Here is a 144,179-nt window from a genome sequence, read left to right as displayed (position 1 = left end):
ACAGCAAGAGCTTGTGTCTGGCAGACCCTGCTCCGATGCCTTAACTTGTATGCCCTCCTCAAACTCCACCACAAAATCTCCAGAAATTTCCCACCAACCTGGAGAGATACCACTAAAGGCCTTTGGGTGAGTGCCCCCCCCAGCCTTACTGTCTTCCCACCCACCCAAGAGAAGGCATTCACTCCCTCTCCCACCTCAAGGGGAGCTGATCTCTGCCATCTATCTGGATAGCAATTGTAATTATGAGAGATACCCAGCCCTCGCCTTGAGGTTGGCAGCAGTGGTTCCCAGGAGGAAAGGCCTCTCCCTCAGAGGCCCGTATTGATAATGTATGTCTGCTTCATTAAGAAAAGTGTGCCATTAAGATGTTGTGAGTCTACGTTGCGAGATCTTAGTGGCCATTTTGGGGATTGCTGAGCAACCAGCAACTAACATGACTGAAAATTCCAAGCCTCAGTCAGCGTGAGGAAGTGGGAAAACAGAATAAAAGATAAGAGAGAGGAAAGGTAAATCTGGAGGGGAAAGCAGCAGAAATTGTTAAAATAGGAAGCTGAAGATAGAAGAAGGAAATGTAAAAAGATGAGTTGGTGAGGGAAGGAGGGGGCAGGGACTGCCAAGGGGAGAAGCAGGTATGTCAGTAGGTGGGTGGGAAAGAAAGAAAGGGAAGATGCTGCAAGCCCTGCCAGGAGAGGCAAAAAGGGAAAGTAAGAGAGAAAGGGGGAATGGAGAAACAAGTCCCCCACTGCAAGTTCTCATGGCTCTGCCACTGGTTATTCTCTATATTCCATATGCAGGTTTTCTGTCATTGATAAACCTCACTTTATAATTCCAGAGGGAAGGAATGAGAACCAAAAAACATGTCATAGTTTCTATCTGTGCTGGAACAATGGAAGCAATATCCCAAATACATTGATGTCTGGAATCCACTGGAACAAACTGAGCAGTGTGGGCACTTTCTCATACTTTAAATTTGCATGTGAATATCTACAATTCAAGCCTCATAATTCACCATAATATCTGACCTGCATTAATTGGGACATGAAGTGGAGATTTTGGAATTTCAGGTTTGTGAACATATCTACATATTCAAAATTTTTATAATTCAGCCTGACTTTCAGCCAGAGATATTTAAAAAAAAATTCTCCCACAAAATATGCAGGAGAAATACATTTGAATCCAGTAGCACCTAGGAGTCCAACAAGATTTTCAGGGTATGAACTTTCACAAGTCAAAATTCATTTTAGTAGATAGAAGAGCTTTCATTATTTAAAACTTATACCCCCAAAACCTTGTTCTCCATAAGGTGCTACTGGACTCCAATCTAGCTCTTTTACTACAGACAAACACAGCAACACTCTGAAAATATATGAGAAAATTTTCACAGAGAATCTCAAAAATCTTATTTAAAATCTGGCAGTTCAGATCTTAAGAATTGAATGTCAACACCTGAAAATTTTCAGATTTAAAATAACTGTAGCATCTCAGGCCAATTCTATTTAATGTGTGGTTGCTTAGTTCTGTAGATAGATTGGGTGGAGGTTCCAGTCTGTGAAGATGCACATTAAAAACAGCAGCATGTCTGTCTCTCATTCTACTTTCATGTGACTAGCTCTGAAATAGCTATTTAAAGGTAATTTTATTTAATTGCAACTTTTTATGGCTCTTCTATATTTAACTGCAGTTGTTGCAGTAATAACTTCGGCAATTTATTTTAAGACAGTAACCTTGACTTGCTTATTATGATAGCTTCTGTGGCAGCCAATCTCAGCCCAGAGCAAACAAAAGCTTCACAATACTGCTGTTCACTCATCCATTCTATCCTTAATGTTCTGTTCTTCTCTTCCAGGTCACTGTAGGGTGCAGGCCTTGGAAACAAGATTCCCCCTCATTCCTCCTTTGCATAACCAGTTTGGTTTAGTGGTTAAGTGTGAGGACTGTTATCTGGGAGAACCAGCTTTGATTCCCCACTCTTTCACAGGCACTGGCTGCTGTGGCCTTGAGTCAGTCACATGTTCTCACAAAGCTGTTCCTCTCAAGAGCAGTTCTAGAAGAACTCTCTCAGCTCCACCTAACTCACAGAGTATCTGTTGTGGGGAGGGGAAGGGAAAAGAGATTGTAAGCCTCTCTGAGACTCCTTTTAGTAGTAAAGGGCAGGGTATAAATCCAATCTCTTCTCTTCTTCTAATCTCTCCTTTTTTCCAAACCCGCTGCAAGCAGTGGGGGAAATCTCTTTAGTGCCTCTCTTGTCCATTTCTGTAAAGCCATTCAATCCAAAGAGTTCTCCAATACTGCTGATGTCCATCAAATAGAAGATTATGGGAGAACCTTGTCAGGCAAGGTCAGTGTGCTAACTGGAGTTTCAGAATGCCAGCCACATCTACTGACTCTGCTAACAAACAAGTAGGATTGAGTTTGACTCAATACCAAGAGAAGGCATAATCCTTGCCTTTGGCAGAGATGCAGCTGCCTAAGATATGAGCAGGCATTTACAACAAGATGCATTCAAGGACATTGGCCTCTGATTTGACACATACTGGAGGATACACCCCTAGTGTATTTTGACCCTCAGTGCCTAGAAGACCTGATTTCCCAAGGGATCTACTCAGCCTCCTGGAAAATGACAGGGCCAAAAGTTTACTAGTATGAATAACTTTACATCAGTCATCAGAGTTGCATAATAAACCAGAGTAACCACTTTGTTTACTGGCTCTGCTCTTAGCAGCCATATATTTATTTCTTTATTTATACATTAGATTTGTGGATTTCCCCATCCTTGCTAGGACTCTGGGTGATCTACAACATCTTTAAAACAAGCCAGTTACAATAAAAACCATAATTAAAATAAATTTTAAGAACAGATGGCAAAGATTGTTACTTATTCTAGTTACAGACCGCCAGCCACTTTGCAGGTTGGTGGGGAGGGCAAGCAAGCATGAAGCAGAAAAACAGGAAAGGATGCCAGCTCGAGATGGAAACCATTGCTGTCCTCAGTCAAAAACTTGGTGGAACATTTCTGCCTTAATGGGCCCTGCAGTATTGCATTAGGTCCCATAGAGCTTGAGAGTTGACAGAAAGTTCCACTAGGTTGGGGACAAGACTGAGGAGGCCCTGGCCCTCACTGAAGACAGCTGGATATCTTTAGGGCCAGGGACCATAAGTTGTTATCCTGAGAGTGCTATGCCCTTCCAGAGACATAATGGAGGAGATGATCCTGTAGATATGATAGCCCCTGACTATCACTCAGTATTCAACTGGGAGCCAGTGCAGCTAGCATAGCACAGGTTTTATATGTGCCATCCATAATGTTCCCATCAAGACTCATGCCATCGTGTTCTGGAGTTTCCAGGTCAGTCTCAAAGTCAGGACAGCATAGAGAGAGTTACAGTAATCTAATTTGTAGGGTGACAATTGCATGGATTACTGTAGCTATGTCAGGCCATGATAGGAAAGGGGTCAATTGCTGTGCCTGGTGTAGATGAAAGAATGCCAGTTTGGCAATGTGCATGAGTTGGGCTTCCATATTAAAGGAGGCATCCAAGATCATATGCAAACTCTTAACGGATTATGTTGCTATTAGTTGTGCCCCATCAAGAGTGGGTAATCTATGTCCTGATCCCAAGGGCCCTCCCAGCCACAGAACCTCCATCTTAATTGGATTCAGTTTCAACCTGCTGTGCTTCAGCTACCCAACCACAGCCTGCAGACCCACAGCCAAGTTATGTGAGGCAAAATCTGGGTGGCCCTCCAATAACTGAGTGTCATCAGCAAACTGCTGACACCCAAGTCTGAAACTCTGCACCAGCTGGGCAAGGAGGTGCATATAGAAGGTAAACAACATCAGGGAGAGGAGTGCCCCCCTGAGGGACCCCCACATGTTAGGGGGTATCTAGAGGACACACTCTCACCCAGCACCACTTTTTGTCCCTGACCAAGGGCCAGCCCTGGAACTCCTAAGTCAGTGAGGTGCTGGGTCATAAGATCATAATCAATTGCTTTTTTCACAGCCTCCGAAATATCCTGAGACCCATTTTATGCTTTTACAGAGTGATCATTTTTATGGCATTCTTCACATTAAGAGATTTTTAGGATCTAACCTAACAAAATCAATAGGGAAAACATTTGACCAGCTTTACTGTGCTACAAGGAGGAAGTATGATGACCTTAAAAGGATGGAGTTTCAAGCTGGGAGCATGAGTGGAACCTTCTTAAGAACAGTGACAAGACTGTGAAAGCTTTTCTTAAAGCAGCAGAGTTTCCTGATCCTCTGATTCCTAGAGATGCGCTTTTGGGGGGGCGGACTAATGCCATTACCCTGTACTACAAAGCTGGAGAAGGAGAGCAAGTACACTACTACGATTTTACCAGTCTGTACCCTTTTGTGAATGAGACAAAGTTGTACCCTCTAGGCCACCCTGAGATCATACAAAATAATTTTGCACCTCTCACAGAATATTTTGAAATGGCTAAGGTTAAACTCTATCCCCCGAGAGGACTTTTTTCCCCTGTGTTGCCTTCCTGGGTGGGAAGCTGTTTTTTACACTATGCAGGACCTGCGCTGAAACAAAACAACAGGAAACATGTCGGCATTCCAATGAGGAGAGGGCTCTGACAGGCACGTGGGTCACCGTGGAGTTGCATGCGGCTCTGGCCAAAGTCTCCAGGGTTGTGAAAATCTTTGAAGTTTGGCATTTTGAGGGCAAAAGCAGGCAGCTCTTTGCAAAATACATTAAAAGACATCTCAGGCAGAAGCAGGAATCTTCCGGCTACCCAGATTGGTGTGTGATACAGGCTGATAAAGAGAAATACGTCACTGATTTTTATAAAAAGGAGGGTGTCCTTCTCTGCCCCGAGCATATCCTCCCCAACCCTGCAAAGCGCCAGATTGCTAAGCTTTTCCTCAATTCTCTGTGGGGTAAATTTGCGCAGAGAACAAACTTGCCAAACACTGAAATTGTGAGAGATCCAAACTGCTTTTTTGAGCTGGTATTTTCAGAGAATTACGAGCCCACAGCCTGCAGTTTCATCAGCGAGGGTGTCTTGGAAACACTCTGAGGAGCTTTTGACAGCTCCCAGATACACAAATGTGTTCATAGCTGCTTTCACCACCGCTTATGCACAATTGGAACTCCATGATCTCATCGAAAGTTTAGGAGAAAGGTGCTTATACTCAGATACCGATTCCGTGATCTTTGTGAGCCAACCCTGTGACACGAATCCCCCTCTAGGAGACTATCTAGGTCAGCTGACGAGTGAGGTTCCCGTGGGGCAGTATATAACGGAGCTTGTTTCTGCGGGTCCTAAGACTTATGGATACAAGCTGTCAGGAGGGGAAGCGTGTCTGACAGTAAAGGGTGTTACTCTGAATGCCTCTAATAGGGAAAAGATCCATTTTGACAGTTTTGAAGGATTTGGTTTTCACGCACGTTTCTGGCTCTGAGCCTGGTGAGCTCACGGTGAGTCACCCAGGCATAGTCAGAGACAAAAAGAACTTTGTTATTAAAACAAAACTTCTTTAAAAAAACTCAGAAGGTGGTTTATGACAAACGAGTACTCGGGGGGGGGGGTTAAGAGTCTACCCTACAGTTATTAAAATGGATACAAGGTGGCGTCACCCTTTCTCAGCCATCCTGGCAGGACCCCGCAATTGTGGGGAAAGTTATTTTATAAAAAATTTACTTGTGAATGCAAAGTCTACACTTTCTGTCATGCCTGAAAATATTGTGTGGTTTTACGCATGCTGGCAACCATTGTATGAAGAATTGCTCAAACACTATTCTTTTATAAAGTTTGTAGAGGGTTTGCCCTCCAATTTGAATGATGATGAACTGTTACCACTTAATAAAATAAACCTTGTCATTGTGGATGATCTGATGGCATGAGCCTCCGATAGCTGCGAAATCGAAAACACTTTCACCAAATACGTTCATCACAGAAATCTGAGTATTATTTACATTGTGCAGAATCTATTCTGCCAGGGGAAGAGCAGCAGAACCATCAATTTGAACACCAAGTACATGGTGTTATTTAAAAACCCCAGAGATAAATTACAAATAGCGACTCTAGCCAGACATATGTACACCGGAAAAGCGGCCTTTTTTATGGATGCTTATAAGATGCCACGGGAAAGCCCTTTGGTACCTGATGGTGGATTTAAACACAACCACACCAGAATCTTACAGACTTCGTACAGGGATGTTCCCCCCAGACCTCCCAGTCTGCTATGTTATTAAAAAAACAGTCAGGGGGATTAAAAGGCGCTGATGCTCAACTCTGTGGGGCTTTTAAGGAGAGGCAGCCTGTCACAGCGGAAGCATGTCAGCCTGCTTAAAAAGAAACGGGAATCTCCTGAGACTCATCTCCAAATCACCCCCTCGTCTAAGGAATGCTATTCTATGCGCAGCTGCAAATGATTTAATAAAAGCTATTGGGGAGATAGCTTTAAACATGCTAAAAGGTGTCATCCCCCTGTCACAGCAGCAGAAGACTGTCCTGCGAAAAAAACGGCCCCTGATTAAAACCCTGAGCTGCTCTAAGACTCCCCTTACAAAGAAGAAGAAACTGGTGAGACAACAGGGGGCTTTATAGGGTCCTTGCTGGGTTTTGTTCTGCCCTTGCTTACCAGCTTTTTAACGCCCTCCTGATGGATCATGCAGAGAAGATGTACCTGGTTACTAGACAGCAGTTAGATCATCTAACTATTCAGCAGCCCTCAGAGAGTGAACCCATAAGGAACACCGTTGTGCACTCTCTAGACAAGGAGATGAAAATGGTTCTAGAGGGGGGGGATTTGTCTGAATACCAGAAGGCCAAGGTCTACGCCTCTCAAAAATATCTCACGCACATCAGAATGGGTGAGGAAGAGAAAACTAAGCTGGATCTGTATCTCCCGCAAACTGAGTGTACACCTGACGTCGATAAAAAAAATGCAATGGTTTTTGAAGAGGTGATAGAGAATCTACCACATCAAAACAAGAACAATGCCCGTGTGCTGCTAAAGAAAATGGATCAAAAAAAAGAAATTGCCTCTTGGGATGAAAGGGGAACTTTTCTTTACAGAGGGGCCCCTGATGCTGGAAGCCATCTGCTTGAGTTGGTCAAGTCTATTACTCAGATTCGCCCTCCCTCTTCTGCCCCTTCACCTAAAGGCATGGACGTGTTTATGAGGGCTCTGGCCGAACTCAATGTCCCCTCTTCAGTGGTGGGCACCCCAGCTGCTAGAAAAATGCTGGAAGACCTGAAAAGCCCACAGCCTCCGGCTTTAAAGCACACACCTGTAATTTCGTCTAAAAAAAAATTCACCCCTCCTTATTTCTTCTAAAAGAAAAAAAAGACTGCCTGCGTGGTTGACTATGGAAAAATAATTTTTTTGTAAATGCAAACCTTTCCGCTCTGAGTATTTTATGGACAAAAGACACACGCTTACTCCATTTTAATATTCCAACAGATTTTTATTAGAGAGACCACAAGAAACACAGGTTTGGGTGCGGGTGTACATATTTTGTAAAGTCCATGAATTCTTCAGGGTGCTTTTTGTAAAACTCACAACCATCCTATCATTCAGTTTGGGGGTGGGAGAATACATCCTTGGAGACGGTTCCTCTGGAAATGCACCTCATTAGAATTCTTGTTTTAAAAGTCCATAATGGTGGGCGGAAAGAGGGGGCTAGATGGTGGGTTGCCGAATGAGTCAAAAAACTCGAAGGTCCCGGGGTCGCTGAGATAAATCGCTAGCCAGTGTTCTCCCGGGAGGTAGTGGGGATGAGTGTTCACCACTAAAGAGACGGGACTCTGGGACAGCCTTTCAACAGGTAGCTGATCGCTGGGGAAGACGTTCAAGAAGCTTTTTCAGGTGTGAGGATTATCTAGTAAGACGCATGTAGCTGGAAAGTATCCATGTTACATATAGTCAAAGAGCACGTTGCGGTTTTGGTTGATCTTGATGACGTTGTCAAACATCCTGTACACGATCAAATTCACCTTTGGGGGGAGTGCAGTTGCAAAGCGTATTTCAGCTCTCAGGTTCCCCGTTTTGATCGGGGAGTAATGGTCTGCACTTTCCTAAGCGGGAGAGAGGTCAAAGGCAAACAGAGTGTACCCGTTCCAATACTCATCATGATCTATTAGGAGCGGTCTGTCCTGAAGATGCTTCCCCGCCGTTTGCACCAAACTCATGTATTCTCTCACGTTGTTCCCCGCAGCAAAGTCGGGCTGGAAGGGTTTTGGGGGGATCTGCTCCCCATCCACATATAGGGCTGCAAAGTTAATGTTGTAATCTTTAAAGTGGAAAGGGTTTTTGGTGAAGCCACCACTGAATGCGTCATTGTCCACCAAAGCCATGACCACTATTTTGGGAAGCTGTCCCAAAAACAAATTGTCTTGGTTGCTTACATGGGCTCCTGCTGAGATACTGAACACTTTCATGCTGACACGGTCCACAGGGTATTTTGCTGTGGAGGTCATCAGTGCTTCAGCATGGGCCAGTCGGACACCCGGGGACACCCTCACTTTTTTCACAAAGAGAAAGGCTGAATCCATCTGGAGCTTAAAACGTGTCCTGTCTCCCACACAGCTCATCAAGCAGAAGGTGTCCCTGCTGCGGGTTAGTTTGATTTTCACATCCACTCCGTATAGTAGCAGTTTTTCTTGAAAAAATAGGTCCGTGTGGAGATGACCTAAAAGGTCTATTACCCTGCTCTCGGCTGTTAGTTCTGCTCTCTTGGCAAACCCCTTGTTGACTGGGTTTGTTAGGATGGTGGACTCATGCTGGCCAGCCGTATCCTTATAAAAACCACCTGCTGAAAATTGTGTGGCTAAGGTTTCCCCGCTGTAATTGAGCAGAGTTTCAATCATTGCCCTATAGGGGTAGCAACTATTGCTCTGGCTGATCAGCCGATCTCTGACGGTCACATCCATTTGACTGAATATGGATGCTATTGGGTAGTTCACCAGCGCCACTCTAGTGTCAGCAGGGAGGTCTGTGCCATCTTCTCGAGTAATTTTGCATTTCACGTAGAGGAGTGTATTGTTTAAATCGATGTAATCTTCTCCATTACCAGTTATGTAGAACTCTAGAGGTGCAGATCCTGTAAGGGCTGATAGGGGTGGGACTTCGATATACAGGTTTTTCTCGATGCAAGTTTGTGTTGGGGCTATCTGGAACAGATCGAGCTCGAACTTCACACACTCTTCCGAGCCACAGTAGATGAATGCCATGGCCCCTTATAAAACGTCTTTGAGTCCCCCGTGAGGAGTCCTCTTTTTCTTCCTCTTCCCTCCCCTTTTCCTCATGGCCTTCTGCTTCTTGGGGCCCCCACGACTTCTTTTAATGGGTCCTGGGGGGCCCCTGTGTGTAGTAGACCGTTTTCTTTTAAGTCCGCCCCTTCTTTTAAGATACAAAAACCCCGATCCCTCCTGGGGGTCAAGTTTATTCATAACTTGACATGTCACATAATAACAATAATAATAATAATAATAATAATAATAATAATAATAATAATAATAATAATAATAATAATAATAATAATAATAATAATAATAATAATAATAATTTATTTATATCCTGCCCTCCCCGCCAAAGTAGGCTCAGAGCAGCTAACAACATCTCAATCCATACAATAAATTGTACAACAGGTTTTAAAATCACATTCACTTAAAAACATTCCAATTAAAATTAATATTCCTAGTGCTATTCTATTAGGTGTAAATACTATGGCGGAATCACTTAAGGCGAATCATCAGTCATTCAGTCAGGTAAAGCACATCTTAAAAAACACACTGTGAAAGCCGAACTGGTGTTTTCAGGAAATAGGTTTTTAGAAGCGTTGCTGGGGAGCGTGATATAAAAATCGCCATCTTCCATCCTGTTCAATGTTGTCTTCAGCCAGGACCCAACTGTTAAATTTGGGTGGCCACCCCCTCCACTTCACTAGGATCTGCTTCTGTTTCTTGTTTGTTCGGGTTTTAATAATTTTCTCTATCTTGTATGTTCTGTCTTTCCAACGAGTCACTTTCTGCAACTCCTCCGTGTAAAATCCTCCTAGGATCAGTTCACCGTCAAAATCTAGCAGGTGGTACACGGGCCTCTCACCCCTTCCCCCCACTTCTTCTATAATAAAAATTTCTTCTGTGAAATTCTGTTCATAACCCTTCTCAAATGTCCCCTTTGTTCTAGAAACCTTCACACGGTCGCCTTTTCTGTAAGCGTGTTAGAGAGTTTGACATCTACATGCCGCATCTGAATAGTTCTATGGTGACTATGGTTATAACTTTTGACTAGGTCTTGTAACACATTCGTATACTTAAAAGTGTTATTGTGTGTAAAATATCTTCACATCCTGGTCTTTAAAGTTCTATTAAACCTCTCCACTATGGCCACCTTCACTTCATTGTTGGTGACAAAATGGCAAACTCCGTGTTGCTTTAACAGAGCACCCACTTTTTTATTGAGAAACTCCTTGCCCCTGTCTGTTTGCAGCTTCTGAGGTACCCTCCCTGATCCTCTAAAAATGCTTTTAAAAGCAGTTGCCACCTCGGTCCCACCCTTGTCTTTCAGAGGCACCACCCACACGTATTTAGACAGGATGTCTATCACTGTCAAAATATATTTATAGCCCGTTGTAATTGAAATATTGTTGCATATCTACCAAATCCGCCTGCCACTGTTCATCAATATTCCCCACGATTACCTTGTTCCTTTTGAAGCGCACCCTGACCGGTTCATGCACGCTGTACGCGTCCTGATCATCCAACCACTCTTTCACTTCATTTCTGCTCAGCTTATACCCCTTCTTAGAGGCTGCCTGAAATAGCGGTTCAATACCCCCAAAACTTCCAACCTCCTGTGGATTATAATAAATCCCGTGTCACATCATGACACTTCGCTCTCTTTTGCCACAATGAAAGTATTTTTATTAGGCAGCGTATATACAGAAAAATTGGATCTTCACTCTGACTTCTTCTGATTCTCATATTTTTCTCCGAGTTGTTTCTGCTTCTCAGCACGCTCCATCACTTTCCTTTGCAGAAATTTACACAGATCTGTCCCCTTTACTTCAAACAGCATAAACTTTGGAACATTTACAGATGCACTTTGGGCACTGTATTCCTCCTTTTGAAACAGGTCGACCAGTCTGCAGCAGTAGCAACAGCCTGGGTTTATCTCCTCGCTAACGCATCTGGCCAGCAGTGCAAAATCAACGGGTCTATTCCACACCTGCGTTCAAAGAAAAAAACACATTTTAGTTCAAATATTGCTTTGTTACATTTACACATTTGGTGCAGTTTTATTACACTTACATTGGGGGGAAAGGCCTCAATGCATGGGCGGTTGCCTTCTTCTTCCCCCTCCTTGGCCGGATCAGCCTCCATTGATGGCTCAGGTGTTTGCGCTTCATAAGCCAGGGGTTCCCTCGCTTTTTCTACAGCTTTAGGCTTCATGTCTGCTCCAGAATCTCCTGCGGAATCTCTCAAATCTCCTTCTTCTTTCTCACCATCCTTCTTTACAGATTGAATGTTATACACAATCATGTTATATACAGTCATGCATTCCCAGCAGCAACTTGGTTCTGGCTTCACAGGGACAACATCCGCCACCTCTGAATATGGGCGAGTTTGTCAGGGAAAAAAGTGTCTAAGTCTTTCTCTTTCCCTTCTAGACATCCCCATCCCACCCTTTAAAATAAAAAACCTGGATATAAATCTCGCATGTAGGGGGGATGCTGAAGTTTCATTTTCTTTCTCACCCAGCTGTGTTCTTGATACCAAGCTATTTCTTCACAATAACCACAACATGAATGATTCACTTGCTCATGTGCAACTTCCACAATTTGTGTAAACTGTTCCCACTCCACATCGTCATATTGGTTCTGCAAGAGAAAAACAGCGATGTTTATTCTGTCCCCCACACAACCCTGGATCTTTCCCACATCCCATTCCCCACACACACGCATGCTACTTACCCTCTCTAGATAATATTTGGCACATACTATACTTTCTTCTTCCTCCACCTCCTCTTCCTCATCCTGTCCAGTCTTCTTGTGTGTTGCTTTTTTCACACAACTACTCTCTTGACAATATGTTATCGTTCTACAGAATTTACAACAGTTTGTTCCCACTCTACTATGCGCCAATTCCAGAATTCGATCAATCAGTCTCCAACACAGACCTTCATCCTCCATCTGCAAGAGAAAAAACACAATTCTAAATATTTCCTGCCCCCTCCCCGCTATCAACAACATCCCCGTTTCCTTTGTACTAATTACATCCTCTTTCCAGTTCTGAACACACTGAGCCCATTCCTCTTCTTCTTCTTCCTCCTCTGCTTCATCTTTTCCCTCATCATATCCAGACTCCTTGCCATCGATTTTGGGTGAAAGATGCTTCATCTCCTCATAAACAGGTTCCTCACCAGCATCAGCTTTCCCCTCATTGATCTCCACGGGGTTCATATCCTTATGAACAGACTGTTCCAAAGTCGGAACCCTGTCAGCCTCCACAGCATTCATTTCTTCAGAGCCGGCAAACCAAAAGCAACAAACGCATGCCATGGAGTGGGGGGGGGTCTCCCCTATTTTAAAGAGCTCCATGGGGAAAGCACCACCGACACTCATAGGTGTGTTTAAATGTCGCGGGGACACGCCCTGTGACAATCAGGGGTGAACGGCAACATTTGAAATATATTGTATAACATTTCTGGCGCCTGCACGTCCCACCTGTAAACTATTGACCTAGGGCCCCTGACGTTTTAGGACTGTTTGCGGGTCAAATGCTTTTGTCTCACAAATAGCAAAATATAAGATCGATCAAATTAGAAGGCAGTTATCAAAACATCATGAAGCTAAAAAGCTATACCTTATTTGTTTTTCTTAAAGCTGTTTTCCAAAGCCCCTGGGAAGAAATCACTTTCCCAGACATGGGCCTGTGAGAACTCTTTTTGCAAGGTTGTGCTTTTTTGTTTTGGCAGTCAAAGTTAGATTCTCCAGTCTGGACACTGGCAAGTTCTCTGAGTGCCTGCACAGAACAAGAGGCAGTCTTCATAATCGTCTGAGAACAGGCCGCTGAAGATGCTAGAAAAATAGGATTTAATGTTGGAAAAGATTTAAAAAGAAACTATAGGCGTTTGCAATTAATAATTAATGGGGCAGTGTTATTAGAATGGATGGCAGAACTAGTCATGCTTGTCTTGCAACAGTTTCCCCCCATAAAACACACAGAGAGACACTGAAAAAACCTTTAACACCTTCAACATAATTTTTCCCCCAAAGCACAGCTTTCGCACAGATGCCCAGCATTAGGGATGCCAACCTCTGGGTGGTGATCTCCTAGAATTACAATGCACCTGTTTTTGAAAAGCTCACCCATTGCAAACACAAACCAGTGCAAAATAGCAACCATTTTACACACACAACAGCATCCTCTCAACAAATAACTGTGGGGGCTGGCAAACCAAGGATCTAGGATTCAGGCCAAAACTCTATGGCTTTACTGAGCCCCAGAGAGTTGTATTGACACGCAAACTGATGTTAAAGGGACATCGGTATAAGGTTAACTGCATTCAGTTTAAATCCATCATTTTATCCATTGGGTATGTCTCCTCTCCAAACTATGTTCACTTAGAGCTGTTGCTTCTCCACAATTCTCTAAATAATGTCTGTGTTGCAAAGCATGCTTTCCCCAAACACTATGAAGCAGACTACAACAGAAGCATAGGCTGACTCCTCTTTTTCCCCCACATAGAAAACATCTGGCATTTCTTGGGTGGATGGATCCCTAGCCTCCCATCAGGCTAGCCTCCCATCAGTTGCCTCAGTCCCCCATAGGAAAACATACGGTATTCATTTTTGTGTGTGTGGGTGTATGTGGGAGGGCAGCTGTCACTTTGGTATGCGGCTTGATGATGATAGGGTACCCCTAGCTACTACTGGTGCCCAGGGGGCTGAGAACCCTGGACAAGTTTCCAGCAGGAAGAGGAGGAGGAACAGCTTCCAGGGTGCCGCTGCCACCGTCCACTCCCTCTATGGTGCTTCCCCAAGTTCCTCTTCCCTAAACAGAGCCCTCTGCCCCCCCAGGCCCCCAAATAAAAATTGCGTCCCAGTGCCCCCCCCCCCCAACAACTTTAAATCCTGGCTGCGGCCCTGTGAGCAGCCAGTGCGGTTCTTCAAGTGAAAGGTATGTATTTACAAGGCCCAGGGCTTTTTTTGAGCAGGAATGCACAGGAACACAGCTCCGGCTGGCTTTGTGCCAGGGGGTGTGGTCTAATATGCAAATAAGTTCCTGCTGGGCTTTTTTCTGCAAAAATCCCTGTGTGAGACAATGATGCCATCAGAGGATATGGCCTAATATGCAAATGAGTTCCCGCTGGACTTTTTCTACAAAAAAATAGCCCTGACAAGGCCTACCAAATGTGCAGATGCTAGACTAGCTTGTACAACTTTCACATGCAGAGCATAAAATCTTCATTCTCTTTCTGGACTTGGTGAAAGTTAGTGTGTGGAAGGAGTGACATAGAGAAGGATTATACCTAAGCACTGTTTAGGACCATAATTTTGCATTGCCCCAGCTGGAAGCCTTCATTGAGGATTAAGTACACACCATTTGCTACACAGTCTTCTCAACAAACTCTGTGTGAACAGGATGTCAATGGCAGGTAGCTTGGTGCAAAGATAAATCAATACCCTCTGGAAAAAAACCCCTAGAACTCCAAATAGGCTGCATCACTGAGACAGGAAGCCTTCTGCTTTCAGGAGAGACTGCAGATTAATACTTTTTCTTTCATGTCTCAGGTCACTATAGCTGGCAGACTGAAGGTGCTATAAAGGGTTGATCCAGAAGATGAGTAATATGTTATATTGAAATGCACAGGATGAGGCAAGCGAAGGAAACACTCAGCAGGTATAGGAAAGTCAGGCAGGCATGATATAATGGTTAGTCAGGCTGGGGCTAACTCCAGATATGGGATGAGTCTAAGCAAGATGCCCTCCAGTGGTCTATCCATTCACACCCTCCCTCCTGGAAGAGAAGGTATAGAGTGACAATTGCTCCCCACTGGTGCTGGCAAATCCAAAATGAGCATGAAAGAGTGCTCTAGTCACTCTCCTGGAATGAAGAATGAGATTGCCCTGGAGATTCTTCAAACATCAGAGGGCTGTGAGACAATCTGTCATTCCTGCCAAGTTTCAGTGGTTGGCCCTTTGCCACCCTGTGGTCTGCAGAAGGTGCACTACTATGCTGGCCCTAGATGCCTACAATTCTTTATTATGAAAGCAAATTGCTCAGAATGAACAATTCCAGAGCAGATCTGGAATGTATTGAGCAGTAGACTGGAGTACCTCATCCTAGCTAGCAGCATTGGCAGTGCTCATGAATAGTTAATTATCCTGTCCTACACTGATGTCATTCCTTCTACAGATACCCTTTGACATACAGTGATATCATTAGGAGAAAAACTTACTCTTCACACTATCTTTTGCAGTGGGTTGAACACTCTGTATGTGCAAGGAGGAAGCAGGAAGAGGAAACTGGATTTATACCTGTCCTTCACTCGGAGTCTCAGAGTGGCTTACAATCTCCTTCCCTTCCTGTCCCACAACAGACACCCTGTGTGGTAAGTGGGGCTGAGAAAGCTCTTCCAGAACTGCTTTTGAGAGAACAGCTCTGAGACATCTTGTGACTGACCCAAGGTCACCCAGCAGGTGTATGTGAAGGAATAGAGAATCAAAGGCATTTCTCCAAATTAGAGTCCACCGCTCTTAACCACTACACCAAACTGAAGAAGAGCCGCATGAGTCTTGGAGCATATGGGGTGCAATCAATGAGAAATTCAAGTAATAGAGTTGAAAGGAAGCTGAAGGTCATATAGGTTCACTCCTTAAAACTCAGTACAACTCGCAGATGATTATTTTCCTGAAAAAGTGTGCATGCACACAAAACCTTATACCCAGAATAAAACCTTGTTGGCCTTAAAGGCACCTCTAGACTCAAACTTTGTTCTCCATCTTTTCCAGTAAGTTTTGAGGGGCAATTCTGAATTGGAAAGGTATAATAGAGTGGATTTAATGCAATGAAGAAGTGAGGTGGTAGTGATCATAGCTCTTTTATTAGGTACAGCATAGTATAGGGCTGCACTTAAAAGACTGAAAACTAGGCCAACAGGGCCAACTATATATACATCCAGGTTCCCACGCAAGCATGCCATTGGATCATTCAAACCAGCAGGGGGCCCGTGATTGGAGCAGGGCAGCAAGGATTTGGATCCTACTGCCCATTGTTCCCAAGTCCCCAAGCTCAGGCCTAAAGGTTCCAATGAGCCAGGCAGGAACACCTTTACAATATAACAACATTAGTTCCTACACACAACAAAAGGGAACCACAAGCAGCCATTTGGAACAGAAAATGGTTAGGAGTTTCAGCATCTTAGAAATACAATCTGACAGCAAATCTACAGTTTTCCTGGGCATTTGGGCCTGGTTCATTTTGGTTTTCCTACAGTGAGATAGTCACCATATAGGAAAAGGTGTGGAACCTATATTTGAAGCACATTGCCATTTTTCTTTTTTGTGGCAGGTGAAAAATAACCCTGTGACTGCCAATTTCAGCTGTCTGTTATGTCCCCAACCTAAACCCTCTCCAGCTGTTACTTCTGACATTATAAAAAAGACATGTATTTAATTTGTGATGGACACATGCAAAATTATATACTGTAGTTAAACATGCATGTATGAATCAGTACTAAATGGTTCATTTGTGTTTTTCACACCCCAGAAGTAGGAAAATGAAAACTATTGGTCATTTTCATGTGTCAATCTGTTGAACAAAAAATAAACTAAAATTGGACCCAATTTGAGTGGAAGTGGATTAACCGTGCTGTTTTCAAACCAAAGCAGACAAATGCCCTGAATAATGCAGCCCCACTGAATAATGCAGTTGCTTCCATTGTTAACATTTGTCATCAAGCATCATGCTGATTTGGTCATCTTGGTTTTTGCGATGGTCCTGCTGGAAATATGCAAAAGAAAAAAATCCTTTGGCAAATATGGTGGAAGGGCACCACTGTGTGGATGAGTGGAGAACTTCACAAAATTTGCTGGTTTTTCTCCGAGTTAAAACTGTTAAGCCAAAGTTTTAGTTATTGGTTCTCCACTGTCTGTCTTTTCCTGAGGTTCCCACCTGTCTACTCTATACAAAGGTACTTTTTGTTGCACTGAAGACAATGCAATTTATTAATTTATTAAGTGGCTGGATTTATTAAGTGGGAACAGTGTGCAATTGCAATAAAAAAGACCAATGCCATTATTGGGAAATATTAGGAAAGGAATTGAAAACAAATCAGCCAGTATCATAATGCCTCTGTATAAATCGATGGTGCGGTCCCATTTGGAGTACTGTGTGCAATTCTGGTCACCGCACCTCAAAAAGGATATTATAGCATTGGAAAAAGTCCAGAAAAGGGCAACTAGAATGATTAAACAGTTGGAACACTTTCCCTATGAAGAACGATTAAAACGCTTGAGGCTCTTTAGCTTGGAGAAACGTCGACTGCGGGGTGACATGATAGAGGTTTACAAGATTATGCATGGGATGGAGAAAGTAGAGAAAGAAGTCCTTTTCTCCCTTTCTAACAATACAACTTGTGAGTATTCAATGAAATTGCTGAGCAGTCAGGTTAAAACAGATAAAAGGAAGTACTTCTTCACCCAAAGGGTGATTAACATGTGGAATTCACTGTCACAGGAGGTGGCGGCGGCTACAAGCATAGCCAGCTTCAAGAGGGGATTGGATAAAAATATGGAGCAGAAGTCCATAAGTTGCTATTAGCCACAGTGTGTGTGTGTGTAGATAGATAGACAGACGATAGATAGATAGATAGATAGATAGATAGATAGATAGATAGATAGATAGATAGATAGATAGATAGATAGATAGATAGACAGACAGACAGACAGACAGACAGACAGACAGACAGATAGGCCACTGTGTGATACAGAGTGTTGGACTGGATGGGCCATTGGCCTGATCCAACATTGCTTCTCTTATGTTTTTATGAACCTGGCAAGTATTTCATTTCCCCCTTGCTACTATTTCTTTCTCTTTCCTGAAAGCCCCCATAGCTTCTTGCCTTTTCCTGCTTCTTTTTTCCTTCTAAGGTTGTCAACTTCCAGGTGGTTCCTGGAGATCTCCTGGAATCACAACAGATCTCCAAGCTACAGAGAATTGGAACCTGTTAGGATTATCAGCTCCAGGTTAGCAAATTCGGGAGTGGATTCTTTGGAGGGCAAAGCTTGGGAAGGAAAGCTACCTCAACAGGTCCAATGCCATAGAGACCACCCTCTAAAGCAGCCATTTTCTCCTGCAGAACTGAATTCTGTCATCTGGACAGAAGTGGTAATTCCAGGTGATCTCCAGCCCTCACCTAGAGGTGTGCAGCACAGGATCCCATGGAGGAAATGCCTATTTTGGAGAGTGGAACCTATGTCATTATACCTCTCTGAGGTCCCTAGCTTCCTCATACTCCAGGCTCTCCAAGCTCCAGCACTCCAAATCTCCAACAACTCTATCTCCTTCCCACCCTACAGCCAACCTACATTTATTGGTCCATCTGTCTTAAGCTTTCCCTCTCCACCACTCCTGGCAGCATCTTCCCAGGTAAACTGTGGTCCAGATGTGCAGTTCTGGCCATTGAGTCAGGCCCATTTGCATGGAAGATTGCCAACCTCCTGGCAGTAGCTAGAGATCTCCTGGGATTTCTGATCTCAAGGCAACACAGATCAGTTCACCTGGAGAATATGGCAGCCCCTTCCACCTGGCAACCATTGAGACCCCCTCCCTGAGTGACTAACATGAAAAGGGGAGAGAAAATAACCAAGAAGGGCAAAACCCAATGTATCAAACCATGTCCTCTAATTTACTAGTAAGGAGAAGATCTTGCTCCATTGACAAAACCAGTCACCCCCAACAAGGTTTAGTCCATCAGGCCTTGACCAGACATGCAAGAGCCAGAAGTCTCCTCCTCACTGTCTGATCAAGATGTGAAGACTGTTGGTAAGGGAGGCAGGCAGAATAGTTAAACTAAAGACTCCGCCCCCTCAGAGAACCTGTATAGGTGGGAATTGCCCCAATAGTCTCTTACTCCTTCCATGGAGGCAAAGGGGACCATCCGTCCTAAAACAACCACAAACATTGTCATCTGGTAGGGCTGTAGTCTGCCAACAACCACATTCTGACTCTCAGAATTGTCTCTCATTGCTGGAAGCCCAGTCACAAGGTGTGGACACTAGACACTAAGGCACTACACACTCCAATTTTTTTGTTGGTTTGTTTAGTTTAACAGAGAGCTCAAGGAACATAGTGCAGCAGAGTACATCCGGTTAGTGTGTGTTGCTGAGAAACAAAGTTACACATGAAGCAAACTAATGAGAGTCCTTTTATTTAAGAAACTCCATTTCTAAACAAGGTAGAGTAGAGACAGGTTTCTAATCTAGTCTAACTAGGTAAGATGGATGGAAATACTGTGCTGCTTTCGTGCTGCCAAGATGGAAAACACTGGCATAGTGTGGAGAGAAGGTGTGAAGACCTGAAGGAAGGAAGTTTCTCTTAGAGTAGTAATCTATACATCAAAGAGATAGCATAAGAGGAGAGAAGGAAAGGATGCTCAGTATCCTAGCCTGTCTCATAGTCCCCCTCTGAAGGATGAGGCTAAGAAATAGTGCAAAAGTCATCATTTCCAACATTTTTTTTTTGCATTGTTTCTGAGGCCAATGCAGCAGAAAGCTCTGTGATGCACTGCCAGTTTAAGAAGTCATCCCGCATTTGTGTGCACAACTATCAGAAACCTATCAAGTAAAGCATATGGTCACACCAAGACTGGCCTGCTGAGACTAACTGCAGTTGTACTTCTTGAATGGCATGTTTTAGGCAGTTGAGTTTTTGGGAGCAGAGGAAAATAATAAAAATAATATTCATGTTGTGTAGTTCAGAAAAAGTTAGGTGAATGGGGCTAGAACATTCTGTGAAACATTTTTAATGCCATAGAACTTTATACTAGCTTATCATCCAGCCGTTGTCTCCAGAAAACACTTCAAAAAAAATTGCCTGAATCTTTAAGCATTTGATTTTTTATTTGGACTTAATTGGGGGGAGGGTTCTATGAATGTTTCCTTTATAAAATACTCCCTCCAAAATTATTTGGCCCCAGAAAGGTAAAATGACAGGTGCAATACAGTGCCTGTCTTTTTCCCTTTCTTGGCTAATAGCAGCTAAAGGGGGTGGTATCTATCAAGGAAAAAGCACAAGGGGAAAGAATTTTTAAAGAAAACCCATGCACGGAGAGCTTCTGATTTTCACAGGAGTGAAGTCAGTTGGTATTTACTTCGATGCTTTGTCTGCACTCTGCACCTCCCCACCTGTGATTTTCTATTGGGAATTGAGGAGTATATATTTTGCATACCAATGAGAAAACCCAGAGAGTGTTATGGGGTTGATCTCTCCTGACTGGCCAGTTTTGCACTGGGTATGTCTTTTGAAATAGGAGATTCTTCAAGCTGAATTTACTGTGGGGCTGTCATTAGTGGTCCCCCGCTTTATCAGTGTACAAGCTTCACCACTGGTTAGGTTTTCCATCTATATAATTTGGGAGGGGGGTTAAAAGAAGAATTTAAGAGTTTAATGCTAATCTGGATTGGTTGGAAAAATAAATCTATGGCAGTGAATGATTTAAAAGTTTTGTGAGAGGAGGTGTACATGTGGGCAGTTAAATGTTTTTAAAAATGCATGCCCCCAGGAGAGAAGAAACTGACCACTTGGCCAGAGAGGCAGCGAAGAGGCTGCTGTGCAGCAGCTTTGTGGAGGAGGTTCAGTGAGGGGGGGGAGGTGGATACATCAGTACTTTGCAGCCTGAGCTCCCCCCCCCCCAGCATTATTTGGAAATGGCAAAGGGGGGAACCAGATGTTGAGATGGAACAGAGTTTTCTTTAACAGGATGCTGCTGCCCAAGAGCAGGTTGCACAGTATCATCTTTGCATTTGAAATGTTTGTGGCCAGAGTTAATTTAAAAGAAAAACTTTTTTTAAAAAATAAACTTGCCTAAATGGGGAATCAAACCAACAAACTTTGCAGTTAATAGTACTGCATCTAGCCAACTGAGCTAACTAGCCATTCCTACAAATAAATCAGACAAAGGAAATTATTTTTCTAATCTTCTATTTCAAAAGACATGCCTAGCACAAAACTGACCAATAAGGCGAGATCAACTGGCCTCCAAAGGAAGGGGAGGAAAAATCCAAAGAAATGTGTATGGTTTTAAATTACCTTTAGCTTGGAAGCAAATCAAGGAGAGTTATCATTACAAAAGTAGTTTGAGAAAACTCAGGCAAACAGCAGGAGAAATCAACACAGAAAGAAAAACAAAATGTGATAGGAATATGTAGGGGAATGCAGAAGTGGGGGAACCTGATGATAATGCACAGTGAAAGCAAGGGAAATGGACATGCATAAAGGGCCTAAATCAGGTCTGACCACAGCTGCTTTTTAACATGAAAGAAACAATTGGGAGATTTGGGCATGGTTTTCTGAGGTAACATATTTAGCTGAATTTAGTATAAAGGCGGTTTTTTATCAGTGTCAGATTATGAACAATCCCAAATTCACTTCCACTGAGTAACCAGGCCAAGTCAGAATGGAGATAATGATTCCCTACAGGCTACATTCATCATGTGATAACTGAGTGTGCAATAAGCACACCCTACACCTCCCTGCACAGTTCATCCTTTCTACTAACCTCTCCATTTACATGGTTATACTGATCTAGCTGATGCACCTTTTTTCTGTACTCTGGAAGCACACTCTCTGCATTCCTTATCTGCACAGGTTCAGGAGTAATAAACATTCCCTTTCTGCAAACTGTGGTGTAATGCCATCAATCACTCAGGGTAAGTAAAATCAGGAAGCCGTCACTGTTTCCAATGCAGGCTGCACAAAGGAAAGATCCTACCACATCAGACCACAGGGCTGGGTGTGTGTTTTTTTCTCTTGAGGATGTGGAATGAAATCGAAACCACACTGAGCTTGGAAGGGCCTGTCTAAGTGTCTTCAAAATGTCTTTCACAAAGACAAATGGTTTCCCCTCTGAATTACTCAGAGTAGGTTTCCCATTTTCATTGGCTCCTGCCTGGCTAGACTTTCTTCTTCAGCACTGGAGGTATGTACATGGTCTTCGTTTTATCCATTTACCTGAGGCAGGAGAGACAATCATTGCCATTTGATGCAACTTGGTACGATATTCTTGGAATGTGCCTTATAGGCATAGACCTATGAAATTCACCAAACAGAATAGTACCCCAGATGTTGCATCAAGATTTGATGGAGCAGTTGTTTGAGAGGTCATAGATAGGAAGGACATAAGAGTACTACAGAAAATCTAAGGGTTTAAGGAAAATTCTCACATGAAGTTGTTTTATGCTGAATTAGATCATTGGTCCATCTAGCTCAGAGTCTTCTGGCATTAAATAAATAAAAAAACGGGAATTGTGTTGCCCCTGGATCCATATCCTTTTGAAGATTTGAAAAGACATTACAATTCATGATCCATTGAAAGATGTGGTTATGTTGATTTTAGTGGCAGCAAAATGTACCATGGCTTTAGGGTGGAAGTCAATTGAACTGCCACAATTGGCAACTTGGCATTCTAAGCTTTGGGAATATTTTGCCTTAGATAAATTGGCTGATACTGTTGCTACTGTGGAAAAATCTGGAACATATTCACTATTAGATAGATGGTTGCCTTTCTTGAATTATACATTGGGCAAAGGGTTTGTATCTGGTCGGGATGTACACCTAGATAATAATGTGTTATCACTTCTGGTGTTTCATTATCATTTTTGGGATGCTGATTGTTTTTTCTGTAATTTAAATGTGAAAGCTTTATAATTATTTATTAAATTTTAATACATTCTTTGAACTGGCAAAAAAAAAATCTTCTGGTGAGTCTGGCTGCAGCAATAAGGTCTCAGACAAGGGTTTTTGCCAGTCCTGTTATGTGGAGGTGCCAATGATTGACCTGAGAGTGCTACAAGCCATCCCTTAAGAATGCAGGACCACTGGAATGCTAAATAAATGTTAATTGGCCCTCCTCCCTGGTTGTGTTGTTATGTGTGTTTGTTTATTCATATGTGTTAATGAATTGCTTAAATGTTTCATGTACACTTTATTAAATGCTGCTTTCAAATCTTAAATATTTCAACACTGAAGCATTTTAATGTTTTGCCAGCTTGGAGGCCCTATTTTGGAAGGAAGGAAACATAGAAATGTTTAAACTAAATAAATAATAAATCCAGTTAAGCTAACTATTTTAGGACAACACCAGTTAGTTATTAGTGAGCAGTGTGTTCCTTGTGTTAAAACACCGGCTGGATGGATAGAAAGGATGGCTCTGGTAACAGGGCTGTCCTTAGAGGAGAAAGATGCCCATCTTTCCCAGGGGCACTTCCTGCACTTCTCATTGTCCACTGCAATGACCAGTCAGGAGTATGGACTGCTACCTTTCAGAGCTGGCTTTAGCCTAAATGTTCCACCACCACCCCATGAAAGCATGCAGAATTGTGATTACTGTTCTGGCAAGTTTCCCATCCTGAGAATCTCTGTCATCTGCGGCTTATTGGAAAAGCCCCTAAATGTACATTGCCCAGTAGACCCACAACCACATTTCTTCCTCACACCAAACAGTAGTTTCATTTCTTCAAAGAAGAAAGACATCTGAATGAAATGAGATTGCAGCCCATAATTTTGTTCATCCCCTGTCAGATGTGTGAAAATTCACTGACAGATTGCTCTGTTCTCTTTTGGAAAGTGACTTTGTTTAGAATAAACCCACCAGTTGAAAGAAGCTGCTTCCTTTGGTTGTTGCTCTTTTTATTTTATTTTCTCATGTCATTTTAGTACTGAGTTAAAAAGCAAAGTTTCACTTGTTGTCACAACTCCGGACTGCCTTTGTAAGATCGCAGTTAGGCAGCACTCAACCTGATTTCCTTATCACACTAGACAGAACAGAAATAAATGCTACATAGCAAATGGTGAAGCTCCTGAAATGAAGCTGTGTAGCTTTCAAAATTAACTTTCTTCCCCTCCCAGGGGCAGGAAGAGGATGACTCACTGAATCTCTCTCTCTCTCTCTCTCTCTCTCTCTCTTAGACAGTAAGGTGTGCTAAGGCCAGAGAAGTGCTCTAAGTTCCCGACTGGTAAGATTTTCTTATTATTACATTTATACTCCATCTCTCTTCTCTCACAGAACTTGTCAGACCACTTCCAGAAGGGATACCACTGACTAGCTCCAGACCTGCTGAGGTTCAGCAAGTGGGCAGCATCATGTACCTTCCAACCACACCTGAAGAACAAGGTGTAAAGAAGGATTGCTCCTTCCTTATCACATTCTTGAGTCTGCATTTTCAATACCTGTGTAGGTTTGCCCTCTGGTTCTCAAAATTATTTGTAAATTCTTTGTATGGAGAGAGGAGGGATGTTAAGAAGCCACAGTGCCTTTCTCTGTTTCAGAGCTGTTGCTTCTTGACTCAGTGGCAGAGAAGGAAGTGAGTTTTTGGTGGATCCTAGCAACTGGGAGCAATTAACGGGGCAGATTTCTGCACAAGCCCCACTGAGATGAGCAGACACTGGGCAAGAATTTGCTTGAATGTTCTGGCTTGCTCCTGGTCAGTTCTGTAGGATGCATGGAGGAGAACATCCCAGGCAATTGTACCTTTCAGCCACTCTTAAGTATCCTCTGCAAAGACTGTAGACATTCTATGGGGAAGACAAGAAAGGCATTTTTGTATCCAATGGTCTGGTAGCGTATTGAATGCCATTGAATTGGATGAAAGGTTTCTGCTTCCACTTACTAACCCATTCTATTCCAAAATTTTGACTCTCTGAAGGGGGAAAACCCCTCACATTGTTAAATTGTTTTAAAGTCTCTTTATTGGTGGTAAACTAAGAGGAGGATGAATTACCAGCTTTAAAGGTATCACAGAGCTTCTTTTAGCAATAAGACTCCCCCCACCCCCTCTTGTTCTCTGTGAAGCACTTTGGGAAAGGTAATGCTTAGCTAGATAGGGCTGCATCATCTTTTCAGCTCTTTCAGGCTTGCAGTGAAGGGTGTGTACTGCTAGCAGCAAGGAATAAGCAGTGGAGAAATGACATGTTTAATTCTTGCTCCAGTTCATCATATAGAAGATAAGTGAAGGTCCACCATGAGCACTGTTGCAAAGCTAGAATCAGCCTCCCTGACTGAGCAGCCAAAAAGAAAGAGGGGACGACCAAGGAAGCTGCCACAGGTAAATAATGACCATCCTCTTAGATGGCAGTCTGTGTGCATTTTCTTTTCATAAGTACTAAATATATGGCAGTTCTTTTACCACAAAGAGAGTGTTGTTCTTTGAATGACTGAAGTTAGATGTTACTCTGGTACTGCTCTGACCATGTCCTGTTAGCTCTAATTAGTTCAGGAAACTTTTTTGTCTATATCATAGTAGATAATGTAAATGAGTGATTGTATCACTGTGTCCTCAGCTAAAGTGAGACGCTAACACAGATGCCAAGGATATTGTTCAAAGATCAGCATTTACTTTCTTTAATATAATTAGGCATGACTGAGAGAACTGACAAGATATGATGGGGCAGTTAAGAGGTGTGTAGTGTATTACTTTGTCACCATCATCATATTACAATGGGTTCTGTGACTTCGGAGGCATGGTGGTGCAGTGGGAGCATATGCCTTGCAAGGAGAAAGTCCAAAGTTCTCTTCCTGGCATCCCCCCATTGCCAGTCAAGAAACCTTATGGAACAGATGTTTCAAAGGAGCCTCCTCTGCCTGAGACTTTGGAGAGCTGCTGCCAGAGTTGACATGCCTAAGTTAGATGAGACAATGACTTGACTCAGTATTAGGTAGTTTCATATGTTCAGCATTGGCTCAAGACTTGAGAGAAGAGGGTAGGGGTGAGGAGTCCCAAGAAGAAGAGTTGGAAATTGGATTGTAGTTAAGATATGAAATTTTAGGCAGTTTTCCAGTCTTTGTTCATTGTTTCTATTATACTGTTTCTATTCTCTAATTTTGCAGTCTGGTTTTGTTGCATTTTTTGATGCTGTGTTGCACAATAATGCTGGTTTTACTGCTTTGCTGCTTGATTTTTGTAATCCAGTTTTATTTCACTGTTGATTGTGTCTATTGTGTAGATTTGTCTCAGCAAGAAAGATGGACTATTCATGAAGCAAATAGATATGTATACTCAACCCATGCTTTCCTTCAGGAAGGAACTGAATTTTGTATCTAGTAGTCTGTAAAGGATATTCGTATATATAAATCTAATTTTCACATTTCCTATAACAGATTCCAATTTTAAATAGAAAATGTGAAAATTAGGTCTATAAATAGAGACACAGTTATGTATATGAATTTACAGATGAGCATGCTTTAACAATGTAACACTTGAGTATGTATTTTGGTCTTGATGAGGCAAGAATGCTCACTAGCATCCAGAAACATATATTTGAACATATAGAAACATCAGTGAAATCCTAAACAAAATTAGTCCTCTGAATGGGGTTAGAAGACTGTAACTGGTATATCACATTAGTTTTCAAAATGTCTATCTTCAGAGAACACTTTCCATATTAAATTCTGCCAGGGAACCCCTGTGAATTGCAGACAATTAGGGGAAAATGATACATTGCAATTTTGGCAAGTTGAGTTGGAGTTCCTTGGACCAAACTTGATTTTCCTACAATCACATAGCAGCTATTGGGAAAGGCATTCTTGAAGTTCCCAGGAGCATTCTTGAAGTCCCCGGAGGGAGCTATTTGCCTCAGTTGAGAGTTGTATACAGAACAATCCAAGCTCATGCTGCTCCCAAAGTTAGGCAAAGAACTTCCTGCTAGGGCTGTTTTGGCACTGGACAATGGCATGGAGGGAAATGCCTTTCCCAAGTGGCTGAGTAACTGAAACGAAGGCAAGTTGGTTCCAGGAAACCCCAACCCAGCTCTCCAAAATGCATACTATAAAGCCTATTAAATCTAGGGTTGCCAATCCCCAGTTGGGAGCAGGGGATCCCCCAGTTTGGGGGCCTTCAGGTTTATCAGAAAGTGGAGGGGGGATTTCTGCTGGGCACTCCACTATACCCTATGGAGATTGATTCCCATAGGGTATAAAGGAGGATTGATATGTGGTTGTCTGGGGCTCTGGGGGGCTGTTTTTTGAGGTAGACAACAATCTTTAATGGCATATGACAGCATCACAGACTTAGCATTCAGTAGATGGTGTAGACCAGGGGTGGCCAAACTGTGGCTTGAGAGCCACATATGGCTCTTTCGTACATATTATGTGGCTCTTGAAGCCCCACTGTTCCACCAGCTGACTTGGAGAAGACATTTCTCTCATTAAATCACTTCTTCAAGCCATACCAGCCAGCAGCTTGGAGAATACGTTTAAAGTCAAAGTTGCTTTCTTTCCACCTCTCCCTCCCTTCTCCAGCTATTTTCCTTCCTTCCTTCCTTCCTTCCTTCCTTCCTTCCTTCCTTGCAGCTCTGATGTTCATGTCTTGCAGCTGTCAAACATCTGATGCTTATTCTATGTGGCTCTTACATTAAGCAAGTTTGGCTGCCTCTGGTATAGACTCAGTTTTGTATTTTGCATTGTTTGTATGCAATACTAATGTGCACTTAGAAATATCTCCTTTTTAAAAATATGTATTATGCAATTAGTCTATTTACTGAATTTTAAACTTTTGTGAATACATGCTTCAGTTCTCTTTCATGTTCATTTGCTGCTTTTTAAATGGCTTACGTGCTGCCTTTCTTGATGTCTTACTTCTTATTATAGGGTCTTCTTTATTAGTTAGAGTTACCTATAACTCTTTCATTCAACTGAAAACTTATTAATTTTTCTTTAAACTCTAATGCTTAGTTGTGAGTAATACATAATTTATTTATTTATTTCCAGGACTTTTTTTGAGCAGGAATGCACAGGAACACAGTTCCAGCTGGCTTGATGTCAGGTGGCGTGGCCTAATATGCATATGAGTTCCTGCTGGACTTTTTCTACCCAAAAAAGCCCTGTTTATTTTATTGGATTTTAGACCACCCTTCACTTGCCAGGGAAGGGCTCAGAGCAGTATACAACATAGTGAACTCATGACATATATAATAAAAACAATTTAAAACAATTAAAACACACTAACCCTAAAAGATGGCACTAAAAGGATAGCAGTAGTGCCACCGCCTCACGAGGCAGCAGGGAATGGGAGTGCCAGAAGGATGAAACTATCACTGTCCTCAACCAAATGGCAGCTGGAACATCTCTGCCTTACAAACAGTTTGGTGTAGTGGTGAAGTGTGCAGACTCTTATCTGGGAGAACCGGGTTTGATTCCCCACTCCTCCACTTGCACCCGCTAGCATGGCCTTGGGTCAGTCATAGCTCTGGCAGAGGTTGTCCTTGAAAGAGCAGCTGCTGTGAGAGCCCTCTCCAGCCCCACCCACCTCACAGGGTGTTTGTTGTGGGGGAGGAAGGTAAAGGAGATTGTGAGCCGCTCTGAGACTCTTCGGAGTGGAGGGCGGGATATAAATCCAATATCTTCTTCTATTACAGAACTGTAGCAAGTCCCTCAAGGCATGGATGGTATTTGGCAGAGAGTTCCACCAGTTTGGAGCCAGGGCAAAAAATGCCCTGGCCCCGGTTGAGGACTGCTGGATATCCCTCAGTCCAGGGACCACCAGTAAGTTCTAATCCACTGAGTGCAATGCTCTTCTGGGGATATACTGGGAGAGGCAGTCCCAGAGATATGGGTTCCTAACCAGAGTCAATATCTGAAGTCAAGATTTGATCTAAATTTTAACAAATATCACTGCATGAAATCCCACATTCCTAGTATCCCTTTTCTAATATTTGAATGTTCCCTTCTCCTTTGCTTTTTGTCCAATTAGGAGTCTTCTGGACCATCGCCACCAAAGAAACCTCGGGGAAGGCCAAAAGGATGCAAAGAACTGAGTGTCAGTGGTAGAAAGAAGGTAAAAAAAATAATGGCAGGCAGCTATTTCTGCCCACATCCTCCTGGCTATTTGAGAGTGAAGTATGTTCTCAGTAATTCTGAATTCTTGGTGTCCTTTCATTGCTAGGTCTGGTTAAAGTTTTAAAATTAGGTAAGCTTCACTTACGTTGTGCATCTAGAAGCCAGTCTCTATCTCCTCCAGCTCAAGGATAACTCAACTTCTACCGGTTCATCATCTTCTCCACTAAACAATGGCTGTTGTCCATTCATTGTCTCTTCCTTACTCTCCAACATTATCATTCACTGCCTAGTTCTCATCCCCTAGTCCTTTCCAGCCTAATGTCATTCACCGTTCTTTGCCATGTCAAATGCCATCCATGGCTTGAACAATGCTGCTTTTCTAACATGTCTGTGGTTCTTCTTCTCATAGTCCTCACCTTGTTTTCCTGTCTTTATCTCTTATCCTCAACAGTGACTTTTCTGCCTCCACAATTGTCCTGCCTTAACACCCAGATCCAGGTTCTGCTGTCAGCCTCCTCTTTCTCCTCCAAGCAGCTTACCTGTCTCACCTTCTTCACAGGGAACTTAATAGATGGGCAGAAAGGCAAGCAGGATTCTTTCCATGTCACTAATCCAGCTTCTCAACCTGTTTGGTGTGAGGCATCATGCTAAAACTTCTGATCTCATGATCTTCCAAATCATCTTTACACTTATGTAAAGCCTAGTTAATCAAGTTGACCTCTAAATGGTAACCTGTAGTGTTCACCAATTGGCTCCCATGTTTTCTACACTGTATCTTCTTCATCCACTTCCTTTCCCTCATAGTACCGTAATTCTTTCTTCAGTCTCTTTCACTTGCATGCAGCAAGGCCCAGCAATAGCGGGCCTGGTGGCCCTGACCCTGCCTGCCACTACTGCCACCCCCACCCTGCAGCTCACTGGGTTGCCACCAATGCGCAGAAGGAGAGATACCCCTCGAACGCATGTTGGGAGCTCCAGATATCAGAGGTGGAATGATTCTTGACCACTGAAAATAGAAGCCCATGGGTGACCGACCTGGCAAGGTTCCAAGCGATCACCCTCGTGCCATACCTGATTCCCCCTCTTGGCACACAGGTGCCACCCCACCAAACATCTCAGGCAGAGATGGCTGGCATCCCTGCACTGCCACGGAACTCTCCTGGAGAGCTCTGGAGGTAGTCGCGATGGGACAGACCTCCTGGCTGGGTGGTGTTGGCCACTTGGGCACCCCAGCACCAGCCTGCTTCTCCCCCTTAAGAAGCACTGCCGGGTAGTGCTTCTACAGGTGGTTCCGCATCCCCCCCAGAGTCAGGTGGGCAGGGTCCCACCCACGACTGATCCGGGCCCTGCACAGCTGGCACCACACATAGTGTGCGTCCTCCATAAGTCGGAAATGCTTCCAGACTTCAGAGGTGTATGGATGTCCAAGCTGACTGGCAGCTTGGGTGTCCGGAGCCACCTCCTGTGAGGTGCTCAGGGCAGACATATTGTGTCTCGGGGTGGCAGGAGGGGCTGGCCGCCAGGGGGAAGTGGGCGGAGATGGAGGCAACTCGTGTTTCTCCATCTCTTCCCCATCCACCCCATGTGGCCTGCCCTCCTGGCCAACCCCTGAAGGACTGCTGGTGCCTGAAGGAACCGAAGAAGGGGGCTGGTCCTCCTCAACCAGCTTCTCCTCCAGCTCCTGCATGACACTCTGCACCCTCCTTGGGGTGATTGTTTTGGACAGAAAACTGTCCCCAAAGCTCATCTCCAAGGATGGCTGCACTTGCTGCCCCTCTGTCACGGCTGGGGCCGGGTCAGGCAAAGTCCAGAGGCAGTCCGAGGTCTGTAGCCAGTAAGCAGGAGGGTCCGAGGCGCCAAATCCGAATCACTGTAGAAGTATCGCAGGTCTGAGGTCCAGAAGCCGAGGTCAGGGAGTCCAGAAGTCCAAAGCCAAAGTCAGGGAGTCAGGAACCAAAGTCAAGCCGGAGTGGATGCTAGAATGTCAGGGAGATGACTAGTTGCTTCCACAAAGCTTCCTCCCAAAGCCCACAGCTATATAGCCCTCTGCTGGCTGTTGCCCATTTGGGCTAATTGCTGGCTCAGGGAGGCAGCCAGGATCCTGTTACCACTCAAGCATCCTTGCTCTTAGAAGGGCCAGAATCCTCTCAGAACTCAGGGCTCAGGGAGCGTCTTGCTTGTGAGCGTGCCGCCCTCCTCCGATCCCTGAGGTCCTGCCGGAGGCGGTCACGCACACGAGCCACCCGAGAGGGTGAGGCAGGGGGGCTGGGATCTTCTCCAGCAGGAGGCAGGGGCACTGGTGCAGGTGGCAGGGGCACAGTTTCCTCATCAGACTCAACTTCCTCTGAAGGGTCCCCAGCACCCATGACACTATCCCCCCCCCCAGGGCCCCCCTCCGTCGAGGGACCTGGAAGGTCGGGGTGGTCGTTGTGGAACTGGTGCACCAAGTCCGGGGCATGAAGATTGTCCTCGGGCTCCCAAGACCGGTCTTCTGGGCCGTATCCCTCCCAGTCCACCAGGTACTGGAGGCCTCCACGATGGTACCGGGAGTCCAGGATCTGGCGCACCTCATATTCTTCCTCGTCATCCACCAACACTGGTGGTGGCGGCGGTGGGGAAGGAGTCCGAGCTGGGTCAGGGGGTGCAGCCGGAACAAGGAGGGAGCGATGAAACACGGGGTGAATGCGGAGGTGGGGTGGCAACTGGAGCCTGAAGGCGACGGGGTTTATTTGTTCAACGACGGGGTAGGGTCCAATGAACCGTGCATCCAGCTTGTGAGACCGACCAGGCCGGCGCAGGTAGCGAGTTGAGAGCCACACCTGATCCCCCGGCTGCACTGGAGGGCCTTCTTGCCTCTTTCGGTCCGCAGCCCGTTTATATGCCTCCTTGGCTTGCTGTAGCTGCTCTCGGAGCAAGTCTTGGCTGGCACGGAGTTCTTGCAGGTAGGCATCGACGGCGGGGACATTCGTGGGTGGTAGGATCGCTGGGAAGAACCGAGGGTGGTACCCGTAGGTTGCAGCAAACGGGGTCATTTGGGTGGATGAATGGACCGCGTTGTTGTATGCAAACTCCGCTAGGGGCAATAGAGTGGTCCAGTCATCCTGCTGGTAACAGGTGTAACAGCGGAGATATTGCTCTAGCGTGGCATTGGTGCGCTCTGTCTGGCCATCTGTCTGTGGGTGGTAGGCCGAGGACAGGTGCACTCGAGTACCCAGGCTGGAATGGAGGGCTTGCCAGAACCGAGAGGAGAACTGAGGGCCCCGATCGGAGATCAGATGGGCTGGGAGTCCATGCAGACGAAAGATGTGTTGCAGGTAAAGCTGGGCCGTCTCCTGAGCTGTGGGGAGTTTCGGGCACGGAACAAAGTGGGCCATCTTGGTAAATAGGTCGACGACCACCCAGATACAAGTCTGTCCCTTGGAGCGTGGAAGTTCCGTGATGAAGTCCATCGAGATGGTATCCCAGGGTCCTGAAGATGTGGGCAAGGGCTGCAGCAACCCTGAGGGTTTGGCTGGGATGTCTTTGGCCCGTCGGCAGACGTCACAGGAGCTGACATAGCGGGCAACATCAGCGCGAACTCGTGGCCACCAGAATTCCCTTGTCAGCAAGTGGGTGGTCTTATGCTGTCCAAAGTGCCCGGCGGGTAACGAGTCGTGGGTCAGGCGTAGCACTTCTGCCCGCAAGGGCCCGGGCGGCACATAGAGGCGTTCGCGGTGTAGCAAGAGGCCGCCTCGAGTCGTGAACTCCCCTGTTGGGTCATCTTGGAGAGCCTGGAGGTGTTGCTGGACCCAGGGATCATTGGCCTGGCTAGCCCGAATGTCCTCCACGAGTGCTGGTGAAGTGGAGGTGGCTGCAAATACTGAGGGCGGCAGGATTGGAGCAGCGGGCGCGGTCTCAGTTGAGGCAGGGGCGTATTCCGGTTTCCGGGAGAGCGCGTCTGCTTTCCGGTTCTGGGTATGGGGGATGTAGGAGATCCGGAAGTCGAAGCGAGAGAAGAATAGGGACCACCGGATCTGGCGCTGGTTGAGACGGCGGGTGGTCTGGAGGTGTTCCAAGTTCCGGTGATCGGTGAGCACTTGAACAGGGTGGCGAGCCCCTTCGAGGTAATGTCGCCAAACCTCAAACGCCGCCTTGATCGCGAGCACTTCCCTCTCCCAGATGGTATAGTTCCTCTCTGCAGCAGTGAGCTGCCGCGAGTAATAGGCGCAGGGCTGTAGTGGCTGGGACGGCTCCTCGCGCTGGGACAGCACTGCTCCCAGGGCCACGTTGGAGGCATCAGCTTCCACCGTAAAGGGAAGCTGGGGGTCGAGGTATCTCAGGAGTGGCCCGGTGGCAAAGCGAGTCTTCAGGGTGGAGAAGGCGTTATCGGCCTCTGGGGACCAGTGGAAGGGTTCTTTGGGGCGGAGTAGTTGAGTCAGGGGTGTGGTCAGGGATGCGTAGGCCGGGATGAATTGCCGATAGTAGTTGGCAAAACCGAGGAACCGCTGCAGGTCTTTGCGATTCTGAGGAGCCTGCCAGGTCAGGACCGCTTCTACTTTTTTCGGGTCCATGAGGATCCCCTGCGGTGACACGATGTGCCCAAGGAACTCGACGGAGCGCAGGTCGAAGTCGCACTTCTCCAGCTTGGCGTAGAGACCATGGGCTCGTAGGCGCTGCAGGACCTGGCGGACGTGCTCGGCGTGCTGGGCAGGATTGCGGGAGTAAATTAGGATGTCATCCAGGTATATGATCGCGAAGCGGTCGAGCAGGTCCCGGAATATGTCATTCATGAACCTCTGGAAGACAGCGGGGGCATTGGTCAGTCCGAAGGGCATTACCAGGTGCTCGTACTGCCCGTATCGGGTCCCAAACGCGGTCTTCCATTCGTCTCCGGGCCGTATGCGCACCAAATTGTACGCTCCACGGAGGTCCAGCTTGGTGTAGATTTGGGCCCCCTTTAGGCGATCCAAGAGTTCAGGGATCAGTGGTAGAGGGTACCGGTCGCGGATGGTGATCTTGTTCAGGGCCCGGTAGTCATTGCACAGCCGGAGCTCCCCACTTTTCTTCTTCACGAAGAGCACTGGAGCAGATAGGGGAGAGGTTGAGGGTCGGATGAATCCGCGTTTCAGGTTCTTGTCCAGGAAGTCTCGCAGAGCTGCCAACTCCGGCTCCGACATTGGGTACAGACGCCCCACCGGGAGTGGTGCCCCAGGTACCAAATCAATGGCACAGTCGTAGGGCCAGTGAGGGGGAAGCTGATCAGCTCCTGTCTCTTCGAAGACATCAGCAAAGTCCACATACTTCTGAGGGAGCTGAGGACCACCACTCGGGATGCCAGCTGCTAGAGTGGTGGGAGGAGTCAGATGGGGGCATGGGTCTCGGAAGCGTAGTTCCTGCTGGGCCCAGTCCACAATGGGGTTGTGCAGCTTCAGCCAGGAAAGGCCTAGAATCAGCGGGAAGCGAGGCATGCGGGCGACATCAAACCGCAGCTGTTCTTGGTGCTGCTGGACGTGGAAGGTGATGGGACAGGTCTCCTGGGTGACGGGGCCAGAACGGAGGAGGCGCCCGTCAATAGCCTCCACCAGCGACGGAATCCCTTTTGTCTGCACAGGGATCTGGTGCTGCTTCACAAAGGCGGCATCTATAAAACAGTGGGCCGCTCCCGAGTCCAGCATGGCATACACGAACAGCCAGCGTTCGTCAGGCAGACGGAGTTTGACTGGTAGCAGGAATGGCCCTGGGGTATCAGCCCGCTGTTCGGAGGACCCAGCTAGTCGCCCCAGGCTGGGGGGTCCACTTACGCCTGGGGCTGCCCTTTTGGCGGCGGTGGCAGCGAAGGTCCAGGTATCCGATGCTTAGCAGGGCAGCCAGAGGCATAGTGGCCTGCCGTGCCGCAGTAGAGGCACAGATTCTGCGTGCGGCGTCTGGTCTTTTCCTCTGGGGTCAGGCGGGGTCGAGCAGCTCCAAGCTGCATAGGCTCATCCTTGGTGCTGGTACTAGCTGGGGACGGGCGAGGAGCCAGGTAGCACGGCGCAGGGAGCTGGCGCCCTCTGGTCTTGGCTTGGCGGCGACTTTCCAGGCGGCCATCGATGCGGAGGCAGAGGGTGATAAGTTCTTGGAGCGTGGGTGGCTGCTCCACCCTGGCCAGTTCATCCAGGACCTCCTCTGCCAACCCCTCAGTAAACTGGTCCATCTGGGCAGCCTCATTCCACGCCAAGTCCTGGGTCAGGAGCTTGAATTCAGTGGCATATTGAGCCACCGAGGAGTTGCCTTGTTTCAGTGCCCTGATCTTCCGGTTGGCTGTGGCTGCTTGGACTGGGTTTGAGAAAGCAGCAGACAGGTGGGCCTCAAACCCCTGGTAATCAGTCAGTAGGGGAGAGGACGCGACCAGTAAGGGTGTGGCCCATTTGGCCGCCTGCCCCTTTAACAGACTGATGACGAAACACACCTTGGTTTTGTCATTGAGGAAGTCCCGTGCTCTCAGTTCAAAGTACAGCCGACACTGTGCTAGGAAGGCAGGAAATTCTTCCACGGCACCCCCAAATCTGTCAGGTGGGGGAACTGGGCACTTGGCTGGAGCACTGGCCGCAGGTTGTTGCTGCAAGTGCACTACTGCCTGTGTTAGCTGCTGTACCTGGGCTTGGAGCGCAGCCAGTAGTTCTGTGGTTTCACTTGCTTCAGCATCCATCCTGTGGAGTGGGTGTTTGTCGGTGGAAGCAATCTGTCACGGCTGGGGCCGGGTCAGGCAAAGTCCAGAGGCAGTCCGAGGTCTGTAGCCAGTAAGCAGGAGGGTCCGAGGCGCCAAATCCGAATCACTGTAGAAGTATCGCAGGTCTGAGGTCCAGAAGCCGAGGTCAGGGAGTCCAGAAGTCCAAAGCCAAAGTCAGGGAGTCAGGAACCAAAGTCAAGCCGGAGTGGATGCTAGAATGTCAGGGAGATGACTAGTTGCTTCCACAAAGCTTCCTCCCAAAGCCCACAGCTATATAGCCCTCTGCTGGCTGTTGCCCGTTTGGGCTAATTGCTGGCTCAGGGAGGCAGCCAGGATCCTGTTACCACTCAAGCATCCTTGCTCTTAGAAGGGCCAGAATCCTCTCAGAACTCAGGGCTCAGGGAGCGTCTTGCTTGTGAGCGTGCCGCCCTCCTCCAATCCCTGAGGTCCTGCCGGAGGCGGTCACGCACACGAGCCACCCGAGAGGGCGAGGCAGGGGGGCTGGGATCTTCTCCAGCAGGAGGCAGGGGCACTGGTGCAGGTGGCAGGGGCACAGTTTCCTCATCAGACTCAACTTCCTCTGAAGGGTCCCCAGCACCCATGACACCCTCCTCCGGCTGCTGAAGCCAAGCGACGTCAGCTGGAGGAGAGGCTGTCCAAGCAGCAGACCCCTGCTCAGTGCCAGTACCTAATGGCACCTCTGCTGGGGGCGCCCCAGCAGCAGCCTTGATGAAGGGCCAAGGTGGGATTTCTTCATCACACTCCGGCCAGAGGTCGGAGTGCTGGAAGGCAACTGTGGAGTGGCCCTACGCACAGGTGGGGGGGAAACATGGGTCCTCCCCCTCCCCTCCACCCCTCTAGTCTTCTCCTTGGCCTTGCCTCCAGGGCCCCTCTTCTGCTGCCTGCCACTCATATCACCCTTGGCCAGTCTCACACAACCTGAACTGAGAGTGGGTTTTTTTAGAAACCTAACTCACTGCACTGTACCCTGAATCAACAGGTGCCCTGACTTCTTTTTAAAAACCCTCCCACCAAAACTTGTTTGTTTGTTTTTTGGTCCCTAACCTGTCCTTCTTTGGGTTGGGGTAGTAGTAGTCTGGTAAAGTTTTGGAGACTAGGTGATCCTGCCTCTACTTGGCTACAGTTTTTAAAAGGCTACCTTGAGATGAAGGCAATCCTTGTTATATCCTCCTAGTTAAACTTCTCCTAATGATCCTGGGACAAACCTAATTTCCTTGCAAACTAGAAATCAGGTGTCCCCTATAACTTGAGAGAAGCTGTGGTTTCCCCTATGGAAATCTAAGGATGTACCAGCTTTCAGTGACTGAAAGCAAGATGCACTGCAACCCTAGTCTCTTTAAAAGGGAGTCTGATGTGGCCTAGTAGTCACGCTGCCTTTTATGAGAAACCTATTTTTTTAAAATCACCCCTATCTGGCCTAGTTGAATTTTGAAAGAAGATAAATCAATCAATCAATCACCTTTTATTTGTATCCCGCCCTCCCCGCCGAAGCATGCTCAGGGCGGCTAACAACAAGAATTCAATATACATTATACAATACAACATTTTAACATAATTTGATTAATTAAAATCAATTAAAATTCTAAAAACAATAAAATTACTATTTTTGTGCTATTACCTAGATGGCAAACCTAGATGGCTATTACCTATTACCTAGATGGCAAACTTTACTTAGCAATTCTAATCAGCAAAGGCCATTTGAAACAAGATGGTCTTGCAGGCCCTGCGGAACTGTTCAAAGAAAAAGTTCAAACTGTTCAAAGCATTACAGTAATCTAATCTCGAGGTGACCGTTGCATGGATTACTGTTGCCAGGTCCCAACGCTCTAGGAAGCAAGCGAACTGCCTCGCCCACCTCAGGTGAAAGAAGGCTGACTTGGCAGTGGCTGCTATCTGGGCCTCCATTGATAATGAAGGCTCCAGTAGAACTCCCAGGCTCTTGACCCGGCGGGAGAGCTATTTCCCCTCCCAGATCGCCCCGGCCCAAGCAAAGGACCTCTGTCCTAAACTGGATTTTTTTTAAAATTTCAAAAAGCACAATCCCTAAAAACACCCTTATTAGTGGGGCAGCCTATTTACTGGCCCTAGCCAAACCGAAAGCACTCTCAGACTCCAAAAATAACTCTATAAAAACATGAAAGTGACCCACCCCACACAGCCCACACACCAACCCCCCACACCAACCAGAGGTAATTTAAAAAAACCAAAATGTGACGGAAAGAAACTTAACTTTTAACCCACCCACCCCCAAAAAAACCAAAACCGGGAAAAGGGACAATAGGACAGGAGGATGCAAAACCCACAGCAACAGAGAATAGATCCAAACAGATCACTGAGAAAAGGCCAACAAATTCAACTGTTAAAAAAGTGACCTTTTTAACAAAAACCTCAGGCCAAATCAGTCAACCAAACCCCCCTCCCCAAAACCAGAACCAGGAAAAGGGACAATAGGACAGGAGGATGCAAAACCAGCAGCAACAGAGAATAGATCCAAAAGGAACAATAGCAGCACAACACAGCAGCAACAAATCAAACACAGAATCCTTTTAAAACAGTAAAAAACTTGACTTTTAACAATACAGGAACTTTACCAACCCCTCCCCCCCTAAAAAACCTTCACCCTAACCCCAAGAAATCCAAATCAGGAAAAGTAAAAGGACACTGCACTTTTAAAAGTCCTCTAACTAAAGTAAGATATGGGCAAATTGGCAACCCCTCCATCCTAGACCCCCACCCCCAGCAGAATCCCCTAACCCCAAATAAGCTACCCAGTACCCACCCACCCAAATCTGGATAAGTAAAGGGACTCTGAGTCTTAAAAAGTCCTTTTACTAACTAAAATAAGAACAACCCCAAGACTGTCTTACCTTAGACATCTTCTCTACTCCAGGCAAGTCAGGCAAGGCTGAGAGAGAGCAGCAGCAGCTGAGGCCAAGGGCCAGCGCAGCACAATCTCTCTCTCACACCAACACAGCAGCAATGAAATGGACTCCAGCCAGGCAGACTCCTTAAAAAGGTTCTTTGACCCTACACAGAGCAGTTTCAAAAAATAGCACTGCTCTGTGATTGGCCAGAGAACACTATTTACTTGGATACCCAAGTAAACAAAAGAACAACAAAGTTGCTGATGGCTGGGGGATTAGCCCAGCCATCAGCTACACAACAGCCCTGCAAAGCATGCATTTGCAATGCATTTTGCAAATGCATGCTTTGGATTGGCTGCTGGGGCTCCTCTCCCCTCCCTCTCCCTCCCTGATCCCAGGGAGGCTATGGGAGAGGCGGGAAAAGGCTTCCAAAGGCGGGAAAGGAGGCAGGCAGTTCCCCTGAGGCTCCCCGTATAATGGGTCCCAATTGGATTCGGAAGTATATGGTGCCATATACTTCCGAATCAGGGGTGATTTGGCGGCTTCTTTGATTCGGCTGAACCCCTACTGAAAAGCTGCCATAAACTTCCACAAATTTTGATGCAGGACATGATGGTTCATGGCAGTTTATGAAGAGCAGAAAGCAGAGGTTTAAACTTTAAATGGCTCATGAACCAATACGAACTCATTCAGTTCACAAACTGACCCCTTGGTTTGGCTCATGGTTCAGCCACAAACCAATCTGCAAAAATGCAGTCTGTGCCCATCCTTAGTTTCATATTAGTCTGTAGCAGCAGAACACAACTCAAGTCCAATACCACCTTAAAGAAGAACAAAATGTTCCATGATATAAACTTTCATGAGGAGTCAAAGCTCACTTCAACAGATACCATTATGAAAGTGTATACGCTGGAACATTTTGTTGGTCTTTAAGATGCTACTAGACCTGAATTTTGTTCCCCTCTATCTATCTATTTATTTGTTTGTTTGTTTGTTTGTTTGTTTGTTTGTTTGTTTGTTTGTTTATTTAATATCTCACCCTCCCCACCGAAGGCAGGCTCAGGGTGGCTCACAGGTTGGGGTCAAACAATGACCAAACAAGATAAAAACAGTGATAAAACATAAAAGATAAAAACAATTATTAAAACATCAATATCAATAGGTGCTCGTGCAAAAGTTCATACAAACAGTTAAGATTTCGATGGTAGCAATATAACTGGATGCTCGATACTAGATATTCCAAAGGGACCCCAGATCGCCATAGCGTGGTAAGAAATCCAGAATGATGTTTAAGTTTCTGGTTTATGGGCCTAATCTGTTGCTGTAGAAGTTACCATTATGGGAAAGCATGGTGGAAGAGTGCCGTTTTACAGACCCTGTGGAACTGTGGAAGCTCTCGCAGAGCCCTAACCTCCTCTGGCAATTCATTCCACCAGCTAGGTACAGCAAAGGAAAAGACTCTGGCTCTAGTTGACTGAAGCCTAACTTCCCTGATGCTGGGGACTGTCAACAGGTTTTGAGACCCAGACCAAAGTGCTCACTGGGGCATATCCAGGGAAAGGTGGTTCCTAAGATATGCAGGACTCTGGCCATTTAGGGCTTTAAAAGTTAAAACCAGCACCTTGAAGTGAATACAGTATATTATCGGTAGCCAGTGCAGCGCTTTCAGCACAGACTGAATGTGCTCCCATAAAGGAACTCCCATTAACAGCCTGGCAGCAGCATTCTACACTAGCTGGAGTCACCGGATTTGGGACAAGGGCAGCCCCATGTAGAGGGCATCACAGTAATCCAGCCTCGAGGTGATCATAGCATTTTTCCAGAATCATTTGGTACTCCCCATCAGGTAACATCTAACAGTGGTCTTTTATGCACTGGTGGCTTCCCTCGCTTTCACAGTGCCTCATGGTATCTTTTTTGTTCTGCAGTTCCCCTACTTTCACCTTGCATGCCCTTCAGGGGATTTTTGTAGCTCTGCATTGATTTTTGTCCCTTCAGCTCTCAGTTTGCTTTCCATTCGTTGCTTCCCTAACTTTACTGAAAACGGTTTTGTGATTATTTTTCTGCTTGCTTCTTTTCCAAGCCTATGATAATTCAAAAGCATAGAGTTTCCCTCAGATTTCCCCCTACCCTTTCCCTGCCCTTGGAGGTCACTCCCCTCCAACATTAAGGTTGTTCTGCCGATTCTGCACCTTCCACTATCTTCCTCCTTTAGTCAGCACTAACTTTTCCCATCAAGTAGAGGTTTTTTATATGCAGGATAAATTTACTAAAATCAGGGTTTTTTGCTAAACTGAGTTATCTGTGTTAAAAAAAATTATTTACACGGAAGTGATGAGATTGTGGTTTGTGTGTGTGTGCAGGAGCCAAGTCTTTGGGGAGAGTCCTCCCTGCCACCCTGGGAAAAAGGGAAGGAATCCATCACCACCAATGGGGTGCATAAATTTTAAAAAATTAGACGTTGTCCACCAAATGTCACAAGTGACATTCCACCTCAATTTAGAAAAGTGCAAATTTTTTTGTAGCTGCAGAATGAATATAACAGAAGGTGTAAAACTGTTGTGGATGGCAAGCACTGAAATCCAACGTCAAGTTTAAAGGTTTGACTGCTTGGATACTCTCTGAAGTAAGTTGTGAGCACAGAAAGGGCCAGTGTTTATTCCCTTCCTTGTCAAGAACATATGCTACCGAAGAGAGAATTTGGTTTTTTGTTTCTCTTTCTTTAAAGATACTGGCTTCAGCTGAAAAAAAGCCTAGAGGAAGACCCCGAAAATGGGTAAGTTGTGTGTAATTAAGCTCATTTTGTAGTTCTTCCCTTAGCCAGCTTCTGACTTGCTAAGAAAACAGCCACAATTGCATAAGCCCTCTCACTCTACTTCTGAAGTGACATTTGATATGTAATTTACATTCTTGCATACCCCTTCTCATGTCTTCTTCAGAAGGTCTGAAGTTGATCACCAACAGTAGTATTGTCAGATTTACAACACTTGTTCTTTCCCTGCTATTATTGTGAACAAACTTTGCTATCAACCAACAAAAAATTGCTTCACCTGGACTTCTCAGGGTCCAGAGACAAGCCACCACCCTATCAACAAGACCAGCCACCAGTCTCCATGCTGTAATGGGAAATCCTGCCCCCTATCAGTTTGACCTTGACCTATATACATGAAGCATAAGCCTCATTTTTAGCATCTATCCTTAGCAAGGGAATTAGGTCTTCTATCAGTTTGTGTCATCATTACCCTTGCATCCTGATAGCTTTATAGTGCAATCTACTCAGAATCCCACTAAAGTCTATTCAATAGGGCTTAATCCCTGGAAAGTATTCTTGGAATTGCACTATTAGTCTTTTCTTCTTGGCTTTGTGAAAGTAAAGCTATGGTGTAATATGAAGACTAGAGATGGTATTCTGGCAAGGAAGGTTTTGTTGAGAAAGTTACTTTTTATGTGGTCCACACTTTTGTACTACTGGTAGCAATGGTTTCCCTGCACCATAAGTTTATGACCTCTTGTACTACGTAGTTTCCTGCTTTTCTAATTTATTACACGCTGTGCTTGTTTTGTGACAGGAGTGTTTGATTTAATCCAGATACAAACTTTTAATTGTTAGCCTTTTTGAGGCAGAAAGGTGGGGTGGAAATCTTCCATATGCATGAATATTAACTAGCTGGTTCATACCACCTGCAGAGAGCAGTCTCTTATGCTTTAGTAACTGAATTTTATCATGGCTAAATTATTTTTAAACAGTTATATCCAACCTGGCCAGGAAGACCATGTTTTAAAGAACAATTAAATACTCCACACTAAAAATACAAAGGGAGGTTGCTTGCTAAGAGTTTTTAGTACAATGTTCAGAACAGCCACAGTGGCTAGTTATGAGACACCTGCTGATATAGGCTAGCCTGTGGTTAAACGGCCAGCAACACAGAGGAAAGAAAATGTTTCAGCCATGACTCACAGTGCAGCTTTACAACTGTTGCATGTGTCTGCATTTTGTTTATCAAAGAGTTCTGTCCAACCATTCTACTAATAAAACAGCAGGGTAGCTTGCAGCAAAATTGTTAGAAGTATAATTCTAAAATCAATAAGCAGCAGTAAAACAACATAAAGCAATATGAATAAGCAATAAACAAGCCAAGCCAAACAATAAAACCATCAAAAGCAGAGTACAATCTAAGATGAAATGAACAAAGGTTAAAAGAAGATTAGTGACAGAGCACATATGTCTTTTAATGTATTTATTGAATTGCTCTATATGGACTTTAAATATTTTAAAGTTGAAATGTTTTAATGTTTTGGTGTTGCTTGAGGGCCCTGTTTGGATGGGAAAGTAGGTGGGTATTCAAAGGTTGAATTTAGCAATTTAAAAGTATTACAGGTTTTTATTACACTCTATGACAATTGAAACTACAGAAAATACATTAAAAATAATTGTTCAACAATAATATTAGCTCATCAAAACTTAGCTACAGACCAAAAGGGTGTTGCACATGAAACCTACAGGCCCAACACATTTCAGTTTGATGTGCCTTCTTCAGTGGCCTACAGTCATCATAGTCAAAGAGCGCACACTTGAAAGCATATAAAAATATAAACAACTGTAAAAGGGAGGGGGGGAGGCAGGTTCATAATATTCCAAATTGTGGTTGACGTCTCATAAAAAGCTATTGTATGGTTTTGAGTCAACTCTCAGAAAGTGCAGTTTCTGTCAACAATTGTTCTGCCTTTACCCCAGTGGAGAGGCTAAACACTGGGGCAAAGGCAGAACAATCGTTGAGAGAAACTGCACTTTTTGAGAGTCCACTAGTAGTATTCTCAAGCACCAGCAAGTTCAGCTCCTGTCCTATTTGCTCATCTTGGATTTTTTTCATGATCAGTTCCAATCAGGGCCATCCCTGCCAGTAGACAAACTAGGTGACTGCCTAGGGTGCCATCCTTCTGGGGGTAACAAATTGGGTGCACACCATGTGACTCAGTGTCATAAATGTGGGGGAGGGGAGGTGCCAGAAGTTAGCCTTGCCTGGGGTGCCAGACAGTCTAGGGCTGGCCCTGGTTCCAGTGTTCATCAACTCATCATCAGCTCTTCAAAAGGTTGTTTCACTGTATTCTTTCTTAACCATGCAACAGGCTTCTCCCCACAAGTGTGTTCGTTGTCCTTGCTGTGTAACTGTGGCATTCAATAGACAGTGTTGTAGAAATAAATGTGTTTTAATAAAAGCCTACTTTCATTGCACAAATGAACAGTCCCTAGTGATGTTAATGGCTGTTGATTCATTTACATTGGCAGCATTTCTGTGCATGCATAGGTTTGCAAAAACTCAGCGCAAACCTAATCAGCAGGCATTTGCAGCTATTCAGTATGAATTGAACAGGCAGGGTGATTGGCTGACATTTGGCCAACACCTTTGATCATGGTAAATTCAACTGTCAAGCACATTTGTGGTGAAATTTGCCACATCCCTACCTGAGACCTTGGACCGCCACTGCCATTCAGAGTAGACAAGTTGGCTAATGTCCTGGAGGCTTATCCATTTATAATATAAAAACTCTAATTGCAGAATAAGGGAAAGGGGGGAAGAAGTAAATGAGACAGTTAAGTGGCTTTTGAAAAAGGACTGAGATTTTGAAGGCATGCAGAAGTAAAAGCATTTATAAGGCTGTCCCTCATCTGACTTCAGTCTATTGCTTCCTCCCTGACTGGTGTAGTGCCTTCTGTTTTATGGTATGCCCTGGCCACATCCCCACTTGGTCTGTATCTAATTCCCTTTCACCTGCTCCTCTTGGGAGACTATAAAAGGAAAGGGAAGTCTTTTCTGCCTCTTTCCTCTGTTGCCTGTCCCCTGCCCTACTCCTTCCCCTTGCTGGTCAAGGCTACCTTTAAGTCTCTTCCATCTTGGCCTTCCCAAAGTCCAGGCTTGATTTTGCTTTCTGACTATCCCCTTCTCTGCTGCTGCCTGGCTCCCAGAGCCTTGTTCTGTGTTGGAGTAACCTGTTGGCTGCTTACAGACGAGCAGTTTAAGGTGACCCAGAGACACCTTAGAAACTGACTGGAAAAACTTGTCCAAACACACACATCCGCCGCCACCCCCCCCCCCCCCCCGTCCTGTACTCACCCTCAGAGCAGCCCAAAAAGCTATAACTTTTGATGTGGTAGCAAATTTCTGAGTCACATGCCAGTTGCCTCTTTGGCATTTGGACGTGGAAGCGTGCAAGCAAGGCAGATTGATGGTGTGAACCCACCAATCTGCTCTAGGTGCTCACTAGTATTATTAAAAAAAAAAAACTGCCCAGAGCAGATGAGTGCATGTGCACATGAGTGCATATGCACATGACCACTAAAATGTATGGGGGAAAAGAAACCCAAACCGTGGCAAGAGAATGGTGCACTAACAGCCAACTGACTGTAAGCGAGATAGGGGTGCTTTGCGCTGGAACGTGTGGACAGTTTGAGATGCTTCTTTTTGAGCTTGCCCAATTTGGGATGCCTCCCATGCACCCCAAACGGCCCATCTGTAAGCAGCCATTGAGTGGGGCTGGACATAGGCTCCTAACATAATAGCAAATGTATGCAAGAAGAGTTCCATAAACTAGGTTTAACCTTCAGATACAGATGATTCCAGAAGTGATAACCACAAATAAAAAAGATGATAGGCTGAAGGTGAACTGCCATTTGAACTTTAATCTGGACAGTTTCATTTTCTTGGCACTTGCTAAAGCACTGTTCAGCTTTCAGGCTGGTCCCTGCTGTGTTGCCTCAGACCTATTCCTGGAAAATGCTCATAAAGACTGGCCATGGGAACTTGTTTGAAAGTCTAGCCCAACAGATATCCATGTGGACTTAGCACTTATGAGTATGTGCATACCATATAGGAAAAATATGCATACACACACTGAAGCCAATTTCACACATATGCTACATCAGAGAGCCAGTTTGGTGTTGTGGTTAAGTGTGCACACTCTTATCTGGGAGAACTGGGTTTGATTCCCCTATCCTCCACTTGCAGCTGCTGGAATGGCCTTGGGTCAGCCGTAGCTCTCATAGGAGTCGTCTTTGAAAGGGCAGCTGCTGTAAAAGCTCTCTCAGCCCTACCTCACAGGGTATCTGTTGTGTGTGTGTGGGGGGGGGGGGGAGGTAAAGGAGATTGTGACTGCTCTGAGATTCAGAGTATAGGGCTGGATATAAATCCACTATCTTCTTCTCAAAGTCCAGAGCACCTCAGCACTGCTAGCACTGCTGTTCTGAACAGGTAAAAAAAAAAAGAGAGATTTTGTGCCATAAAAAGGGTCATTGTAGGGTATGAATGGAAGAGAAGGCAGCATGGTATAGCCCGATATTGTCAAGTGTTAGAAGTTAAGCAGGGTTGATACTCAGAAGGGAGGGCTCCAAGGAAAACTCTTGCAGATGAAGGCAATGGAAAAACAATTCTGCTTCTCACTTGCTTTAAAAGTCCCTGGCTGGGGTTGCCATAAATTGGCTGTGACTTGACAGCACTTTACATGTACACAGGGTGTGAATGGCAAAGAGAAGTAGACAATTGTTTTGCTTCACACACATTACCAAGTATGTACTTTTTAACCCAAGTGTTAATAATGAAGATGGGGAGGTAAGATATATAACAACCTTGGGAGGGTAGATGTGTGCTACTTTTGCAGAACACCTGGAAGAGGTTTCTTTAAAAAGCATTTACTAGATTAGGGTTTGTAGAATCTTTCGGGCTCAAGTGCCATGTTCTACTGGAGAAAGTTTTCCTTCCAGACGTTTCGTTCTCAGCTGCGAAGAACATCCTCAGTGGCGTTGCAGCCGGAGCAGGCGCTCTGACCTTCTTGGCTGCTGTGCATTGAGTGGGGCCAGGGCTGCTGGAGAGCTGCTATTTCTAGGCTGGAGGGGGTGTGGTGAAAGGGCAATTGATGGTGTGAACCCACCAATCTCCAGCCTAGAAATAGCAGCTCTCCAGCAGCCCTGGCCCCACTCAATGCACAACAGCCAAGAAGGTCAGAGCGCCTGCTCCGGCTGCAACGCCACTGAGGATGTTCTCCGCAGCTGAGAACAAAATGTCTGGAAGGAAAACTTTCTCCAGTTGAGCCCGAAAGATTCTACAAACCCTAATGATGTTACCAGCCGTGAAAACCTGAAATCTTTGATTTACTAGATTGATTGCTTGTGGTTGTTTTTTAAGAATAAACAATTTTATTAGTAACATATGGTAGTAGAACTATAACTACAACTTATAAAAAGCTTAATATATATTAAGAAAAAGACCATCATTCTACCCCACATCTTACTTTCTCCCACCCCTCCCCCAATTACTTGACCCCCGCCAGTGTTATTTTCTTTAAAAAAACAGATATTAAAGGTACCCTTAACTATCAAGAAAAAAAACGAAACAAAAAAGAAACATAGGGAAGAAGAACCCCCTTCAAGAGTTGTATTGTTATCTTAAAAATCTTAATCCTCAAAAATTGTCCAATGTCCTTTTATTTTCCACTCTTTCTCTACATATCTTCTGAATTTCTTCCACTCTTGGTTAAAAAGTTCTAAATCACAGTCTCTTAATTTTCTTGTTAATTTGTCCATTTCACTCCATGACATAACTTTCATAATCCAGTCCCATTTTTCTGGTATTTTTTCTTGCTTCCACAACTGCGCATACAATGTCCTAGCAGCTGAGAGCAAGTACCATATTAATGTTCTATCTTCTTTTGGAAATTTTTCCATTTGTAATCCCAGCAGAAAAGTCTCTGCCTCTTTATTGAATTCATATCCCAGGATCTTAGATATCTCTTGTTGAATCATTTGCCAAAACATTTTAGCTCTTTCACAAGTCCACCACATATGGTAGAAAGAACCTTCATGCTTTTTACATTTCCAGCACCTATCTGGCATCTTATTGTTCATCTTTGCTAATTTTTTTGGAGTCATATACCATCTATACATCATCTTAAAACAGTTCTCTTTAATACTATGACATGTTGCGAGTTTCATGGAATTTTTCCACAGATATTCCCAAGATTCCATCTTTATTTCTTTATTTACATTAATTGCCCATTTTATCATTTGAGATTTCACTACTTCATCTTCTGTAGCCCATTGTAAAAGTAATTTGTACACTTTTGAAATTAATTTCTCATTATCTCCAAGCAGAACTCTTTCCATTTCTGTTTGTTCTTTCCTTATTCCTTCAGCTTTGATATCATTCTCCATCAAACTTTTTATTTGTTGCATTTGAAACCAATCATATTTATAGTTTAGTTCTTCTGCAGTTTTCAATTCTATTTTCCCGCTTTGTATTTTTAGTAACTGGTTGTATGATAGTTGTTTTTCCTTGACTGTTTTGGCCGTTAACTTTATCACTTCAGCCGGCACTATCCATAAAGGTCTCCTCTCATCACCATATTTCTTGTACTTTATCCACACATTTAATAAGCTACTCCTTATATAATGGTGAGAGAAAAGACCGTCCATCTTCTTTTTTTCATAGTACAAATATGCATGCCAGCCGAATTTTTTTCCATGGCCTTCTAACATTAGAAGTTTTTTATTTAATAACGTTATCCATTCTTTTAACCATACTAAACAAATTGCTTCATGATACAGTTTCAAATCTGGTAATTGGAATCCACCTCTCTCTTTCGCATCTATCAGGACTTTCATTTTAATTCTAGATTTCCTCCCGGCCCACACGAATTCCGAAATTTTTCTTCGCCATTTATCAAATTGCTTAGCATCTTTCACAATGGGGATGGTTTGAAACAGATACATAATCCTTGGTAAAATATTCATTTTTACTGCAGCTATTCTACCCAACAGTGACAAATTGAGCTTGTTCCACTTTAGCATATCTTCTTCTATTTTACGCCATAGCTTTTCATAATTGTTCTTAAACAAATCAATATTTTTCATTGTTATCTCTACCCCTAGGTATTTTACCTTAGAGGTAACTTCACAACCCGTTAGTCTTTGTAGTTCTTGTTGTCTATTTTTCTGCATATTCTTACATAAGATTTTTGATTTTTCTTTGTTTATATAAAGTCCCGCCAACTCCCCAAACTCTTGTATTCTCATTAACAACAAAGGTGTAACTTGTAAAGGATTTTCATTTATAAACATTATATCATCTGCAAATGCTCTGTATTTATAGGTAAATCCTTTTATTTGTAGTCCTTCTAAATCTTTTTCTTCTTGAATCTGCATTAGTAAAATTTCAAGAGTCATTATAAACAGCAATGGCGAAAGCGGGCAGCCTTGTCTGGTACCTTTACTAATTTTCATTTCATCTGTAAGATCTGCGTTGATGCACAGCCTTGCACTTTGTTCAGAATATATTGCCTTTATCATTCTTATAAAACTTTCTCCAAGCTCCATTTTTTCCATCACTGCAAACATAAAGTCCCAATTTAAATTGTCAAATGCTTTTTCTGCATCCGCAAAGAATAGCGCTACTTCCTTTTCTGGATGTCTTTCATAATATTCTACAATATTTACAACAGTTCTAATATTGTCTCTTATTTGTCTTTTGGGAAGAAAACCGGCTTGGTCCTCTTTTATAAAATTTATCAAATATTGCTTAAGACGTTCTGCCAGAATTCTTGTAAATATTTTATAATCATTGTTCAAAAGTGAAATTGGTCTGTAATTTTTCACATTTGTAACATCTCTTTCTTCTTTAGGTATCAAAGAAATAACAGCTTCTTTCCATGTATTTGGTACCTTCCCTTTGACTCTTATTGCATTCATCAGCTTCTGTAATTTTGGTATTAATTCATCTTTAAACATTTTAAAATACTTGGCTGTATAACCGTCTGGCCCGGGAGCTTTATCATTTTTCATCACGTTGATTGCTGCCTCAATTTCTATTTTTTCAATTGGGTCATTCAAAATTTTTCTCATATTCTCAGTTAATGGCTCAATTTTTATTTTCTGTAGATATTCATCTATCTTTTTTCTCTTTACTTCAGCACCTTTAAACAGCTTGGCATAATACTTAAAAAATTCTCTTTTTATTCCCTCTTGAGTAACTACGTCTCTTTCATCTATCACAATTCTATTAATTATTTTATTTTCCCTCTTTTTTTTCAGCTGCCACGCCAAGTATTTCCCCGTCTTATTTGCTCCTTCAAACGATTTTTGCTGGAGCCTTTTCAAATTCCATTCTACTTCTTTGTTTAATAAATGTCTTAGTTGCGTTTGCAATATTGAAATTTCCCTTAGAATTTTCTTTTTCCCTGGTCTTTTCCTCAGCTCTCTTTCTTTTTTCTTTATTTCATTTTGAATATCCAGTAGTTGTTTTTCTTTTTCCCTTTTATCTTTATTGTTCAAAGTAATCAGCAACCCTCTCATTACTGCTTTATAAGCATCCCAGACCGTCTGAAAATCGATATCTTCTTTATCATTCACTTGGAAAAATTCTTTAGTTTCTTTTCCTAGGAAAGTCACTGTTTCTTTGTTCTGTAGCAAGTCTTCATTCAATCTCCATCTTCTCAATCTTTTGGACAGTTTTGTAATCCACATTATTGGGTTATGGTCAGTGCCAATTTTAGGCAAAATCTCTATCTTTCTTGTTATGAGGCCTAAATCTCTGGTTCCCCATAGCATGTCAATTCTAGAAAATGTCTTATGTCTTGCAGAAAAAAAAGTATAGTCCCGCACTTCAGGGTTAAACTTTCTCCATATGTCCTCCAAATTTTCCTGTTTTACTAATTCAAAAAAAGACTTTGGCAATTTTCCTTCTTTTCCACTATTTTTTTCCCCTCCGGATCTATCCAATGAGTTCTCAACTGTTCCATTAAAATCTCCCATTAAGAGTATTTGATCGTAGGTCAACTCATCTAGTTGTTGTGTAATGTCTTTAAAAAAAACATCTTTTGCACCATTAGGTGCATATAGTCCCAATAACAGCGTTTTTTTCCCATTTGATGTTATTTCCACTGCTACAAATCTTCCATCCTTATCTTTAAATACCAATTTTGGCTCCAGGTCTTGTTTAATATAAAAAACTACTCCCCTTTTTTTCTGGTCAGCTAACGAAAAAAATTCCCTTCCCAATTGTTTGTTCCATAAAAATTTATAATCCTTTTGTTTAATGTGGACTTCTTGCAAACAAATTATATTACAATTTTGCTTTTTAATCCAATGAAAAGTTGCCCTTCTTTTTTGTGGTGAATTTAGTCCATTAACATTCCAAGACAATAGTTTGTAATCCATCATGGTGCAAATTCTTTATTTTCTTCAAAAAATCTCCTCAGTTCTCGGGCATTTGTGATCGTGACTCTCTTCCCCTGAAGTTCAAAGCTCACACCCTCGGGGATTATCCATCTATACCTTGTGCCATTGTCTTTCAATTTTTCTGTCAACTTTTTATATGTTCTCCTGTCATTTATCACTTCTTTCGGTAGCTCCTTCATAATTCTCACTCTGCTACCTCTTACTATCAATGATTGTTCAAAGTTTCTCTTCATAATCCTTCCCACCATTTCCTTTGTCATGAATCTTACAACCACATCTCTTGGTAAGTTATTTTTTTTGGCATATAACGAGTTGACTCTATACATGTGATCATACATGCTTTTAGTCTTATCAGGGTCTTCTTCTAAGAATTCTGCGATTATGTTTGTTATATATCCTTTCAAATCATCATTCTCTTCCTCAGGTACTCCTCTCAAACGTAGCTGATTTTCCATTAATTTGCAGTCGTGAATCGTCACTTTTTCTTGTACTTTCAGCAAGGTGGTATCATGTGTTTTAACTTTCTCCTCCACCTCCTGTACTTTCTTGTCTATTTTCCCAATTTGGTTTTTGAGGTCGTCCACTTCTTTTTTAATCACTGTAGTAAGTTCTTCCTTCAACTCTTCCATCATTTTCTTAACTCCTTTCATAATCCTGGCTTCCATAGCCTCCATTTGGTCTTGCATTTTTTCTAATGAAAGGGCTCTTGTTCGGAGCTGCCTGGGCTCTGACATTTAAGCAAAGAGCAAGGGGGATGCAATTAAAATACCAAAAATTTCCGTCGCACAATTTGCAAGTTTGACTACCAAGTTCAGAAGGTCTAAATTTTCTCTCTCAATTAAACTTTGTTCTGTTTTCTTCTGAGCTTCCCAGGCCCAGATATAAATTTTTGAAGAATTTTTCCCCTTTAAAAAAATGACGAAATTTTTGACCTCACCAATTTAAAATCTGACAGTCAGGTTCAATAGAGCAGGGCTTGCCCTTTCCAGCAAGCCCAATTTCGCTGGTTTCTGAGCCCCCAAAGCAAAGATATTTAACAAAAAAGTCTTTAAAAAATCCAAAATGGCGGCCGCGATTTTTTCTCCTTTTAAAGATTTTTTTCCCCTTTTAAAATCACCCCAGGAGCCCACCAATAATGTAGTCAATAGTTCTTATCTTCTTACCCTTTTCCCTGTCGTTTCTGTCACTTTTTAAAGTCCCAAATCTTTTTAAAACGATGTTTTAAATTGGACCTCCCAGCAATGGCTGCCGATGTTTCTCTATGATGTAGAGTAGGCTTTTTTCTTTACTGCTTCCTGTCTCTGTCACCTTCAACCTTATAGATTGCTTGACGCACTTCCTGTCTTGCTCAGTAGAGTTAGAGGACTGTTCCAGTATATTCCTGCGCAGTATGGTTGTTTACATTCCACAAATCGTAAGTAGACACAACAATGATTTCTCTTCAATTTTTAGCAGTTTTTAACACTGTCTTTTATGTCAAAATAGTCCAAACTTCACCCTTCCCTTCTTCTACTTGCAAGTTTTATATTTTCCCCTTATTTCCACCTTTAAAACGTCTCTTTAGTCTGTAAATAGCTCCGGAGTGAAAGAAGAGTTTCTGTACCTTTTTTCCTCTGTTTATCCAAGTTCCACTGGTCTTCCAAGACTTTAGTTGTTTAAAAATGTCCCAGAAGGTTAGGATCGTGACGAGCTTATGCCAAATCCATGGCTCTGAGAGATCTTGCAGACGATAATTTTGCAAACTTCTGAGACTCCTCAAAGCCTCAAAGGACCCTTCTCCAAAGCTCCTTTTCAGCCAAGGTAAATCTCTTCTAAAGTTTTTAGTGCAAGTCTTGGACCTTTCTCTCACTGAGAAAGGTAGGCAGTGGGCTTTGGTTTGCCCTCCACTACCCCGAACAAGACCTTCAGCTTGCTCCCGTTACGAGAGACAACTCAGCTCGCCATTTTCCTCCCCGGAAGTCCTTGTGGTTGTTTTTAATCTTGGTTAATGTTGTTTTATATTACCAGATGTTTACCACTTTATTTTTCTTTCAGCTTGTCACACAGGAGGAAGAATATCAGAAAGTCAGTGCTCAAGGAAGCAGCCAGCCAAGTTCCAGCACACAGCCTACCAAAGCAGGTCAGTGGAATTAGTGTGCAGCTTGTAAAAGGAGCATCCAAAATAGCCCTGCAAAAAACTGTAGGAAACCACAGGGGGCACACCATAACAAATTGCTGATCAAAGATTTTATCTTGAAAGAAGTGAACTTTATAAAAGGAACTGGCATTCTGAAAGATGGAAAAGGCATCAGTAGGTTTTGATTCTGTCTGCTCAAGTATATCTTCACCTTCCTTGCTGTTAGGTTGTTTAGTCATGTGAGATACAGAAAAAACTGGTGACTCAAGCAGCCAAGCACTGCCATGATTTCTAAGAAAATGAGTGTAGATGGCACTTGATAAATTCTGGTTTGTTTAACCTCATTTCTTCAAGTCCATTTCCTCTCTGACTTCTGCAGGCGTATCACTTCCTGCCTCTAAGTTGCATGGTGACATCAGTACAGCCACAGACTCCTTTGTGATGGCTTCACTTCCGGCCTACTGCTCTGCCAGATTTCTATCTTACATAGATCCTTCATACCACTTAAAACACCAGCTACAACATGTTGTACTTTCCTCTTCTGCTTAGAATGCAGGCACACACACATACACATATATGAACATAAGAACCCTGCTGGATAAGCCAGTGGTTCATTTAGACTAGCAACCTGTTTTTCACATTGGCCAGCCAGTTACACATCCAGCCAATAAACAGGGAATAGAAGCCAAACCCTCCCTCAATATTGCCTCCTAGAATGGGTATTCAAAGGTTTGCTGGCTCCAAATATGGAGGTTCCTTTTACTCATCTTGGCTAGCAGGCATTGATGAAACTATCTTCCATTATTCTGTCTAATCCCCTTTTAAAGCCACCTATGCTCATGGCCATTGTCCACTGGCATTGAATACAACAACTCATTGAGTAGAGGAGTATTCCTTTTGTCTATTGTCCATCAACCTTATTGGATGCTCCTGAGTGCTAGTATTATCAGAGAGGGAGAAAAGGTCTCTCTATCCACTTTCTTCAGGCCACATATAATTTTATATTACACATCTTTTATTTTCAATTCCTTTCATAATAATAACTGAATTGAATTTGCCATGTTGCCTTCTTACCCAACTTAGAGCTATCATAATGTAGCTCTTGACAATCCACTTTGGTTTTCATTATCCTGAATAATTTGGCATCATCTGCAAATTGGGCTTTAACATTATTCCCCCTCAATTCCAGATCACTTATGAACAAATTAAAGAGCACTGGTCCCAATCTCAGTGCTAATGGGATGCCACTGCTCACTCCTGTCCATTCCTACTCTTTGCATTCTGTCCTTTAACCAATGGACAGAGCCATAAGAGGACCTGTGCTCTCATCCCATGACTGCTAGTCTTTCAGTAAGGCTACTTAGCAAAAAAAATGCAATCCTAAATAAAACCATTTTCAACTACCTCCTCAAGTTTGAAAGTGAGGGTGCCAAGTGCAACTTCCTGAGGAGGCTATTGCAAAATCATGGGGCTGCCACTTAAAAGGCCCTGTCTTGTGTACCCACCAACCAAGCTTCTTTGATTGATGGGGCCGCTAGGAGGCCCTTTCCCTGTAACCTTGTCTGGGGCAAGGACATATAAGAGAAAATAGTCTTTCAGATACTCTGGTCCCAATCACCTATCCAGTACCACCCAATAAGATAGGCATCAATGTGGTACGGGGATGAAGTGAAAGTTGGAATGTTATCTGTGTAACTATCTGGAATGGATCCTACCCCTATTTTACCACTCCACTCAGCAAAGTTTACTCATTTATCTTGTAAAATATTTATGCCCTTTTACCTCAAATTTAAAGTCCTCCTCCAGTCTAAGGAGTCTTCCTCAAATGGTTTTTCTGTTGGAGGAAGAGCAGCTAAATTGGAGGACAGGTACTTAGAGTATGGTTGTATCCATCCCACTGTGCCTTAATGTAAACTTCAGACACTTTATTATAATATGCCCTACTATGTGGTAGGACAAGGATTTATAGCAATGGATATGTACAACTGAATTGCTATCTGGTGGTTAAATACATGCCCCTTCAAAACCTTTAATAGATATCACCAAATCAATCCTGAACTGATTCTTTTTAAATTGCAGTGTGTGTATTTATTTACTTAAATCCTGCTTTCTCCCCAATGAGGATCAGCTTACAACATTGTTCTCCCATTCTCCATTTTCTCTGCAAAACAAGTGTGGCTGAGAGAGAGTGACTGGCCCAAGGTCTCCCAGTGAACTTCCATGGCAGAGTAGGAGGCCTGACCCAGCATTCTAACCCCTTCATCACTTCTCTCACATATCCCACAGTGGCAACCATGAGCAGCCTATGGAGGGTTCCCCCCACCTTCATCCATTTGGCTTTCTTTCTATATTTAGATATATAGAAAACATTCGAAGTTGTTTGTCATGCTTGGTGGTCTGAGTGGCTGGCTACATGTTATATGCAAGCATATGTAAGGGAGCTTCAATGTCATTTTTTAAAAGAAAGCCACCCTGAGCCCATTCTTGGGGAGGGCAAATTATAAATCGTAAATAATAAATAAGTGAACTGATTAACTGCTTAATCCTTTCCCTGCCAACCACATGTCTTTTCCAAATAATCTGCATGAAGCTGTTCCCCCTGTACTTTTTACTCATATTTGTTAACTTTGAAAAAGTAAAAGCCACTTGATGTGAGCATTTGGAGCAAGATAAGAACCCCTGACACTGTTTTTCTTTAAACTCTCTTCCCAGAAGCTGCTTTTCATTTTTTTTTTTTGGGGGGGGGGGCAGCATCAGGGCCTTTTAGAGGTACTGCTCAAAAGGTATGTTTAGCCAACAACTCATTTTAGATATAAATATAAAACCACCCCCATGCTCATATTTTTGCCATAGGGATGATTTATGGAGGAAATGGTAGCAAGTGGAAATTGTCATGGTGAAAGTAATTTTAAAAAACTTCGGGTTTTTTGTATAATCTCTATCCTTATTCTCTGAACTTTCCGTCCTGTTTAGTTAGAGAAGAGCTGTCTGGAAAACTTCTCATTGTTTTCTCATTAAGAAGTGGCAGACTCTTGTCCCTGATGGGCATAGGCGTAAACTACGCGGGGGCTCCGGGGCTTGAGCCTCTCCTGGATTTTCCCAACGGAAGCTAAGCCTCCTCCGGGCAACCAACACAGGACTTGGGGCTTCCAATTTAAATTTTCAAGGAGGAAAGATCATTATCTTCAAAGGCATGAATGGGGTGGTAGAGTCCATGTGTTATTTTCCCTCTGGGCTGCAAAGTTAGTGGTGTTAATGACTTTACAGCCCCAGCTTCTTAGAAATGCTAACTGAGCTAAAACAGAATAAAACTTTGTTTGTCTTAAAGGTGTTACTGGACTCATACTTTGTTCAACTAGTTAATGATTGGGGAGAGGAATAACACCATATTGCTATGTTGCATACATATTGTTATAGTATTTGGGCGTTCTTTTGGCAGATAGATATTTTGTGTCTTCTTCAAGCCTGTGATTGTTTACATTCATTTCAGTGGGTGCTGAATCAGATCCTTTTGAAAATTAATGGCCCCAGCAAGCCTTTTTTTTCTTCTCAAAATGACTACACTCTTAAAGACTTGGTCAAGTAGGTGTGTATTGACAATTGTTCACCACCTAGGCATAGGGCTGCCAATCCCCACTTGGGGGCAGGGGATCCCTCAGTTTGGAGGCCCTCCTCATGCTTCAGGGTCATCAGAAAACAGCGGGGGGGGGGAGGGAAATGTCTGCTGGACACTCCATTATTCCCTATGGAGATCGAATGGTGAATTGATCTGTGGGTATCTGGAGCTCTGGAGGGGCTGGTTTTTGAGGTAGAGGCACCAAATTTTCAGCATAGCATCCGGTGCCTCTCTGCAAAACACCATCCAAGTTTCAAAAACATTGAACCAGGGGATCCATTCTATGAGCACATGATATGTATATTTGCAGATCTTAAAGTGACTATTCTAAAAGTGAATTTGAAAAACAGGACACAGCAAGAGACCTTTGAGATACCACTATAAACACTGGCCAACTCCCACCTTTTCCTGGGTTTGGCCCAGTCCGTGGGCATTGTTGGGGGGGGGGTGCTCCCTAAATTTATGGAGAGGGAGCTTCTCCATAAATTCATAGATAGTGATACTGGAGGCCCCTCCCTGTGATGTCACTGGCTCCTCCCTATGATGTCACTGGATCAAACGCCTCTGGTTGGGCCCCAGCCCCCCCCCCACAGGAAATTGAAAAGTCTATCCCCCTGCTGGTGGGCAGTTTGCCCTTCACTACCAGTCTTCCTCTGCAATGTACCACAACAGGAAAGCATGGAGAACATTCTGGCATATGCTTTCAGTCTTCATGGGGATAATGAGGATGTTCAAAAGTCCTTGCTAATGCTCCATATGAACTGATTGTGCTTCTTAGACATGCATCAGAATCCTCAGTCACACACAAGAGTTTTTCAGGAGGCACATTGATAAAAGTGTGAATAGTAGTGTTCTTATATACTCTTCATTTCATCCTCTCTTTAGGCACATTTGTGAAGGGAAGTTACAAAACAAAAGAATTCAGACGATCATCGAACACTCCCCCGGCTGAGGCTCATTAGCAGTCTGTTGATGTTTCAGTGGTGTAAAAAAAATCCTATTAAGATAATGCTTTTATTTGTACTTTTAATTAATTGTTGTTTGCCTTCTGCCCAGTTCAACAGCTGATTCTTACAAAATCCAGAAATTCACTTTTTAAATGGTGGACAATAATTCAGGAGGATTCATACATCTCAATAGCGTTAGCATGAAATTAAAGTTACTGTATATGTTCTTTGAATACATTTATAGCTTCTGTTCTGTTGCAGCCATGATTCTGTTGCAGCCATGAAGGGCCAAGCATCATCTGCTCATTTAAAAGAACAAATTCCTGAAGTGCTGTGTCCCACTACCCTAAGCAGTAGGTCAATTAGTCTTTTCCATATAGATGACTGCAATGAGACATCCAGTCCCTTTCCACAGTTAGTGTACTGTTACCAAAGAATTCAAATATTTCATTATTCTTAAGTAGTGTTATGCATGTGCCAGATTTTGGGTGGAGAATCTTGATGGCAGCATGACAATAGCGGTATGTGTGTGTTTGTGGAAGCAATCCACATCTGGTATGAAAATGGAATGTTAAATGGTGAAATCCAGATTACTCTGTGCCATCTGTGTCAATCTGACTTGACCAACAATTGCACCAGTACCTTGACCACCATGGAAAGACTACTACTTTTGGAATCAGCCCTAGTTAAACTTAAGAACATCAGAAGAGCCCTGCTGAATCAGACCAGTAGTTCATCTAATCTAGCCTCAGCAGATAGCTAGTTACTCCAGAGGGCCAACAACAGGCTGTAGAAGCTAAGGCCTTTGTCTGACATTGCCTCCTAGCGCTGGATTGCAGAGGTTTACTGCTTCTGGACAAGGAGATTCCTATTACTCACTGTGACTGGTAGCCACTGATGTGTCTATCCTCTGTTAATCTAACCCCCTTTCAAAAAACATTTATAATTCTCTAGAATTGCAGTCATAATTCCTTTGAATAGATAAAAAGTATGTTCTTCACTGTTAACAAGGTTGCCCTTTCTAGTACCCTTTACCGATATGAAACAGAAGTCCAGTGGCACCTTAAAGACCATCAACATTTATTTTGGCATAAACTTTTTTTGTCAGAGCTCACTTCAGCAGACGCGTGGAACATACATCCATAGGAGAAGGATTTATATTTAATGCTTGTTTTAAACTGCCTTATCTTCTTAACACCTCTTCATTCCTTTCTGTTACTCACACACACATCTAACATGATTGTTAGGTGTTGCTGCAACAGACTAGAATTACTTTACCACTGTCGTGGTTGAGATGATATTTGAAACTGGTGGCAAAAGTTATATTTACTTAATGGGTTTGAGTACAGACATATACACTGTATCTGCTTGTGTTTCTTGAACACAATTGATGTAGTCCAAGTACTTTAGACTTACTGAAACATACCATGTAAGGAAATATATAAATATAGAACTTTGAGTATTCTAAGTTTATGCTTTTCATTGATGCCTCTTGCAACCTCAATAGTCTCTGCATCAAATCTGTAGATTGTGCCATCATCCAACAAATGAAAACTGTCCCCAATTCTGTACATTTCTTTGTTTCTTTAGGGATTTACTCCTGCAAATTACTTACATCCATTTCTTTGAGTGCTGAAACTGCAACTTTAAAAGACTGGCTTTTAAAACTTCTGAATGTTTTATCACAACTCACGTATTGAACGTTCAGGTGAGCCTAGACTAAAGTCTTTTACCCTCAAATCCCTGGACTTTCTTCTGAAGTTGAAATCTCTGAAATGCAAGACACAAGAATCAGAAAAGAGATAAATGGGCTTATAATGTTGAAAAGATTGTTTGAATTGATGCAGAAGAAAACTCTGAGCCTGTTTTATTTGAAGGCTGAAGGTTTGTGAGGTCCCGATAACTGATCCTGGTCCATTAAAATGATGTGGTGTGGAGGGGGGGCGAGGTATTATCCTTTGATTTCACTGTTAATAAGCCTGTATCTCCAACAACACCTTTTAGTTCCCAGTTGTCATGGGCTTTGTGCTTTCATGCCAGACATGATAAGCACAGTAGGCATACAGGATATTTGCACATCATAAAGTAGCTGTGCTTTGATTGCTGACAAAAATATAAGATTATATAATGGAAATGAGGACATTATGAAGAAGGTGCAGATGAAAATGACAGCTCTGAATAAATGGGCATCATGAAACATGCAGAGTCGGTAAGCCAGTCTTCAAATACTACCTTTTAAGTGTATATCTGAGATGTTTTCAGTGTAGACCTAAAAAATGTAAATGTGACACACATCATATAGGTACATTAATCAGGGATTGGCTGAAACTTTCCTGTTGAGTGTACACTTAGTTTTGCCTGCGAGTCAAATAGTAGCTCCACAAGGCTGTTTCAGGTAAGGAAGATGGTGTGTTGCCAGGGGGAGGGGTGCTTAATCCCCCCTATGTTGCTGGCCTGGCATAAATTGAAGTCTTAAGTGCCAGCTATTTTAAAACAAAAAAGGTCAGAAGCCCATACATATACATCCAGCACCTCAACTGGTTTGACTAAGATCCCGAAATGATTCCATTCTCACTTCATTAAGCAGAATTGAAGGCTCAAAGAAATCCTATTTTCTCAGCCCCACTGTCTGTCTGAACAGAGTTGCCCACACTCTGTGCTGAGGGAACAAAATGTTGACAGGAGTGGATGGTCGAATAACAGGAAAAGAACCAATGATGTTCCAAAACGCTTCTTCAGTTGGTTCTCTGCTGTCTGTTAGCCAAAATGCCCTCAAAATGAGGTTGGGGAATTAGTTAGGTGGGCACCTGGCTCACTAGGGATCTTTTCACCTATGTATACAAGATTAACCAACCAGAGAGTGATGCTTAAATATTAAGGACTCTAATTTAGTAAAACCAATTATAATTTATTAAGAAAAATATAGTCTTCCATACAAGATAAAAATACACATCCAATCACACATACAGTCCTAGAAATATAGATAGATCGATAGGGGAACATAAAGGGTAGACACACAGGGTAATATTACCTATCGTAGTCTTCAAGGAAGGCTCCAATGGCGACAAAAGAGGACGGGGGAAATGGACCCAAAACTGTGGCCAGAATTGGGGATGGATCTAGACAGCGGAACTGGGATACTGCTAGAAGCACACGAGTGGAGTTGGGTCAGAGGTTAAATAGACTAGCTTAGACCCTCAGGGACTGGGAGGTAGGAGGGAGGAGAAAGGGGAGGCTCTGCAATGACTAGGAGGGCTGGACTATTGCAGAGCCAATAGCAAGTCCCTTGGTGACACCTAAGTGGGTACCTGTCTTGACCAATGAACTTGCCTGGATCCTGGGTACCTGAAAGAATTTCCAGATTGAAACAGGCCATGGGGTAGGCTCCAAAGTGACAGAATAGAAGTGATTACTGGGTGGGGAACACTTAAGATTAGATGGACTTATCTGAAAAGGTGACAATAGAGAATCAAATATTGACCTAGGTATCCCCCAGGTGAGACAAAAGACTTGGCTCTGGCAGGAGATGGTCTTCCTCTTTTTCTATCTTCTTCCTGGCACCAGTCTTTGTCCTGGGTTTCGTTAGACAAAGGCTTGAGTGGTCTGGCAGGATCCATGCCTGGATAAGCTTGATTGCCTTATGCAAAAGTTGAAGCAGCGGTTGGATATGAAGTCATGAAAACAAGATGGATTCTGGTGGTGTTAGCCCTTGGTTCATGGAAACAGGCTGGAAACTGTTTGCTTGTACAGTTCATGGTGGCATGGCTTCCTTTACTGCAGCAGCCAAGACTGGGCACACAAGGAATAGTTCTGGCTAACACCCATCAGAGATGTAGAATGCAGCTGCAAAGCTGAGGCTTATAGTATCCACATAAGCCTTAGAAACTGTAAGCAAAGTCCACTTCTTAGAGCAGATGTGTGAGAGTCAAAACTCCAGGCACCCTGGCAATCATACTGGTGATCACGATGTCCATATGTATGAAAAGTAGGGGGCTTTCCTTACACGTCAGCTACAGCTGTTGCTGGATAAGGGAGACTCTGGCATGCACACTGCTGGTTCTGGATGAGCTTACTAGAGAGCTGTTTACCAGACAAAAGCTGGTATCCATATGTGATAGACAAATCAAGTTCTGCCTCTTCCTAAGAGCAGCCAATGGGACCTGATGGAAAATGAGAGTGACAGTTGAAAAATGACAATTAAAGGAACTAAAGACAGCAGTTGCGGAGTTGAGAGTGAGTCTGGCTTAGTGAAGGATCCCAAGTGCTGGGGTAGGGAAACAGTTTAGAAGTTCAGTTGAAGACCGGTACCTGTCTTTTGTCGTGTTATGTTCAAACCATAAATAAAAATTAACTCCTTGTTTAACACTGTGGGCTGGTTCTTTCAGGGACAGACACCCCCTCCCCAGCCTAAGATCTCAGTCAGTATATATTTTAGGATATGAATAATGGTGGCAGTGCACGAATGGAACAGTTGTTTGAATTCCCAGCCCTAATAACTCCATACAGTGTCTGAGGGCCAATTATTAAAAGGGGCTGGCTAGATGTGTCACAGCCTGATCAACCTGCAACCTTGGACTTGTAGGAGAGATGTTCTGGAGGGTGGTAGACACACTGTGTGAGTGAGAAAGGTGTGTCACTCTATATACATGGAAGTATCTTGGGGAGCTGAAGGGGATAGGGAAGTAAGCACAACTCACTTTAATTTCACATAAATACTTTAATGATGTCTCAAACACAGGAACACATTGTAATGGTTATCCAACATTATCCAGACACTTCCATGTAAAAAAGGGCTATTGCATTAGAGAAATACTGCCATCTAAGCCTAGTGAATAACTGTTCCCCTCCTTCAGTAAAGTCATTCAGTGAAGATTATTGGAGGACACCCCCCTCCCCAATGCAGGATGGAGCTTGCTGGGCAAATATCTCATTTCCTCCTTGGCCTCATTCTTATTATAGTATACATTTCAAAAACAGCACATGATTAAATTGCTTGTTTGTACCATATATGCAGTAAGTTAATCAGTTAGCCTCCATGCATTCAAGTGCTGAAGAATTGCAAAGATTTCAGTTAATGGCACTTCATGGTGCATATTGTTGCCTTTGGGAAACACATTGCTTTTTCTTTCTTTCTCTTTGCTTCATTATTGAAAATGCTTATGAACCAATGTTGTCATTGAGAAAAAGGAAGAAGAGAAAAAGAAACTGAATAATTGGAAACTGGGCATTGCTGACTTCCACTAAACAGCATTCCTGACAACTCCATAGTCATGTGTGACTAAATAGTCTCCAAAAAGACACTGAAAGTGGCTTCATTCTGATGGCTGCCTGGTGCACTCTGAAGTCACTAAAGCAAAGCTGTCTTACAACAGCCCAGAATCCAGCCCTCTGCTTCCACATACTTTATCTTATTATTGGCATCCTCTATGGAATGGCACTAACATCAGCCTTAATACCAGATTTCAACAGTAGCAGCTGCTTGAGCTGTATGAGAAGTTGAATTAAGGTCAACTGTGAACTGCAGAATCAAAAGAGCCCTCAGAATCATTGCAAGGGGTATTATATAGACCTAAGAAAGTGAATAGCAGTTTATGTGAATGTTCTTAGGAAAAAATATTTCTTCCAAGAAAAGACAGTGGGATGATACCTATGTGATTACACACACCTCAAAGGGGAAGATAAATGTGTAGGAAACAGTTAAATTGGCTGATAAGTGACAACGCATGGAGTCTGGCATTTGTACAAGTCAATTATAAGCATAATATTTTCCCCTCATCCCATGCCACTGTTCCGCAGGTCCAGAGTCCCATTTCTGTCTGGCAAAATACAATGGATGGGAAAGTATATGAAAGTACACCAATAGTGCTAATATACAGATCCGTGCACCGTATGTATACTACAAACTTATCAGAGTAACTGCTGAATGTCTTCCATATAGACTCATGGATTACCACTTTCCTCTTCCACAGAACTACTATCTCATACATACAAAAATCTACCCACAGAGAGTAAAGATAGAAGGCATTTTGAGCATGAAGATGGAAGAAACATATTATGTTATCCCTTCTTCCCAAATGACATTTCAAGAATATGCCTTGAAAGATGAAGATGGTTCTGTTATGATGTAGTTGTCTTGCATAAAAGAGAACAACCAGTATACTTACATCATCACTACGATATTATTTGCTCTGATAAACAGAACATAAATGCTTAAGAGCTCCCCCAGTGGCATTGCACTGTAGTGCATAAGGCCCCACAAATGTCTACACTGACACTGCATATTATGTTGGATCTTTATATTGCTATATAATTTAATTTTTGCTACTTGCACCTGTGGGAACACTAGAGCTCCACTGCTACAATTGCCATTTTTGTTTTTTATTGGAACTGAAAGAAAAGATTTCTTGCCTTATACAGTATCTTCAACATGAGCTATATGGCTAGGATAGTTTGCAGTCCAATAGCTCCAAAATATCAGGGACCACCCTCCCTTTTCCAGCACTTTTAATTAAGTATTACAAAAAAATGTACTTAGTAATCTTGAACAAGGATGGGGAATATTTTGATTTTCACAGTGATACTGGTGGAGGGATTTTTAGTCAAGTTTGAGAATCTATACTTCTTTTTGCATGGAGGTGACATAATAAGACAACTCCAACCACCAGCAGGAGTCCAAAAGCAGCTCTCTCCCTTTGTCTCTCCAATTGCCATCAAGAATCATTGTCCATATAATGATTCACTAGGTTTGCTATAATTGGACACTCATTTGTTGCAATTGTTTTGTGTAAGGGTGATTTTGTGTGCCTGCTTGAGCATGGAAATGGAAATGCAGGATAAAAAAAAATCCTAATCAATTCATAAATAATAAATAGCTGGAGGGTTCCAAAACAAGGCCAGGCACAAACATACCACAGAGCATGAAATAAATTTGCAAAGTTGAAACTGGGTTGGTACTGAAGACTCCTGAGTTTCTATGCCACAATGGGGCTTTTTTGAGACTGAAATGAAGTTTATAACCTTCATGACTGAAAAGAAAAATATGACTACTTGTGGACCATACTGTTAAAGAAATTTAACCTCCAATACATAAGGAATGCATTTAGATAAACCATGGTTAAAACAATCCATGGTCTATGTAATAAACTCTGTTCGACTAAACAGACTTAAATAAACTCTTTTCATAAATTCCAGTTTATCTGGTTTTTGACTCCTTTCTACCACCCAATAGCCATCTTCCCCCTATCATTGGCGTTTATGGCCATGGAGTCTCAAGAGGTATTGTTACTCCACTAACTGGATTTGTGAATTCAGATGTGACAGCAAACCACAGACAATACAAAACTAGCTAGAAACCCTATTTTGAAAGCAGTTTGGTAACACCCCCCCCCCCCAAACTTCAGTTTTCTTGAGCCATATGTACTCATACTTCATAACTAACTTGGGTTTGGTCAAGCCATGGTTTATAAGCCTCAGTTCAACATGACATCTGAATGCATTGAAGGAGTGGGACCTTCCTTTGACAGCATGTGCCTTTCTTCATCACAACTGTAGTCCCCATGTTCTATGAACACAGTCACCCTGTTTCTCAGTCCCAGACAAAAACAATGGGAGCAGGAACCATCTACATTCTGAACACCAATCACCAAACAAACTGGACAGCAACAAAAATGCTTGTAAATTAAATGTATGGTAGCTGGCCAAGTTTGTGAAAGTTTTCTCTCCCCACCCCCCTCAAATAAACTGTCTTTACTTGTAACAAAATCTGGTATTTCTTTAGTACTATATCCTCAAGATTCTAGATAGCATGTAAAATACAGTATTATTTTGCCCTTTTTGCACTGCTTCTTGCCTATTTTAGAAGCAACGAAAAGAAAAATGCAGATCCTAGAAAGCAGCTGTATGGTTTATAACCATACTGTATGGAGGTGAACTGATTTCTGATTGTTTAGTTCAAGTCAGACATGCATGTATACACAACGTTCTTCCAGAAGTGATTGTTCTTCGACAAATTTCACTGTCTTTGGCTGAAGAGGGAGTGGATGGATTAACTCAAGATCCATTAATATTGCTGCTCTTACTTATTCCTCCCTCTAGCATCAGCAAGTGCTATTCCTAATTCAGAAGAGGTGGTGCTTCTGATATACAAGAGCATGCTTTAACTCACAATGGATCTTCAGACAGCTGTCTCTAAGGGTTGCAGAGCACCTGTGCAGGAGAAACCTAATGGAAGACAAGGAAAATGCTGTGTTTTGTGGTCATGATTTGCAGACAGTTCATATTACACACAGCTGGTACATGAGGTGGGACAACCCACATGCTCATATATACCCTGGGACAATATCATACACTTACACCAATACAATAGAGGCAGCTGCCCAGGCTTCTAGCTCCAGGAAGTTACAACCACACATATTGGCATAATGGGTTACCTTTGAAGTCTACTACTGCACAAAGTGCAGGATTCTGATACTGGGATATTCCGACAAGCACCTATGGGAGGGAGGCCTTGAAAATGAATGCCCAGTTCCCTACTTTAGCCCATCACTGTAAGTGTTCTAACCAATTTATCTACAAATAACCTTGCATCTTCCATTACACAGCTTGGTACTGACATTACCAATCCATCGCTGAGTGTAGCAGCATGGGGCATTTTGATGGCGCACTAACAGTCTTAATTCTTGCGATATACTGGTTCCTGGTGCCTTTTTCCAGCTGAAATAAGTGGTTACCATCCATTGCAAGCTGCTGCGTGGTTGGCATCATTATCCTGAAGAACTGTTCATGCATGGATAGCATTTGCAACATCTGTGAACACAAGGCGACTAGGTCTCTGGAGCACTCCTTGAGTTGTCTGCAATAGAAAGAAATTAGAAAAGGAAGACTTGCAAGGAATGTGTGCATATCTTGCTCCCTATGCCTCTCTAATGTATCAAGATTCATACCATTCACTGAATTAGGGTGCAGCTAGCTTAAGATTGGATTTCCAATCTTTCTAAACTTCTCTCAATAGCAGCCATTGGAAGGGGAGAGATAGAATGATTGGGACTGGAGCTCCAATTGGGTAAAGATGGATTAATCCTTTCTCCCTGTGCTTTTCTCTCACTGTACTGCCCCCTTAGAGGTGCTCTTTGTTCTTATGAAGAAATCAGGGAATCACTGGCAGCCACTATTTACAGAAGCTTAAAGAGACAGGAAATCCAATGGGAAACTTGCAATGTCTTGGGTAGTTGCACTCTTAGTCTGGAAAAAATTCTGAGAATGACAAGGCTGTGAAAAAATGAAAAAACAAAAAATGGAACCAGATTCTTACATCACCTAAAGATTATTTCCTCTACTTTCTCTTTTGGTTCAATTTGAAACAAGCAAAGCAATGATGAAAAGATCAGTTCTGAACATGTGCAAAATACTTTTTCAATATCACTTTTTGAAAACTTTATTTTTAAAATAAAAGTATAGGAGAGTTATATCCAGTACAACTTCCCCTTTATATAATCTTACAGTCAGTACATTGTTACCACTTCATGTTATACTATTGGTTCTGTGCAACCCTAAGCAGAGTTACACCACTGTAAGTTCACTGAAGTCAATGCGCTTATAAGGAAGTAACTCTGCTACAAGACTGTACTGTCAGGATAGACAACCACAAGATCTTCAAAAGAGTACCACTAATTAAGCTTCTTCCAGTATAAGTAGTTTGATGACTATATCCATTACAATTTCTCTTCTCTTCAGGGTCTGTTAATATTTCTTGATTTTTTAAAAAATGAAATGTTTCAAATCCATGTTCTACATTCTAATTTCACATAGGTCCTACTGATTGCGAGTGCAGCCACAATACTGGAAGGAGCTGGAGTAACCCTTTCTTCCTATGTCCTTTCCTTAATATAAATTGGCATCCTAAGGGTTGGGGTTGCCAATCAGCCTAAAGAAAAATGTCAAAGAAAGGCTTAATGTGTAGAAATGGGCAGGTGAGGCTGTTCATGGCACAGAGGTCAATAACATCACATTCCCTGCTAAAGGAAAGACAGGACATCTTTCTCCAGAACTACATATCACAGTTTGCAAACATCAATCTGTGGCTTGAGACACACTTATTAAAACTAATTTAATCCCGTGAGACTTACTTTCAAGTAAACATATATAGGATGGAGCATTCATTAGACGCCACTTTTTCAATATATATATATATATATATATAAAGGTCTGCTGTTCTAGTCAATTCTTTATTGCTTAAATAAAACTACGGATTTTTGGTCATACGCTACACGTGTAGGTGTTCTGAAAAAGAGCAAGGCAGAGACACAGTGGCTGCAGCAAGGAAGAGCACAGAGACCCCTCCCTGCTGGTCTGGAGTCCAGCGGGCTTTCATGCCCAGGTGCCTCACCTAGCAAAGGAACAGCATTACCTTGTTGTGGGAGGCCTGCAAGGAAGCAGCATCTCTGCCATGCTCCAGCAGCTCCTGCTCCAGCTCATCTTGTTCTTCAGCAGGATCAAAGTTGTACATGGGCATGAGTTGATGTCGTAACTTCTCTAGTCTAGTTAGGGAAGATGGACAATGAAAATCGCACCGCTGCAAAGTAACAGACCAGACAAAATAATTTGACTTTCAAATACCACTCAGCAGCCATTTAGAATCTCCAAAACCTGAAGAGATGGTCTAGCACAGAGGCTGCAGTGATGGAATTTATAACTTGAAGATATTCTTTTACACTTAATAGTGTTAGCTTGAGGAGACTTTCACTGGCAATTTTCTGGCAGAAGGGAGAATAGTAAGAGAAAACCTGTGCTTTATCCAAAGGCAATGAGCACTTACCGTTTTCTCTTCCTTATATACAGAACCTAGGAAAAAAACAAACAAACTGTCAACATTGACATAGCAGAGAACACTTCAGTGAGGTGAGGTAGTTGTGACTGGTCCAAAATCATCCACTCAGCTGCCACATTAAGATAGGGATTTGAACCTGGGTCCCCTAGACCAGGGGCGTCTAACATGCAGGCCAGGGGCCAAATCAGGCCCCCAGAGGGCTCCTATCAGGCCCCTGAGCAACTGGCTGCCATCTGCTTCCTTCTCCCTATCAGGCCCCTGAGCAACTGGCTGCCATCTGCTTCCTTCTCCCTCTCGTTTCCTTCTGCATCACAGCTTGCTTTGCCAGGCTCTCTCAGTCGCACAGCAGAGCTACTGAGCCAAGCCTCTCTTCTTTCTATTGACTGAGGCTCCTCCCCTTCCTGGTCCCCTGGGGAAGGAAGGAAAGAGCCATAGCTTCCTTTGCCCAGTTCCCTGGGCCCCATGGGAGAAATACAAAGAAAGCACCTTTAAGACAGAGTGCTTAAACCTTAAAGGATGTTTTAAGTTTTTAAAAAAATCTTTGTGTTTGTGTCCTTTATAAAGTTTTTATCTCTGCTACCTAATCATGGCTTGGCCTGACAAGGTCTCATTTATGTCAGACGAGCCAAGTGACAGCCTCCCTGAGGCCTGGCTGGCCGGCAAGGATTGTGGGGCCCAGTTGCACTGTGCAGCAGCCTCCTTGAGTTCCTGCCTGGCTTTTTCTACAATAAAAGCACTGGACCTAGGCATCTGCCTAGGGCGGCAGGCCATGTGTGAGTGCCAAATTAGGCTATCCTCACATGACTTCAAATAGAAAAACAATTATTTGCATTAATTTTGCCGACCTGAACCGTTCTCCCTTGGCGGAGCACTGTTTTTTTAGTTGATAATTTTGTATGGCCTATGAATGACGTTATAAATATCCAAATGGCCCTTGGCAGAAAAAGGGTTCCCCACCCCTGCTCTAACTGCTACACCACATGGGCTTTCATAGGCTGGATGCTGTTGAAGAGTAGCAAGCACCAGCCTAGTTAAGTCATGCAAGTTGGGTGGTATTCCAACCCAGAGGTTGCTTCCAGGCTTAGGGTTGCCAGCCTCCAGGTGCAACCTGGAGATCTTTGAGAATTACAACTCAACTCCAGATGACACAGATCTGTCTCCCCAGAGAAAATGACTGCTTTGGAGGGTGGACTCTGTGGCTTTATATCCAGCTGAGGCCTCTACTCTCTAGTTTGATGTAGTAATTAAGTGTGTGGACTCTTATCTGGGAGAACTGGGTTTGATTCCCCATTCCTCCACCTGCAGCTGCTGGAATGGCCTTGGATCAGCTATGGCTCCCACAGAGTTGTCCTTGAAAGGACAGCTTCTGTGAGAGCTCTCTCAGCTCCACATACCTCACAGGGTGTTTGTTGTCGGGGAGGAAGAGATTATGAGCCACTCTGAGATTCAGAGTGAAGGGCAGGATATAAATCCAGTATCATCATCTTCAACTGGAAGAACCTCCAGGCAGCTGGCAACCCTAAGGCATGGGACCAGTGACTCCTTCCTCAAAGGCCAAAAATAGGCCTGGGAAGGATTCTGTCCTCTCTCCCTGCCTTTTTTGCCCACAGAATCCCAGCCTGGAATACTGTGGTTACCCAATATCAGCCAGTGAGAGAATCCACTGTTTAAAGCTACAGGCTCTCCCTTTGTCATTTTCATAACCCATATATATATTTCACGTTTTTCTGCAAACCTGGTATCCTTTTCAGGTTTGTAGAAAGATCTGTCTTGCCTATTCATAGCTCCTGTCACTGAATTTGAGTATCCAAAGATCTGGCCAACTTGGCTATTAGTATATAGACAAGTGGGGTCCCCCAAGAAGTTTGTGGTGCAGTTATCCCATTCCTCACACTTTTGCTTCTTTCCCCTCTCCCCGCTACCTCTCTCACACTCTTTCTCCTTCTGTTACCCCTTTTCTTACTCTCTCTCCTCCATGCATATCACTTCCTCTCTTTCTGCCCCCTCATCACTCTTTGTTTTTCTGCCTCCCACCCTGTCACTCTCTTTCTACCCCCATCACACTCCCTGCCACACATCTGTTTTCTCACTCACACAAAAGTAGCAGCTCTCCAGGAATCAGAATGGATCTCTAAGCTACTGAAATCAATTTCCCTTAGAGTTGCCAATTCCATGTTGGGAAATTCCTGGAGATTTGGGGGTATATTGAGTCATGCAAATCAGTTAACAGAAAGTCATCCAGAGGGTGCTGCCAGGCTTAGGTTTGCCAACCACCAGGTAGGAACTGGAGATCCCCCAGAATTACACCCTAGACAACCATGAAAAAAATGGCTGCTTTGGAGGATAAACTCTGTGGCATTATAACCAGCTGAGGCCTCTTCCTTCCCCAAACTCTGCCCTCCTCAAGACTCCACCACAAAATCTCTAGTAATTTCACAACCTGGAGTTAGCAACCCTAAGGCCTGGCTCCAAGTGGTCCTCCCTCAAAGGACAAAATAGGCCTGGAAAAGGCCCTTCCCCCTTCCCCTGCCTTTTACTGACAGAATTAAGCTTGGAATAATATGGCTGCGTAGCAACAGCCACTGAAAGAATCTGTTCTTTAAAAACTACAGGCACTCCTTTTATCATTTTTGAAATTTTAAAATTGTCCAGTGGTTTTTTTTTTTTAGATTTCACATTTTACTGCAAACCTAGAGCCATTTTCAAGTTTGTAGAAAGATTTGTCTTGCCATTCACAGCTCCAGTCACTGGATCCAAAGATATCCTGACTTCACTATTAGAATATAAGATGTGTTTATACATGTTGATGTCTTGCCTAGGCTGGATACAAACTATTCATTAAGGCAGGGGTGGCCAATGGTAGCTCTCCAGATGTTTTTTGCCTACAACTTCCATTGGCCATGCTGGCTGGGGCTGATGGGAGTTGTAGGCAAAAAACATCTGGAGAGCTACCGTTGGCCATCCCTGCATTAAGGTACAATGGTATATTTACACCTCAGAGTACATTTTATGGTTTTATTGTTGGATTTTTACTGTTTTATTGTTTTATCATGCTTGTGATCTGCCCTGAGCCCATTATGGGGAAGGGCGGATTATATATCTGCTAAAATGAATGAATGAATCTGGTTTAAAACCATTTCTCTCTCCCTAAGATATGTTAATGCTGTGGAGATCAAGGGTGTTCTAGGGTTCTCTAACCCAAAACCGTCACCACTTTTATCAAACTAAAATCTCTAGAATTCTTTAGAGAAAACCATGATGGTTAAAATGGTATAAAACTAATTAGAAATATCCCCAAAGAGGTGCCAAACTACTGGTATATGAGTATACTATTTGAAAGTCTAATGAAGCTCCTGAATTTTGAAGTTTTCTATTTTCCAGTAGGAACCACTTATAGATTATGTCTTACCATTGCAACAGCCAACCCAATCACCGTGATTATGCCAAAAGAGAGCAACATGGTCCCCATGCCTGGGCCATGGCTAGCCACATCTGGAATTTTGGTGCTGTTAAAGCTGCTGCTTTCAGGGGTCATTGTAGCAGTTTTTGATCCAGCCCCATCCACAGCTGTCCCATGGTCTGGCTCAGAAGTGGTAGCACTGTTGTGGTACAAACTGTTTACAGTAGATGTGCTGTAACTCATTTTGGACCAGAGTTTTTTATCCTCTTCCACTTAAATGGTGCTTCAACTCTTGAAGAATTTAGTTTTCAACTGTGACGTCATCTATGAAATAATTCCTCTTTTACCAAGAAGCCTGCTGGGAAAGCTCTTTCCTTGCATTTTCTTTAGTGACTCTTCTGTACCAAAACCTCATTGGCTAATCCCTAGCAACACAGAAGACAGATAGAATCATACATTATTCCTTTATGTTAGCACAATACTGCCACCTAATTTGTAATATTTATTTGTTTTCTTTATTTGGAGTCCACTTTTTCTTGCTGGAACTCAGGTAGATTACAGGATATAAAACAGAAAGAAGAAGAAAAAGAAGAAGAATTTATTATTATTTATATTCTGCCCTCCACCCTGAATCAGAGTCTCAGAGCGGCTCACAATCTCCTTTATCTTCCGCCCCCACAACTAACACCCTGTCAGGTGGGTGGGGCTGAGAGAGCTTTCCCAGAAGCTGCCCTTTCAAGGACAGCTTTGAGATAGCTATGGCTGATCCAAGGCCATTCCAGCAGCTGCAGGTGGAATCAAACCCAGTTCTCTAAATAAGAGTCCGCACACTTAACCACTACACCAAACTGGCTCTCTAAATAGAGATAGGATTACAGAATTAAACTACAGAGTTAACATTATCTAAACTGTTTTCAGACTGTATCTGAAGAATTCTGTTTGCACACGAAAGCTCATATGGTGAATAAAACTTCATTGGTCTTAAGGGTGCCACTGGACTCATATTTTGTTCTGCTGCTTCAGACTAACACATCTTACCCAACTGAATCTATCTAAAGCAAGGTATACCACAAACAAAATCAAAGGTGGATTACACGGTATAAAGCAGCATGGCAAAGGGAGATGATACATACAGTACCCATTGCTGTAGACTACTATTCTATTCTACTATAGCTTTATTCTCTTTTTTAAAAAATATCTACTTCTGCAGTGCCAACCCCAGGAAAATTACATGCTTCTACTGAAGTCAACAGACTTCGAAGGGAATAACTGTTTAGGATGGTACTGTTAAGCATATAAAACTACCATAAACCAGGCTGGGAGAGAGAGAACTAGGTTTGGTGGGCTTGTGTCCTGTGCCCAATTTTCTGTCACCAGTCTCTCTACTGGTGAAAGAATCAAGGGTGTCAATTTGCCTATGATGAAACCTGCATGTGTGAACATCCTCTGAGCCAATTTCTCTTCATCCTCAAAAGATCCTTTTAGTAACAAAAGGTCAGTCTGCCTAACAATTACAATGACCCAGAGCAGGAAATGCGGGCTTGGCAAGTCCGTTGTAAGATTTGCAGCCCGTTGTAAGATTTGCAGGTAATGGCTTATGATAATTGTACTGATTCTCAAAAACCGACCAGGCCTATGAAACAAAGGCTTTTCTTATTTGCAATGACAGAAACAAAAACACACAAGAGAAGCCACAACCACTCACAAAAAGTCCACAACAACTATAAGCATTCCTTGCAATACACTCTAAATAAGTCCTCTTGTTTAAGGTCTCTTGTACATATGAATAACCCTGTCATACAGTTGAAATTAAACAATCCTCCACAGTGACAAGGTCCCAGTATTTCTATGGTCCATTACAACACAGTCAAGGTGGATATATCTGTCCAGAGCAAGTAGCAATAGTCCACAGTCTTCTTAATCCAAAGTTTACAACAATTTAAATGAGCAAAATAGTTTTTGTGTCAGGTCATTCAGGCTTACATCAATTAAAGAGCAAAATAATTGCAGGCCAGAAGATAATTCCAGTGCCAGAAACGTCTTCAGCATCAATGGCCTCCTCAGCTGGATATTTCAACAGTTATTTCATAGATGTAGCCAAGGACCTGCAGAAGTTCACCACACCAATCAAACAACCATCACCACAAAATTAATGGTTCCTAGAGCAACATGATGTCACCGTCCAGTTTTCCCTGGAAATGATATAACATCGTCATGCCAACAGCAATTTTTAATTTTTTCCTGTCTTACCCGACAACATGTCTCTTTTGTACAGTTCCAACCCCAGCTGTAACGCTTAAATTCTTAACAGTAGAAGAGATGCAGTAGAGTGAGGGAACTTGTCTCCCATTCACCCATCCCTCAGCTATCAACTAAGATGGCGAGCGTATAAAAGGAAATATCCTGCATAAACATAGATATAGCACTAAAGATGTTAGATGCGGTATATTCTCATCAAGAGGTACCACAGGAATGCATAGGACACAGATGATCTTTGTATATAATTGCTCAGTATATTTTGGAAAGTTAGATCTCTGAAGTCAGAAGGCTACCACTTCTTCATGACTCATTTATTAGACAGCAAGACATTCAGGAACATCCAATTTAAAGAAGTTTCATCCTTATAGATCTTTCATGCCAATACCTCAAATACAACTTCTTCAGATACAATGGGATGAAAATAGACTGTATGACAGTTATTTTGTGTGCATGCACATGAAATCTCATACCTTGAATGATTGTCATATGGAGCTGGCCCAATACATGTGGGCCAAATTTCTACAGACAGCCAGGAAACAGCTTCAGGGAGGCGTTGAGCAAGACACTGCTCATCCTCAGTACTAATCCCCAACATATGGTACTCTGAGGCACACTATCTGAAAAGTATACTCTGAAAGTGAATACTGCAGTTTTGGCTCTCATATTTAGTAGCCATGAACAGAGCTGTCCCTACCTAAGAGGCGGCATGCCACAGTGATTAGAGTGGTAATCTAGGAATTGAGATTGGGTTCAAATCCTCACTTTTCCATGGAAGTTCAGCAAGTGACTTTTGGCTATCGCACCCACAAGGTTTTTGTTAAGATAGATCCAGGTGGGCAGCCATGTCCGTCTGAAGCAGTAGAACAAAGTCTGAGTTCAGTGGCACCTTTAAGACCAATAAAGTTGTATTTGAGGTATGAGCTTTTGTGTGCATGCACACTTCTTCAGATACAATGGGATGAAAATAGACTGTATGACAGTTATTTTGTGTGCATGCACATGGAATCTCATACCTTGAATAAAACTTTATTGGTCTTAAAGGTGCCACTGAACTCAGACTTTCTTCTAGGGTTTCTGTTGCGAGAGCCAGATAGAGAACAGGAGAACAATGTGATAAGCTGCTTTAGGTCCACTTCATTGGGAAATAAAATAAATACATAAAAATAAGTAAATCTTTCAACATATTCATCAAATCATTAAAGGTATTTACGCTCAGTGCCATCAGGGCATTCTTCCCACCCAGGGAAATAAATGAATTCGTATGCTGCACAAAGAGTACATGGCAAGACAAATAATATATCCAATTTAATTTGATTCTGCACATGCACTGTGAAAAAAACACTCCTTTTTGCTACCTGTGATCTCCAGTGGAGGATCATGAGGCTTTCTATTCTGAGACTGCATATTTTCCCCTCAGATCACTCTCCCCAAGCTTATAGACATCTAAAAATTTCCCTTCAGATTGAAGTTTTATATGCTAAAAAGTCTAATGGTTAAGCCAGAAGGAAGACAATTCCATCCCCTAAAGCATTTTCATTCTGATTTCTTTTCTTCTCTGCATTAAGATCTTTTGAAAGATGGAAGACCAGAATTGTATGTGATTCTAAATGTAGAGCCTCATATATAATGACATTAAAGTAGTCTGTTTTATTTTTCTCAGTTCAGGTGATATTTTCAGATGATTTTCTACCCTGACCACAAGATTCTTCCCTGAGCAGGCCAACTGGTTTTACAACCCATCCAATATATATAGTTTGAATTATTTTCCCATCACTTTACTGCTGAACATTATGTTGAACATTATCACCAGCCAACCACTTTGGAGAGACCCTGAACAAAATCTTTAGTCCAGTAAAGAAAATACTTCATGAGAATGAAGGAAGCAAGGGAAAATGGAAATAAAAAGTATTAAATGTCAAGTTTGTTTTCTTTCTAGGGTCAGGCAACCCATTTCCCCTACTGTGTCTTCATTTTTGTAGTCACTGTGTGTTGGGGATTACCTCAGAAGTGTGTGGTTCAAACACGCAACAGCATATACAATAATTAAATTCTGAATAGACAGCCAAATTATATTTTGGTTAACCTTTGCAGAGAACCATTCACCTTGGACCCCCAAATGTCCACCAAGCCCTGGCTGAACTGCAATACTTACTAACTGCTTGGCCTGACCTTGCATCAAAGTGCACAAGTGCTTCCAGCAGAAGAGGAACTCTGTCTGGATAATGCTCTCCTTATAGTCATTCATGGGGATGTTTGCAAGGAGTCACTGCTCAACCCCGCCCATGTCCTTACTGGTGGGGAGTCAGTCAAGAGAAAAAGAAGCCCACTGGGGAAGGACTTGCAGCACTTGACTCTGATAGACAGCAGCCAATGCAGCAGATGGGCTGCAGGGTTTTCCTAAGATAGCCAAGCACTCCTGCTCTCCAACAAGCCCTGTGGCCTGTTACAGTTTAGTCCAGCCCTCCTCTTCCCCTTTTAGCATGTGCTCCTTTGCAGCCTAAAGCAAACTATGACATCAGCAAGTACAGCAATTATTCCCAGACGAGACCCAAGCAGCTCAGACCAAAATCCCTGGAGCTGGGTGAGGGCAAACCTCCTTCCCCACACGATGCACTGAAACCCCTCCTGTCCTTTTTGCAGGCAGAGGAAAATTGGCCCGCCCTCGCTTCTCTCTCCCCCCGCCCCGCGTCTTCAATGTGGGGTTCTATTGCAGAAAGGGTGGACTGTGTCTGCGTGTGCTGGAGATGGATACACTCTGCCCCCTTGGCTCTCCTCCACAAAAAAAGCCGGCTTCAATGGCCGCTCGGATGGACTTCAGCAATCACTGGCTTGCTGCAGCTGAGACCACCACAAATCCTTGCAGCTTTGCTACTATTCAGATTACCTGCACCGGAGAGGCAGGAGCTGCCGGCACTGCTTCTTCTCTCATGGTCTTACTTGCCATTGTGCTTTCCAAATGCTAGAAGCAACCCGCCCCACTCCTGTCGGCGCTCTGATGTTCCGCTTTGATCTCCTCTTTGCCTGAGATTGGCTAGTGGAGGACCGCGCTCTGGTTCGCGATTGGCCCGCTAGCTTGTCACTCTCGGTAGCTGGGCAGTTTGGAGCCGCCGGGATTTGTTTTCAAATGGGCCTCGCTGTCAATCGTGTGCCCGGCAGGGAGGAGGAGGAACTTTAGCCCTTGGATAACCTTTGGGGTTGATTTGCTCTTCTTCATCGTGTGCTGCTCTTGCTTGCCCCGATTGCAGGAAGACGCTTCTTCTTCTTTCTTTTTTTTTGGCAAAATGGCTGTGGTTCGCACATTTAGGAGGAAGAGGTGGAATTGAGGTGGGGTGTGGACTGCACCACTGTAGACTCTGGAGTTGGGGTTGCCAGCCTCTAGGTGGCACCTAGAGATCTGTTATTGTAATTAACCTCCAGACTGCTAAAGTCAGTTCCCATGGAGAAAATGGCTGCTTTGGAGGGTGGAAGCTAGGGCACTGTACCCTGCTGCGGTCTCTCCCCTATCCAAACCCTGTCATCTTCAGTCTTCAAGTTCACGCTTCAACACCAACATTCCCAGGTGTTTCCCAGCTCAGAGCTGACAACCCTATCTGGAGCCCATATTTGGATGTTTCTTTCCAGAAAAATACTACAGACAAATTTACCGCAGCCTTATTAAGCTGTAAGGTATCTACTCCATCGCTTGTCTAGTTGGTTCTCTCCCAGCTTAACTTCCTCACGGGAATGTTGTGAGCATAACATTGGTGGGGTCTCTCTCTCTCTCGGCTTGGCTTCGCGAACGAAGATTTAAGAAGGGTGCAATAGTCCACGTTTGCTGCAGGCTCGCTGGTGGCTGACAAGACCAATGCGGGACAGGCAGGTCCGGCCACAGTAGCTGCAGGGAAAAGTCTGATTTGGGGTTGGTGCTGTAGCAGTGCGATTCTTCCTCAATCTCCTTTTGTCCTCAAGACCAGCTATGCGTGCGTTCTCAAAGGAAGAGACAGCCTGGTGGATGGTGTGCCTCCATGCTTTGCGATCTGAGGCTAGGTCAGACCACTGGTGATGGTTGATGTGACAGGTGCTAAGGGATTTCTTCAAGGAGTCCTTGTACCTCTTCTTTGGTGCCCCTCTATTTCGATGGCCGGTGGAGAGTTCACCATACAGGGCAATCTTGGGAAGGCGGTGGTTTTCCATCCTAATGTATTCCACTTTGAATACCGTGGAGGAATCGTGGGATAAAATGAAGTGATCATCAGAAACAAGGATGTCAATATGGATTAGTGTTTGTAAATATTAAGATCCAAAGTTCAGGAATACACATATTCTGAATGTGTCTATAGGAATGTACAGACTCAACCTTTTCAGGTGCTGAAATGTTCCTATGTCAAAAAATATTTTACCACTCATAACCAAATACAAGTAGAACATCTGTTTTCAGGCATATATCTTAATGAGTGTTGTAATAACATATGTGGGCCTTAGTTACCATGATGATCACGATATATGGGCACAACAAAACATATCTCTCACTGTATAAAATCACAACTAAATGGAAGTAGATGAGAGGTTCACTCCATCCTTAATGCCAGATAGTTTGGAGGAAGGAAAGAAGCTTTCACAAGCTGAAGTGAGATCTGAACCCAGGATTCCTAGCAAGAAGCTGAGCACTCTCATATTCCAAAATCCACACAGGATCCTTTGCCATTTGGGGTTCTGAGCTTTTGCAAGATGGGGCTGGTACAATTCCAAGTGAGGCTTTAGGGAAATCAGTATCTCTTCTTAGTCCTAAACTAACATCTGGAACCCTTTTGCCAGTGTCACAGGCCTATGTACATTTTAGTGTTCTTGAACTCTAAGAACAGTTATTGTTAAGTCTAGAAGTTTTATGCATTAAAAATGCATATTTTCTTGCAAGAAGGAACAATCCTTAACAGCACAGCCCTAAGACCATTTATTAAACTGCTCAGGATGACAAGCCCCATTGTTGGAGTAATGTAAAGATGAGGGTTGTCCACAGAAAAAAGATCCTTTCCCCTTAATAGAAGCTTAATGGAATGTTATTTTAATCCATGCCATGGAAAGCTTCACCTGCCCATTTCCATGCATTAAGCCTTTATTAAAGGCCCAGGGTGCTTCTCAAGAGTGTTGGCAACTCAATTATATGTCTTTGTACCACTCTGCCAGTACCACAGCAGTGTAAATGTGGTACAGGCATGGCTGCACAGGTATAGAGACCAGAAATGGCTCCCACCAACATGCTCCAAAGCTTGAGTGGATTTATTTCGTATTAAGGCTGACAACAACTGGGAGAAAAAATGTCCACCCTGCCTGGCCTTCTGCCACACCAACAAAGCTACAGCATATCCTAACATACCATTTAAAAATTACAGAAACTCCAGCCAGGATACCCATATCTGAGATGACAGGGTGCATTGCCTGAGGCCATGCTACTCTGCTTTATTATTAGGCACACTTAGCACACAAGGGGATTTTGATTATTGGACTCTGGAGAAAGAGCATTTTGCACAATTGGAAAAGGAAGAAAACAACCAGGGTTACAGCATATTGCTAGCACACCTCTGCTCAGAACATTTACAAGGATTTAACCTTAGGACACAAACACCAACCTGGACTCCAACAGAAAATGCAACGGCGAGATACTTTATACAGGAAAGCAAGAGAAAGAACTACTGCCACTAATTCTGACTGCTTTGTCTCTGCCACTCTCTACTCACCCTAGGGCAACATCCATGTACTCTGCATTGGCTCAACAGTTAGGGTTCCCTGGCCAGGAGGAAAGTGTCCTTAGAGACTAAAAAGATGTTATTTACAAGGTGATGTTATCTATATGTCATAAAAAGCTTCAGCTTCCTATTTCCACACATTCAGGAGGTTCAGGGTCAAAAGGGACAGGAGGTTTTTCCTCCTCCAGGCCAGTTGGCAAGCCTGTCAGCAACCCCTTTCCCTTCAGCAGTTGCTGGCAGCATATCCTGCACAAGGTAAGTTAAATACAGAGAAGGACTCCTCCCCCAAATATACTGACAGAACATTGATGTTGGAGAAGGCCATGCGCAGAATTATGCACAGTCATAATTCTGAGAAACTACTAGCTACTCCATTCCACCCATTGTTACTGCTGGTCAAACACTCATATCTTTTGCTTTTAGGATAGGATTGCCAACAACCTGAAGAAGAAAAAAAAATGTCCTGTCCCTTTAATTGAGACTTAATGTGTGGAAACAGGCAGCTGAAGCTTTTTATGGCATATTCACTTGGTAAATAACATCTCACTAAGCCTCTGTTAAGGAGGCAAGGCATTTTTTTCCTCCAGGCTGTTGGCAACCCTATTGTAGAATCACAACCCCATGAAGCTCAAGAACTTTAAGCAGTATTCTACCACAGCTTCTTAACAGGGATGGGTAACTCTTTGCCCAATTACTACATTTTGCCAATCTCGATGGCTGAATTTCAGTGGGTGGCAACCTCCAAGGGAAAGAGAGAGAGAAGAATACAAAAGCACCTAGGTGAAACTACCCACGTACCAGGAATAGAGTGCTAGAGCTCATAAACTACTGCTGAATATTGCTCAGTATTACTGTGCTTGTGATTCTTTTCAGGCAGCCCTATGTCAGGGAAAGAGACCAGGATGGAACCCATTCACAGTGCATGGCCAGTCTCCTGAGGAGTCTACAGTGCACTGATCAGAGTGCATCCCACAGCTCTGTTACATAACTGCCATTGTTCTTGGTCAAGCCCAGGGGTGGCCAAACGTGCTTAATGTAAGAGCTACATAGAATAAATGTCAGATGTTTGAGAGCCACAAATCATGAAATCAGATGCATGAGAGCTGGAAGGAGGGAGGCAGGCAGGCAAATAGATGGGGGTGAGGTGGAAAGAAAGCAACTTTAAATGCATTGTCCAAGCCACTGACTGGCTTGGCCTAAAGAAGAGATTTAAAGAGACAAATACCTTTTCCAAGCCAGCAGATTGGGCAGTGGGGGCTTTGAGAGCCGCACAATATGTGTGAAAGAGCCACAGTTTGGCCACCCCTGGTCTAGCCTGACTCGTGTGCATTTCAGACTATTAAATGGACAGTTGTTTGACCAGCACAGCTGTGCCTATTTTATTTAGAAAATGTGCATGATGCTTCTCCATAGACCTGCTCAAGTGGCTATTTGTGAGCATACCTTGATTCTGTGGGTCTGTGAAAGCAGCTTTCAAAGGTGCCAGAAGCCTTGCTAGAACAAAAGACCTGGCAACTCCATTCATCTAACTTGCATTCAGTACTTGCTTGGGAGAGCCCATGGATTTTTCTTTCTAAAGTGAGCTGTGGCTATGTCTTGGTGAGATGGTTGGCAAAGCTACTTTGCCATCCCCTACTGGCCTGTCAGAAGGGTATGTCATAAACTCCTAGTTGAAAGGGGTATTGTACACTACTTAGTCTAGCATCCTGCTCAACGCAGGAAATCCAAAGCTAGAGTATTCGTGATAGATAGCTATCCAACTTGGCTGAAGACTGTCAAACTCCATTTACTTTCAGCAAGTTTCTCCCAACATCAACTGAAATCTACCCTCCTGCAATTTAATTAGATTTCATTTTTCTTTCTGGAACAGCAAAGTCTTTGCTCAACTGTTCAGGTATTTGAAGAGTGTAATTAGGGTCATCAGCTGCCACATGGGCTTGGCGATCTCCTAGTATTACAACTAATCTCTAGGCAACAGAGATCAGTTCCACTGGAGAAAATGGCAGCTTTGGACAATGGACTCCCTCCCACAGTCTTCATTGCCTACTGTCACTCTAAGCAGTGGAAGAGCGTTTAAAAAAAAAAAAATACTCCTCTTCCCAAATGCCACCCTTTCCAGGCTCCACTTTCAAATCTCCAGGAATTTCTCAAACTGGAGATGACAACCTTGGTTCAAATAATTTCATCAATTGTGTGAAGCCATTTTAAATACAATACAAACTTAGCTAACCGTGAAATAATGGGGTTTGAGCAGAGAGGGCAGGGCCTGAAAGAAGAAAAACATCAAAACTAGGGTTGCTGGTTTCCAGATAAGGCCTGGAGATATCCTGGAATTACAAGTTTTTTCCTAACTACAGAGCTCAGTTCTCCTGGAGAAAATGGCTCTCCTAGGGGATGTCATTATATCATGCTGAGGTTCCTCCTCTCCACTCCCCATGCTGTACTCCAAAATATCCAGGTATTTCCCAACCACAGCTTGGCAACACTATGTACAACTCAGGTTGCCAACTTCCAGGTAAGGCTTGGAGATCTGTTATTACAATTGATCTCCAGAGCAAAATCAAGTTTCCTTGGAGGAAATTGCTACTTTGGAGGGTGCAGTCTACGGTTGCCGATCCCCAGGTGGGGTAAACCACAAGGGAAGAACACAGGAAGCTGCAAACCAAGAAAAAATGTGTTCTTTGAAAATTAATCACAACAATTAAAGAAGACTTTCAAATTAACTAATCTTATTTATGAAATGAAAATTACTTAGAGAACTAAACCACTCTTTCAATAGAGCACTTAAAGTCATTCACAAAAAAATATATTTATATAAACAAAACAACAGTAAAGAATTCAGTATGAGGTAGAAAAGTCCATCACATAAGGGTCCATAAGGATGCACTACTCAAAAGTAGTTTTTTGTTGACACACAGACTTCTCCTTGCAAAGATAGGATATTCAATGATGCTATGAATGTTCTGTAGAAAGGATTCAGATATTGAAGAGAAGTACTATAGATAACACGATTTCCAGGTAAAATTTCGTGTTTCGATTAATAACTTCTTCTGATCAATATACTTCGATAATCTGGAACCAATGCTCAGAGGTAATTTGTATGCAGTAAGTCAATTTCTTACAGTGGCATTAGCAGTTCTCCACACAAAAAAAACCCCAGATGGGGGCAGGGAGTCCCCCAGTTTGAAGGCCCTCCCCCCGCTTCAGGGTCATCAGAAAGCAATTGGGGGAATGTCTGCTGGGCATTCCATTATTCCCTATAAAGATCTATTCCCATAGGGTATAATGGAGAATTGATCAGCGGGTATCTGGGGCTCTGGGGAGGCTGTTTTTTTAGGTAGAGGCACCAAAATTTCAGCATAGCATCCAGTGCCTCTTCCCAAAACGCCCGCCAAGTTTCAAAAAGATTGGACTGGGGAGTTCAATTCTATGAGTCCCAAAAAAGGTGCCCTATCCTTCATTATTTCCATTGGTGGGAAGGCATTTAAAAGGTGTACGGTCCCTTTAAATGTGATGGCCAGAACTCCCTTTGGAGATCAATTATGCTTCTCACAACCTTGCTCCTGGCTCCAGCCCCAAAGTCCCCAGATACTTCTTGAATTTGACTTGGCAACCCAAGTGGAGCCTGTAGTCCTTCCCCTCCCCAGGCTTTAAGAATTCCGCAACCAAGAGGTGACCACCTTAACTGACGCCTTATTTCCTGAGATATTCCCCTGTTCTCACTTGGTATTTCCTTGATCCTGCTTGATCCAATTGGTAGGAAATTATCCTTCCTCGTCATAGCTTAGGACAGAATCCTGTAAGATCCAATTGTAAGAACATAAGTTCCTGCTTGATCCAATTGGTGGGAAATTACCCTTCCTCATCATAGCTTATGACAGAATCCTGTAAGAACATAAGAGAAGCCATGCTGGATCAGGCCAATGACCCATCCAGTCCAACGCTCTGTCACACAGTGGCCAAAAAGCCAGGTGCCATCATGAGGTCCACCAGTGGGGCCAAGACACTGCCCCACCCGGGTTATTAAGTAACTCCATAAGAAGAAAGCAGGAATTACTTGAAAATAAGATCAGACAGCCTGATGCATTTTATCTTTTTACTGACTACGCTATTGGGCTCCTCCTCCCCCGCCCACTCCCCCCCCCCCGGAGCTGCGGTAAACTGCTCGGGTTTCCATGTGGGGTCTCCCTTGCCTCGGTTTTCCTTCCTTCTTTCAAAGGATAAAGAAGTCTGCAGGAGGTGGGGCTTCAGTATTCTAGGAACTTTAGGCTGACATCGGAAGTTTCCCATACTACTGAATTGCCTGTAGCTCGAAGCGGAAGTGTGCTGATTATTGCAGTATTAATGTGCGCGATTCTCACATAATTTGTTGTGCGAGGAAGAAACACAGGTAAAAGAATGTACAGGTAAAAGCTCTTCAGTGGCTGCAACGATCTGCTCGTGGAACATATTGGGTCTTCCGAGTTTCTCACTCGTGAAATAAGAAATATTTCGTAACCCGGTTTCGATTCAGTGTTTTATTTATTTATTGCCGCGATTCCGTCTATTTTCTCCGTCTCAGCTTCTGACAAACGGTACTGTGTTGCAAGCTATTTGTTTGGTCAATAAAAGGCTAACCAGCATTTCCTGTTATCCCCAGCCGCGTTTTTTTTTTTAAAGTGCTGCTTTCAGGGAGAGTGTAGGTGGAAGTGTCTGTGTGTGTGAAAGAGAGAGATGTCTTTGTTGCGTCTGATAAGGATTTGTCTATTAACTCACCTGGCTAGTGACAGATTATAGGATTTGTTTGTTTAAGGGCATTTCCTGTGACGCAGGTACTTTTTAGTCTGTCGTCTGTTTTTAGGTTTTGTAGTGTTTTAAAAGTATTTGATGAGACAGGGTGAACCTAAGAACATAAGAGAAGCCATGTTGGATCAAGTCAATGGCCCATCCAGTCCAACGCTCTGCGTCACACAGTGGCCAAAAAAACCCAAGCGCCATCAGTAGGTCCATCAGTGGGGCCAGGACACTAGAAGCCCTCCCATTGTGCCCCCCCCCCCAAGCACCAAGAATACAGAGCATCACTGCCACAGAGGCAGTGGGGGAGGATGCATATATATGTTCTTTGAAAACAGCATCCTTCTCATGGCTGTATCCTGCAGCTGTAATCTCTTAAGAACTCTTTTTGTTTTAATATTCTAATAATCTGTTTCTTTTATTGCCTTCTTTTACTACAGTCCTCTACAAATTTTACTCTGTATCACCTGTGTGTCAACCTTACTTGTTTATGCTAGCAAGAAAACCTGGTCAGTTATATCTGATTCAAGTGACTGTACACACTTATATGGAAGTAAGTTCAATTAAATACAGTGGGACTTACTTCCCTCCCATTCTGCCTGCTCCCCCCCATCACTTCTGCCCCTTTCCTTCCCACCCTTTCTGCCCATCCGCCTGATAGCCGCTGCGGCACCTTCCCTTCGTTTCTGCCCGCCTCCCTCCCCCCCCAACCACCACCACAACGACACCTTTCCTTCCCTTCCCTCAATTGCTGATGTTTAGTGGCATCTTACCCAGGGCCTCTGATACTTGAAGCTGTCCATCAATGTACAAGTGGTTTGCATGTAGAAGTTCCTTTTCTGTAGGAGATCTGTAACTCTGAAGTGGTCTATAGGCTGAGATATCATGGGGACACTAGTTATTTCAATAGTATTTTAACTTTCACAGAACTATAGTTAGAATCAGTGTCTTAAGAAGGAAAATCTAGCATACTTTCTGCATTTTGTAATTGTGTAACATCAATTCTTCAAATGTGCAAAGTTTATCATGATTCCCTGAGAGCCAGTGTGGTGAATGGTTATTACAGTGTTCAACTAATTCCAGTATTACATGGATCTGTATCCCTATCCCTAGCATGCTCAGTGGATGACTTTGAGTCAGTCTAACATATCACACAGCATTGTTGCAAGCATAAAATGGAGAAACTATTTGTACTGTGCTTTGTTTCTTGAAGGAATTGTGCAATAAAAATCACATATATTTAATTTCTAGCCTGTGTGAAAGTGAGCCAATACTTTATTTTGATTGCCTCTCATTTTTCTGTAGGTACTGCAGGATGAATGAATTATCTGAATGCTGGGTGAGAGCAAAAGGACGTGGGACATCTCTTCTTGACCTTCTGCTATATACATAATGTTGAGATTGCAGAGTGTTCTGCAGTGGATAATATGTGTTGTTAGGCCAGACTGCTAATAGAGGCTTGCGATACATAGTGGTAGACCAAAAAAGAAGGAGCTTGGAAACTATCTTCTGTGACTATGAAGGTTCCTGTCAATGCTTTGTACAGAAAGATTCTGTGTTTGCTTCCTCATCATGGACTTCTTGGTTCTTTCTTAAATCCTTATCGCCTGTTCAAACAATATTCCTGTTCTAAGACAGAACTGGTTACAGCTGCTGATCTAGTCAGCTACTGGAAAGAAGTGTTCGAAGCAAATGAGATCCCTGAAGCCCGGGCATCTTCTGAATATATTGTTTCCCATGTCGTGGGAGCAAAAACAGTTAAGTGCTGTGCATGAAATAGAAACTGTCTATGCAGAGTACTGTAGTGAATGTATACAGACCAGCGAACGCTTCTGTAAAATATGTCTTAGTTCCTTTCAGTAACTGACAGTTCTGTGGGAAACTATCTTTATATTATTTGGGAAGCTATCTTATGCTTTAATAAACTGACCCCTGTGCTACTGCCAACAGTAGACCGAAAGCTGACATTCTTATGAAGAGGAGAGCAAAGTATCTTAAAGCACACATGAAGATAGCTTCTCAATTTCAGTGATAAATTAGATAATTTAGATACTAAGCAAAAAGAACAGCTGTATGCCCAAGACTGTGACTATTAAGCTACTGTGTGGGTGGCCAACGGTAGCTCTCCAGATGTTTTTTACCTACAACTCCCATCAGTCGCAGCCATTGGCCATGCTGGCTGGGGCTGATGGGAGTTGTAGGCAAAAACATCTGGAGAGCTACCATTGGCCACCCCCATACCAACCATTCTTTTAGAAGTTATTTTTGCTGCTGTGCTTTCAGCATTCTTAGAACACCCACATTTGCTCTAGCTTTCCTGAGCTCAGAGTTCAGGCCTTGAGATACTGTTGTAGAGGTCCGGTTTGTAAATACACATTTTCACAGCTGTATCAGGCAGAGAAGTCTGTCACCAGTCTAGTAATAGCCACTCACCTGTGTTAAGAAGGGTGGAGAAACTGGAAAGTTTTTGTAAATGGGAACAGATTACTTGTTTCAAACTTTTACTTGTTTTGTACTTGTTTCAAACTTTTACACTGCTTCAGGTAACAAAAGAGATATAGAGCTGAATGGGCTAGTAACAAAGTGTGTTTTCTGTTTTGTTTATGGTCTATCGTTGTTTGGCAACTTAGTTTATTTTTGCACATACTCTCTTTTCAGTTCCAGAATTTGAGTGCGAGCAGTATCTTAACTTCCCTCTCAGCAAAGCAACGGGATCAGATCCAGCAGCTGTGCACAAAACGGCTACAAAGGTGGGCCCTTTTGCAAACACATTTTGCTTTCTTAAAGGATTTCAGAAAAAAGGAGAATGGAAGTCAGTAAGTGGAGTTGTAAGTTGAGGTTTGGGGTCACTTACTAGTACAGCATCATATGCAGAATGACAGGTGGCAAAAGTAGGTTGCAATTACTGGCAAAGCCTTTATCATGAAAGAACCTGGGAAGTGAGAAGCTGTATGAAGCCCAAGAGTCCCATGTGAGAGGTAAAGTTTACACTAAACATGTGAGATGTAACGTTTAATGGTGACTAAATCCCCTTAGTCACCATTAAACTTTACCTCTCACATGTTTAGTAGTAAGAAACACTAATTCATATGATATAGTAAGTACTAACACAGGAGGTAGCTGCTAAGCCACACCTATCCCTCTGTGGTACAGTGGCCTTTAGCCATCCACTTTCCGCTTCAATAAGTCATGGGCTAATCCCTTTGAAATCATTGGAGCCATAGTAAGAACTGAGCCAGGAGAGAGACACAAGTGACACAGCAGAGGTGGAGCAGCTAGACTGCCATTTAACCATCAAGTGACTTTAAGTAATTTAAATAATAAGCCGTTTCCAGGAAAGCATGATCCCAGATGAGTGGGAGAATGTTTGCAATGAAGGGTATTTTGGATTGTGCTGAGAACTGTTACTATCTGCATGAGTTACTGTTTAGGAGGGATGGGATTGCTTTTAGGTTAAAGCAACAAAAATTATTAATTATTACTGGGTTTGGACAGATAGAAAAAATTAAGGCATATTAGCAATGCTGCTTAATGTTAAATGATTGAATTTAGTCCTGATTTTTACTCTATGGGGTGTTCTCAAAGTAATCCATTTATGTTTTTAAAAGTAAAAGCAGAAAGCAAACAAAGGTTCATGTTAATATCCCATGTTCTTCAGTTTGTGGAATCTAGCAAAGTGCTAGATTTATTGGGATGTCAGGGTTGATTTATTGTAACCCCACCCCAAAAAGCAGCATGGGTGCTGAGAAAATGTTTGAAAGCTCCAAGGGAGCCTTGGCAAGATTTCCATTGGGAAGAAGAGGAGCTTTTTGTTTCCTAAGTATCTCCTTGCTACAACCTGTTTCTTACATGATCTCTTTGATGACATAGTCATGATCAAAGGTTGAGTTATTGGCAGATGTGTTGCATTTTTTATCATTATAAATATTTGGGCTTTGGCATAACCCCATGTAGTTGCTCTGTTAAAATAATGGAGTTTTATGAGGCAACTGTCTTCCCATTAAAACTTCAGAAGGTAAAAAAACCCCTCCATACTTGGCTGTCATGATTGCAGTATGTTAGGCTAAGCTGGTCTCTCTTTGTAAGCTCCTTTGCTGCTTTTGTCTGCCAGCCTTCTCCATTTTCTGTGTGGGCGCCAGGCAAACCTATTTTGTACCTAATGTTCTGAAAAGGATGGCATTATTTAATCTTTATTTAAATATGGCATCTAGATGTAAATGCCATGAGATTATTTCTGTGAGTTGTATGCATGGCCCAAACAGGACAGAATCTTAATTTGGATTCACAGCTAAGCTAATATCACCAAAACATTTCAAAAATTTAACTGATTTAGAAGACACAGAGCAGTTAGAATTTTCCTAAACCCATGGATAAATTGGTTTCCTTTAGGGTTTCTTTTTCATGTTAGAGTAGTTTAATCATCTAATATCTCTATTTATTTATTTATAAGTGGGCTGCACAAAAAAAATAGCAATCCTAAAGATTGGGAGTTGGTAGGAGGCTGTTAAATCCAGCCCTTACTATTTATGCAGAGGACTTGTCAGTGGCACAAAACACCTTTTACTGCTTGGTTAGTATGCCAGATGCAGCACTTACTGGATAGAGGTATCTGTGCCCTGATAACCATCTAGATTATACTTCTGCCATGTGTGGAACAGCTTTTGAAGACCGCATGGAAAAACCAGCCCTTTCAGACCATGGCAGCACATTTGACATCTAACAGTAGCTCTAACCAGTTATTCTGTTTTCAATCCATCGATGCCAGTGATCTTAGAAAAGTGTAATTCTGCTTAGGATTGTTGTATAGGTGTCTAGAATGTGTAGTATGCTGATGATAAAATCTCTCCCCTGCCTTCCAGTTTGTTTCTGGGTACAGTTTCAATAGCTGCTTTTGATTTAGAGCCAGGAAAAGGCCCCGTTCTGTGTTGTAGAAGATAGTGTGGATTGCAGGGGTGGAAACACAACCCCAACTAGGCAGACACCTTGATATGTGTGATTTTATATGCCATAACAGCATTCCCAGTTCTGCCCAGAAACAGGCAAGTAGTCTTCAGGAATTAAATCAAGCTAATTAGGCAGTCTTTATCAAGGTAGGTTAGAAGTTTGATGTCATTTCCAACAGCAGAAGGTGGATTACTAAACAGCAAATTGCATGAAGCTTAGTCATGGCACAAGGAAGATTCTGTAATATTCGTAGGTGTACCATATTCCGTTTCAGATTACAACATCTGAATATATAGTCCATAGTATTTCACTCTGCTTTTTAGAGACCAGTCTGTGCCTGTCTCTCAGATTTTAGGCAAGTGTAATTTTCAGCATCAGCTTTCTGCCTTCGTAGAGAATGCATTCCAGGATCTTCTAGTCATAATCACAGTTTGTACAATTGTTGGTATGTCCAAATACCAAGGTGAGGACACTTGCACCATCTTGTTCTGATATCAAGGAGGCAACCTGTTCTATATATATGAATCTGACTTAGGAATTGTACACACAGGATTTTCCCTTGATCTCCCTAGCAGTATTAATTTGCTGAAGTAAATGTTGGGATAACTGTTAATTACACTCTGCAGATGACTGCAGACACAGGAGACTGAAATTAGATATGAAAATCAGGTTGATAGACTCATATGTCAGTATCTAAGATAAGAGTCACATGGGCAGGGGTTACAGGCAGAGGGGAGAACAGATAGTACTTTACCTAAGCAGAGTAAGAAAAGTGCCTTTAGTCTCAGAAGAAAAGTTGGCAGTAAATCCTAAGAAATGTTCTGAGAAAATATGCAGAGTGAGTCTCACTGAGGTTAATAGCACATATTTCCTAGAAAGTGTTGTTGGGATTACAGCCTAAAATGGTTTAAAAATTATGGGAACTGACCCAACTTGTAATACATGCCTATTTCAGATTAACTCTCTTGCTCCCAAAAATGGTCTTCTCAAATGACAATATTAAAAGCCTGTGTGCTGGTTTTGTGCTTGCTGTCTCTATTCCTCAAGATATTCAAATAATGCAGCAGCTTTAGTGAGTCAGAGGGGCCAGGATAAATGTTGCTTATACCCAAGGACAAGGTCTATGTCAGGCCAATGAACTAAGTAAAACAGATTGAAGACAGTCTGGTATATGGTCTGTGGAAGGAGTCCATATGACCAGAATGCCCCTCTTTCTTCTGTTCTTTAATGGGGGCTGGCTAATGAAACTTTATGGAGGGGAGTTGCCTCTCAGCCTCTCATATTTGTTTATGGAAACAAATTGAGATTGTAATTAGGACCACCAAGTTACTTTAGTCAAGGCACAGTAATGAAAATACCTTATGTCCTGTCTGATACTGGGCTATCAGAGGAGGAGTCCATGCAGAATTCTTTTCCCCCCCTTTTTTAGAATTAAAAGGATAGCAGTTGTGGGTGTACATGCCCAGTTCAGTTCCAGGCTAGTTGGTGGTTGTGTGCCTGTGCATAGTTCAGTGACGCTGTGGAAATACTCCTTGAGTCATAGATAGTGGAAATAAGTCTCCAGATAAGCACAGAATTGGATCACATGTCTGGATTTGTCCAAAGGGCAAGGGGATTTAAGAACATGAGAAGCCATGTTGGATCAGGCCAATGGCCCATCCAGTCCAACACTCAGTATCACATAGTGGCCAAAAATTTATACACACACACACACACACACACACACACTGTGGCTAATAGCCACTGATGGACTTCCGCTCCATATTTTATCTAACCCCCTCTTGAAGCTGGCTATGCTTGTAACCGCCACCACCTCCTGTGGCAGTGAATTCCACATGTTAATCACCCTTTGGGTGAAGAAGTACCTCCTTTTATCCATTCTAACCCGACTGCTCAGCAATTTCATTGAATACCCACGAGTTCTTGTATTGTGAGAAAGGGAGAAAAGGACTTCTTTCTCTACCTTCTCCATCCCATGCATAATCTTGTAAACCTCTATCATGTCACCCCGCAGTCAACGTTTCTCCAAGCTAAAGAGCCCCAAGCGTTTTAACCTTGCTTCATAGGGAAAGTGTTCCAAACCTGTAATCATTCTAGTTGCCCTTTTCTGCACTTTATCCAGTGCTATAATATCCTTTTTGAGGTGCGGTGACCAGAATTGCACACAGTATTCCAAATGAGACCGCACCATCGATTTATACAGGGGCATTATGATACTGGCTGATTTGTTTTCAATTCCCTTCCTAATAATTCCCAGCATGGTGTTGGCCTTTTTTATTGCAATCGCACACTGTCTTGACATTTTCAGTGAGTTATCTACCAAGACCCCAAGATCTCTCTCTTGGTCAGTCTCTGCCAGTTCACACCCCATCAACTTGTATTTGCAGCTGGGATTCTTGGCCCCAATGTGCATTACTTTGCACTTGGCCACATTGAACCTCATCTGCCACGTTGATGCCCACTCACCCAGCCTCAACAGATCCCTTTTGAGTTCCTCACAATCCTCTCTGGTTCTTACCACCCTGAACAATTTAGTGTCATCCGCAAACTTGGCCACTTCACTGCTTACTCTCAACTCCAAATCATTTATGAACAAGTTAAAGAGCACGGGACCTAGTACTGAGCCCTGCGGCACTCCACTGCTTACCGTCCTCCACTGCGAAGACTGCCCATTTATACTCACTCCCTGCTTCCTATTAATTAGCCAGTTTTTCATTCACAAGAGGACCTGTCCTTTTACTCCATGACTGTCGAGCTTACTAAGGAGCCTTCGATGAGGAACTTTATCAAAAGCTTTCTGGAAGTCAAGGTAAACAATATCTATTGGGTCTCCTTTGTCTCCATCAGGGGTCCTCAAACTTTTTAAATAGGGGGCCAGTTCACTGTCCCTCAGACTGTTGGAGGGCCGGACTGCCGTTACCGTACAAGGCCGCGGGCCGTCAGTTCTCCGTCTTCTGCATCTCTCTCCCTTCCCCACACCACACACCCCGGCCTGGGAACTCACCTCACCTCGGTATCATCTCACACTCTGTCTCCGCCGCCTCAGCTCAGTGCCGGAAGTGTGCGTTGCTAACGCGAGTTTAGGTCGAACGTCACTTCCGGTCTGATTTTGCCATAACCCGGCGGGCCACATAAACGTCCTCAGTAGGCCGCATCTGGCCCGCGGGCCGTAGTTTGAGGACCCCCGGTCTACATGTTTGTTCACCCCCTCAAAGAAATGTAACAGGTTAGTGAGGCAATATCTTACAGAACCCATGCTGAGTCTTCATCAATAACTCGTGTTCATCAATGTGCCTACTCATTCTGTCCTTGATAATGGTTTCTACCGACTTTCCCGGTATTGAAGTCAGACTGACTGGCCTGTAGTTACCCAGATCTCCTCTGGAACCCTTTTTAAAGATGGGGGTGACATTTGCTACCTTCCTGTCCTCAGGAACGGAGGCAGATTTCAATGAAAGATTACATATTTTTGTCAGAAGATCCACAAGTTCAACTTTGAGTTCTTTCAGAACTTTTGGATGTATGCCATCCAGACCTGGTGACTTTTTAGTTTCTAATTTGTCCCATCAGTTGTAGGACCTCCTCTCTTGTCACCTCAGTCTGGCTCAGGTCTTTAAACACCCCTTCCAATAGAAGTGGTTCCGGAGCAGGCAAACACTTCTCATCTTCCACAGTGAAGACGGAGGCAAAAAATTCATTTAGCTTCTCAGCCATTTCCCCATCCTCCTTCAGTAATCCTTTGACCCCTTGGTCATCCAAGGGCCCCACTGCCTCCCTGGCTGGTTTCCTGCTTCTAATATGTTTGAAGAAATTTTTATTGTTGGTCTTTATGTTTTTTGCAATATGTTCCTCATAGTCCCTTTTTGCCTTCCTGATCACAGTCTTGCATTTGATTTGCCATTGCCTGTGTTCCCTTTTATTAATTTCACTTGGACTAGCTTTCCACCTGTTAAAGGAGTCCTTCTTACCTTTTACAGCTTCCATTACTTTGTTTGTTAACCATGCAGGCCTTCTCTTATACCTGTTTGTACCCTTCCTAACTTGTGGTATATATTTTATCTGTAGTTTTAAATAGTCTCCAAGCTTCCCTAAGGGTTTTGACTGTATTTACCTTTCCTTTCGGTTTCCTCTTCACATGCCTCCGCATCTCAGAGAATTTACCCCTTTTAAAGTTAAACGTGGTTGTGCTGGTCTTTTGGGGCAACTCCCTATTTATACAAATAGTGAAATCAATAACGTTATGGTCACTGCTCCCAAGCGGTGCGATCACTTTTACATCTCTCACCAGGTCTTGGGCATTACTTAGGACCAAATCCAGGATCGCCCCACCCCTGGTAGGTTCTGTGACCATCTGCTCCATAGCACAGTCATTGAGAGCATCTAGAAACTCAGTCTCTTTCTCTCGACCAGAACACATATTGACCCAATCAATCTGCGGATAGTTAAAATCACCTATGACGACACAGTTTTTTCGTCTAGCCACCATCTTTAAGCCTTCCATCATATTATAGTCGTTCTCTGTCTTTTGATTTGGTGGGCGATAACAAACTCCCATAGTTAAATTGCCTTTTGGGCCCTCTGTTTCAACCCAAAACATTTCTATAAGGGAGTCTAATTCTCTGACCTCAGTCTTACTGGACCGTATGCCCTCTCTGAGATACAGAGCCACCCCACCTCCAAACCTTCCCTCCCTATCCTTCTGGTATAACTTATATCCAGGAATCACCGTGTCCCACTGATTCTCCTCATTCTACCACGTTTCTGAAATTCCCACAATGTCTATGTTTTCTCTCAACACTAAGCATTCCAACTCACCAATTTTACCTCGAACACTTCTAGCATTTGCGTACAAACATCTATAATTTCCTAGGCAAGCTAGGCCCGCCACCTTCCTCCTGCCGCCTCGAGACTCTGACAGGCAGTCCATTCTGATTGTCACCGTCTCAGTGGACAACTCTGTTCCATTACCCGGTAGAAAAGTATCAGCTAACCCTTCATCTCTTTGAGATGACTCTTCCCGAACCAGAGACATTTCATCTCCTGTCGGCTTTCCCTCTAGATTTAGTTTAAAAACTGCTCTGCCCCCTTTTTGATTTTAAGCGCCAGCAGCCTGGTTCCATCCGGGGACAAGTGGAGACCGTCTTTTTTGTACAGCTCCCGCTTGTTCCAGAAAGCATCCCAGTGCCTAACAAACTTAAACGCTTCCTCCTTGCACCATCGTCTCATCCACACATTGAGACTTCTAATTTGTGCCTGTCTCTCCAGCCCTGCACATGGAACAGGTAGCACTTCCAAGAAGGCTACCTTGGAGGTCCTGGCCTTAAGTCTCCCACCTAGCAGCCTAAATTTTTCCTCCAGGACCTCACGACTGCATTTCCCCACATCGTTGGTGCCAACATGCACCACGACCACCGGCTCCTTCCCAGCACTGTCTATCAGCTTATCTACTACACACGTAATGTCCACTACCTTCGCACCAGGCAGGCAAGTCTTGGGTGTGTGCTCGATGCAAGGAGCTTCTGGTACTGAGGGAACAAGTTGGTACCCTTGAGGCCGAGGTGACTGACGTGGAGAAGCAGAGACAGTCAGTTAGGCACTCGGAGAAGACGCTCGGGGACGTATTAGATGAGCCCCACTCTGAACGTGGCAGCCCCGTTGCTGCCAGGGAGCATGAGGGTCGAGAGGGAACAGGGCACCGTGCTGAGGATAAGGGGAATGCGCCCTCAGAAGGGACCTCTTCTTCAGTTGGTGAGCGGGTATCCTTTCACACAAAAGAACCATCCCTGGGCAGGGAAAGAGGGGGGCTCTTGGTGATTCGATCCTTAGGCAAGTAGACAGCTGGGTGGCAAAACCGCGTACTGATGGTATGGTGACTTGCCTGCCTGGTGCGAAGGTAATGGACATTACATGTGTAGTAGATAGGCTGATAGACAGTGCTGGGAAGGAGCCGGTGGTCGTGGTGCATGTTGGCACCAACAATGTGGGGAAATGCAGTCGTGAGGTCCTGGACCAACGATAAAAATATAAAGACCAACAATAAAAATTTCTTCAAAAATATTAGAAGCAGGAAACCAACCAGTGGGGCCCTTGGATGACCCAGGGGTAAAAGGATTACTGAAGGAGGATAGGGAAATGGCTGAGAAGCTGAATGCATTTTTGCCTCAGTCTTCACTGTGGAAGATAAGTGTTTGCCCGCTCCAGAACCACTAATTTTGGAAGGGGTGTTGAAAGACCTGAGTCAAATTAAGGTGACAAGAGAGGAGGTCCTACAACTGATTGACGAATTAAAAACTAATAAGTCACCAGGTCCGGATGGCATACATCCAAGAGTTCTGAAAGAACTCAAAGTTGAACTTGTGGATCTCCTGACAAAAATCTGTAATCTTTCATTGAAATCTGCCATCGTTCCTGAGGACTGGAAGGTAGCAAATGTCACCCCCATCTTTAAAAAGGGTTCCAGAGGAGATCTGGGAAATTACAGGCCAGTCAGTCTGACTTCAATACCAGGAAAGTTGGTAGAAAGCATTATTAAGGACAGAATTAGTAGGCACATTGATGAACACAAGTTATTGAGGAATACTCAGCATGGGTTCTGTAAGGGAAGATCTTGCCTCACTAACCTGTTACAGTTCTTTGAGTTGGTGAACAAACATGTGGACCAAGGGGACCCAATAGATGTTGTTTACCTTGACTTCCAGAAAGCTTTTGATAAAGTTCCTCATCAAAGGCTCCTTAGTAAGCTCGACAGTCATGGAATAAAAGAACAGGTCCTCTTGTGGATCAAAAACTGGCTAATTAATAGGAAGCAGAGAGTGAATATAAATAGGCAGTCTTCACAGTGGAGGACAGTAAGCAGTGGGGTGCTGCAGGGCTCAGTACTGGGTCCCGTGCTCTTTAACTTGTTCATAAATGATTTGGAGTTGAGAGTAAGCAGTGAAGTGGCCAAGTTTGCGGATGACACTAAATTGCTCAGGGTGGTGAGAACCAGAGAGGATTGTGAGGAACTACAAAGGGATCTGTTGAGGCTGGGTGAGTGGACATCAACATGGCAGATGAGGTTCAATGTGGCCAAGTGCAAAGTAATGCACATTGGGGCCAAGAATCCCAGCTACAAATATAAGTTGATGGGTTGTGAACTGGCAGAGACTGACCCAAGAGAGAGATCTTGGGGTTGTAGATAACTCACTGAAAATGTCAAGACAGTGTGTGATTGCAATAAAAAAGGCCAACACCATGCTGGGAATTATTAGGAAGGGAATTGAAAACAAATCAGCCAGTATCATAATGCCCCTGTATACATCGATGGTGCGGTCTCATTTGGAATACTGTGTGCAATTCTGATCACCGCACATCAAAAAGGATATTATAGCATTGGAAAAAGTGCAGAAAAGGGCAACAAGAATGATTACAGGTTTGGAACACTTTCCCTATGAAGAAAGGTTAAAACGCTTGAGGCTCTTTAGCTTGGAGAAACGTCGACTGCGGGGTGACATGATAGAGGTTTACAAGATTATGCATGGGATGGAGAAAGTAGAGAAAGAAGTCCTTTTCTCCCTTTCTCACAATACAAGAACTCATGGGCATTCAATGAAATTGCTGAGCAGTCAGGTTAAAACGGATAAAAGGAAGTACTTCTTCACCCAAAGGGTGATTAACATGTGGAATTCACTGCCACAGGATGTGGTGGCGGCTACAAGCATAGCCAGCTTCAAGAGAGGATTGGATAAAAATATGGAGCAGAGGTCCACCAGTGGCTATTAGCCACAGTGTTTGTGTGTGTATTAGCCACTGTGTGATACAGAGTGTTGGACTGGATGGGCCATTGGCCTGATCCAACATGGCTTCTTATGTTCTTATGTTCCCTCACCACTCCATGTGCATTCCTCCCGAAGTTGCGTTCTCGGTGGAAGAGGACAACCATCCCAGATAGGAGTGTACTGTACTTCGGACACAGTTTCAACAGTTATGGTATGCTCTCCCAATGGTGGGGTTGCCAAAATCCTGGAGAGAAAGTGTACTATTCTTTTAATAGAGGCATAATAGGATGTTATTTACTAGGTGATGCTGTTATATTGATGCTGTGGAAACCTTCACCTGCTGATATCCTCACATTAAACTTCTGTTGACTGGGCAGGACATTTTCCCCCCTCAAGGTTGTTGGCAATCTCACCTAAGGGAGGCCTACCTGGCCTCATCCCTTCTTGTTTTTGGCCAGTCAGTAATGATTTGTTTATTCTGGAATGTGTTATATAAAGTACAAAGCATTACTGACATTTTGCTGTTGTGTCTTGTGGTGACTCATGATTTTTTATGTTGTTTTTATTATTATTACGGCCCCTCTAGAAAGTCTTTAGACTGGAAAAAATGATTTTAATAAATTAAATATAAATGTGCTAGATGGAATTGGAAGAATTTTACTCTTTAAGGGGAGATTGCTAATTGCTTTCTCAGGACATTTGGGAAGGGTTCAAGTAGCGTAGCAATCAGTGAGCCCCGAGGTATGGCTGCTCCAGTGTACAGCTTGATTTGACTGTCTGCTGCTCTGCTGTGGATAATTGGGGAGATCTGTTAAAAATTGTTCAGTAGTTAATTGCTCATAAAATAACATCTTCAAACTCTAGGGTAGCACTGACTGTGCATCTTTCCCCCTCCTTTCACACCTAATGTAATACAGTACAGTTTTCCTGGCTTTGGTGGAAGACGTTAAGCTAAGGTGAGTGTGATCATAAGACCTTGTGGGTTACATGTTACACAATGTAATTCTCTTCTTCATCCTCCTCCTATTCCAGAATGCCTGTCCAGTATGTCCTTGGTGAATGGGATTTTCAGGACCTGACACTCAAGATGAAACCTCCAGTTTTCATTCCTCGGCCAGAAACAGAGGTAAGATGTGAATGACACAATGAGTTGCTTCTCCAGGTTGTGCACGGGTAAATATGAATGAATACTCTTCCCCTTGGAATTTGAATGAAGCACAGAGTGAGACAGCAATCAGGAAATTCCTTTTTACTTACTCATCTTGTTATCTTATGGTTGACCCTTATTGCCTGGCCCAGAAGGAAAATGATGGCCTCTCTTATCCCAGTAGAAGGGCAGACTAGCATGTTTCATCATGGTCAAACCTTTGGAATTTGATTGCTTTTCCTCTTGCTTGAACAATAATGAAATATATATATATATATATATATATATATATAAAATCTGTGGTTTTGTTGTGTGGCATTCTTACAGACAGATGTGATATCCTTGTGGCCACCATGAGGACACTGCTACCATTTTAAAGGACTGGAACCAAGAGCGCCTCAGCCTGCCTCTCTCCAGGCTAGTTCAGGATTGGGCCTTTCAAGCATTTTTAAAAGACTTTAAAATGGTGGTGGCGATCACAAGGATGCCATTACATCGAGTTTGGCTGTAAATCTTTGTAAACACTTAAATGCAAGCCTGACTTTGTCAGTGTATATTTTATAGCACTGGCAATCAAAAGTGTGGAGTGGGGTATGCCCTCTGTGCTGGTATGAATTTGAAAAAATGTTGTCAGCTTGGTCTGTAAGAGTCAGAACACAATTGTGAGAAAAGGCTTTGCCAGCCAAGATAGCACCCTCAGTTGACTGAATGGATGAGTGCCAAGTAAGCTTGGCTGAATCATGGACCAGGCTGGATATTATGAGTTCTCCACAGCATTCTGCATATTCTGCGTCATGTGGGCTTCTCTCAGGCTGCTGCAGAGTATGCTTCCTGTTGAGACTTTTCTGCTTGAGCAAGATCAGTGCTTTTCAGGAGCCCCTAAACTGCCTAGCACTAGAAGTAGCACCCTGCATCTAGGACAACCTCCACAGTGGCCAAAGAGAAGTACATGCATAACAAAAGCATGGGATCATGGTATTTAATTTATATTTCTTTTCAACCACCTAGAAACTTGTTGCTTAACCAACAGAGTAAACCGTAGTTTTCAATTCTCTGTTAGCCTCCAGGTTGGAAGTCGGCAGGTTATCAAAATTGGTCTTGCCTTATTGCATAGTGTGGGAATAGAGTCCTGTTGAGATCTTTGCAGATCTACTATTCTAACTTGCCTTCAAAGCATCCATTAATCATGCTTTGCATTGGAACATCTCTTTTCAGTGGGTGGATATAGCTGCTTTCAATGCATTGTTCTCATTTCCCTGATGCAACCTCAACTGCCTCCAATCTTTAAACAACTGCCAACTGTGTGCTGTAGGCAATGGTGGTAAGACCAGCACAGCACTACTGACTCTGCCCATATGCTTGTTTAATTAGGAACTGATCATGCTGACCTTCCTTGCAGGACTGTCTTGAGCTATATTTGAGTTTACTAAAAGAACAGTGGATTCCCAGCCTCTATATTTTGCTGTCTAAACAAACCAAATGTAGTAATGGACCTTTTCAGTCCCTTTTGCAGTTGATATTCTGCTGCCTCTTCATTTATGTACCTGTACTTGCATACGCCAAGTCTCTGGAATGAGCTGCATTCCCACCTATATATTAATTATAATTATAAATGCTGTATAACTAACCCTCAAAAGTTGAAAGTGCTTGATTGAAGTGGTGGATCAGGAGAGAAAATTCAATACAGCACATTTCAGGGGGTTTACTTGATGGAGTCCAGGATCCCCAATTTTTTGGAGCCTGCAGGCACTTCTTCAATTCTGAGACACCAGGTGTGTGTGTGGGGAGTGAGGGGGGTGGTAGAGCCAGTCAGGAAATGTCAGGGGTTTAGGGTATGCATAATTCTAATAGTGACTCTTCAATATTTCAGGTTGAAGATCTTTTTAACAGGATGCCTTTTTAAATGAATCCAGTGTTTTAAAATATTTTCAATACACACAGCTTACCTTCAGTCACACAGTGAAGATCCTTATGTTGTGATGGCAGCTGCTGCCAAAGCAACAATTTTTATCTACACAGCCAGTCCAGTGGCCAGTCAGAAGCCCTGCAAGGGGGAACTTAAGCATTACAGCAAATTTTCAAGCAAGATGATATACAAAAGGCAAAGCAAGCTCACAACATTGTTTCAGCTGTTGGGGAGTCTGGATCAACAGTGAATGAACTCTTGGGCTGTATATTTCTGGGGGCACCTGTGTGCAGTTTTTGGTTGAGGGACGTCTGAATCCTAAAGGCAGGTGCATATTTGTATGCCAGACTTTATTCTCAAAACTACAATTTTCAGGAATTTTGTTGAAGGCAGCCCCAAGCACAGTGCATCACAGAAACGAGCCTGGTTGCTACTAGAACACAGATAAAACCACAGTGCAATCATATTAGTAGTGCACTTTAAAAATTGACATTTATTTTCTGTGAAAAATATACAAAAATAGAATACTTTCTGAGAAAATATCCCCCACCCATATCTGTCTACTTGTAGTCATGGAGAGCTAGAAAGAGCCGCAGACAGTACTGGATATCCTGCTCATACCTCTGCTTTGGTTCTGAGATTTCACCAGATACTGTCAAGCTTTTATTTGCAGCTGTGAGAACTTTGGTAGATTTTCATCTGCTTAATCTGAACTAGTCCAAGCAGCAGGTTCTCCAACTGATGCAAAAATTTCACTTTATAGTAGAAACTATAAAGCTATATTTACTCACATGCTTCAAGAAAATGACTACCATCCAGAAAATTTGGTGTGATTTGTTATCCATAGCTGAGGCTTAAACTGAAATCAAATTGGCTGCAGCTCTTCAGAAAGAGGTAACCTTCATGATTTGTACCAAGCATTTCTAAAATGACAACACTGTCATGGAGAAAAGAAAAGACAGATCATTATAAAATTCAATTAGGTACCCAGGAGCCACCTCTACAGGACAGGCCCAGCAAAGAGAATAACAAAATGCCAGTGATTGTTACTTATTATTGAACAAGAAAAAGCAAGAAAAGAAAATGGTGCAGTGAGAAATTTTTTTATTGAGTTTAACAACCTCTAGGCTTTCTGCCCGTGCATCAGGGGGATCTGTCTACTAAAATCTTCCTCTCTGATCTATTTTGGGGGGGTTCTGGTTTAAGTTCAGCCCAACTCCCTCCTGACTGCTACTCTATATGGTCTCTCAGTCTTGGTGTGTAGGAGACAGTGTGCTTGAGTACCAAGTGATTGCCAGTTCAGTTTGTTGCACCCTTGCTACTTAGAGGAATGAAGAAACACTGTTCATTTCATGTTCACAGCAACCACAAGGATTAAACTTCAGCTATCCAACTGGACATCTAGAGGACAGGTGCTTGAACATGAATAAAGAGAGACTAAGTGTTCTGGCAGTACCTCATAAGATAATGCTGTATGAATGTGTGGCTTCCCAGAATTGCCAACTCTGTAGTTATATATAATCTTATTGCACAATAAACTAAGCATTTAACTATCAAAGGTTCATAGGCTGCAAGGTCAACATAGGATTGCACTTGCATGCACTTTCCCCAGAATTTCATCTTAATAAGAAATGATCATCTCAGCATGCCTCCCTATTTCCATTCTTCACAAGGATCAAATAGCATATTCCTGCTCCTCAATTAGTTGAGCATAATCCTTTGCATCACTTTTCTGTTGTATCAAATTTTTATTAATATTTGGCAAAACTTGACTGTTTGCTTCAAGCCTTTCTAAAACATAATAGATTGCTAGAAAAGTCGCTATTTGTATTTATTCACTACTTGTCACAGTGAAGATCTGGCATATTTTATCTCAGGTGTGAACCCAAGAAAGGAGAGAACTGGCAGTCCATTAGTTCTGTTTAAGGTAGTGGTATTCAAACTTTTAAAAGAATGTTCAACTTCTAAACTTATTGTACTTTATATAGTACTATAATAAAAAACAGGAAAGCACAGGAGGTCTCTTCTATAAGGAATACTAATATTTCACTGTTTGTTGTATATATCACCTCTCTTTTTACTGCAGTACCCTCTGTCTTTGTAACCCCTGTCTTCATTATGTAAAGCCTTAAAACTAGTTTTTGATTGTGTTGTTCTAGTCCTACCTCATTTTTATTGGCAGTCTTGGCTGCCTGATTGAATTGCTTTTCATATTTTGTAATTTGCCAAGTCTCAGTGAGGTAAATGGGCTATAAATGCAAATATTAATTATTATTATTACAAAAGTTGTAAAATTATACTCACGTAAAAAGAAGAAACCTCACTAAAGGTTATATCTTATTTTTCATTTTCAGCAATCATAAAAATAAAACATTGACTAATGGGTTATATTTTGTGGCTTTTTCACAGGTTATGCAAGGCACATCCAGATTGAAAAGATAGTAGTACTAGGCAAAGTTGAAGGTAGTAGGAAAAGAGGAAGACCCAACGTTAAGTGGATTTACTCAATAAAAGAAGAGATGGCCTTCTGTCTGTAAAACCTGAGCAAGGCATTTTGGAGGTCTTTTGTTCACAAGGTCACCAGAAGTGACTTGATAGATTTATCACCTAGCTTCCCAGAGCCTATCCCAGTTCCCTTGTTATCCCTCCTTCCTCCTGGTCTCATGATCTGTTTATGGGTCTCTGCCCACAGCTTGAGAATTGTTAGTTTAGGCTATTCCAAAGAACTCAGGAAATAAACATAGGTTGCCTTCAAACATCATAAGCAAACCCTAATTCAGTCATAATGTGAAGGGATGTGACCTAACAGCATTGCTGGGACATCCAAATTCAGCTATTAACAAACTGGAGTTTGTTTTTGCCTACAACTGAAATTTTAAAGCCTGGTTTAAAATCTTGATTTGTAGGCAAGGGGCAAGAAACAAATCCCAGTTTGTTTAAAAAACAACAGATAAGTGGTAGAGTAAACACTTCCTAAACCAGTAGGTCTTCAGTCTCTGCTATATGCTTATGGGAAGAGTGGAAGGAACCACCAAGACCCAGGATTTCAGACTTATTATCATCCTGCAAACCATGGGAGTTTTTTGGGGGGGAGGAGATAAATGTTTGATGATTTTGGTGACACAGCTACCTCTGTATTTGTTAGACTTTACATGGGACCTTCTCCTTACAAGTTGTCTACAACATACACTTCTATTTACAGGCATAAGAACCCACCTGCTAAAGAGGAGTGAAGCTGTTCAGACTTGGGCAGGTGGTTTTAATTGTGGAAGGATGATTTGATTAGATTTCTAAATTCGGCGTAAAAAAAACTTGCTTGCCCTGTGTTTTGTATGTATACTATGGCAAAAGACTTTTAGAAATAGCCGGTTTAAGTTTAAAATATGCACATCAGTTAGTCAATAAAAACTCACAAAGGCTTGTTGAGTTGGTAGCTAACCTTGGTTGTGTCATGTAGCATCTTTCCATGAGCCTTATCTGTTCATAGAATTGTTTGACAAGTGACTAAGGTAGTTGTATCAAATTAAGCAGACATTGAAAAGAGGAGAAAACAAAACTGAGTGAGGCATTAAAATGAATGGAGCCCCAACCCAGAAACATGTCGTCTATGAATGATTTAGCTTTTGTTGAGGGCTGACTTTCAATAGATTGCCGCGAGGGAGCTGCTCTGCTGTACTAGAAATGACTGTGTATCTCTGAGCTATATTAAACATTGAAATTATGATTTTTCAAAGAATTCTCTCAGTGCAGTGTGGTGTTTTTGGGAGGGGCTGTGGTTCGGGGTAGAGCATCTGCTTTGCATGCACAAGGTCCCAAGTTCAAGCCTTTTCCAGTTGAAAAGATCAGGTAGTAGGCAATGTGAAAGACCGCTTCCTGAGACACTGGCGAACCATGGCCCATCTGAGGAGATAATACTGATTTTGATGGTCTGATTCAGTATATGGCAGCTTCATGTGTCTATGCCCTTTTTCTAATAACAAAGTTTTATTTTTGCAATATATTGAAAAATATTCTACTATCAGAATCTAAATATAATTAATCAATACATTACATTTTCCCACCCATCCCCCCCTCCAAATTGTGACCAACAATTAAAAACCTTTTAAAAGTAAAAATTCCTATATCTAGAATCTTAACTAAAAGTTATCATTCACTTAACTTTGTCTTAGCTCCAATATAACTACTATTCTTGTTCCTTTACTTAATACTTCCTACTTAATCATCAATATTACATATTTAATCAGATAGCCATAATCTATTCTCCTTTGCACTTTAGAAGTTCAATTATTACTTGTTAAACATTAAACATAGATTTCATAGTCATTAAATCATCACTAAAAATTATTAAAGTCTTAATCTTATCTTAACTCACGTGGACTTACTATATGAACTCAACTACTTATATTTCGTTTCTAAAACAATACACAGTAATCACAGTCCTTTTTCTCTTTTAAAGTTCAGTTAATATTATCAAAAACCACTAGATGGCTCTTCACCTTCCGTTGTATCTCCACATAGTTTTGGAATTTATTCCAATCTTCTTCAAATTTCTCCAGGTTACAGTCTTTTAAGATTCTAGTAAGTTTGTCCATTTCACTCCAATTAAGAACCTTTAACATCCAGTCCCATTTTTCTGGTATTTTATCTTGATTCCACATTTGCGCATACAATATCCTCGTAGCTGAAAGCAAATACCACAGCAATGTCCTGTCTTGCTTCGAAAAGCTTTCCATTTGTAATCCCACCAGAAAGACATCCGGTGCTCTATTAATATTATATCCCAAGATTTTCGAAATCTCTTGTTGAATCATTAGCCAAAATTGTTTCGCCTTTTCACAAGTCCACCACATATGGTAGAAAGAACCTTCATGTTTTTTACATTTCCAACACCTATCTGAAGCTTGTTCATTTTTGCTAGTTTTTTAGGTGTCATATACCACCTATACAGCATTTTGAAACAGTTCTCTTTTATATTATAATACGTTGAAATTTTCATAGAGTTCTTCCATAGGTGTTCCCACGTCTCCATTTGTATTTCTTTATTAAAGTTTATTGCCCATTTAATCACTTGAGGTTTTACAACCTCCTCTTCTGTAGACCATTTCAATAGCAACTTATAAGTCCTTGAAATCAATTTTTCATTTTCACCCAACAGCATTTTTTCCATTTCCATTTTTTCAAATCTTATACCTGTACTTCTAATATCTTTTCCCACCAAGCTTTTAATCTGAAGCAATTGAAACAAATCAAATTTTCCTTGCAATTCTTCCACCAATTTCATTTCAACTTTACCTTCCTGAAATTTTAGCAGTTCATATGATACATATTTCTCTTCTTGTGGACTTTGAGACAATTTAATAACTTCAGTCGGCACTATCCAAAGTGGTTTTCTCTCATCACCATATTTGTTATATTTTTTCCATCTATGCCCTTATTCTTCTGATGGTTTGTGTTTGGATAACACACAGCCTGGCCATGAGAGGGCAGTCCTGCTTTAAGTTGAGAGAATGCTTGTTTGCTATGACTTCCAAGAATTATTTTTCTGGCATTAATACGCTTCCTGTGGCTTCCTTCCCCCCCACCCTCTCTTTATTTGACATTTCTCTTTTTACATAAGTTAATGTGAACTTGGCAGATTTTTTTTCTTTTTAGAAATCACCCCATCTTTTCTTCTAGGAATGTCCTGTGCCTGATCTCTCTCCCATTTCTTTGAAGAATTCCAGGACACCCACCCTCAGTAAATTTATCAGCCTCTTTTGGTATGTTTATACTTTTACAAATGGCTGTAGACATTCCATTGTAAACCAACCAAAATGTTCTGAAAACAAACTCATCCCAACCCCTTTCAATGACAGTTGTCACATAAATTTCTGCTGTATGCTATTCATGGGTAGGTGTTATATGGAGGGTAGACTGCATTTGAGATGTCCAGTATTACCATATTATTCCCTCAGTATCTCATTCAAGTAAAATAGATAAGCATCCTTGGAGACTGATTCAGTAACCAAAGGTTTGCTGCTTCCTCCAACTTGCCATTTCTACGAGGACTGATAGTACTTTAGTAGGTTCATCAGGCCTATACCATGCATCCAGACCTTTGTACAACTGTTTCTCAAACTGGGGTCCCGAGAGCTCTGGAGATCTATGATGGTACTTCAAATATCCACAAGTCCTTGAATTCCTGCTATCTATATACTATTAGCCACTCATGGCCACCATTTGCAGATATCTAAATCTGTAGATCGGGGCCATACAGAGGCTAAAGAGATTTTTCTGTACACTTGGAGGACTCCCCAGATGTGCAGAAAAATCTGAAATGTTTAAATTTCCTCCCAAGTAAAAAATTAAAAGCATTGTTTGTCTTACTTTGCTTCTGTGGCAGCACCAGCAGCAAGAGCTCAGCCATGGCAATGGCTGATGGTGGGAGCCACTTGGGGCCCAGCTGCCACAGTGAATGCCAGAGCCACATGGAGCAGATCCCAGACAACACAGTTGGGGATGGGGAGGAAGCCTTGGCAGGCCCACCTAGAGCATTTCTGGATAAGCCACCAAGAGATGGAAGGAAAGAAGCCTTGGCAAGTCCACTTGTGCAGTTCTGGATGAGCCACTGAGAGAGGGAAGGAAGAGAAGGAAGCCCAGTGAACTCACTCAGAACTGTTTCAAACAAGCTGCTGAGAGAGAAGGAGAGATGAGGGAAGCTTTGGTGAGCCCACCCAGAGCAGCTCCAGACAAGCCACCAAGTGTTGGGGGAGGCAGTGGGCCCAGCAGCTGCAGAGGAGCCCGGGGGCTGCACCAGGCCCAGCAAGAAAGTGGAGTGAGAGTAGGGTTGCCTGGTCTTACCTTCTTGGTGGTGGGGGTCTCCAGTCCTCTTTCCTAGAGTCTTTTGCAGATGCATGAAGTGCCTGCACTGGGGTGAAGTCACTCAGAAGTGATGTCATCACACTGAGTATGTTGTACAGGGGATGTTCTGTCATTTGAAAAAAAAACCCCTCCATAGAGATTTTTTCCAAATGATAGAGCATCCCCATGAAATGTGCCCAGCATGATAACATCATCTCCAAGTGACATCACTATGCCCAGTGCACTGGGCATGTCTCTTTTGGGGGGTGGGGCTCCCCCCACTGGCCAGATCCATGGCAGTGGATTGGAGGCCCCGAAAACAGGAGAAACCTTGCTCCATCAGGGGATTGGGAGCCGTAGGTCGGCAATATGAGATTCCGTCCCCCATATCACAAGCCCCCACTTGTACTGTTATAAAATCTGTATTGTTTCTATGCCAGTTTGCTTCTGCACTTTAAAATCCATGGAATTAATTCCCTTACTTTACTCAGTGAAGTAATTTTACTTCATAAGACTTCACTTTTCCTAACGAAATGACAGTAGTCACAGCTTACTATTATAATTGTTTAATGTTGCGTTCACATACTCCACCCCGATAGCTTGTAAAAAAGTTCAGCATGGTTTGCTGGATTATTTCAAATTGATCTTTGGCCAGTCAGACTTTTGCAAACCAGCCATTAACCATGGCTTTTAGTGAAACATTGGTAGTATATACAGGTAATGTGATAACTCTGTAACAAGCTCCCAGAATTGACATTCTGTGGAAAATGTTTTCCATACTGAAATGTTTTGCTTCCAGGAATGTATCTTCTGGTAAAGGCCCTTTCTATGTTTGTAGAGCAAAGGGGCATGGTGCTGGTTCTGTTGCCGTCACATTCTTTCTCTAACAAATATTAACAAATATGGAGTTTCATTTGACATTCTGACTGAGGAGATACACTTGTCCAGCTTTGTGCTGAAAACCTAATAGTTTACCAATCAAGTCCAGTCATTCAGAAATCCCATGTTGAAGTAGATTCTCTCAGAGGTGGACTACAGTGTCAGTGTATTCTTTTATATTTCCTCACATTTTTTTCCTGTGCTTTTATGCTGTTTCTTGCTGCCAACCGAAACTGTTCTCCTATGAGTAACTAGCTGCTTTTAACAAGTGATCATGCCCCATTTACCTTCTGTCATTTCTGTAAAACACCACTTAAACAAATGGCAATCAGACAACCTGCCATGTATGGTCCTGTCTCTGTTCCAGTAGCGTATACCAGAGCAAAGCCTTTGGAAATGCTGACACTGCTTTTTCCAGGCAGGAAAAAGAGAAACTTAGTTTTTTAATGTAGTTACCTAATCTCCAGTTCTAGGAAAAAGACTCTGAAATCCCCGAATTGCTTCTGTATCCTATGCCAATGACTCAGACTGTCTAGTATGTGGGTTATGTTCCTAGTTACTAGTAACATGCTCTATTAAGTAGTTTGTATTATAATATTCTTATAGATAGAACAGTTCTTCACTGAGCCAATGACTCATCTATCTAGAGCCATGGAATACAGATGGAACTAGGTCAGATTTCTAAGATATATCTTCAAAGTTGTAGTGTGACACATGAAAGAAACTGAGAAACACAATGCAGATTTCTCCATCTTCCAAATCCTATTGCAAAGGCTGTTCATCACTAGCTGTATAGAATGGTTACATAGTCAAAGTAGGGTTCTTGTTGCAGCATTGAATTTAGTTTGATATTTGTCCTTCATTAACCTCTTAATTTTTCAAGCATGTGCTCTTTGTTCCCCTTGGATGTTTAATAAGTATTGATTACATTACATTGAAATTTTGTACTCATATGTATTCCACTCCAATCAGTCTGTGCAGTAAGCTTGGGAAAAGAACGCCACCTTGAAAGGGGATTGTGAGATAGCTGTGAACCGACTTAGCTGTTCCTGAAAGAACTTATTTAGCAGTGCAATCTTAAAGAAAATTACACCCTTCTAAGACCAGTAGGCTTAGAAATGTACTAAGTGTCTGTGCATGGATTCAGTCATTCAATTCAGGCTTTTTTTTTTAAAGCCAAGGGAGGGTTTAGACGATGATGAAAAGAGAAGGGTTGGACTACCTCCTGTAAGAGGAGCAGTGAATGACTTCTGTGATATACTCTTATACGCAAAAAGATCTCTCCAGGAAGTAAAGTATAGAGAAAGTAATGTTCTGTAGTGGACTGGGTAAACAAGTGCATCTTTAGTTTGGACAGCAGCACTTGGATAATTTTCACATAATGGCCCTGACCCAGTTAGTTGTGACTGGTTTCATTGTGACTTAATATAAGCTAGATCAGGGCCATTTTCTTTTATTTCATTTTGGTAGATATCCAGGCTCATGGAGCATTGTTCTCATTATTTTCTTAGAGCTTCATTCTGTAATGCACAGTGACTCCCAATCAGTATACAGAGGATGTGGCCTCCATTATGACTGGGTGCCATCACAGCCCCATATCCTGGTTGTCATGAGCTGACCCAGAAAGGTTTTTATTTAGTATAATGATAGCTATACTGTTGCCTCTCTTCCTTTTGCCCACTCTTGCCCACTCTGCTGAATTCAGAGCCCGGCTTAAAAGAACAGCGCTGGGGGAAGGGGACAGATTGTGTGAAGATAAGGCAGAGGTGGGGAAGCAGACATAGCATCCCATGCCCAGCTGTCCCTTTTGCTCTAAACAGTGTCCACCTCCACTTTATATATAACTTGGACTTGCACTGTCTCTTCCATTGTGGCTTTCAAGTTGCAGTCCTAGGAAGACAAGGTAGTGGACCACTTTCCTGTAGTGACTGCTGTAAATATATTGGGATTGCATCCAATACATTTTATTGCTCATGTCAGTGGTTAACTGCTCTGCATTCTGTGTTGGTCCTTGAACTTTCTGGGAGCACTAAAAACTATCTATAAATGAACATATGAAGCTGCCTTATACTGAATCAGACCTCTGGTCCATCAAAGTCAGTCTTGTCTTCTCAGACTGGCAGCGGCTCTCCAGGGTCTCAAGCTGAGGATTTTCACACCTATTTGCCTGGACCCTTTTTTGGAGATGCCAGGGATTGAACCTGGGACCTTCTGCTTCCCAAGCAGATGCTCTACCACTGAGCCACCGTCCCTCCCCTAAAAATATATATATATATATATATATATATATATATATATATATATATATATATATATATATATATATATATATATATATATATATATATATATATATATATATATATATATATATATAGTCAAAACTGGGGATGGGCACATATATCCAAGATACTTAATCAGTCTTTTTTTCTGATATATCCAGGTACCTGAATGATATTTGGGGTTCTTGGAATACCAGTAATTGGGTATCAAATATTTCTGGAACATTTGAAACTATACAGGGTTGATATTTTATGGCCCCCAGTCCTGTTTTTCTTCCATTTAACAGGTTTCTTGGACAACAGGTAAGAGTTGAGAAGGAGAGAGGGAGGCTGGCAAAATTTTCAATTTGGAAAACTGATGTAAAAGGCCTCAGAGAAAAATTCCAATTTTTCCCATTTTTTTCCCCCTGGACCTTCACTTCTCTATAATTACTGCTGCCCGATTTACTTCTACTATATTAAGATGAGATCAGTGAAGTTCTACTAATCAGAGCAAGCAGTCCTAGAAATCTAGGTGTCAGGAAAGATTTTTGCCTACCAGTTCTTGTCCTCAGTCATTCCTCTGTATAGCATTGTTCTTTAATAACTGTTTCTAACGCTGTTAATATTTCAAAAGAAATGTTTTTGTCACTTTAAGAATTTTGAGGAAGTCTCACAAAAGCAACTTCTCCATTCAGACTTGCCAAAACTGCACCTTCCTGAATGATGCAATACCTCAGAGCTCTCAAGAGGACACAAGCTATGTCATCTATGAACCACTGTTCTGAACCTGAGCTATAAATCATGTTTCTCCTTGCAAATCATTGGCTTCCTCTGCTATGCAGCATTAGAGGAAAAGGTTACTGGAAGTGACAGAGGCAGCTGCTGACAAAGCATGTCAGCATTTCCTTTCAGCCTACAGTCCCAGAGAAGTAGATATATGTTTCAAAATGAGACATCTCTGGTAACATACCACTGTCTTCCAGACACAGTATGCTCACACTGGGCCTTTGTGGCTCTGTTGTTGCTCTTTGGATTTCAGGGAAGGTGCTGGAAAACCTTCATAAGTCCTTGTTTCTTCTGCTGTAGCAGTTGGTTGAGGAACAGAATTGTTAGGTGGAATAAGAGGGTTCAACATATATGTTTCTAAGGTGGCGTAATTTTCATGTAGCAGAAGTTGTCTGTTTGAAACTGGTTCCTTGTTAAAATAGCCAACTATACTATCATATCAGTAACAACCTTTTAAAATGAATGTTTCTCTAGCATGGTAACTTGGGATATTCTCCTGCTGGGGTGATTTTTCTAAAACAAGTCCCACATTTAAAAAAATGGTGGTAGTTGTCCCATGAGGTCTTCACCTCAGGAAGAATATAATTGGTCCTCCATGTGAGTTACATATATGGAACAGAAGGAACAAAGGGTTGATGGTTCTATATTTGTGAAAACAACAAACCCAGCACTGGGTACACAGCCTTATGTGCTGCAGAAAACTTATAGACCACTCATTGTTTTCATAATAGATGATTGATATTTTTTTTATCCTTCGTGCTGTCTCTGAAAATATTAAAACGGTGCATAAAAAGCACTCGTTGTGACATAACAATTCTTAAAGGCACATACAAATGATGACACAACAAAGTGTACATTTCAAAACAACCCTTGAGCTTGTTAAGCTGATGCCTCAGTCCAAAAGAACCAATCCAAAAGTCCCTTGTATGAAGATCTTTCGCCGTGCAGCAGGACGCCGGTGAGACCCTGTTTCCTGGAATCGCTTCCTCAGGCGCATGCATTTTCCCAAGATATGAGTTTAGAGGGACAAAAACTGCCTTCACATTGCTCTCATGAGTACAGCACAGATCGCCGTGCTGTTCTCATGAGAGCAATGTGAAGGCAGTTTTTGTCCCTCTAAGCTCATATCTTCTGATACTTGAATACTCATTTAATCATTTGATGTGGATTTTTAAAAATTTCTTCACAATAAAAGGTTTGACCCATGCTATACATTTAAATAAAACTGATGTGTAACTTTTTGTGAATATTCTTAGACACCCCTTCCTATAGAAATGGAGATTCTTTATTATAGTGCCTCAGCTTCTTAATATGATTATTTTGGAAATTCTAATCTGATAAACATAGCTTTCATCTACAAAGATGGAAGGTCCATGGACTGCAGTTTCTGGTGTGGTAGCCTTATTTTTTTCCAGAACCGACACCCCATGGCCCTTGCATGGGGTTGATTCTAACTTATCTTTCTTTTCTGTGTGCCACTTTCTATTGATCCATTACTTGGGCAACCAGTTGTTGATGCAGAAATGCTCAGTGGCTTTTGTAATGGACAGTAAATAGTTAATGCTGTAACCTGGTCTGAAAACTTCGGGTTTTCAGTTGAGAGAGTTAGGAGTAGTAGTTGAGAGTTGGCAAATTAGGAGCTGATAGTTGACTTGGAAAGGAAGGCTAAGGGAAGAGGATCAAGAAGGGCCCCCATTGAAGACTGAGAGAAATAGCTTCTAGAAAATGGAGGGGGGGATCCCTATCCCTAAGGGAATGAGAGGATCAAGAAGGATCCTGAGTTAGGGAAGCTTAGCCCATTCCTAACAAGTTTGAAGGAAATGGCTCCTAAAAGGCAGGAGTGATTCCTAGCCTGTGGATAAGGAATTGGACCTTATTTGAACGTTCTTACCATCACCAACATAAATATATGAGGCCAAGAAGCTTGTGTGTGTGTATTTAAGCAGAGATTGCCAAGAAATATCTCTCTTCAAGCTTTAAAGACCTGTATGAATAACAGAAACTGTTACTTGTTTGTGACAAATTATCTGGCCTTTATTTGTATATAAAGTTACCTCAATTTTGTTGTCTGTTTACCTTGTTAAGCCTGATTCCAGCCTGACCTCAAAGTCTGATAAAACTTTGAAGTACCTTCAGCCTCTAGTGTGCCATTCCCAAACCAACACATAAGAATTTTAGTCTCTCCCCTCAGTTTCCTAGGCTGGGGTCAGCATGTATCCAAACACATTCAAATAACAGGGTGGGACAGCCAGAGAGTAAAGCAAAGAAGAAGAGGAGGAGGGGCTGCTCAGCCAGAAAGAAGGAAAAACCCTTTGAGAGAGGGCAAAATTGTCATAGCTTATTTATTGTATTTTCCTCTCTCTCCCCTGTGTCCCTTTTATTCTCTTGTATTCCCCAGTCTTCCATGACAATCATTAGCTACAAATAAAAAAGGCCAGAAAAAAGAGTGACATCAGCGCTGGTGCAATCTGCCTGTCATAAGGCTAAGACCTAGCTGTGACCCACAACTCACCACCTGAACACTAATGTGCTGAATTTGTAGCCTGGTTCCCTAAATTGACCTGACAAAATTAAACACATGCTAACAGTTCTGTCATTTCGGTATTTTCAGTCTGTGGTTACTAGTTCATTTCTGCAAGATTAGAAAAATGAGAGTCATGTGTACATTCTCGTGTTCTGCTTTCAGAATATGGAAGAGTTATCCCTGTTTTGGAGTTATTAATCAATGCTGTTTTTTAAAGGGATGGGAGGTAGTTTTATCGGGTTAACCTATGCAGAAAAAGCACATCATACAACTCTGAGACTGTACCACTTGAGAATCTATGTGAAGAATTACTAGTGATGGATCAGAGCCACCTGGCTTGTCATTGAAGCTATGTCCTTTTTCCAAACATTTTGCAGGGAATTTTCCTGGGTCTTTCCAAGTGTTTTTGAGACTATGCAGGAAAAGCAAATGAAGGACATATGTACACGTCCCTGCCAGCCTCACTACTTCCTAAAACCAAAATCCCATAACCCTTGAGAAGGGCGAAGGGAGAACTGGCAGTGGGAAAGCCTGCCTACAGACCTTATTTTTATCCAAAAAATGACTGGTGTTGGTGGAGGAAGAGTCTCAGCAGGGCCCAGCAGTGGAGGCTGGGAGCTACATGAGGTCTAGTGGCACCAGTGTGGGGAGGATACAGGTAAGAGGTGGAAGGGATCCCCTGCAAGTACTGCAAGTCCCCACTTGTTTTACAAAATTTAGATCCTGCCTTTCTGACCTCATGAGGGCCACCAACGCAGCTAACAAATTTAAACATACATACATAAAAATATTTTAAAATATAGAGGCTTGATATATGGATATAAGCAAGTGAAGCTTTTTATAGGATAGCAAAAGCACCTGAAATAATTTATTAAGCCTCTATTAGAGAGATGGGACACTTTTTTCCTGAGACTTTTGGCAACCTTAAGAGGGGATGCTGTTTGGTTTCAGTTTCCACAGAAGGGAAGAAGCTCCCTATACAGCCATAAAGAGAAGTTGTTCCATTCTTGATTGGTCAATTTTAGAAAGTGGTGCTTGGCCTCATGGCATTTATACTGTGAGTTCTTGAAGGGTTCCACCTTGTCCTCCATGCTATTTAACATCTACATGAAACCACTGAGAATGGTCATCCAAGGATTTGGAGTCAGATGTCACCATTTATGCAGATAACACCCAGGTCTCTTTTTTTCCTTAATAGCACTACACATGGTTCTTCTCAGGACTACTTGACAAAGGGTATAGGAGACTGCTTCTGAATCTGCCAGATGATTATTGAGAGTATAAGCAAGTCTAAATGCCAATACTTGTTGTGAATCTTACTGAACAGGAAAATAGATTTAGCTCTTGTTCAGGAAACTCATCTTGATAATGAAAATCAAGCCCACCACAGAGCAAAAATTGCAGGATAGGATGTTATTAGTATCACATACCATCATATCTAAGTATAGTGACTTATTCATGAATCAACATTGAAAATGTAAAGTTGGAATTCACCAATGTTCACAGCGACATCCATGCAATTGTCATAAAAGTGGGGGAATTACATGCGTCAGTGTTTATAAACCACCTGCCGTTTCATGGCCATCACATGTCCTATCAACCTGCCCCCATCTTTCTGTATATACTGGTGATTTTAACAGTCACAATTGAAATTGGTAGGTAATGATAATAACTAGGCTTCCCACCCCCACCCCCCGCCCTGGCGGGGGACCCCCGAATTTGCAGCCTCCTTCCCCGCTCTCCAAAACTCCAGAAGCGGGGGTGGGGGGGAGAGAACATGCATGTAGGCATCATGTCGTTGTAGAGCTCCTGCAGGTATAGAAACCTGCAAACAGTTTTTTAAATGTGTGCCCCTTTAAGGCTGCACAGGAAACAGGAAGGGCTTCATGGGAAAGGGTCAGTAACAGTTTCCATGGAGAACGGCCCCTCCGTTTCTTTTGCTTTCGTTTTCACAGCAAGCAAAGTTCTGCTGGAAGAAGACCAAGTAAGTATTTGTGCGTGAGAGAGAGGGAGGGAGCAGGGGATTCCCTGGTTTGGAGGCCCTCCCCCCCTTTAGAAAGCGTGGGGGGAGGGAAATGTCTACTGGGCACTCTATTATTCCCTATGGAGAACGATTCCCATAGGGAATAATAGGGAATTGATCTGCGGGTATTGGGGGCTCTGGGGGGGGCTATTTTTTGAGGTAAAGGCACCAAATTTTTAGTATAGCATCTAGTGCCTCTCCCCAAAATACCCCCCAAGTTTCAAAACGATTGGACCAGAGGGTCCAATTCTATGAGCCCCAAAAGATGGTGCCCCTATCCTTAATTATTTCCTATGGAAGAAAGGCATTTAAAAAGGTGTGCTGTCCCTTTAAATGTGATGGCCAGAACTCCCTTGCAGTTCAATTATGCTTGTCACACCCTTGTTCCTGGCTCCACCCCCAATGTCTCCTGGCTCCGCCCCCAAAGTCCCCAGATTTTTCTTTAATTGGACTTGGCAACCCTAATAAGAACAGTGAAGCACTCATCAACTGGGCTGAAGAACATGGCTTCCATCTCATTTTCAATGCTAAAGACAGCAGTACCTTCACATTAGCACCATGGAATAGAGAGTTCAATCCTAATTTAACTTTTGTTTCATCTAAACGGAGAAGTCAGTTGTCATCTATATCCAGGCATGTTCCTGAGGCTTTCCCACACAGCATCAACCTGTAATCCTCAAGCTAGGAATCCAAATACCAGTTATCAGATATTTTCCAATACTATGATGGAACTTTAACTGGGTGAGTTAGACAAATTTCAGTGGGGATCTGGATAGATGTCTTGAATGGGTCCCTCCAACACATAACAACCAATGTTCGCTCTAAGCTGTGGAGTCTTGTGAGCAAAAATTCTACTTTGTGAACTACTGGCATTAAAGTTGTGAGCTACTGCATAAATTAGTTGGCTCTGGGGCCGTTTTCCCTGAGCTAAGACAAAAATGTGTGAGCTGGAGGCTAAAAATCTGTGAGCTAGCTCACACTAACTCAGCTTACAGGAAACATTGATAATAACTACTGTTAGCTTGTTGGAGCTGTTGTATCTATGGCCAAAAAGGCACATTTCTTCAGGATATTGGAAATAATATATTCCAGGCTGGAGCAATCAGAGCGAGAGGCTGTGCCAAAGTTTCCTTGACACCAAAGATCTAAAAGTAGCTGATGAACTACTCCATGAACTCAACACTGCACACAGACAAAAATAGACCAAAACAACTGCAAATTTGGATTTCAGGCATTCCAGAAGGAAAGCCTGGAACCTGCTGGAAAAACTAGGTGGCAGCCCAACTGTGCTCTGAGGAAATCCTCAGGTAACATCAAACCAGATAGCTGCTCAACTGGTATCCCTATTTAGAGCTCCTAAAGATCAAGAGTTTACAATCTAGATTAAAAAATTACTCCAAATTTTTGAAATGCACCTGTGAACTGTCAGGGGATTTCAATGCTGATGAGATTTCCTAGGCACTGAAGGATATCAAGAATGGAAAGGCCCCAGACTTTGATCACATCTATAATGAGTTCCTGATTAACAGCAGCATGTTCTCTAATGACATCACTTATGACATCATAAGAACAGAAAGACTTCCAGCGGAATTCAAGAAAGCAAAGATAGTTCCTATACTGAAAATTGGAAAACCAAAACATCTGGCAGAAATTTACGGACATTTTTCCCTTCTGGGCTTCTGTTATAAATTCATTGAGAGGCTAATCCTGAAGAGAATCAGTGACAGAATTAACCAACCTACCCCTATAGAGCAAGCAGGATTTAGACCTCATCTTAGTTGTGAAAACCAGGTTTTCAGCTTGACAACTTCCATTGAGTCAGGGTATCAGAAGTGTCTTAAGACATCAGCAATTTTCATCGATTTGACTGCCAATTATTACACAGTCTGGAGGGATGGCCTGCTGTACAAGTTTTTACAAGTGTTATCCTGCAGAATATTATTTTCAATCTTAAATAACATGTTGAGTGATAGAACTTTCCAAATAATTATGGGTCAGTCGATTAGCAGGCAGAAGAAACTGAATAATGGTTTGCCCCAGGGCTTGGTTCTCACTCATCTCTGATGGCTCTAAGACAATATGCAGGGAGTTGTGCTGATGACATGGTGATTGCAGTAAGGCACAAATCAATTGAAGGAACTGAGGAAATACTAACTAGGGGCCTCAAAATTTTGGCTGACTATGACAGCTCATTCCAAATCCAGGAAAAACAGAGTCCTCCTGCTTCCATCTCAGTAGCAATCTTGCCAACCATGAACTGAATGGCTACCTTAATGGCACCCAGTTTACACACAAGCATTGTCTAAATACCTTGGAATTACCCTGGAAAAGACCTTGAGCTTATAAACACCATTTTACTAATTTAGCAGCAAAAATACAGATGAGAAATAACATGCTCCAAAAATTATGTGGTACAGCTTGGGGTGCGTATACTGCAGCACTTAGATATTCAGCTTTGGGATTACTGTGGAATATGGTGCTTCAGTGTGGCTCGACAGCTCCCATGTCCACAAACCTGATGACCAACTCAATCCAACAATGAGAACCATCAGCGGATGTTTTAAACCCCCTCTGACCTGTTGTCTACCTATGTTGTGCCACATTGTTTTACCACATCTCCAAAGCCAAGATACTCTTCTTCATGAATACAGAAATATTGTCAAAAAGCAGAAAGCTGCCCATTCACAAATACATGGCTGATGCAGGCCTATCCAGACTAAGGCCCCAACACCCAGCAGTAAGATCTGCACAAATCCTGCAATCAAAATTTCAGTCTAAGGAATGAATGGTCACAAACATGGATGCAGTCAGTTCCACCCAATATCCATAACCTGATAAATACCAACAAGAGGCCCACAAGACTGGACTTGTTACGTAAAGCATGGAAGATAGCAAATAGAATACAGACAGACTTTGGCAGATGTGCAAACATGTTGTTTAAATAGGGCAGAATAGTAAGACCTGAATGCGATTGTGGTGCAGCCCAGCAAACTATTTTTCGTGTCACAGGAATGTGAACATCGTGCTTTCCAGTGAGATGCAGCAGAGCTCTTTGAACTGTTACTGAGTGGATTGAAAATTTAGTTAGTATTTAGGAGGGTTGCCCAATTGGTCTGCATGAGCATTATATTAACTTACATATTTTCTATTATTATATGCTTCCTGTATGTAATTCTGCCATACAATGAATAAATGTAAGCTGCTTTAAGCAGGTCTCTAGAGAAGCTGCATAAAAACTTTCCTGAATAAATGAAAGTCTGTCTCTGGCCATGCTAACGGTACATGGCTGTAGTGCTCCTGCACAGAATGAGCTCAGTGTTTGGTTGGTTAGCCAGCTGGTAAGCATGGTAAGATAAAGGCCAACTGATGCCATAAACACCATACAACACTGGTGCCCCTCGGCCCTTCCATTGCTTAACTGACAAGACGTTAAGACTCAATAAGTGCTGAAGGAGAAATAAGAGATTAAAAATTCAGTTTTCTTCTAGGCCATACTTCACAATTATATTAAATATAAACTTTTTTAAAAAAAAATTATTTAACACTAAACTGAGATCCAGTTGGTATAATGGTTAAGTGCACAGACTCTAGTCTGGAAGAACTGGGTTTGATCCCCACTTCTCCAAGTGCACCTGCTGAGTGACCTTGGGCCAGTCACAGTTCTTGAAAGAGCTCTCTCATCCCTATCTACCTCGTAGGGTGTCTGTTGTGGGGATAGGAAGGGAAAGGAAATTGTAAGCTGCTTTGAGACTCTGAGTGAGGGTTAGGGTGTAAATCCAATTTCTTCTTCTAAATAGCTGTAAACAATATAAGCAGAAAAACCCCACCTCTGTGGTGCCCCCCTTCTTTTGGTACCAGAAGGTAAAGATAGTCTCCTGTGCAAGCTGCAGTCGTTTCCAACTCTGAGGTGATGTCGCATCACGAGATGGTTTGCCATTGCCTTCCCCAGTCATCTACACTTTCCCCCCAGCAAGCTGGGTACTCATTTTACTGACCTTGGAATGATGTAAGGCTGAATCAACCTGAACCCAGCTTCCGCCAGGATTGAACTCAGGTCGTGAGCAGAGGGCTTGGACTGCAGTACTGAAGCTTTACCACTCTGTGCCCTAAGCACATGCTTATTTTGCTTAATTATTAATCCATGGATGCTGGTAAGGAATAACTCATTGCTACTGGGTTGTTGTTTTTTTCCTGCTTTACTCAAACCTTTTGAGAAGTTTTTTGGAGTTTGGTCAGACAAAGTCAGAGTTTATACAAGGGATTTTTCTCTATCAAGAGCTATAGAATCCTTTGGTTTTCTTGATTACTATACCATGGAGTCTTAAAATCTTCCTTTGGGAACATTTGCCTAGTTCTTTTAGTGCTATTGTTAGGGTCCTTGATTAAAATAGACTTATTAAGGGCTTGTTAAAATAAACTTATATGCAGACGCTTGTTCTCGATTAAAGTAGGAGTCAAGTGGCACCTTTAAGACCAACAAAGTTTTATTCAGAATGTAAGCTTTCGTATGCATGCATACTTCTTCAGCTGAGGGGATAGAATACATTACCCTATCCCCTCGTCTGAAGAAGTATGCATGCATACGAAAACTTACATTCTGAATAAAACTTTGTTGGTCTTAAAGGTGCCACTTGACTCCTACTTTGTTCTACTGCTTCAGACCAACACAGCTGCCCACTTGGCTCTTGTTCTAGATTGTAAACTATTAAAAATAAGCTTTCTAGCTTGGACCTCATAATGGCCAGTTTACCCATCACAGAATTTTTTTTGCCTCCTAGGAACTAGTTTCCCTTGTTGTGGATGATAAATACAAGAAGAAGAAACTGACTTCAAAATACTACAAGGACACTTGGAAGCCCCCAGAACCTCTTGGCTCTGTGATTTTGGAGATTGGCTGTGGATCAGGAGCCATTGTGTTGAGTCTCCTGAGAAAGTTGCCCCAGGTGAGTGAAGTTATCATAAGGCCCTTTTCACATTACCATTCTAAACTGGATGTAATTTATTAGCCCAGTTTCAAGTAAAGTGATACAGGTTCGGGGGGCGGGGTTCATACAGCAAAAGTTAATAAGCTGTTTTTGAAGTGCTATAGTCATTTCAAATGGTGTTGCCCTTTTTCCTGTGCAAATCTTACTCTGACCTTTTTTTAAACATTCTAAGGTGAGTGCTGTAGTGGCATCATTGAAATACACTGACACCATTAACTCCATTGAGAGCCCAATTGGTGTAGTGCTAAGAGCAGTGGACTCTAATCTGGAGAACCAGCTTTGATTCACCACTCCTCCACATGGTCAGCCGGGTGACCTTGAGTCAGTCAAAGTTCTCTCGGAACTCTCTCAGCCCCATCTACCTCATGGGGTGTCTGTCATGGGAAGAAGAAGGGGAGGTGATTGTGAGATGCTCTGAAACTCCTTTGAGTAGTGAAAAGTGGCATATGGAACCAACTTTTCTTCTTCAATGCATCTCAGTGGTGCTGCTGTAGCACTTCAGTGCTATAGCGGTTTAGTGCAATAGCGCTCACTTTAGAACAGGGTCCCCAACCCCTGGTCCGTGGACCAGTTCCGGTCTGTGGACTGTTGGCAAACAGGCCACACGAGAGCTGATCTTCCTACCCACCTCCTCTCTTTGCAAAGGTAAGTTGGAGCCCCCCCGCTCTGTTTGTGTGAGAGTTCACCCAGCACATTTTGTTTTATAGCTTGGGGATTTTGAATTTAAGCCTCCCAAATCAAAGGCTCATACTGACCACTATACCTGGCTGTCTCTATTATTGTACTGCCTCTTAGGAGTTGTAGCTGTTTTTCTGGGGAAGACTATAGTTTTGTATACAAACACTCCAGTTTAGTTTTGTAGACTCCCCCACTCCAGGCAGCACTGGGGCATCAGCAACAAAGTATTGCAAGACTGTTAATGCTTTAGGTATGTTTGTATGTAAAGTAAAAAAATGGTATGTGTGTGGGGGGGAGTATTTGTGATTTTCCTAGAAACAAGGTACATACTTGTATCATCCCAAAACCATTGCTCCCCCTCCCCCTGCCACCCTGGTCCATGTAAAAATCATCTTCCACAAAACCGGTCCCTGGTGCCAAAAACTTTAGACCACTGCTTTAGAACATTAAAAAAAGTCCAAGGAAGATCACACGGCAAAAAAGGGCGAGCAAAAAGCAGCATTGTAGGAAGCACTGTGAACAATTTAAACAGCACACCATAGTGATTCAGAAACACAGCAAAGAGGTTGAAAATAGGAAAAAAAACCAGTTTCCTTCATAAACATCTTAACCATGCTTTGCTAACCTGATGCAAGTGGTTTATATGAACAGGTAAATAAATTATGCTAGCAGTTGTTTACTAAACCAGGTCTGTTTGAAATGACAGAAAAAGAAATCCACTGGCAACCAATTACTAAAATGAAATATAAAGACAGTTTGAAAACTGCCTATGTGTCTGAAAATGGAAATAAATGCTCTAGAAAAAATGAGCTACTGCTTCTAAGAGTTTGTGATCTGATACCTGATAGAAAAACCACATAGTATATTCTTCTTCACAGGTAAATTTGTAATCAATAACTAGATTTTAACATAAAAGGGACGACTGGCTCAGCAGGATGTTGGCAGTAGGCAGATCCTCTTAGGTGGGGAAATGCTTTGTATGATGGCGATGTTGCTTTCTGTGAAGACAGCAAAAAGAATATGGCAGAGATGTTGAAGTGCAACCCGCTTGTAAACTTAACTGTACTTTTCAAAACCCATTTTGTGGTGTAACTAAACCTGACTTTCCCACTCTCCAACATAAAACACAAGACTACTGAACAAGTTTATATTCCTCCATATTCACGTTTGTGGTCATGTTTGTATGTTTTCTTTAATTGTTTTAACTTTTTATATAATGTGCATTTATATAATGCTGTTCTAATGTTTTGATTGTTTGGTACCTTGAAGCCCCAAGTTGGGTGGAAACACAGTTTACAAATGCTTTGAACACATATTCTTTTTCTATTATTTATTATTTGTAAATATATAACATTACTGTGCAACAGACTGTTTATCATAGCTTTTCTATACATTATGTAGAGGTAAAGCCACACTTGCCATAGAGGCTCCCAGAGCCTCCTCTCCCAGCTCACTCTGTTGCTTCTTCTTGCATCGCTATGCATCTGCAAAAAAGTGGCCATCCATTTTGGGGTTTTGATTCACTATAGAAGAAGTTGAGCAGTAGTTGTAGTTTCCACATGCTTAGATTGCACCACTTCTAAAATTAATCTTCAGGGTTTAATGCTATCATTTAGTTCATACATTGTGGTTTGGTGATGCAATTAGACTGTCTTGGTATTTTTGTTGTGATTTCTTACCCTTCATACTGTGGTGCATCAGGATTGGGTAGATGTTATTCATTGGGAATAGTAAGAGGGATTTTAAAGGTGATATTGGGTTAATGTGCTGAACATTTTGTAATGTCTGTTTAAAATTACCACACAAATTCTCTAGGGATTTGTGCCCTGGGAATCTGCTGTCTCCATGCTCAAGGCAGAACAAGCAGGAGTGCCCCACAAAGATCTTTTAAGAACTCATCTTTGGGAAAATTTCACCTCCCCTAGAAATGCCTTAGAGGCCCTTAGGCAAATTAATGTATTTCCACCTCAGTCCTTCATCTGCAATATAGAGATGATAATACTGATACAATCTTCAGGGTTATTGTAGGGATAATGCATGTGAATCTCTTTGCACACCTTAAATATGTTATATGAATATTAAGAATAATTATTTCTATGACTACTAGAGGATGATTTCTGAGGGAAGAAGAATCCCCTCCCCGGCCAGCTTGGGCTTCGTTCCTCCCACTGGTTCATTTGGACTTCCTTCCCACTTCTTCATCCCCCTTCCCATCAATACATTAAATTTGTGAGGAAAGGGAAGAGGCAGCCAGGGGGACCAAACCAGAATGAGCTTTAGCATCCTCTTCTCATTTGCTCCTGCTGGCCATTACCACATATTTTCACATATGTGGGATTGCTACAGCAACCCTTTATGGCCCCACAGTGTTTGTTTGTTTGTTTACACATGCAGATTTCACCGGTGCCACTGAAGATGGTTACCTCCTCTGAATTCTTTTTTTTTAAACAATTTGGATTTTTCTGCAAACCTGGAGGTTGTGTCAGGTTTGCAGAATTATAAACTGTATCTGGGGCTGGTCCCATTTTGTAGATTGATATCAAAACAGGTTCCAGCCTTGGCTATTAGTTATAAAGATTACACATAAGGTCTGGCTTTTTGAAAATAGTAAAAAATTTAGTAGAAACAGGTAACCATTGAAGATCAAATGATGTCATGTGAAAAGAGGTGTTACAAAAGAACGTATCTGTTGGCACCAAGACTGAAAGATGAACAGTTTATGCAAGCATCAGCTTTTGGGATCTCTAATTTATAAGGATTTATACCGGAATAAATTTTATTACTATCTCAGGTGTCTTTGGCTCCTACTTTTGTTTAGTTGCTTATGTATTTTTTGAATGAGCTTCCATTTGTCAGTTTCCTACAGATAAAATCTTTACAGCTGGAGCCATGGTAGTCACTAAGCAAACACTGGTAATTCTCTTGATGCACGTGATTATTTATTATATCATTAGCAGGTCAGAAAATATAACAAATCCCACACATAATGTGAGGGAGAGGTGTGTCAGAAAACACTAAGAAAATGCTGCAAGATAAGAATTCTTCCTGGAAAAAAGTATATGTTTCTCTGCAATATTACAGTTGTTGAAAAGTTAATTTATTTTCCAATGCACTATCGTTGCTTACCTCAGTTGGTCTTGTCACCATTTTTAAATTGTATCCAGCTAAAATAATGTGTATGTGTGCATTTGTATTGTGTTACTTTTCTTTTTCAGAGTCGGGCAATTGCCATAGATAAATTAGAAGCTGCTGTGAATCTCACAAAAGAGAACGCTGAAAGGTAAGATCACCTATGACATAGCGATGACAAGAACATTTTCTGCAAACATTTCATAAATTAGTTCATAACCAATCTGATTGTTTAAGGTATCTTCTCATCTGCTAACTCCTAAATCTGAGCATTTATTGACTCCAAAACCAAAACTTAGTGGAAACAATTTGCAGAGTTTTTTGCTGATAAAATATTGTGAGTACACACTTAGCTGTGCTGGGTTTAACAAAGGTCAATCAGAATAAATGTATAATGCATCATCTGGTCTACTTATGCACCATTTCAACCCAGTTGCCAGGATGGATGTTAAAGAGACCCTGGAATTTGTGAAGGCTGGCTGCTAAAATCATGTAATAGACACCAAGGGCCCACATCAGTGAGCTTTTGATGTCTATTAGGCATGTGCAGCTTAAAAAATAGGGCTTTTTTCCAGCTCCAGATATCAAAAACATGGCTAAAACCTTCTATAGTAATAGGCCATAATTATAAGCAAACATTTCAGTCAGATAATAATATTAGAGGGGATTACAGATAAGAAAATGAGACACTTTACTGCATTTCAGGAGATCTCAGAGATGAATTCCACAAGTCTGTTACCATGGTGTAGTCTGTTTATGTGATTTTTATATATATATATAAAACAAACTTTTGCACTCAAGATTGTGTGTGTGTTGAGACAGATGAAATTATGCTTGGGCCATGATCATGAGATGTTAAATGTTACTTATAAAGTGTCATATACCCAGATGTTTGCTTTTTACTTCATATATACCCCTCTCCTCCCTAGTGGGGACCCAAGGAGGCTAACAACATTCTCTCTTTCTGTTTTATCCTCATAGCAATTCTAGGAAGTAGGTTAGTCTGAGTCCTTGTGACTGACTGAAGGTCACCTTAGTCCAGTTCTCCAACCTCAGACACCTTAAGGGTGTTAAAAATAATTGGTTGGATTTAAGAAGGCTAAAAGACTACAGCTGTATTTTTGTAATCCTGAGAAGACCTTTGCATTTGCTTCAGCCTCTGTTTAAAAACAACACAACCTTACTTAATTGGTAAATCAGACACTGAAGTCATTCAAAGAGAGCCGCCAAACTGTTCTTACTTTCTCTCCAGGATGAAAGAAGGCCATTGGTCTTCTATCAGCTGCCCAGGATGGGCAGTAAGAAGTAGGCCAAAATATTCTTCCTAATGCCTGTAGCTAGGGATTGTTTATTTCTCGATAACAGACTTGGAAAAATGAAAACAATCTCTGAACCTTGTCAGTGTAAATGAGCCCTCAGTGAATGGGCTGTTGGTGATTCTAACAACACAGATCCCACCTGTGTCTTGAGTACAGCATTTTCCATATCAGCTACTGCTGCGTGGAGTAGAAACCACCTGCATTTCAACACTTCTAGATGCCCCAGTCAGGTATACTGTCTTCCTAGCAGCAGGATTTGATAAGGAGCTTCAGGTGGGAAGCACACATTAAGCTTAGTAAATCACCTTTTCATTTCTGGTTACAACCTTGAGAAACTGCCAACGCTTATGCCCCTGCAGCTGTTTTCCACAAAACCAGCATGTTAAGTCATGTTATCATCCAATCTAAGCCAGTTATGGGCTCACCTACTCTTTAAAGCTTCATGTTAGTATTCCCCTGTAGGCAAGGCTTGGGTACAAACTATTCTCTGCCAATGAGTACCACACCCATATGTCCCAGGGGCATGTGGTTGCAGTATGATTGAAGGGGGGGGGCTCCCTTACTACTCAGGATCTCTGCTTTTTTAAGATTCCTGGTGGTGAGAACCTGGATATGACTATGGGACTTGATGTGTCTTCCTCTTCGTTCCTAAATAGCATTACTGACTTTTCGTTGTTGATAAGTACTTGCCAAACAGCTGTTTTGTGCTTTCACTAATAGAATAAATACTCTAACTACCACAGCTGAAAGGATTCCTTTACTTTATTCACCACCACATCTTCCAAAACTCTCATGGTAATTTACAAAGGGTTGATCCTTTCAGCCTCCCTCTCAAAATGGTTAGGCTGCCAAAATGCAACCTGTCCCAAGATTACATAGTAGCCTGTATCCTAACATAGTTACATTTTCCTAACTGCCCTTACATTTTCTAAGATGGAGCAGCAATTTCTGCCAATTTCCCCCCTGTCACCAAATCCCTGAAAGTTTGTGTCCTCAGGAACAGCTTACTAGGGGTCTGTAGTGGGAGGGGGAAGTTGCTGCCCCCTCTCATGAACAAGAGGGGTATTGCATTTCCTCAATGTGGTTGGTTACTAGTCATTATATGTTGTGTCTGAATAGTGTCTTGAACCCAGGTTTTCAATGTCCATGTCAGTCCCTCTGTCCCCTGCACAGTGGTGATCCCTACTGGTATCACTCTACCATCATGTGTGCTATGCACACCCTACGCCCCCTAGTCACCTCTACCTGCAGTGAGTTGGGGAACAGCATGGTCTGAAGATGGGAGTAATATACTTTGACAGGAGTAGAGCACATAAGATAGGGACCCAACCTTTCCATAAAGGGTGAACTTAACACGCCATTAAACTTTACTCCCTATTGCTCTTTGCATTAACTCTAAAGTGCATCTCAAGTTATATTGATTTCAATCAGTTTTAAGCACTCAGTTTCTGATGTTGAGTACATAGCTTTATACATCCTGTCTTATCTCCTTTCATTGTCTTTTTTGACAGTTCAGTGCAATCTAAACTACTCCACTGCTCTTTTTCTTTTTCATGGTTTTTGCTAATATTGTCCACATTCGTAGAACAACCCTCCTCCAGCACAGACACACATATCACGACATCTCCCCTTTATCCTTTAAATCACTTTTCAAAACTGATCCCATCTGCCCTAAAACACAAATCTTACAATGGTTCTGCCTATTGGAAGCGGAGATGTAAGCAGACTGTAGCGGTAGCATGAAATGACCTGTGGGATCAGCCTTCTCTCTAGTGCATTTTACCCTATCTCAGAAATAATTTGGAATTTCTGTGGTGCAGACTCTACCAAAGTTTACTGCATCAGTAGGATTTTTCCTGCAGAGGATTACTTCCCCACCCCACCCCCACAGCCCAGAATGCTGCTTCTGGAGGATGGTGAAGCTCCAGGAAAAGCATGAGCTGGAGAGCTGCAGCATGAATGGGAAACTGGCAAAATCACCAACAACAACAGCACCACCACCACCACTTACCTGCATGGATCTGTTCAATTTGATCCATATTTTAAGTGAACACATAAAGTACATCTACCAACTTGATGCAAAAAAACACAGGGCAATAAGTCTAGAGTGGTTATTGAAAGGTATAGTAATGCAGTATTTACTGAAGCCAGTTTGGGCCACTGAGTCTGCAAGACCTGTACTAGCATCCACGTTTAGCTGTGGACAAGTTGGATTCTCAGCAGATGCATACTTCTCAGTATTGTATTTGTAAATGAAATAGTAATGATATACATTGTAAAGTAATTGGGGAAGTACTGCAATGATTGCAAATTTTATTGCTTAAAGAAACTTCTGCCTAAATGGTGTTGCACCAACAATGATGTGGCTGTTACAGGTTGATTGCACACACTGCTTTGTTTCACGTCTGTGCAAAAGAAAACAAGATGGTTACTCCATGGTTTTTGCTGCTGATTACTGTAGTGGTTTTGCTACAATACAGGTTGTGATTAGTTGTAAAATTCCTCTCCATAGGTTACAGCTACAGAAGAGAGTAAAAATTATTCACCATGATGTCTTTTCAAGTAAGTCCCTTTTGTATTTCATTTGCAGTAGAACAAGAGGAAAAAGATGGGATCTGTCATACATGAAAGAGAGATAGAATGGCCACACCATACAGTGACTTGCTGCATACTATTGTCAGTAATGGCTTCTGAATCGCCATTGTCATATCAGTGCTTAGTGGCCCCAAGCACATTATTTAAAATTCTGAGCATCTAAGGGGAGCACCTTTATGATGATGTCACCTCAAGGCATCCATGTTGGCAAAGCATAGGAGGTACAGTATGAAGCTCATATGGCTACATTGATTTGTCAACTTAATTGACTTTAATTAATCATATGTAACTCACCCTCCAATTCTGTAAAATCCCAAAGGGAAACTAACAACAATCAGTTAAAATTAAAATCCATACAACAAGAACAACAGCAGCCTACAAGCTTTAAGGAGGGAAAAGAAGCCAAGAACAAAACTGGAAATGGCAGAAGCTAGCAGATACTTTTCTAATGAGCACATCATTTGCCTCATGCCAAATGCCAGCACAGATAAAACAAATGAACTTCCTTTAGGAGAGAGTTCCAAAGTCTCAGTATTGCTGTAGAGGATGCCCTGTCCAACATAGCCACTCATAAGATTTTTAGCAGGAAGTCTTGCAAAAGCTGTCAAATGGAAGTACAGTATTTCTGTTTTGTGGACAACCTGCAGGGCTTTTTTGTAGCAGGAACTCCTTTGCATATTAGGCCACACGCCCTGATGTAGTCAATCCTCCAAGAGCTTACAGGGCTCTTAGTACAGGGCCTACCATAAGCTCCAGGAGAATTGGCTACATCAGGGTGTGTGGTCTAATATACAAAGAAGTTCCTGCTACAAAAAAAGCCCTGCTAACCTGACTCTAATTCAATAACCATTCCTTAGTCTCTGGTGATTCGTTTCCTGGCTCATCAGCTGAAAGTCATAGCAGATGCTGCCATTTTTCCAGATTCTTAAGTATATTTTGATATAACCACTATTTGGCTCTTGAAAATCTTTAGGAGATATTCTAAGAATGTCAACTTAGAACTGAGGCCATTTTATTCAGTGGGGCTTACTCCTAGGGAAGTGTTATTAGGATTGCAGTTCATTATTTTGTGCAGCATTTTAATAAAGGCTGACATCCTAACTACTTGTCTCTCCCACCAATAGGAAATAACAGTTGTTGTCATCAACTATTGTTTATTCTCAAGTTACCATGTTTTACAGTTTATGTTAATTTTAAAGCCAGCTTGATACAATACTAGTACTTCCAATTAAACATTGTTTTACAAATGGATGTTGAATGGGACTTTTTAAAATCTGCTTGAGTATTGGGGGAGTTAGGACATATATCATGACAAGCTACTTGGACAGGATGGGAAATATGACAGCTTTAAGAGTCAAGAAATTTACATTTGGATATATTAATTTCCCTAAAATTTGTTGTTGCCATTTCTTTGATGCAGGTTCGTGGAAATGTTTACTGCCTTGGGGTTTGATAGACATTATTATTAGTAATCCACCTTACATTTTCCATGAAGACATGAGTCACTTGGCGACAGAGATCCTTCGGTAGTCAGACACTTCTTCCTTCTAATCTTGCTGCTGCTGTCCCCACCTCTTGCCCTTTGAAGATTTCTGAGATTCTTATATCATCAGCCACTATTATTTTTAATTTTTTGTATTATTTATCAAATTTATATCCTGCTCCCCCTCCCCCCAAACAGGACATGGGCAGCTAACAGCATATCAAATACATCTGTTAAAAACCAATACAAAAGATACAATAAATAAATGTTAAAAATATAAAAGAATTAAAAATCGAAGACCTAGCAATGAAAAAACTGAGAGCCAGTGTGCTGTAAAGGTTAAAGGGTTAGGATAGAACTGGATCTAACCTGATTTCAAATCACAAATTTGTCATGAAAGTCACTGGGTTTCATAGGCCATCCATTATGTCTCAGCCTGGCTTAAATTTCAAGGGTTGTTGTAAGGATAAAAGTATAGCATGCTGTACACTGCCCTGAGGGTAAGCATTATGTTAGATGGAACAGTTTCACCTTCTAACAGTGCAATGCTAAGAAGAGTTATTCCTTTCTAAGCCCACTGAAGGGTATGACTCTGCTTAGGATTCCAATGTAAGAAAGTGGGAATTCTTAAATCTCATCAGGGCATTTTTCAGACATGGCACAAGAGTCTTTGGGGTATCTAGTCTTGCCTGATATGAGGCATTGGTTTTGCTGCTATATTAGTTTATATTATTTATTGTTTTACTGTTTTATTGTTAACAAGGAATAAGGCCCATTGCGGAGAAAAATACAACAGACTCTAAAAAGAGGCTCTGGGCAAGTGCCCCCCACCCTTGGTGTCTTTCTACCCACCCAAGTGAAGGCATTCACTTCCCCCCATCCTTGGTGTCTTCCCCCCAGCCCAAACTTCTCACCCTCCTCCAACTACCCCCCAACCACCTCTTCTTCTCAACTACCCTGCACCCTGGCACTCCACTACTTCTCCCACCAGTGACATTCCCTCACTCTCCATCCTTGCTGTCCTCCCCCCCCCCCCCACAACCCTTGGCCTTCACTCACCTCCCCACCCTTGCTGGCTTCTCACCCACCCCTCAACCCTTGGCATTCATTCACCCCCCCACCCTCACTGACTTCCCACCTACCCTGCAACTGAAATAGATTCCAGCTGCCCACTCCCCCTGCATGAGTGTGTGTATGTGTCCCAGTGTCTGTGGTGGCTCAAAGCCCTGAAACAGGCCCAGAATGGAGAGAAGGAAGAATAATTATGGGAGGTGCAGGGGGGCATGACAACAGTCGCACAGATGCTGAAGCTGAACACTCCTTTTGTTTGCAGTGCATTGTTGTTGCCTTTTCCTGTCATATTCAGCCTTGCAGCATTTAGTATCAGCATGTGCTTATGGTGTGATCTGTTTGAGGTTTTTGTGTGTGGCCTGGTTGTGTTATGGCATACCATAGAGTATGTGCCTCAAGGTGGCCATTTTCTATAGAGGAACTGATCTTACTTCAGCTTTCCATCTCCTTCCCCCTCCCTGCAGTCTCTACCAAGGAGAAGTCCAGTCTTTCTCCATAGTGGGGGCCAAAACAGGAGGGAAGTGTCCTCAGCAGAGTATAATGTCACAGAGTCTACCCTGCAAAAGAGCCATTTTCTCCAGGAGAGCTGATCTCTGCCATCTGGACAGCAGCTGTAATTCTGAGTGATCTCCAGCCCTCGCCTGGAGATTGACAACAATGGTTCTCCAGGCAGAAATAGCTGGTTTGGAAGGTGGAGTGTATGACATTGTATCGGTCCAAAGTCCCAACCCTCCTCAAACCCCACCCTCTCCAGGCTCCACCCCTCAGATCTCCAGGAATTTCCCAACCTGGAGTTGGCAACCCTATCTCCTTTCCAACCAACTATTCACTATATTAGGCCCTCTAAGTTCAGCTTTCTGTCTCCTCCTCCCTCCCTGCAGCCTCTACCTAAGAAAAGGACAGTCTTTCTCCACCAGAGCAGCTTACATCATTCTCCTCCCCCCACTTTGATCTGCACAACAATCCTGTGATAATAGGTTAGGCTGAAAGTCTGTGACTGGTCCGAAATCATCCAGTCAGCTTCCACAGCAGGAACCTGGGTCTTGCAGACCCTGCTGTGAAGTGTTAACTCCTTTGCCACACTGGCTGTTATAAGGGGGCTGCAGCTGAACAGTAGCAAGCGGCCAGGCCTAGTTAAATCTTGCCAGTCAGGTGGCATCAAGTCATCCAGAGGGTGCTGCCAGGACTAGGGTACCCAACCTCCAGATAGAGCCTGAAGATCTCCTGTTATCACAACTGAACTCCAGACAACAGATCTGTCTCCCCCTGGAGAAAATAACTGCTTTGGAGGGTGGACTCTATGACATTCTATTCAACTGAGGGCTCTCTCCTCCCCAAACTCTGGCTTCCTTAGATTCCACCATAAAATCTCCAGGAATTTCCCACCAACCTGGAGCTGGCAACTGCAGTTAGGACTGAGCCCAATGAGTTCTACCTCAAAGAGCAAAACAGGTTTTGAAAGGGCCTTCCCCCCCACCCCAGCCGCCTGTTACTGACAAAGCCAACTTCCATTGGTTTTTACTGACAAAAGCATGCTTGGTTGCATAGCAACAGCCACTGCCTAACAGCTTTCCCAGTGGCCCAGCAGGCAGGAGAGAGGAGTGGACTCAACCAATGAGAGGTAAGATATATATATGATGGATTTATGCTGTAAGCTTCCCTGCGCTCATTTTTTCGGGTAGGGTGGGGTATAAATTAGATTAAATAAATTCATTTCCAAGCACTGCAATCACTAGCCAGCACAAAATGAAATCAGGGTATTTGGTTTTATTGTGTCTAGTGATCACTTAATAATAAATGTGTATTGGATAAGAGTTTCAAGGACTTTTAGAAATACTGTTCAAGAAGATAAAACAGTCCTTGCTAGAATGGCAAAAGAAAGGTGAAGGGAAAGGAAAACAGACAAATTCAAATATATGTTACATAATGGCAAAGCAGAATAGCTACAGGGAATACTAGAAGGGTAAGAAACATGGTTGATGAAGAAGGCCTTGCCAGCTCACTCTCCTCAGATGTCTTATGAGTGGCATAGTCACTGAGGAATTGATTGTGTACCTGCAGGGTAACTAGCAGGACCTGTCTTCAGCACTTGTTTTTAGGTGACATATATGTTTTGTTTCTGTTTGTGATGTTGGCAAATGCCTTATTTTATAGACTTTGCCTTTGGTTTCTAGCTATGAGGACCTTGGCGCTCTGGAGGGAGGACATGATGGGATGGATATTATCAAACAAATTTTGAACCTTGCTTCTTACATCCTCAAAGATTTTGGGTGAGTTTTCATGTTAGCTTCTTTGCAGACTACAGATGGCCTCTGCTTCCTCAGGAACTGGGAACGATGCCACCTGATAGTTGCCATCCAGCCTTGCAGCCAAAAGAAAAGTTTGGTGAGAGAAATAAATGGAGTTCTGCAAATCACAGCAGCTTTTGACCTTCCTGGTTCTTTTCCTTTTCTGTTCCTTCTCCATGGACCCCTACCTCAAATGGAAGATATCTTACAAGTGAAAGGGGGCATCCTGCCACCCTTTCTACTCTGTATGTTTATTTTGACTTTCTTCGGTCATACAGGACAGAAGAAAGACCAAGAACAGGAACACACCATGAAAAGGAAAACTGCTCTTTTTCCTGACTCTTCCCCTGCTTCCCTTTTTCCAGTATTTGGGGAGAGAAGAATTATGCTTTATGGCAATCTTAGTCTAAAGTGGCCTGCTAATAAAATAAGTGACTGTAATTTTATTACTGTGTGCCAGTTTCCAAACTGTTATTGGTTGTAAGCTCAGTCATACATCCCCTTCCCTTAGATTATACATAGTGTCCTACTACTCAGCAAAGTTTAAGCCTCCAATTTAAGTGGATTTTCCTCTAATGGAAGAAATAAAAGTTGGAGGAAGTTTCCTTTAGGCTTGAAGAACTTCCTGTAGCCTAGGGCAGGGGTGACCAACGGTAGCTCTCCAGATGTTTTTTGCCTACAACTCCCATCAGCCCCAGGCATTAGCCATGCTGGCTGGGGCTGATGGGAGTTGTAGGCAAAAAACATCTAGAGAGCTATCGTTAGCCACCCCTGGCCTAGGGTAATACATGCCTAGGTCCTTAAATATATGCTCTCTGTTGCTTGGTATGTCTGAAGGTCACCAGGTACATTTCAGTGCCATTGAAATCAATGGTCTTGGAAGAGTGTTACTCTGCTTAGAATGATACTTAAAGATAAGAGGCTTAAAAAAAATAGAGAAAAAGAAGGAAGTGTCAAAAGAGCATCTAAAAGGTGAATTAAAATAAGCCATTGGAGGTTGAAGAGGTATTCCTTATCTTTTCAAAAGTGACCCTAAAAGAATGTTGTAGAGCTTTGAAGCAGTTCCTTTGGGGAAATTACAGATGGGGAACAAGACGTGATCATAAAATTGGAGTCCTGAGCATCTAGCAATAGAAAAACTTATCTAAAAATTATACTGTGTCCTGCTGCAACTCATACATATCAGAAGGTGTGACTTGCCGCTGCTAGGGATACACCATCAGCTAGAAAAACTAGCTCTGCTAGTGCTGATCTACCCAAAGAAAGGGTGGGAAGAAGGAAAACTTAGTAGATGTGGTAAACAAGTTTAAAAAGTCTCTCCTAAGTGTGTGTTTCATTAACCAGATAATTACAAATAGAGATTTGGCTGAATCTCTGTTCAAAATACAGAAACATGTTAATAAAAGGCCAATATCCTGAACAAATAACAACCCACAAGAAAGAAAAAAGTTGTTGAGTCAACAACTTAAAAAAGAAGAAGAGATTGGATTTATACCCCACTCTTCACTACCCAAAAGAGTCTTAGAGCGGCTTACAAACAGACACCCTGTGAGGTAGGTGGGGCTGAGAGAGCTCTCCCAGAACTGCTTTTGAGCAGAACAACCTTGAAAGAACTTGTGGCTGACCCAAGGTCACATCAGCAGGTGCATGTGGAGGAGTGGGGAATCAAACCCAGTTCTCCCAGCTAATAGTCTGCGGACTTAACCACTACACCAAACTGGCTTTCTAGAAGAATAGAATGAACTAATGATAATGAACCTGGACACATAAGAATTCCACTCCTAAAATAATAGGAAGCATTAATATTAGGGAACAAAGACAACATTATTGACAGCAATAGCAAAAACATTCATGTTGTATTGGCACAATATAACAGGAAAAATAAGTTGATGAAAAGGCCTTTAGTATAGACAAAATAATATTCTGAATTCTGTACAAACCCCAATGTAATGCTGGCCAATTACTACATTTTGGATAATCCTGATTCATAAAAACCATACTGATTAGAAAATGTCCATTTGCTGCATTTGTAAATAAGTGGCATATACTAGAAAAGGGCAAAACCCATTTTCTTGAGGGACTAACAGAAAAATGGGGGGCAGTTTTACAGACAGGTGTTTTGTTTTGTTTTAAGCAGGAACTCACAGGAATGCAGTTCCAGCTGGCTTGGTGTCAGGGGTGTGGCCTAATATGCAAATTAGTTCCTGCTGGGCTTTTTTCTGCAAAAAAATGCACCCCCCAACTCCTGACCCATGCCCATCCTAGCTTTCAAATTAATTCCAGGAAACAGTATTACAGCTTTTGGTTAAAATTGTTAATGCCTCACTAACTGAAGTCTCCCTAGCCTTTGGGTGAAGCACTGATTAGAACTGTGCTTGAAAAACTATCATTGGCTGAGAATGAGATGACCTTTTATAGGAGGTATCAAGTTAACTTTTTCTGGGAAGATGATAGAGGGTGTGGTAGCCGATTAGCTTCTGGGATTTCTAGATAGCACATCTGCCCTTGACTAGTTTAAATCTGGCTTCAGACCTGGATTATAACCTTTAGTAGCAGTACAATGAAATCATAAAAACAATGTATGAGTTATCAATAATGAGCAAGCTTTAAAAACAGCATAAAATATCCAGTAGCCTAGAATTAAATTCATAAAATCAGTCCTCAGATTAGAAACAGACCATAAATGCACTTTTAAAAGATGAAAGCCCTCAGTGAAAAGTCTGAGAAAAGAAATGTTTTGGCCTCCTTGCAACTGAAGAACAATAATGTAGGTGCCAGGTGAGCCTCAGTGGGGAAACCATTCCAAAGGCAATATGCTATCACTGAAAAAGTCCTGTCTCTTTGTCACCACCCACCTCACCTCTGCATGCACAGAGAGCAGGGCTTGGGAAGAAGAGGGTGATATGCTAGTTTAACTGGCATTCCATGACCCCCATTAGTTAGGTCCCTGGTCTAAAGAGATTGAGAATTACTAGTAGCCCCATTCCTCAGGCTATGGTCCTGGGTGGCTGGCAGTACATTTAATGAGACAGTGTGCATCATAATAAACTCAGAATATGCTTTCTGCCAAGGTGCAAAGTGATGAGCAATGACCTAATGTTGGGGCTAATTAGCCCCTCTAGGAGCTTGGTCAGGGAGGATGCAGGCCCTGAGCTGAGGAAATTGCCTATCCCTAGCTTAGACTGGGGAGGGAAGGCAGCATGGTATATCTTGTCAAATCTGAAAAGCTAAGCAGGTCAATACTTGGATGAGAGACCATCAAGGAAGACATTGCAAAGGAAGGCAATGGCAAGCCATCTCTGCTTCTCACTTGCCTTTGAAAGCTCCTTGCTAGGGTTTCCACAAGGTGGTTGTGGTACAACAACACTGATGTATGCAGCTTAGACCAGAATCACATCTGCATTAAAAAAAACACAAGTAAGTTGTATTTTCCACATATGAACACCTGTGGGAGATGAGTTGAAAACTGCCACATGTTGTGTAAGCCTTAGGAGTATTCCTCAACTAGCAAAATGTAGAAACACACCATCTTAAAAAGAAATGGAAGTTTTAAGGCTTCTAAAATTTAGGTCTCTTAAAATAAAGTATTTGAGCTTAGAAGAATAAACATTTGAAAGAGGCTGGGATAATAGCTCACTAGGGGGGGTGGGGAGCAGTGTTTCTTCCTGAACCAAGAAGAGTAAAAACTTGTAACCATCATATTGCTACATCTTGTGTGGGTTTTCAAAAAGTGCTGATGACTGAGCAGCCCAAATAAAGCATCTTAAAACCACTCCTCTGAAATGGAACCCTGAAACTCATGCTTCGGTGATTATATCAGCACTTTTCATTTTTAGCCTAGAAGCATAACCACTGTTTCCTAAGCATTTCCACATATTTAGTTTGTTTTGGTGATTTTTGTTTGTTTTTTGCCTTAGAAGTAAAGGAGGCATTGACAAGAAAAACAGTTTTGCCAGAGTCAAAGAATGGGATCTACTGCCATTTGTTAGCATGACTGAGTCTTTGGTTGTTTCAAAGGGAATGTTTTGTGTGGGGAAAATGTGGAATTCTGAGAAGCACTTGCTGCTGCTGGAGTTTGACTCTTTTTCTGTCAATTTATTTGTAGCCTGAAAAACTACCATAAGCTATTACCAAACAGAGAAAAAAAAGGGATAGGTTTGGGTTTTGTGGTAGTACTGAATATCAGCAGCTTTTGGGTTTTTTCTTCCAATTCCTGGGGTGAGGAATTGAGGGAAATTAGTGTGACCTTATATATGAATACCAGCATCCCCCCCCCCCTTTTTTTTTACAACAAAAAGCAAATCACTGGTTTGGGTACATAGTCAAGATGGCTATCAGCGTGCACTGGGAATTTTTGTTTTGAGATTTCTTGCCTGACTGACACTAATTCTAGTAAAAGGTGATAACTGCTTATGCTCTGGGCTGAAGATAACCAAGTACTCCAGGAAGAGACAACACAGCACAGGATGTGCACAGGATACAACACAAGTAACGGTTTAGACCTTTCTCTGTTGCTTGAAATGAATGATCTGGAAGATGAGGATTATGATTGTTAGGAATATGTAAAACATGCAAGCTGAATTCCTCACTGAACTAGAACTCTCAGGGTCACTCAGTGAAATTGATTGGCAGTAAGTTCTGGACTGACAACATGAGACTGCTACTCTATGTCATGTGCCTTCAGGGCTCAGGAGGAGGTGGTGATGACAGCCAGCTAAGATAGCTTTTAAAAAACAAATGAGACAAATGTATGGAGGAGAAGATCTATCAATGGGTAGCAGTCATGCCAGCTAAATACAACATCCATGTTATGAAGCAGTGAATCTCTGTTTAACAGATTCTGGAGGCAAGCAACAGGATATGGAAATCTCCACCTTGTTTTAATGATTGGCTTCTCAACTAATATAGGAAATGGAGTGCTAATCTACATATGCCTTTTATCTGATCCAATACTAACCACTACACCAAGGTAGCTTTCAACTGTAGTGGTTAGTCATATTAGGACTGGGGACACCTGTGTCCAAATCTCTTTTCCATGAAACTCAGTGCATGACTTCGGGGCAACTAATGTTTGTCAGTCTAACCCTGTAGGTTATAAAACAGAGGAGGAGAGAGTAATGTGCCATCCTGAAATCCTTGGAGGAAGTGCAGGATAAAAATGAGATTAATAGCAAATGCTTCAGTCTGTACAGCTTCATTGTATCAGTTTTATCATGTACACTAATTAAAGAACTTTAAATCAGGCTGTTTCTCACTTTTCCAATGTTTTCAGGAGCGTATTTCTGGAAGTTGACCCCAGGCATCCAGAGATGGTAAAGAACTGGCTACATAGTCACCCTGATTTATCCCTCTTTGTGTCTGCCATCCACAAGGACTTCTGTGGAAAGTAAGAGTTGTGGGAAAGGAGCTGCTAGTTTTTTACATTGTTCTTTGTTCTATGAAGTAACATTTCACAGAACCAAATCATCTGGGTGGAAAAATGTGCAGTTTTAAAGACACTGCCCACACTGGTGCCATTTTTCTTTCCAGCAGTCCATCATAGCTGCCATTTACCTTGCCACACCAGTGAAAGTTTCTCTGATAGATGTACACTTTTCTTCATGAACCAGTAAATTTCCTAATGAAAGCTGAGAATACGGAGGAACCTGTAGATGGCAACAGATCATTATAACAGTATTGCACTAAAGAAGAATAGCAAATACCAGTTTAAATAACAGGCCTCTGGTGGTTGAGGGGGGAGGAATGCTGGCTTATGGAGGAGAGTACACAGAAAGTCTCATGTGATGGAAGTGGAAATGCCTTTGCAGTTATGTTAGCGATGATAGGGAAATAGAGATGTACTCTATGCTAAAATCAGAGACAAATATTTCTGTTCAGCCACAGTATGTGTGTAGAAATGCCTTTTTTTTTTTTGTGGAGATCTGACTTTTGCCTGGAAGTTTTAAAAGTTCTGGACAGAGAACAGGCAAGAAGAAGGACGTTAGTCAGTAATTTTCCAGGCTCTCCACAGCTACCTCTTAAGAAACACTAATAGATCTAGCTAGAGACAATAGTTTCAAGCAGGAAACAGAAATTTGGAGATGTTAAAAACTTCAGAGATTTCAGGAAGACACTCTTGGAGATCTCCAGAAAAAGCTTCTTTGATCTGGCTGACCTGATCAGTGGGTGGGGAATAGAAAGAAGATAAAACTCCTAGAAGCAAAGAGGAAGGCCTTTTTTGTGTAGAGTCCATCAGAGCAGAGGAGGAGGTGGCCATTAGCATGTGTTGACCTAGATAGCCAGAGGATGCTGCAAGGTAATGCTAACTCTGTAGAGATCTATAACACTGTAAGCTAAGAAGTCTGTCCTATATTTTAACATCTGATAGGACACAAATACATATACAGAGAGAAAGATCATGTTTTACCCATTTCTTTAGAATCTCTTGCTCAATCTGGTGTTGTGCTAAAAGTATTTAAAAGTTTTAATAAATACATTATAACTTTTGATACTGGTAGTGGTCCTCTGTACACAGAGACCTCTATCATATTGGACATGCTATTTTAAAAGGAGCCCCAGGGAGAAGCCAGTCAGTTGGCAAGAGGCTATTCTTCCAGAGGTGCACAAAGCAGTAAACAGTTCCTGTAGTGACCAGGCACTGGGCAGCAGGAGACATAGAGGCAAGGCCTCAGAAATTGGAAGGGGAGCTGGGATTCCTGATCCTCAGCAGGCAACTCCTTACAAAGGTTAGATGGTGGCAGTGGTTACCTGAGTAAGAAAGAAAAACCACTTCAGGATGGAACAGGCCCATTCCGCCACAGCAAGCATGACTTGGCAAAGTGACCTTATGAAGGGAACTCCAGCTCTTGTAGTTTCTCCAGTGATTTTGTAGTTTCTCTAATGACTTATTGCAGTGATTTTGTCTTTTTTCTATACAGGCCAAGGTTCTTGCATATCCAAAAATATGAGAGAAGGTAATGAAAAGCTCTGTCCTCCCAGGATTCCTGTCTTGCAAGATGAGTCCTTTGAGTAGGACTTGGTGCTGGAACAGACATTTGAGCCTCTGTTTCATTTCCTGGGGCTTGTTAGCAGGGTGTATTTTCACTGGTTCCTTTGTGAGGAACAGACCATGTGCTATCTTACCTACAACTGATTGACGTTGCATTCTTGGGATGACAATGCCTTGCCATTAATGGATATTAGCAGGCCTCAGATTCAATGGGAGTTCACAGGAGTGCAGCTCCTGAACCTTTCTGAGAGTTCCACCTCCTTGTCCATTTAATAGTAGGTGCAGCTGCATAACAATCCCTGGATGAGCTCCACCTCCTTTTTTTCTATAAAACAACCTCTGGATATTAGACAAGATAGTTTCAGACCATGAAGCTATAAAGTATCACACTTCTATTTTTAGCCTAGCTGCATCCATTTTTTGGCATTGACTTTTTCCAACATGCTTTACATCAAGAGAAAGTGAAGGTGATAAATCTTCTAAATTCAACCAGGCATAACATCCCACGAATCCTACTCTGCCTGATTCACAAAACATGGTAATGCAAGTCTTATGAAAAACGAAAGTTAACATGGGATGGGAGGAAGAACTAAACTTGCATTGACAAATCTGGCTTTGTTAAGGGGAAGTGTTTGTAAGTGCAAACTTAAAAGCAGGCTGCAGTTACCACCTTCCTGACTTGATTTCTGTTTAATTTAAGAAGGCTGGAAGAAAGCTTGTTTCTGCTCATCCAGTATTACAAATGCTACCTGAAATAAATGTTCACTGCAAGATGATCCATTGAGGTAACCACAGTGGTTGTGTGACATGTGATCTCTAAAATGTGTGTGACCCAAAAATTGTGCCTGTCTTGGATTCTTTGGAATGTGAGGGTGCAACTCCTGGACTGTGGAGTTCAGCCCCTTAAGCTGGCAAAGTGCCTGGGGACACCCCTACAAAGCTTGGGTGTTCAGGTCATTAACATGTAAGAATTATTGTATCAGAATGCATCTCTCTATAAATTGTTTTGAACACTGTGAATTTGAATTACACTTAATTCAAGTCCATATTCAGCAGTCTTGGATCAGTTTGATTGTGATGGTTTATCTAGTGGTTGTTTTAAAAGAAAAAAAGGGCCTGAAATCAGAAGGTACGTCCAAAGAAGCAAAAGATGAATTTCCTGTAGGAAAAGACCAAAGTGTGTATGGTTAATAATGGAGCAGTTTACTCTGCATTGTCTGTTCATTTTCAAATGTGCATGAATATGATGAACCCAAGCCACACACTTCGAAACAGCCATCTCCTGACTTCCAAGGACACATTATGCTTTTGGTATATACTTTCTGGATTCCCTGTAAACTACAGATTGCAAACTACAGGGACTTTTACATTCAAACAGTGTTCTGGCTTTAGGAGAATCTGGTACCATCCTTGTGTTCATAAATTTATATTTTAAGGTGAGTTTCAAAGACTAATTAGTTAATTGCCTCTTAGCATGATCTACCACCCTTCTGTTCACCTATTCAAGGCTTAAGTTTGATAAAGAGAAAGGATTCCAACTGTTAGTTTCCATGTATGGGCTAGGTCAGTTGCACACATTCCTACATTAATATGCTTTTTAAAATAAGGAATAACCTAAAGTATATTTACAGTCTCTTAATGCAAGTAGGAATCACAACCTAGTCTCCTTAAAGTGCTTTAGGAGAGTAGAAAGCATGTACAGTACTGTTTTTTAGACAATTACAATGGTTGGAATGTGCTATGAGGCAGCTGTCCTAAGGAATGCCTCGTGTGCTCTGGCCTTAAATTATGGTAGGTGAAGACAAGTGGTGTTTCATTTTTTAAAAGCCTCATGTTCAGATTTTCTATCCAGAGAAGCCTGGGGTTTCTTTAAAAAGACTGAGACACACAGTTGGAGATCACTCTCAAAACATTACTGCTTTAGGATTGCCCAAATGTATACTCTGTATTGTTGCACATGAAGGTTGTCATTATGTTACCCAAACAGGCAGTCTTCTAATTAGTTGAGGGAAATTAGCTTTAAAGGAGACAAGGCAAGAGGGGATAACTGGGATTCTCCCCCTATACATACGAGGATCTTTCCCTTAGAGAACTCTTGCAAGATGTTCAACTGGAACAGGTTTTATTAGGAATTAATAAAAAAAATTATTAGGAATTGATAAATTGGAATTAATTAGAAATAGAAATTAAGTGGCAAAACACAGAAACACACAGAAAAACACACAAGCTAGCTAAGAGGAAATCAGGGAGGAGAGGGAGAAAGCATATTAGGGAGATGATAGTTATCAGTCTCAAATAGCACGGTCCATGGAGACAGCAGCAAAACAACCAGCATTTTGTGAAGAGGAGAAGGCCCACGTGCAAGTGGGGGTGTGAAGTATGACACCAAGAACACACAAGCACACTGCTATGGAGCAGAGTGCTGCAGTTATAGGAGAAAATGGTCTCTGATGCAGTCTGATGTGTTTGCCCCCAAACAATAACTTGAGTTTTTCAGAGATGAACAATGATTTTGGAAAATCTTAATGAGTTTATCTGAGGTGGACTATAGGTGTTAATGGTTCCTGATGACCCTCTAAGTACCAGACAGGAAAACTACCAGGGTTTGTGAATAGGTGTGGATGAGGATAATCCCAGTTGAAGAGATCTATCTTGGAAGACCCATTGTCCTAAACTATGCATCTTTTTTGGGTGGGGAGGAGGTCATCAGCAGGTCAACCATTCTTTCCCACACACTTCTAAACTTGGTGTCCAAACTTGTCCTGGCTGGCATCCATTTTGTATCCTCTTAGGCCAGGCACTGCACTGCAGTTTATGATATTTGAGCTGATTTTATAACTCTCTGTGAAAAAAGATCCTCAGTTTTTCAGGTGCTTTATGGATCTAGCAATCTGATTCAACAAGTTTATGATACTGTTGGTAACCTCTGTAGCACTTTAAGGTTGTGAAATGCTTTGCAAGTATTATTCTTCCTAGGAGGTCATTATCATTCTCATTTTACAGAGGAAAATGTGCCTTAGGCCACCTAGCAAGAGTATAGCTAAGGTGAGATTGGAACTCATACCCAAGGCCAGAATACTCTCTACTGGCCCGCTCTGACTGAAATCTCTATAGTATCCCTCCCATTTTCTTTCTCTTGTACATGTTCATTTCCCAGTATCTGTGCCAGCAATGGCATGGTCTTTAAGATCACATGTGAGCCAGTGTGGTATAGTGGTTAGAGTGTCTAGCTAAGATCTGGGAAATGTAGGTTCCAATTTCCACTCTGTGATGGAAGCTAATTGGGTAACCTTGGACAATCTTCAATCTAACTTTCTTCACAAAGTTGTTGGGAGGAAAGGATAATGATGTAAGCCACTCAGGATACCCACTGGGGAGAAAAGCAAATAAAAAATAAAGTCACATGGCAGAGCTAACCTCTTAAGGTGACAGGGACACGATGGAAATAATTTATATTCTCTCTTCTGCAAGGCTCGGCTTCTTAACCAAAGGCCTCTAATAAGGGGTGTGTTGTTTATCCCTCAGAACAATGAATACCAGAGAATGTCAGGCAAAACAATTCAGCACAGAAGCATTTCAGAAGGTATTAATGTGGCAGCCTTCAAAGGAAGAATGACGCTCCCAGAACTGCTTTCCTTGAGAGGGGAGATTATAGCATGGAACATTTATAACTTGAGCCCTTGCAAACATAATAGCTTGTAATTGCTTAATAAGGCTTCAGGCAGGTAATACTGCTGTTTCGCATTTTACATTATATAAATGAATATAAATCATAAATTAATACAGATCATTTGTAGTCAGTTGACACATTTTAATTCTTTAGAGCCTCAGCAGCAGGAGAGGTGGGTTTTTTAAAAAATAACATTTGCAGAGGCTGGATTTTGTTTTCCTCCCAAGGCTGCCGGGGTTGGGGTTGGTTTGGGGACAACAGGCGGAATCTGTTTGACCAGTTCAGCTTTCCTGGAAAAGGATCTGGAAATACTGTAGTCTTTGCCAAAGTGCCAGAAGGTGGCACAGTCATTCCAACTGCAGCCAATTTAATGATCAGAGTTTAAAGTATCAACAGGAGAACCCTGA

General features: G+C 42.5%; 3 protein-coding genes across 3 annotated transcripts; 2 read left to right on the top strand and 1 right to left on the bottom strand.

Moving 5' to 3' along the window:
* Positions 1 to 24,189: 24,189 nt before the first annotated feature.
* LOC132572032 (high mobility group protein HMGI-C-like) lies at positions 24,190 to 56,066 on the top strand. The gene is made up of 6 exons (XM_060238819.1): positions 24,190 to 24,224; positions 25,198 to 25,313; positions 28,956 to 29,039; positions 41,343 to 41,390; positions 52,872 to 52,956; positions 55,927 to 56,066. The coding sequence occupies exons 2-6, from the start codon at positions 25,230 to 25,232 to the stop codon at positions 56,064 to 56,066; spliced, it is 441 nt and encodes a 146-aa protein (XP_060094802.1). The 5' UTR covers positions 24,190 to 24,224; positions 25,198 to 25,229.
* A 6,147-nt stretch (positions 56,067 to 62,213) lies between these two features.
* C5H3orf18 (chromosome 5 C3orf18 homolog) lies at positions 62,214 to 77,095 on the bottom strand. Its single transcript, XM_060240023.1, has 5 exons — positions 76,885 to 77,095; positions 71,751 to 72,166; positions 68,330 to 68,355; positions 67,922 to 68,051; positions 62,214 to 66,367 (listed from the first exon to the last, which is right to left on the bottom strand). Exons 2-5 carry the CDS (start codon positions 71,982 to 71,984, stop codon positions 66,296 to 66,298), a joined length of 462 nt encoding a protein of 153 aa, XP_060096006.1. The 5' UTR covers positions 71,985 to 72,166; positions 76,885 to 77,095; the 3' UTR covers positions 62,214 to 66,295.
* A 6,879-nt stretch (positions 77,096 to 83,974) lies between these two features.
* HEMK1 (HemK methyltransferase family member 1) lies at positions 83,975 to 141,122 on the top strand. The gene is made up of 12 exons (XM_060240020.1): positions 83,975 to 84,129; positions 84,937 to 85,049; positions 85,802 to 86,253; positions 87,155 to 87,246; positions 98,230 to 98,323; positions 120,345 to 120,509; positions 124,445 to 124,509; positions 128,190 to 128,239; positions 129,693 to 129,798; positions 133,001 to 133,096; positions 138,387 to 138,500; positions 140,032 to 141,122. Exons 3-12 carry the CDS (start codon positions 86,014 to 86,016, stop codon positions 140,069 to 140,071), a joined length of 1,062 nt encoding a protein of 353 aa, XP_060096003.1. The 5' UTR covers positions 83,975 to 84,129; positions 84,937 to 85,049; positions 85,802 to 86,013; the 3' UTR covers positions 140,072 to 141,122.
* Positions 141,123 to 144,179: the final 3,057 nt, after the last annotated feature.

This window comes from Heteronotia binoei, chromosome 5 (assembly GCF_032191835.1).
Source record: "Heteronotia binoei isolate CCM8104 ecotype False Entrance Well chromosome 5, APGP_CSIRO_Hbin_v1, whole genome shotgun sequence".
NCBI classification, from domain to species: domain Eukaryota; kingdom Metazoa; phylum Chordata; class Lepidosauria; order Squamata; family Gekkonidae; genus Heteronotia; species Heteronotia binoei.
This window is presented reverse-complemented; position numbering and strand designations above follow the sequence as displayed.

Coding starts and splice junctions, on each gene's coding strand:
- LOC132572032 (XM_060238819.1), top strand. CDS start 25,230: ATGAGCACTGTTGCAAAGCTAGAATCAGCCTCCCTGACTGAGCAGCCA. Junction 41,391..52,871: donor GAGGAAGACCCCGAAAATGG/GTAAGTTGTGTG, acceptor TTTTTCTTTCAG/CTTGTCACACAGGAGGAAGA. Junction 52,957..55,926: donor CACACAGCCTACCAAAGCAG/GTCAGTGGAATT, acceptor CGTCCTGTTTAG/TTAGAGAAGAGCTGTCTGGA.
- HEMK1 (XM_060240020.1), top strand. CDS start 86,014: ATGAAGGTTCCTGTCAATGCTTTGTACAGAAAGATTCTGTGTTTGCTT. Junction 87,247..98,229: donor TGCACAAAACGGCTACAAAG/GTGGGCCCTTTT, acceptor CTCCTATTCCAG/AATGCCTGTCCAGTATGTCC. Junction 124,510..128,189: donor ACAAAAGAGAACGCTGAAAG/GTAAGATCACCT, acceptor TCCTCTCCATAG/GTTACAGCTACAGAAGAGAG.
- C5H3orf18 (XM_060240023.1), bottom strand. CDS start 71,984: ATGAGTTACAGCACATCTACTGTAAACAGTTTGTACCACAACAGTGCT. Junction 68,052..68,329: donor TATATAAGGAAGAGAAAACG/GTAAGTGCTCAT, acceptor TTCCCTAACTAG/ACTAGAGAAGTTACGACATC. Junction 66,368..67,921: donor TGCAGGCCTCCCACAACAAG/GTAATGCTGTTC, acceptor TTTCTATTGCAG/ACAACTCAAGGAGTGCTCCA.